This window comes from Brachycentrus maculatus, unplaced genomic scaffold, assembly GCF_059751285.1.
Source record: "Brachycentrus maculatus isolate JH-2025_06_01 unplaced genomic scaffold, ASM5975128v1 h1tg000509l, whole genome shotgun sequence".
In the NCBI taxonomy this organism is placed as follows: Eukaryota; Metazoa; Arthropoda; class Insecta; order Trichoptera; family Brachycentridae; genus Brachycentrus; species Brachycentrus maculatus.
This window is the reverse complement of record NW_028281255.1, coordinates 490,622-610,500: the sequence shown is the minus strand read 5'-3', so window position 1 is coordinate 610,500 and position 119,879 is coordinate 490,622. Positions and strand designations below refer to the sequence as shown.

Sequence of the window (119,879 nt, the reverse complement as noted above, 5' to 3'; positions counted from 1 at the left end):
AAAAACTTCAGATTTTACTTAAAAAAACCTGTTGCACAGTAAAAAGTTAAATAAGTGGCTACGTATTTATTTTTAATACATTGTGTTATATTTTTAAACTTTAAAAACGTCCTGAAAATCAAGTTTTTTGATGTATGACGTCCTTGAAAGGAGTGAGCGATATGTGTTTGAATATAGTAGAAAATGCATCAAAACACGTGTCGTAATAGATTTTGAGAAGAAGTGGTATTTTTTACAAAGCGAAAAAAAAAATTGGCTTATCTGTGTTAGCCTGAAGGGCTTGAAAAAAATGTAATCAACTGGCCTTTCTTGGGCCAGATGACTACTTTAAAAAAAAATCCATTACGGAAATGAATTATTAATTAAATTTTATCATTATTATCTATCATTATTATAATGTATTATGATTATTATTATGTGTTGGGTTGTGGTCCCGTAGTTAGTGTCACAGACTCTTAAGTCAGAGTTTCTCGGTTCGAACCTACTCTACCACAATTTGATACCTTTTTCTAATATTGAGTCGCTTAGGCTCACAGAAATAGTATGAAATTGAAATATTTGTGTAAATAACAAAAACACAAATATTTCCCATAAAAAATTGTATCGTTGTGATAAATAAACACATTTTTTATATATAAGTTTTAATCATATTTTTTCACTTTCATACTTCAACATCAAAATGTCTTAAATTAAAATATTGAATCCCAAGTGTGAGTTCCGCAAATTATTTTCTTTGCTTTTATATTTTTTTTGCCCATGAATATTAATGATTTAAATTTATGTTGAGATTTCTATTTATAAACTGGACCAAATCCGTTGGGAACTCACTCCCGACTGGGTTGGCAATTGTTTGGTAAACGCCTAGATACATCAAGTAGATTGTCACCAACCCTGCGACTGATCGGTTGGCATAAACGGTAATAAATTCACATACACATTTGGAATCCACCTACAACTACATTACAATCAGGGTTGTTCCAACTCCATAAAATAATATTTTAAATTTAAAAACAATATCACAAAAGTAACTGGACACCTGTAAAGATTGTTAAGGCCTCGTAGTGTACATATTCCACAAGTTATAACGAATACGAGCAAGCAACACCCATTGCTTCTATTTTTCGGTTTTTACCCACTAATCCTCCTCCATTTCCTTCTCCACACATCAGTTAGGTCTAACGTCTTGAGCTCCTTCACTTACGTCATATGTCGGTAGTGTAAAGGCAAAGGGGTATATCTGTCCTAGACCAAATTTTACAGGAGAGCAAAAACAAACTTGTGAAATTAAATAACTCATTTGTTTTATGTATTTTTATATATACAAATCTTAATAAAACTAAATAAGTATTGTTACTAGAGCTATATTCTTTTGCCAGATTATGAAATACACTATTTTAGACATTTTGTGGAACAAACTTAGAAAATGAAAAATTTGACAGATATACCCCTTTGCCTTTACACTACCGATGTATCCCATCAAATATATTCTAAACCTATGCCCAATATCTGGAACGCATGATTGATAGATAACCTTGTTTGCATTTTGTGTTTAAGTGGATACCACGCCCATTCAACGAGGCGCCCTATGCACCGCTGGGTACTGAAAGGGATAAAAAACTGTACTAAATATCTGAACAGTTACTAAAACGCACTAATATCTTTTAATATGTATTTACGGGAGATATCCAAAGAGCTTTACTGATAAGTATAGTCGTACACCACTCATGTAAAAGATATTTATTTAAGCACTAACATAATACCTTTTGACATTCTACCGATATAAGAGATTACAAATACAATGCTTCATATAATGTTAAAAATGACTCGCAGCAACACCAAACTGATTTTTAACAGAGAAATTCATCATTATAATACACGAGGACATAATAAAATACACGTGGAACCAATAAACACAACAATGTTTGGAATAAGGTCCTAACAATATATTGTCCATACCCAAATTAATTAACTACCAGACATAAAATCAAACCCAGTCAGGTATCAAAAATGAATGAACTGAAAAAAATGTTTTTTGGAAAGATATTTGTGTTTTTAGAGATATTTTTTTAATTTTTTTCATATTAATGTGCTTCTTACTTTATGTTTTTTATATGCCAATTTACTGTACCTTTATTGCTTTACATTTTATATTTTAACCTGTGTTTTCTTATTTGTTACTTTATTATTTGTGTTTCAGTCATGTTAACGATAATCCCATGTTCCAAAATGAGTAATGAAAATTAATAATTTTTTAAAAGTTTTGTACTGACATTTCTAGGTGGAACTGCATTTTATTTAATAAAACAATAACTTTGTAATTTTTCTGTTGTGTCGTACCTAACAAGTCTGACGATATCGGTTACGACGAAACCCGGTTGCTGGTCAGATAAAATTCATGTGGAAAAAAAAAAGTTGTCATTTGATTATAGAAAATTACTCATCCTGAATATTATATATGTGACTTATGTTTGTAAATTGTTTAAATAAATAAATAAATGTTTTTTTTTTGGTTTTTGAATTACCAGAAAGCAATATTAATATGTTCCGTATAGAACATATAGACCGGTGGTTTCGCAAAGCCTATTATTATGCGAAAAAACTTAACATGAAACGGCAAAAAACTGTTAAAATAGCAATAATTTTTATATAAGATATTTTGACCAAATGAGTATAAAAAGTTGTATTTAACACGATGTACCCAAAACTTGTATGTCATTATTGAAGTGTAATCATGAAAATTTACGAAAATCTCTTTTACTTTAGGGTACCGGTAAAAGGTACAATATTTTCCAAACATCCAGTTAAATACGTCATGAGATGCGTACACGTAAACAATTTTATTTCGCAAAAACAAATTTTAGGAGCTTCACACAATTGAAAAACGTGCTTTGTACTTCAAATACATTGGTACTGGAATTTTATGAATGTTGTTTATTATTTTATTTTTCATTTCACAAGATTTCAGAGAAAACGTAAATACATTCTTACGCTACATAGCTTCGCCTTTTACGCTCTTAATATATATATTTTTGAATTATAATTTATACAGCGCCATTTTCGTAAAATACTACCTAAAGGACGTTTCGTTGAGCTATTATATTATATTATGCATTGTTAATTCTTTGACAAAATAAAAAGTTAGATCGAAAATACTGTCATTTGGGTAGGGTCGGGTCCGTTAGGGTCGTATAGCCATACTTTGAGCATATTTATTTAATTTTTTTAAAATTTTATTTTATTTTATTGGAAGGAAGAACAACAGTTACAAAATTAGATACAATACAATACAAAAAACAAAATCATGAGTACCAATTAAAGTTCTTCACAACTATGCATAAAAGAGGTCTATATAAAGGAAGAACATGAGACAAGGATGGGATAAAGAGAAAAAGGATGGCAGTGATAGGAAAAGAAGAAAAGGAATGGACAGGGAATAGAATTACCTTTTTTGGTTTATAGGATTTCGAACAAATTTAGCTTTAAATTTTGAAAGATCGAAAGAATAAAAAAATAGTAACTACAATAATTAAAATGCTGAGAAATGGTTTTTTAAAAATGTGATTTAACGAGCGAAAAAAAATTTTTTCACTTAAATTATGACCAAAGGTTCTTGGAAAAATAATTTGTGAAATAAATAAAAAAATAAAATAACCAGAGTATCTCTTTTGATTCGCGGAACGGACAAAAATATGAATAGTAGTCAAAAGACGCTAATCATATTCTTAATTTGTATACATATTTGTATTTAAAGTTTTTAGTTATTTTTTCTTTTTACAAACATTGTAAATAAATTATACTTTACAATTCAACACAATATCTCTCATTGTATTATATATCCCACTACCTAACTGTCGATTATTTTCGTATCACTGGAAATAAATAAATTAACCAAGGAACAAATATTTTACATTAACAAAACACTCCAATCAAACTACATTTTATAGATCAAGATAAAATCAATATCCCTTTAAGTACAGTAATCATTGAATCCATCTTACCCTATTTTACGCATATCGTAGTCTTACAAGAGAAAGTGACCAGGTGCATTGTTTTGCAAAAACGTGATCAATGACTATTTGATATCTTACTAGCTTAATATTGCCCTGAAAAAATCCCAAAGGATTTTAAACTTGGAAGTATAATATATTGACTTGTTAAAAATGTCTAACTCCTTTGATGTTTATTTTCTTGCCAAGCAAAAGTGACTTAAATGGCCATCCTGAGCATTTTACGTTTTGGTAGTTGGTCACTTTCTCCTGTACGACTACGATATAATCAATTCTTCTCTTCTTCTTCTTCTTTGTCAACCGTCTTTCCACCGCTGGAAGTAGGCCTCATCTATTTTCTTCCAGACTTCTCTTGTTTGAGGTTTTTCAATCCACTTACTACCCCCGAGGGGGACAATTTCATCGTCCCATCTTTTCTGGTGCCGGGCTATTCCCCTTTTCATGTCCCATGGTCTCCATCGCAGAACTCAGAAATTCTTCCCTTTCTTTTCATTATCTTTCTTCTCGATATGGAAAATGAGAAAATGCCTTCAACCAATTCGACAGACTTTGGCCCAATTTTAAAATCATTCACCAAACTAACTTTACTACTAACTTAGAATCAATGATATGTATAAACTCATGCCTCTAGCGAGATAGCGAGTGTTTTTGCCTAGAATTTTCTTTCATGAATTACGTGAAATTATAGTAACTTTAAACATAAAGAGTAAATCCACTCACGAGTAGGCATAGGCCATAAAACTCATAAAGTTGAAGCCTGAGTAGGGACATGATAAACGGTGTTGCATAAGCCGTAGCTAGATTTCAGAGTCACTTGGACGTTAGGTAATTTAAAAAAAAGGTTTAATCTCCATAGTATTTCATTTTTTATGACTATGATTTTCCCCTCTGGAGGAATATGACTATGCTTCAAACAGCACATTAACCTTCAATCTCTCTCACTTCTCTTTAATTTCTTTACAACTCCAATTCACCACTATACTTTGTTGAAAACTTAAAGAGTTGAAATATTATATTGAGATTCTGTCAGGAAGTCCAGATGCTTCTGTATCAGATCCGGGAATGCGGTGGGACAACTTCCAATGTAGTGATAAATAAATGTTTTTATTTATGTACCTTTATTTGTAATATATCATATCCTGCATGAGTCTACGAGATAGAATAAGGAACACCAGGATAAGAGAAATGTTGTTAGATTTATGACTAAATGATTTATGAATAAATTAAATGGCTAAATTATAAGTATAAATAATAAAATGAAAAGGATATTTTCGAGCGTTTCTCATGTATGTGGCTATAATCCAGGATTCGGACCTCACATACAAATGTCTGATGGATGTCTATAGTTAAATTCTAGTGATTCTAGTACAATGTTTCGAAATTGGATCATTCATACTTATATAACTTCCAAGAATTTGAGTAGTGTGGTTGTCAATCATGGATAGAATTGGTGAATATTACGCGTGTGTAAAGGGATCATTATACCAGCCTTTGACTGTCGTAAGCCCCGTAAATGTCCATTCTTCTACATTTATGTTGAGATGTGAAAAAAATAAAAGAAGGATATATCATTTATTCTGTCTCCTTTTGACTTTTACTTAAACTTGAACAAAATTTTGTATCATATCATGTTTTTGTTTAGTAAAATTATAATCTTGTTATGATCCTTCAGTACGAAGATTGAACTGTGAAAAATTGATATTACGACAATGAAAAATGTTCTCAGAAATGGGTTGGTAATTGACAGCCCTACTATAAGGCGTCTTGTTAAGGGGTAGCATGCCTCGGATTTGCATAAGCTATGGGGTTTTGTCTTGCTCACATTCGGGGCTTGATTTATCGATGTCGCTGTGGGCGAACGTTCTGATACGGATTCCAGAAATAAAACGGAACTCCGATACATTGTTAGGAAGATCGTAAAACTCCCAACGAAACGGGCTTTTCCATATTATTAACAGTAAGTATCTTGGGTAATGTTACTGTTTATACGACCCAATTCGCAACAGGTTATAAAGATAATACACAAACAGTGTTGATTTCACATTTTTTTATATCTATGTTGAGCCTGTGTTTTTACAGGGCTTATGACCTATTAAGACCCCACAAGATGGACTTCAAGAATTTAACGATGGAGACTTTGGGAGAACAAAAGAGGTGTCGGAAGACCCCAAAAGAGATAGTCCGACGACATATTCACTGTAGGGGGTAAACACTGGCTGCAAGCAGCAACCAACTGGAGGAAATGAAAAAAAAGGGAAAGAGGCCTATACCCAACAATGGAAGTCATGTAGAAGAAAAAGAAAAAGAACTTTGAGGACTGGTTAAGTGGTCATTTAACACACGTGCAACATGGCTGTCCAAACTCAAAACACCGTAAGGAACATTTTTTTTGTAGTACGTTTTTTTTGCTTTTTTGGACCAATTTTGGATTTTAAGTCCAAAAATGCAAAAAAAACGTAGGTACTACAAAAAACGTCCCTTACTGTGTTTTAAGTTTGGACAGCCAAACATTCATCATGATTGACAACCACACTACTCAAATTTTCGGAACTCCTAGATATATTGATCAATCTCATGGCACAGTACATACGAGTTCATAACAGCCACATATGTTGGAATTAGAAAGCTTTTATTTAGCAGACACTTTTATTCGGATGTATGCAAGATCCGAACTCCGGAAATTTTTACATATTGGTGAACGCCTGAAAACATGATTTTAAATTTTTATACAGCTTATATTTTAACCAGTTATTTTTATTCACATCATTTTGAGTATGTCCAAATACTTGTTCGCAAATCTGTGTTTTCTCCACTAAGGAATTATTTTTACATTTTTTTGACATCTCGACATAGGGGAAGAAGAATAAGGAAGTGTAGATACCCAGAATTCTATATTCTTCTTCATCTACGTTAAGGTGTCAAAAAAAAAAATTAAATAACTCTTTTGTTGAGAAAATCCAGTTTTGTAAAAAAATATTTGGAAACACCAAACATGTTGTGAATTACATTTTATTTAATTTGTTATCATTTGCTGTTTATTTTTTTCACCTCCGTAGTAAAATGGTCAGCACGCTCAGCTACCGTTCTGAAGATCCCGGGTTCGATTCCCAGATGGGGTCAAGTAAATAAAAGAGATTTTTTCACTCCAATATTTATTCAATATAACCCTGGACTGGTACCTGAAGCGGATGGCTGATAACCTTTCCTTTGTGTATTAACGATCAAAATAACACTGCGTTTATATAACGCAGTGCCCTATGCACCATTGGAGTGCGGATAAGGGTTTTGAATCATCTTCGCTTAGTGGCATAAAAATTCATAAATGGATAATGGAGGTGGGTAGATCTGAAAAAGTTAACATCATTCGGCCATGTTGTATTTCATTGCGTGTCATAAAAAATTTTCTTTAATATAATTTTATATTGTAAAATATACCCTGAAGAAAAGTCAGTAAGTACGAGTAAGTCTACAGATTTTTCGTGGAGGATAACGAGACAAAAATCCACATTCTGTATAATTGTGACGCACTCGCTCGCAAACGAAGTCACATCCTTAGAGGGCCACTACTAGACTCCGAGAAGGTGAAGTTCCTACCACCAAGACAGGTCGTAAGCTTCATGACTCACGGAGGTCTTGTGAGGAAGCTATGATACAGAGGGAGGTCACAATAGACCTAATATGGTCGCAATGACATAAGGGACGCAAGATCCCTGGACCTCATAGAAAAATTGTGTGTGTGATTCAATATGAATAAATAAAAAATAAGAAAAATCACACATCGCTCACTCCTTTCAAGAACGTCATAAATCAAAAATCGCCATTATTCAGAATACGCATGTTTTCGGAATACCCAGAAAATGTACTATATCCCAGCAAAAGGGGCATATTTTTAATATAATATTTACCCGCTACAGGGCAGAAAATGTTGTTTTTGCATTTTGAAGAAAAGGTTTTTTTTTTTTTTTAAATATGCTAAATATTTTTCAAATGAAAAAAAAATCTTTAGGTTTTACCTAAAAAGATGTGTGGCAAAGTAAAAAGTTCAATAGGGGGCTGGTTATTTATATTTAATATATCGTACTATATTTCTAAAATAAAAACGTTATCCTGAATTTTTTTTTGATTTATGGAGTTCTTGAAAGGAGTGCTTTAAATAGAAAATCATTAACAACTATCTCAACTAAAGTTCAATAAATGGCTTGATATTTATTTTTAATACATCGTGTTATATTTTCAAACTATAAAAACGTTCTCCTGAAAAATCTAGTTTTTTTGACTTATGACGTTCTTGAAAGGAGTGAGCGAATTGTGAAAAATGCTTCAAATAGAAAATCATTAACAAGTAACTCTCTTTATGTATTATCCCAATGTGTTTTGCTGTACTTGGCATTGGCATTTCCGTGGCAAAAAAAAACTGAAAAGCAAACCTCAAAACATAAGTTTGAATTGCAATTATACGTTTTCACTCTAACAATTTACAGCTCGTTAAAAACACATTAATTTTGGAAAGTTTTTAGTAGCAGATAAGTACGTACTTGTGTGTACATTCGCGCATATATAGGGTGGCGCAAAATTAATCACCCTTTTGGAAGATGTTATAATTTTTTCAAATGGTTTTGTACGTAAATCAAATTTGTGAATTGCTGCATGGTGCAAATTTAGGATAGTTTTCAATTAATCATACAATTTTATTTATGAATAACTTTTTTTTACTTCTTTGGACTTTTACAACTCTTTCCCTTAAGTGGAAAATATGATATCCGTCAAGTAGGTGCCGCCTGTGTTGATACTCACTTGTGCCCGTTTTATGAATTTTTTTTATATACTGCGTCTGTCTGATTCACAAATTTCAAATATATTTGACAAACGACGCGATATGCAAAAATTATAACATCTTCCTACTTCTTCTTCTTCTGTTTTTAAGGACTAAGTCCTGTCATTCTCCGGTCAGCTCCTAGGAGTTGGAAGACCAGCTATCCCTCCATCGTTTAGGTGGTCTTCCTGGGGGTCTGATCCCGCCATATCCCGCGATATATTTATATATGTATACATATATAAATATATAAATATATAGATATGATGTACTTTTTATAACGAGGAATATTGTGAATGAACATCAAAGTTCAGCAATTTTTTTTTTTATAAGTATAAAAATCATCTAGTACACAACTTTGATACCCGCTTCACCCACAGCGAAAGGTTGATAGTAACAAATTTGACAAACAACGCCATTTGCAAAAATTATCTTCCGATAATGTGATTACTTTTGCGCCACCCTATACATACGTATATGTTACGTGCGGAATTGTATAAAGGGAACATAACGACTCGATGGGGTGGGGCAAAGATAAGTTAATAGAAGGAATGAATTTAAAAATTAAAAGAATCTCTTTTTAAAGGAGATTTGGGTAGAACCTAAAAGCGGCGTATTATAATCCCCACGTAAATGTCCTAGGGGGATTTTGCAATAATTTTCTGGCCCGTTATTGTGCTTATCAATGAAGTCCTCCGTAATCTCTTTGACATCGAACAAAATTTCATTTTTAAATGAAATACAAATAATATTAATAAAGTCGATAATTCCCATAGCTTTCTTTTCGTTAAATACTATCTCAAGGGCTTTTTACTGTGATTGAATTAGAGAAAAGAGACTTATGGAAATGATTTAGCAAACAAATGCGTTTTAATTTTTTTTTTAAATATCATCTCACAGCTCTTAGCAGTACCTATCTCAAGAAAACTATTTTTAATTAACTATTTGACACGTGTATAATACCACTTTTTGAGTTTTATTTCAATACACACGACTAGTATGGAAAACTACAGTTGTTTTCATCGACAGGTGAATAGTCAAGACTATATAGTATGCATCATATAAACGCAGTGTTATCTTGATCGTTAACACATGAAGAAAAGGTGATCAGCCCTCCGCTTCAGGTACAAGTCCAGGGTAGTATTGAATAAATATTATATATCAGTAAAAATCACTTATATTTATTTTACTCTTGGGAATCGAACCCGGGACTCTTAGTACGGTAGCCGAGCGTACTGACCATTACACTACGGAGGCGGACTGATGGTAAATAAGTTTTTTTTCTCCAGTTTTTTATTATAGTTTGTTTATTATTGTTATTTTAATTTAATAACATAAATAAAAATATTGTCGTAAAACATATATGGCTGACTAAGTATTGCACCCATTTAGTCATATGTCACTGGATTGAAAAATGTAATTTATAATTAAAATATAACTTGGTTTTAAAATCACTATACATATTTTCTTAAAACTTAATTATAATGTCTACCGGTTTCGAAGGCAACCGCTTCTTTATCAAGACTAAAATTTTTGATTTTGACTTGATTAATACTAAAATTAATAGATTTATATTATCCACTGACACTTCGTGATGGAATTGCATTTTTAATTTATTATTAGATTAAAACCAATATTTTTAGCTTTTCCACTTTATTTTTATTTGACCAGCGACCGGGTTTCGTCGTTACCGACATCATCAGACTGGACTGGTCATCACCAGTCTGATGATGTCGGTAACGACGAAACCCGGTCGCTGGTCAAATAAAAAAGTGGAAAAGCTAAAAATATTGGTTTTAATCTAATAATAAATTAATACTAAAATTATTTTATGGAAAATCACAAAGTTAGTGCTTCAATATAATTATATCAATATTAATATTATTATTTATTAATATCATTTCCATCTTATTTCCTTCAGAGCTCAAGTACATGAACTACAGAAAACTAAATTGACTAATTTGTGATTGATTTTTTTACCAGTTAGCTATGAAGTAATTATCTTCACTATTTTGGTATAATATGTGATAATGATATAAAGTATATTGCTGAAAGGCTAATTCTAAATCGAGTCACGTACACTAGGAAAACATCAAATGATAAATATGTTACTTAGAATCGAAAAATTGAGATAAGAAAGAAAGCGAAGGAAGATGAGACAATAAGATGAAATAAACCTAAAGGGGAATTCGAGAAATCTTAATAAAGGAGAAACACATAAATTCAGACAATTGTAACAAATTGCGAAGGTAAGAGGTAAGTAAAATAAAATGAATAACTTTTAACATTTCCACACCTGAATCATATCTTACATTATTTTTCTTCTTATAAATGTGTACGAATATGAAAACTTTATTATTTTTGTTTCGAGTACACACAATATTAATAACTGCTTTGTTGGAAAAAAATATTTTCATTACATTTTTTATTACATAAAATATTTGAGTCTAATAAATAATATTAATTATTTACATTTTTTCGAGTGTGCCATATCACGTATGTTTTTTTGGACACATTTAAATGAAACATTTACGTTATTTTCTAAAACAAAGATAATTTGAGAAATGTGGTTGTCGATGACAGAAATATATTATGACACGTGGTTTAAAGCAGGCATATCAAACTCGCGGCCCGCGAGCCGCATGCGGCCCGCGGGTATTTTTTTGCGGCCCGCGGATATATTTTTCATTTATTTTAATTATTTATTGAAATATTTTTTTTGTACGGGAACATATGATATTCTTTTCCAAAATCATAAAGTAAAATCTACTGTAGCTCATGTGACTATCTTTGATGATAAATTATTCACTTAAAGCAAGATAACAATGAAAATGAGATTTTTGAGTTTTTGGATGCAGCCCGCCAGGATACACAAAATACCTTATGCGGCCCTTGGTGCCTTTTGAGTTTGACACCTCTGGTTTAAAGTATTTTAGATCTTAAAAAAAAAGTATTAAATAAACCCAAGTGGTCAGAAAACAAGTGTTTTCTTTAATAATTTCAGATATTAATATGAAAAGCTCTTTATCTAGGCGTTTGTATGGGTTGGAGGCTGACGTATGTTAGTGTGAACTCCTTACCATATAGCTAAACAGTAATTAATTTGTGGGCGGTGGTGTATTTGTTGTTAAACTCAATTGCGTCGCAACTTACTCGAGAGTTTAGCAAGTAGAGGCGTATTGTTGAACCGTTCTGAATAATTACAATCGCAGTGGTAGGTATGTATATGTGTTGAATGTCTATGGACATATTCGCTTCGATCGAAACCTGATTGTGGTCCCGTGGATAGTGTCGTGGTCTCTGAGTCAGTGTCTAGGTTCAAGCCCACTATATCGCAACTTGATACGTATACTTATTTCTTGAACGATACTTTGTGGCACATTTTATGAACTTTATAAAATAAAAAAAACTTTGTTTTAATAATAATAATAATAATATATCTTTATTCCAGCTGTCCGCCTCCGTAGTGTAATGGTCAGCACGCTCGGCTACCGTTCTGGAGGTCCCAGGTTCGATTCCCAAGGGGGGTAAAATAAATATAAGTGATTTTTTCACTGTCATATTTATTCAATATTACCCTGGACTGGTACCTGAAGCGGAGGGCTGATCACCTTTCCTTCATGTGTAAACGATCAAGATAACACTGCGTTTATATGACGCAGTGCCCTATGCACCATTGGGGTGCGGATAAGGGTTTTATTATTATTATTATTATTCCAGCTTGACTAAGTGGTGGGTGCAATACTTTAACCACTTTTTTATTATTGGTACACTTTAACCTACCGGTTTCAACACGAACCTTGTCATCATCAGGGTTTATTAAATTACTTAATTAACATAGCAACTCTAAATAACAATATTTTTTGAGTGTTTCCATTAGTTGTAATTTGGAGTTGCTATGCAATGCACAATAACATTAAGGATTTAATTTTATTAAATGTAATTAATTATGAGTATTTTAATGGTTTTAATGTTTAAGAATTTTATAAACCCTGATGATGACAAGGTTCTACAAGTTTTACAAACATATCTTTTATATGTATTCTGCCTGCCCGATAGTTCTAGTTTTACTTCCAAATACTCGTATTTTTAAAAAAGCACATTAATTTTTTTATATGCTGTGGTTAAAAATATTAGATTTTGGATTTTTCTTGACACATTCATTTTTACAATATATGATTCAATCGCTTATCATGAAAAAGATAGCATAAATAAAAAAGGTATAATGTTAAATTTTAGTCTTTATACGAATCGCTAAGAAATTTTAGAAGCTAGTTTTTTTGACATACCCACACTAAAGAGGAAAAATATTCTTATAAAATGGTAGAAATTAACTTTTTTAAAGTTTCGCGTAAGCCCTATTTGCTTTGTAGTAACGATATCATAGTTTCAGGCAGTGGTCGGCAACCTGCGAGTAATTGAATCACTACATTTTGAATTACTTACCAAAAAAAATAAGACATTTTTTATTGATTTATAAATTTATGTATTATATCGTTTTTGACATCTCAACAAGTCTGAAGAAGAAAATGGAAATCTGGGTATTTACAGGGCTAACGACTCAATTTAGGCTAGTTTAAGTGATAACTTAACACAACTGTAACATTCACCAATTCTACCCATGATTGACAACTACACTACTCAAATTCATGAAACTTCTATATTTATTGATCAAACTCGAAACACAGTATTCTATAGTTAACTAGAGACATCTATTGTGGGAAGAGGAAAGGTTTAATAAAACAGAGACTCTTTCATTTGTATGTGAGTTCCGAATCCTGGATTATATTCATGTACTTGAGAAGCGCTTGAAAATATCATTATCATTATTTTTAGAGATAATCCAGATTTGTGAAGTATTTGGACACACTCAAAATGTTGTAAATTAATGATTCATTAAAAATAACAACAATTACAAAAGTTATCGTAAGGTGAATAAATAATAATGTTTTTTACACTACTCAAATTCTTGGAATTACTGTCTCTAGTGAAGTTCTAGTGATTCATGAACAAGGTTTTTTAAATTGGTTCATATATATAGAACTTCCCAGAATTTGAGTAGTGTGGTTGTCAAAAATGGGTAGAATTGGTGAATGTTACACGTGTGTAAAGTTATCACTTAAACCAACCTATGACGGTCGTCAGCCCCGTAAATGTCCAGACTTCCATATTCTTCTTCATCTTTGATGAGATGTCAAAAAACAATATGAAAATAACTCCTGTATTTTAATTTATGTATTAATTTTAAATCAAACACAGATTTTTTGTGTCTACTAAGTTGTATTTTATTAACAAAAAATACATAAAAAATTATATTGTTACAATTGTTTCGCCTTGTTAGGGCATTATCAAACGAATGCCAACACAATGAAAACGTTTGTTTGATAATGCCCTAACAAGGCGAAACAATTGTCACAATATAATTTTTTATGTGTTTTTTGTTAATAAAATACAACTTAGTAGACTCAAAAAATCTTTGTTTGATTTAAAATTAATACATAAATTAAAATGGAGTTCTACAAATTAAACGCCAAATCAATAAATAACTCCTGTAATTGGAGATGATCCAGATTTTGTGAACAAGTATTTGGACACACTCAAAATGTTGTAACTAAAATATTGTTTTTTTACCCTATCTTTTAAAATATTGCCGACCACTGGTTTAAGGCCTATAGAATTCGGCACCAAGTTTTCCTGCAAAACAGTAATTTATAAACATGAGTCCTTTACATAGAATACTTACCATTACCTCACAGGATAAGATCACAAGACTGAAAGCTCCCTTTGCTGAAAATGTAGGCCTGAAAATTTACCACTGTTTCACAAAACAAATTTTCAGCGCCTCTCCGAAGTGCCTGGAATATTTCGAAAGTATTTTAAGTAAGTGTTTGTTAAACGCAAACTTGTTAACTTTTTATTTCTCAGGAGTAAAATTTTAAACCATCACTTTGTTTTTGAAATTTTCGTTGAGATGCTTCTCGTATTATTTTATAATTTTTTTTTATTAAGAAATAATGTTATTTTCCTTTGCAATATTTGTTACTTTGTTAATATTTGTTACTCACTATCCATCATGCCACTTTTCTGCACGAGTAGGCAGATAAAATAGAATGCCATCGTACTATATCTTTATTGATATCTGTTTGTTTTCTGTTTTATATCTGTTTACTGTTTTTTTTTGCTGTTGCCTTATTGCACTTATTTTTACTTTATTGCTCTTCTCAACTTGTACGTCTTATAACTGTTTGTGTCGTTTTTTAAAATTTATTTAAGCTCTAAATCAAGTCTACTTATTGTTCTTTTTAACTTTTACTATAGTTTATTGTTACTTTTCACATATAACTCTTTTAACACTGTAAAATTTTGTTATTGGAATGTTACAATTACTGTTTTTTTTGTTACTCATTATTTCAAATTTACTTATGTAAATATTCAATTAAATTTAAAAAAAAACGTATTCTCCTCTCTCACATTCGTGCATCTTACACATACCCTCCGATTATTCCGTCCAAGCTGACCACTTTATTAGTATTTGAAAAACCAAAATGTATTGTGATTAATGAATATAGGCGTATATCTCAGTATTAAGGGACTAAATTGAATTAATTACGTGTATAAATTGATTTAAATGTGACTTTTATTTCTGTACCTAGTTCATTAAATTTTGATTTTCAAAGACTTACTTTGATTTGCAAGATGAAGTTCTTAGAAATATTTATGTTGTTATTATATAATAGACACAAATTCTTAAAATTCAACACTATCGCTGTAATTCATCGTTAATTTTGTCTTATACCACTCAAAAACACTAATTCTAGACTACTGGATATATTCATCAAAATGTTTAAATAAAAAGTTTGTTTTGATCCTTTTTCCTGGATTCTAACTCGGGATCTCACGTATGGTAGTCAAACGCGTTATCCACCAACCACGGGACAAATTTTACAACTATCGAAAATAAAAGTCTTCTAAACAATACATTTAATATATTTCAGTTTCTCATATAGGTATATTTTTATAATAATATATTGTAGAACATAACTTATATGTGAAAGAACACCAAATATTTACATGTTTATTTACCATATATTATATATAATTAATATAAAATTTTATAACAGAAATTTGATATAAAATTTCATCATTATTAACTTATTGAGAATCCGGAGTCATATATACATATATTTTGTATATGTAAAAAATAATATAACAATATAAAAAAACCCATGAGCTCCTAAAAGAAATACAACTTATTTTCCAGTTTTTTTCACTTAATCGAAAAAGTAGACTATAATAATAATAATAATTTGTAGAGAACCATTGGTTTTAAAAATTTATTCAAACCGTATTAATTCAAATAAAAAGCAGAAGTATGGTGGGGTGGTCTATTTGAAATATAATCAATATACATGTATTAATAAAATGACGTTTCTTATTGCATATTTGTGATAATTATCATGTCATTTAAATTAAACGATTATCATTTGAATTTATTTTCGTGATGGATTCGTTATTGAACACAGAAATATGAGTAATATTTATCTTAAATTAAGTTTACCTAAGAATCAATAATTTAATTTTACATTTTGAAAACATATGTACATGTTTTATGACTAGACGTTGATAAAAGTTAGAAATATTTATTTTTCATCAAAATATACTGCTTTTTTATGAAATTTGCATATATACAAATCGTTTAATCAAAACACATTAAATATAACATATGAGATGTAAACAGTGTCATTTATGAATAATTCTGTCTTAAAATGAAGGAAATAAATAATTTTTAAAACTCAGTACATTCAATTTTTTTATAGGGTGACCCTGATCTCATTTTACTATTTAAAAAAGTTTTATATTCGTTTGTTTTGTTATAGATTTAAAAATACCTTTCGTTGATTTTGTCATAAAAAAACTAAAACAAGAATGCTTAAATCATTTTTTATTTCAAAAAATATAAAATTCTATTATTTTAACATATCACACAAAAAATTACCTTGAAAGGTTGCTATTAAATTGACGGACAATCCTCTGTGACAGATATTGTACGTATGTATGTGACAATTAAAAACAACTTAAAAGATATGCTGTTTATCTCTGTTGCTTAGTTTGATTTAAAAAAAAAACAATTTATCCACGTCATTACATATACCCTAGAAAAAAATTCAAGTCTCTCATTATATGCTGTAAATATTAAAAAAAAACTCTAATAACCATCATGCAAAAGTAGAATATAAAACCTAAACAATTTTTTTTAAATAGTAAAGCAATTTTTGAGCTACCCTATAAAAAAAGCATATTTTTTTTAATTTTGATCAAACGAAATTGACTTTTTAAAAATAGTCCTTGTTAATATTTGTATTAAAGTAATATGCCATGTAAGTTTTTTTCCACTGAATTTAAATAAATAAATAATAAATTTATAATATCATTTCTTTAAAACGATTTTATATTATTTGTCTTACGAGTACAGTGATACAAACGTATTATTTACATAGTCATACGTATTTACAAAATATCCTCAGTATTCGTCTGATAAAATACTAAATATTAATTGTATCTTATAAAAATGTGTAGAACACAAGACGAGAACATATCAAAAGATTGTCAATTTCAGACAATATAGTTTTAATTGATAATAATTAATTTTGTAAATAATCCATTATAAATGTGTATTTAACTATTGGTTTTATACTTAATACTTCCAAGTTATATACATTTTTAATAAAATATTGAAGTTATTCCAGTATTTTGAATATAATCAACATATTTGAAATGCGGTTTATTTCAAAACAGTTAACAATTAAACGAAATAAACAGTAACCTGTATGAATATTATCAGGAAAACAGTAACGCATGTACGTACTAAGCATGTATCGATAATATTGACACTTTTATGCAAAAAATATGAACAATTTGAAGTCGTATAAAAAAATTGAAGTATTCAATATTCATCATATTCATTATTAGAGAGGGTTATTGGTAGTCTGAATATATAATAGATTTTAGCGTCTCGAACCCTGTTTCGATAACTGTCATATTGAATAATGTACATTTTCAACAGAAGCTGAAAATTGTAATAAAAAAACTTCAATTTTATACAACTGAAATAGTAGACGTTAATTTAAACAAAAATATAATCTCTGAGGTCGATTTTTGTCGACTTTGATATCCAAAAGGGAGTAAATTGAATTATTGTATCGTCTCTATAAAACGAGTTTTATTTTATTTTTTGACATCTCTCATAGACGAAGAAGAATATGGAAGTCTGGGCATTTATGGGCCTTATGACCGTCATAGGCTGTTTCAAGTGATCACTTTACACACGTGTAATATTCACCAATTCTACCCATGATTGACAAGCACACTACTCAAATTCTTGGAAGTTCTATATATATGATCCAATTTCGAAACATTGTGCTTGAATCACTGGAACTTCACTACAGACATCTATTATGAGATGAAAGAAGCTTTTTATTAAGCAGAGACTCTTTCAATTGTATGTGAAGTCCGAATTCGAAACGCCAGAAAATATCATTTTCATTTTATTACTTTTAGCTTATAATTTGACTTCTTCTATATTCTTCTTCATTTATGTTGTGAAATCAATGTAAATAGCTCCTAAGTGGATAAACCCATTTTTTTTAACAAAGATTTGGATTGACTCATTGAAGTATTGTATTTTTAATCACATTTCGATTTTTTGTTTAACATAAAGTTACAATTATCAATAATGGTTTCCTTATCGACATTTCCGATATTATTCTGGCAGCGGGTCTAAATAATACATACATTTTTTGTCAATTCACAAAACACAAAATGTTTCTTACTTAATCACTCTTACATGTATGTACAGGGCGGTCTGGAATTAATGTCACTATTTACTCTTCACACACTAGTGGTTCTGTTTATTATCACCACTGCTGAATTCCAAGGTCGGCCACAAATATTAATTGTCAGCTGATGAACAGCAGAAGAAGAGAAGGGAATATGAGGCTGCCACACCCTCTCTGCATGGCCAGGGGATTTTCACCTAAAAAATAAACAAATTTAATTATTTCATACATAACGTTTTATTTAAAATCTCTAAGAAGTGATTTCTTAAGAAAATGATGGATATATTTAAAAAATATATCAAATAAAACATATTTCTAATATCTTGTGTGAGTCCAAATACTTTTTCACAATTCTGGATTATCTCCAATTATAGGAGTTATTTTCATATAATTTTTTGACATCTCATCAAAGATGACGAAGAATTTTATTTATTTTTTATTTTATTTTTATTTATTCTTCTTCTTCTTCTTCTTCTTATTATAGGCCTTGCGGTCTGTTTTTAAGAGGGATTAGCCTCCTGCGACGTCGATTCCCAGCTATCGGCCCATCTCTTTGGTGGTCTGCCCGGGAGTCGTCTACCATGGGGTTGGCCGTACAGTGCAATGTCGGGGAGTCTGGATGGTTCCATTCTCTTCACATGCGCATACTATTGTCTTCTTCGATGCCTTCCCCACCTAACGACATCTTCGATCTCGCATATTTCCCTGATCTTGGCATTTCTCAATCTATCTCTAAGACTCTTGCCTGTTATGCTTCTCAGAGTCTTCATTTCTGACACTCTAAGATTTATTTATTTATTATCTTTTTTTATTACAAACATAAATCATATATACATATAATATTCCCGATGAGTAATTTCTATTTCTCATTTTGGGACATGGGATTTAGGTAAACAAGACTGGAACACAAATAATAAAGTAACAAAAAAGATTTTTTTTTAAATAACCAAAACTAATACTAATACATGACAGATTATAAAAATAATAAACAGATATAATAAATAGGCACACGAAGCATATTAAAAAGAAATGAATGAGAAAATACATGGTAAGAAGCATATTTAAAACAAACAAATTAGAAAATATAACAAATGAGAAAATATAAAAAAAACATAAGGTAAAAACAAAATAAGAAAATATGAAGTTCTAGTGAAGTTCTAGTGATTCATGAACAAGGTTTCTAAATTGGTTCATATATATAGATCTTCCAAGAATTTGAGTAGTGTGGTTGTCAATAATGGGTAGAATTGGTGAATGTTACACGTGTGTAAAGTGATCACTTAAACCAGCCTATGACGGTCGTAAGCCCCGTAAATGCCCAGACTTCCATATTCTTCTTCATCTTTGATGAGATATCAAAAAATAATATGAAAATAACTCCTGTAATTGGAGATAATCCAGATTTTGTGAACAAGTATTTGGACACACTCAAAATGTTGTAAGAAAATATGACTTATCACTTTATATATATCTTTCCATAAAGTACCTTCTCAGATAATTTATTTTGGATCCCCGAATGGGTTTTATTTTATATATGTCAGGCAGCTGGTTAATTTGGGTATTGGCAATTTAATTTAAGGACCTTACTCCAAATTAAGTAGTGTTTATCGGCTCCACATGTATTTTGTTATGTCCTCGTGTATTATGATTATGAATTTCTTTGTTTAAAATCGGAATCTTTGTTGAATATGGAAATCTGGGCATTTACACATGTTACACATGTGTAAAATTTTCACTTAAACCAGCCTACGACGGTCGTCAGCCCCGCAAATTCCCAGACTTCCATATTCATCTTCATCTCTGAAGAGATGTCAAAAAATAATTGTCGTTTATACGTTAATTAACTCAAAAGTGGTCTCATGTAAGTTTTTTTTTTATGTTAAACATGTCATCAAAAATATTAAAGGCAGAATATATTTAATAAAAAATAAGTGTTCAAAAAAAGTAGCAAATATAAAATTCCTGATAAGTTTCATATTATTTTCTTATTATAATTTTATTTTAGTGTCTGTAATATTATCCGAAGCGCCTTCGAGGTAATATTTCATGAAAACGACCCTTTATAAAGCATCCACCATAATTGTTATTGTTATTATTATTACATAAAATGATAGCTAATCAGTTCCAGATATATTTTTTATTACTTCACAACTCCAAAACTAACTCCAAAAACGAAGATAATATCTTTATATGAAATGTTTATTAACTTCTACAATAAAAAAATAATTAAATAAAAGGAGAGATACATATGTCAAGATAACTATATACAGTTTCAGTAATATATTTTTTATTACATGAACTCTGAAAATGAAGATAGTTTAAGCTTTTACTCTGATCATTGGTTGGTTTTAATACTATTTTGTTTTGTATAGTTTTTTCTTCTTAAATATATCAACATATGTGAGTAAATCAACAAGTTATTGAGATGAGAATTTGGAAGTCTGTGTATTTACAACTGCTGTTATTGATCTGTTCTTGGTAGTAAAAGTGGTCACATTATACCAATTTAACAATGATAGACAAATATTATATATGCAGGTCAGGAGTCGTAATAATCAGCGGGTATAAGGAGATACGTGAATATAGAAAAGCCGAAAAATATTTATAAAGACATATTGGTGTGGCTTTATATTCTCTCTGCGTACCTCTACGTCAAGTAACGTTAGTTAGTTAATTTATTTTTTAATGAAAAATATTTTTTTAAACGTGTTCAACGTAATTCAAATTTTACGACAACAACGAAAAGCTCATATTCATGTGAGAGAGGTTTTGCGCTCTCCTGAAAATTTGAAAATGTAAAAATAACGTTTTTGAAACACATAATTTAATAACACTTAATGGGGAGAGTAAAAGCCTATACTTTCAAAAAAGATTTAATAAAATAATAATATCCTTTTTTCAGTGGTTATCCTAAAATTTTCACAAAGAAAAATGAATAAGGGGAAAGAAAATACAAATTTAAGGCGGTTACGGAAATGAGACGAAAACAAGTAGAGGAAATAATCTTCGTGTGATAGAGAAAGAGTCCCCAATCTCAGTTACTTTTTCCTGTTGTTACAAAGTCGTGTCAAGGGCAGGAAAGGATACGATATAAGCAAACAAGGGAAATAAAATAAAGCACATGCAATAAAAATACTCCAAGGTAAAAATGGAAATATGAGCTTGCGCCGGGGGTTGAAATAAATCATCAAAATGTATATATATATTTAAACATTTTACAATTTGAAGAATAAAATAACAGAATAGCCTTTTTAAGTTTTGTACTGACATATCCTATATATTTTAATTAAACAACAAACTAATTTTTAAGAAGCAACTATAGACTTTATAAAATTAAACAACTTTGTTTTAACCACTTTTTTTTATTATTAGTACACTTTAACCTATCGATTTAGGAAAAAACCTTGTCATAATATGGGTTTATTAAATTCTTAAACATTAAAATACTCATAATTTATTACATTCCTTTACCAAAAACTTCCACACACTCCGCAAAATCCTTAATGTGTTTTTTTAAGTGTACTTATAATAAAAAAGTGGTAAAAACTAAGTTGTTTAATTTTATAAATTGTATTAAATATGCCACAAAGTATTTGCGAAAAACATCCAAGAAAAAAACTACAGATTTACGTTTTATGTTTCGTACTGCTGTTTTCACATATTTTGATAAAACATCTTACTAAATTGAAGGAAAAAACAACACAAAACATTTGATGTTTTGTACGGATATATTTTTTTTATAAAAAACAACAAACTTGTTTGAAAGAAAAAAAACACAATGAAGTTTTTTGTTTTAGACTGATATATTTTAAACATTTTGAATAAACAACATATTGATTGAAAAAAAAATACATAATAACTGATGTTTTTTACTGACATATTTTGTGGCATTTACCAAGTAAAATATGAATAATTTGAAGAAAAAAACACACACATACACACATCCACACATGATGTGTGTGTGTGTGTGTGTGTGTGTGTGTTTATATTGATTGTACTTATAAACTTGACATTTATTGACACTTTTCAGAACACCTTTTTAGTACATATGAATACAACAAAACTCGAAGGTAAAAAAGAGCGTAGCTATATCGTGGAATGGAAAATGAGTGAACCCGGTTTTTTTTAGTAGCTCAGAACTCAAATGGCCCTCACGTCAGCGGTTAAAGGTTAAATCGATGGCCATGTGTGGGTAGGTGTACGATAAGGGGTAACTTAAAACCTACGGCCGTATTTCAAAATAAAATATAAACTCCTACTTAACCTACCATAACCTCACTTCAGAGCCTTGTTCCCCCTTTGTTTACCTGAGAAAAATCAGTCAAGAACTGAGACTGAGATATTCGGAATATTGTGTACTCTCAAATGAGTGTTCCACTCGCAAATCACGTTATGTTAAAAAACAATTAGTTGAAAAAATTGATAAAAATGTTTATCTTTAAAATTAAGATATTAACACCTAAAGCGCGATGGCCTCAAACAAAACGCGCCCAGCGGTGGTGGGTCTGATCTGACCCAGTACAGAAATCGCCTTTTAGGCGTTTTTCGTCGGGTTTTTATATTTTATATATTATTCAAAATAGCCTACATAGCAATAGGATAATGTGTCATAAGTTTTGTATGAGAATATTCAAGTTTTTGATAGTTTTGAAATTAAATTATCCAAGCGCATCATTTTACATCCAAACGCGACAGCGCGCTGCGGCTCACTACCACAGACTAACTAATTTATATACTCACTACTACCGCGGAGCATGTCACACGCGCATGTAGCATGGTTGGCAATGAAGCAGTGATTGTAAACATTTTTATTTTTACTGAATTCAAATAATTTGTGTTTTTAATTTTATAACTATATTTTAAGTCAACATCATAACAGATAGAATTATTAACAAAATGCAACTAAGTAATTATCTTCAAATATAAAACGTGGCAGTTAGCTCCAAAAACCACAAAATGATTCTAGGATTTTGAGTTAATATTTCAAGATAAATTTTTGTCCATAATGCAATTAAAATTCATTTTAAATACAGTGAAAATATTTAAATTTTCATTGAAAAATATATACGGAATTGCCCAAAATGGTGTAAATATTCATTTAAAGTTCGCCATTTCTTACATAAACATTTTGCGGGTTTTAGAAATTATGAATACAATTTTGTACGAAACCAAATAAAACTAATTATTATAAAAATTTTATATACAAGTTCGTTAGACATAATAGGTATGATATTTAATTTTATTATTGACCAATAAATTATTACCAAAAAATAAGAAGACAATCGGTACTTTTCTTGTTGAAATCGATGTTTTTATCACTTACTGACATTTCTTATAAAACCACGTTTTCCGTTGCACTTTCAAATTCTGAATCTAAGGTTTTTGAATTCTAAATCACTGTCATCTGCACTATTCTCTCACTTTTCTTTCACTTTTAGAACTGTCCAAAAGTCGTTCAATCTCGTCATGAGATAATTATTTTTTTCCTGCCATTGTGGTAAAGTGTCGAAAAGATTTAAAAAAAATAAAACTAGAAATCGTTCAAATATAAAACAGTTTATTCTGAAGGTCTGTGTTTTGTAATATTAATATTTTTTAAATGTAGATTTACCTTATAGTCTATATATATGATATTTAATCCGTCATACAAGTAAACAAATAAATCAGTTAAAAACAAATATAAAAAAAAACAATAAACGGAAACAATCGCCAAAGATTGACAATGTATGCTTTTGTTTTTGGGATTTCAAAATCACGGCAGACGGCACACTAACACATTGATAGCGAACAACTGACCTTACTCAATATGATTTTTGATATTTTATTTGTTCTTTTTTTTTTAAATAACTCATTTGAATCTGGTCCAATAATTTTCGTTTGTATCTCAATTTGTAGGTAATTTTTTGAAGAACGATTACACTCAAGGAAAACGACGTTAACAAATTACCTATTACGTAATCAATAATTTTCCGCGATGGTGGGTCTGACCAGACCCACCATCGCAGAGGAGATGTTAAGGCGCATTTACTTGCATATTACATAAGTCTAGGATCATAAAAAAATCGTTTATGTTAAGAAATAAAATCACTGTTTATCAATAATCATTTATTTTTTGATTTGGCGTTTAATTTGTAGCACACCATTTTAATTTATGTATTTATTGTTTAATCAAATGCAGACTTTTTGAGTCTGCTAAATTGTATTTTACTATCACGTATTACGGTTTTTTTTTTACGTTTTTTATATGTCAATACAGATGAAGAAGAATATCCATATATATCAAAGAATGATGTGGCATTCTATTCTCTCTGCCTACCTCTGTGGGTAAACGGCGTGATGGTTAGCTAGTTAGTAAGTTAGTTATGTTAAACAAAGACGTTAATATTTTAAATCTTCTACCGATTGCCGCCATTAGCTACAAAACTTATGTTTTTTTTATTTTTTTTTATATATTTTAATATGACGTGGTTTGCAAGTGGACTTCTCAAATTTAGGCTGGGTTCTTTAATTCATATTAAATTCTGCCCCACGGGTCGGTCATTAACAAATTCTTAGAAGGTACTTTTGGATCCGTTTTCAGAAAATGGGTTTCATTGAGATCGAGATATTAATTGGTAATACTACACCCGAAAGATTATTAACACAATGTAAGATGACTCTGTGAATAAATATTAGGTCGCTTTGTTGTTTGACCTCGATTGTTTCAATAACGTCAATCTCAAACGAATAAAGACAGTATAATATATTACTCCTTGAATCTTATATTCATACAATATGAAAAGTATGTACCTACGTCGGAAGTATTAGTCATAACTCTGTGGATAATATTTAGTGTCCATAACTTTTTAATTCAACTTTCATTTGTAAAGACCTTGTAATTTCAAAATCAGTTTTTGATTATTTTCAGGTCCTCTTCTTCTTCTTCTTCTGCTTGGTGTAGGCCTGTTATTTATTGGAATCATTTCAGGTTTAAGTTTAAAATACCGATTTTTAAAAGTGATAATTTTTTGCCCCAAAAGCTATGAATAATATAATATGGTTAAAATCATGTTTTCAGACGTTTAAATAAAAGATAATAAAGGTTAATATAAAGCTAAATAAAAGCTTTCTTGAAACAACCATAGTCACCTCCAGTGATTTCACACGTAAAGCGTCATGAGATTTGTGTTATATGTAGGAGTTCCAAAATTTTTAGTAGTATGGTTGTCAATCATGAGTAGAATGAGGAAGGGATAATGCTGTATAACTTGTAAAAATAATGCAGCATTATCCCTTTGATTGAATTATCTTATCACATTGCATATAAGTTTTGTATAAGAAATGAAAAATGAACTATCCGTGTGCATATTGGAGCACCATCTCTGAATGATCTTATAATGTAAGTAGCTGGGTTTAAAAAAATATAAAGATTAGAATTCTCGACGAATATATTTTATGCAATATACATATTTGAAATCACTTGGGAAATATTTTTTTTGCAATTACTCGTACATTTATACTTGGGAAAAGTTTGAAAAAAAAAACACTCTTAGAATGGATTAAAATTTGTTGTATTGTAATCATGATGTATATTGTATATCTCAATGGAGATGAATTAATTTTTAGAGAGAAAAATTAGGGAAGTCTAAGTATTTATATTATTTGAATGACCTTTTCTAAGAACATAAAATAATCAACATACAAAAATGCAGAAAGGTTTATTCAAGACACATAAAATCAATTTTGTTTTGATAAAATTTTACTTAGAAATTAATGTATTAAAATGTTTTTTTTTCCTGGAGTAACATCTAGAAGAAGACCAAAGAACTCTCGGATGATGCAGAAATATGATTCGAAAGCATGGCCTAGGTGAAGTTGTCCAAGATAGAAAGACTTATAACCTGAGGACGAGGAGAGCTGACTTCAACAGTCTACAAATACGATAATTTGGGACAGGGCCAAGAAGAATAAGAAGAAACTATTTTTAAACATCTAAGGGGTTTCTTAATATGATATGGTATTGGCACATAGAACGTAAAGAGCCTGAACATTTTGTAATCCAAGTGATCCCCATGGATTTTCTTTAAAAGACATCTAGAGGGAGACCAAAAAGTTCATAGATGCTGTAGAAAGAAAACATGATTTGAAGGTATACCCTATGTAACGTTGGGTATGATAAAATAACCTACAACCTGAGGACGTAGAGAGCTGACTTCAACAGTCTCCATGACCATAAGTTGCGATGGAGCTAGGAAGAAGAAAAATTAATCTATTTTTAAACATCTAAGACTTTTCCTAATTCGCAGTCTTATCACGTTTTTACGAAAAGATAATTTTCTCTCGTCGTCACCTAAAGCCTTTTAAAAGGGACCCACGCAAAGTTATTAATGTTAAAAATAAGAAATCCTTGATAATAATATACTTAAATTATAATTCTTAAGAGGTTCTCCGGCGGATCGCTCCCATCTTAGCAAAATCGGAGCTTAACAAATACATTCGCCGCCCGGGGCTAATTTATAATTTGTTTCTTGAAAAGTTGACAGAACTTTACATCAGATTACTAAAGCTCTCTTGTGAAAAAATACCCCGAAAGTTAATTATGACGAGATGAGCGGAATCTTTACAGCCGTGATAAGAGTGTAATATGCAAAGTTTGCCTTTTGTTTTACATTTTCAGTTTCGTTATTTCCACGCCAACGAAAAAAATCTTTATATTTTAACATTGTTTTTTTTTTACATTTTGACATCTTAATACAGGAGTCAGCATTTGTGCGGCAAAACCTTGTATGATAAAATTAAAATTAATTTTTATTTTTTAAGCTACCTAACTAACCATCACGCCGCTTCCCCGTAGGGATGGGCATAGAGAAAAGAGCGCCACATCACTCTGTCTTTGCAAGCTTTCTTTGCCTCTTCGTCATTCTTCCATCTCCTCATTCATACCCACTAATTATTTCGACTTCTGATCTGACAACTTTCAAGTATTTGACATACCTGATCATGCCAAGTTTTTCTCGGCTTTCTTCTGCTTCTTTTTCCAACTAAATTCGTCTCATTATCGTTCTTTTCTCACTCATTCGTTCCACATGTCCAAACCATCTCAAAACACTTATCTTAACTTTATCAATAATGCTTATCTCAGCCTTGCATTCTTTCCTTGTTTCACCTGTCAAACATATCGACTATACTACTCAAATTAATGATAAAAATAAAACTTAAGTCACTACATGTGTGAGTTCGAGGCAATATCTATGGTTGATTTAAGTAAGCTTTTATTTAGTAGAAAACCTTTCATTTTAAATGTGCGCAAGATCCTTACCAAATTATTTTACATACTGAGAGATTTGTTTTTTTCTTCTTCTGGACTGTCGTAAAAAGGATGTGCCTATGTCAAAATTTGCGTATGCTGTCGTAAATGTTAGAATGTACATATAAATATTTGAATTTTAAATGCTATGTATGGGTCCTGTTATATAATATAATACGGATATTGTATTATATAATTTTCGGCAAACTACGTAACTAACTTACTAACTAACCATTGCGTCGCATTCCCACAGAGGTGGACAGAGAGAATAGAACGCCACACCACTCTGATTTTGCAAACAATCTTCGTCTCTTCCACATTCATCTCTTCCGCATTTTTATCGATTGTTACGCGGTATGATCGATAATCCGGAAATTATGCGAAGCATTGGTCTGTATGTTCCCGATAGTTACCTAAGACAGCGTCGGCATAGATTGTTTCACATTCCTGTATACAGGACCAACCTGTCTGATGGTTATGCCTGTGGGAAGAGCTACCGCTATGCTTAACAATATCACGATGGATATTGATATGTTTCATGTCTCTGAGGGGGTATTCTGAAGCGGTATTCTTTTACAACTTTAACAATTTATTTACTTGTAATTTGTTATCTGTATAGTTATTATTGTCTTTTTATTTAATAATCCCTTACCGCACCCCAATGGTGCATAGGGCACTGCTTCATATAAAGGCAGTGTTATCTCGATCGATTACACATGAAGGAAAGGTGATCAGCCCTCCACTTCAGGTACCAGTCCAGTGTAATATTGAATAAATATTAGAGTGAAAAAATCACTAATATTTATTAAACCCCCCTGGGAATCGAACCCGGGACCTCCAGAACGGTAGGCGAGCATGCTGACCATTACACTACGGAGGCGGACAAATTTCGTCTTTTTATTTACTTATCAAATTTGCGTTTTTAATATATACGTCCTAAATGTAATTTTAATGTAATGTACTCATATATTAATTTAATTTGTATATAAAAACCATTCTGAACGTTGTGGTATGGTAGTATATATTAAATAATTATTATATAACACTCTCCTTATCATTCATCATTCACTTTGTGTAATACCACTTTGATAAATACTAATTCGTGACTATCGGTTTCGGAATAATAATTCCATCATCAGGCCATTAAAATAAAATCAATAAAAGACCGTAGTAATTTTATTTTAATGATCTGATGATGGAATGATTATTCACAAACCGGTAGTCAAGAATAAGTGTTTATTCAAGTGGTATTACACGTAAACAATGAATGATAAGGAGAGTGTTATATATAAATTATTAAATAAATTGAACTGAATTCATACATGTCTTCATACAAACCCGCCGATTATTATGACTCCTGAAATGACCACATACTTACAAATATTTGATAAACCTGATCATCCGTAGTTATCCCGGTCTTTCTTTGTGTTTTTACGGTGTTTATTCTCTCTGCCTACCCCGTCGGAGAAGCGGCATGATGGTTAGTTAGTTATTAAGATACATTGCGCTTGGTAGCTAACTCTGCTCGTTAGAACTCTTCTTTAATGAGTTGTGTTGGATGAAATCACCCTTACATTTGGTATATGGGTGGTTTCTTGCCTTAGATGGTTTCCGGGTTTCGCTCTTCAATTAATTATTGAAATTAATTTAATAAATTAATCGTACTGGGACCCGGAACCGTAATATACCCCAAGGCCCTTAATTTTAATACGCACACATATATCGCCCATGTAAAAGTAATACCTCGCATGTCTCAAAAAATTGAAAGATTTTGCCCGAATTATCAAGAAAATTAAAAAATAGTCCATTTTATGAAATTTAAACACTTATTACTAGTGTTTTTTTTGACATCTCATCAAAAATTAAGAAGAATATGGAAGTCTGGGCATTTATGGAGCTGACGACCGTTATAGGCTGGTTTAAGTGATCACTTTTCACACGTGTAATATTCACCAATTCTACCCATTATTGACAACCACACTACTCAAATTCTTGGAGATAATCCAGATTTTGTGAACAAGTATTGGGACACACTCAAAATGTTGTAAACTTATTGCCAGGCCCCAATAAACGATGAATCATATTTAAATTTCCTTTAAATGGAGTAAAAAAAATCTGATTTTTTTTTTTTAAACATCCTTTTTGTATTGAACAAATTAGTTTTTATTTGAAATAAATTAATGGTTTTTAAAAGAAAAGAGTAGAAAGAAAAGGCGTTTAAAAAATATGAAAATGGTGTAAATATATTCTTATCGTAGATCTGAGTAGGACTGACTTTTTTATGCAAAAAGAAAAATGTTTACTTAATCTCGAATATTTAGATTTCATAATATTTTTATGGCCCTAAACAATCGGAATGACTTTAGGAGATTTAAGATTCTGCACAAATGAATTGACATTTTTATTTATTTAGATCTTTCTATCCAAAATAAATTTGGAACTCAATTTTGTGTGATACGAGGTATTGGTTTGCCATGAGAGATGTGTGTTCATCATCTCTTAGCTTCAAATTTACATATCCTTTATAAGAATTATGTATTCCTAGGACTGATTGTTAATTTTATAACTAACCCTCACTCTATAATATTACCTCCTCTTTACAATAAACATAAACTAAAAAACTGAACTATTAAGATTAATTTCGAGACGTCCCCATCTCTTCGTCAGGACAATCCCTACTGCAGCATGCAAACAATACTTTGTGTAGTTTTAAGTGTGTAAATAGTGCTATGGTAGTGAAGGATAATATAAATACAAACAAATACAATACGGTAGGTTAAAGTATACTAAAAATAAAAAAGTGGTTAAAACAAAGTTGTTTAATTTTATAAAGTTTAAGGGTAGTATTGATAGTGATTAGTGATTGACCTGACGAAGAGACGGGTACGTCTCAAAACCAGTAGACTTAAAAATCTCGGTGAGTGTTATTATAAATATACTAATATTACTAACATTTTTGTGAAAATTAAATAAGTAAAAATGATATAATATTGAGAATATTAAGATTGAAATTTGAAGAAGACTAATTTGGAATGCACTTTTTCTAACTAAGCAGCACCTATAATGTGTTTGTGGCACTTTTGTGAATGTAACGATACTTTTTTGGATATAATGATAGTTTTCTGACATCAGTCTCTTCGATTTTACGAAGAGATTGATGTCAGAAAAGTGTTCGGGATGTTTGCTGACAGAAGCCAAGACCTTCGCACGATGAAATAATTGTCGACTTAATTCTGTGATTTTCATTATTTAAAAAAAAGCCCTTAGTTTTATTTTATTTGCATATTAAAATAAAAAAAACAGTAATCTTTGATCGAGTAAGTACTCTTTTAGTTCATAACTAATCTTCTGATTTCTCTTAGAGAGCTATGTATTCATATGTTCTCGTATCAATACATATTGAATATTTATAGATTTGGTGTTTATTTTGTAAAACTCTATTTTAATTTATATTTTAAATGTTAAAATCAAACAGTGATTATTAAAAGTTTACTAAATTGTGTTAAAAACACGTAAAAAAATTGTGACAGTTGTTGTGTTTATAGATTTGGCATTCAAATATTTGTTTGAAAATGCCATGACTAGGTGACCAATTGTCACAAAATTGATTTTTTTGTGTTTTTTTAACAGTAAACACAAAAAAAACAGTGTTTGGTTTAACATTTAATACATAAACAGTTATCTTGCCCTGTTATGGCATTTTTAAACTAATGCTTACTTGCTTGCTTGTTTGAAAATGCACAAGGCAAAACAATTGTCACAAGTTCTATTTTTATATGTTTTTAAAAATAAAATACAATTAAGTAGACTTTTAAAAATCAGTGTTTGATTTTAACATTTAACATATAGAATACTTTGCCAGTTAACGTGCTAGATTACAACGGGTTGAATAATAATTATAAGGTCTAAATTTACCTCGTAACACGTGTACGGAAACAGTCGTTGCAGACACATCTTCCAAGGAACACGTATAATTACCGGAATCCTTTCTCGCCGCGTTAGCGATGTACAGCCGGGATAAAGCTCCGCTATTCTGCAGCTCCGTCTTCACACTGCAAAATTAATTAAACAAATTAATTAATTATCCTTCGCGATTGTCACACCGCCAAGGACGAACGAGCGAATTGAGGACGAAATCAAAATTTTCCACATGGTGTCACATGAGTTATTCAACAATTGCAGGGTTGGGTGGACCACTTTTCCCCCATTTATTTATTTATTAAAACTTCATGTAAAAGACAAAAGTATATTGGTGGAATTATTGCTAATAAGCAATGTTTTCTAAATAACTAAAAACAGACTAGTGATATTGGTTAAAACGTTTGATACCATATTTCGTAGTCATACAGGAGAAAGTGACCAAGTGCATTGATATACAAAAACGTGATAATTGACTATTTGATATCTTACTAGCTTAATATTGCCCTGAAAAAATCCCAAAGGATTTCAAACTTGGAAGTATAATATATTGACTAGTTAAAAATGACTAACTGCATTGGTGTTTATTTTCTTGCCAAGCAATAGTGACTTAAATGGCCCTCCTGAACATTTTACGTTTTGGTAGTTGGTCACTTTCTTCTGTACGACTACGATATAGCTGTTTGCAATCAGAGGATAGATAATGCTTGAACATTAAAAAAAAACATAAATTACAAGTTGTTGATAATGAGAAAGGCAAAGGAAAAGAGGAGTTTAGGGAAGGAGCTAGAGGGAAAAACCAGGGGAGGAGGTTTGATAAACAAATCTTATAAGAGTTATATCTCAGATGTTTTTTAAAAGTTTATTTATTTATGTGTACTCTTCTTATATTTCTATTAATTTAACATAATCCTGGAATTTTCGAATGGTATAAACTGTGGAATGTCATGTTGATTATTAAAAATTAAAAATTTTAGAATTATTGAGTTTTGTTTTATACGACTAGATTCGAATATTTATTTAATATTACCCTGGACCGGAACCTGAAATGGAGGGCTGTGATAGCCTTTCCTCCACGGGTTAACGATCAGGAAAACACTGCGTTTATATGATGAAGTACTCTTTGTACCAATAGGGTCCGGATAAGGGTTTAAAGAAGAAGAAGTTTTAACTACAGATGGTTTCATATTATTTTTTGACATCTCATCAAAGATGAAGAAGAATATGGACGTCTGGGCATTTACGGGGCTGACGACCATATTCTTCTTCATCTTTGATGAGATGTCAAAAAATAATATGAAAATAACTCCTGTAATTGGAGATAATCCAGATTTTGTGAACAAGTAAAATATTGTAAATATACAGATGTTTTTATGGAGTTTTTGTGATCACCTGTCGAAAACATCTGCAGTTTTGGAAACTAGTCTTGTGAAATAATACTCAATTAGTAGCCTAATTTAAGTGTTTAATTTTTAACAATACAGTCTTCTTATCAATCATTGGGTATCATGGCGGGTATGTATGAGAAGGTGCATGAATGAACAGCCAAATAATGTTTGCAATGACACCGTTGTGTGGCGTTTTATTCTCTCTGATTACTCCTGCAGGGAAGCGTCGTGATGGTCAGTTATTAAGGTTATCAAGAGTGCGGAAATACCCTAAGTTGCATCCCGTCGCTGGTGGTTTACTAAGATATTTAAGTATTATTTTTTGACATCTCATCAAAGATGAAGAATATGGAAGTCTGGGTATTTACGGGGCTGCTTTAAGTGATCACTTTACACACGTGTAACATTCACCAATTCTACCCATTATTGACAACCACACTACTCAAATTCTTGGAAGTTCTATATATATATGAACCAATTTAGAAACTTTGTTCTTGAATAACTAGAACTTCACTAGAGACATCTATTGGTGAGATGATAAGAAGCTTTTTAGTAAGCAGAAACTCTAGTATTGCTCTTATTTGATGAGATGTCAAAAAATAATATGAAAATAACTCCTGTAGTTGGAGATAATCCAGATCTTGTGAACAAGTATTTGGACACACTCAAAATGTTGTTTAATTATATATTTAAGATCTCGAAAAAACAAACTTTGCAATTTTAAAATAATAACAACCTCAAAAAAAAATAACCTCAATTGGATTTTATTTTCAACGATTCCAGACTTCCCCACATTACCTCAAGACAGACAACGCACGGGCGGACCACCAAAGGGATGGATTGACTGGGAATAACTGGGATTGACTGGGAATTGAGCAGAAATCTACATAGCAGGTGGTTAATCCTTTTTAGAATAATGCCACAATCTTAAATCCATGCCACAAGGCCTACACCAAGAAGATCTTATGGACAAACATACTAATTGCAATAACGTTCTATGCCAATTTATTATACTGAAAACATAAATCGAGGTAACGGAAATCGGGAGATACATAAGCACATATATCAGGCAGTCTCGTGAGCTTTTTCTAGCAACACATTTATCATTTCAACTCGCTTCTTATTATTAATCACGTAAACGGTCGTATTTTCAAAGATACGTAATACTCTTCATCGCTTCTGAAAACCTTGAGTAATCTTCAAATGAAAGCCACAATTTAAACAAATTAAAATGATATCGCCAGACTTGTACCCAATTTCAGGCTAATTGGAGTGTGTTATGTGATTATCATGTAAGTACTTCAATGGATTTATGAGCTGTATGCGGAGAAGTCTTTAATTATCTAAACAGGGTATTATCAGATTAAATGTCCTATCCCAGCGATTGCCAAACTGCGGCTCGAGGCGCCCATTCTAGCGATTGTCAAACTGGGGGTGCTTTTTTAGCCCCTCAATTGTGGCTCAAACACAAATGTACGTGACCGACACCCTGTGCTGAGTGCTTATAAGGAAATATTGGTGAAAAAATCACAATTTTGTTCACAGCACATGTGGTCTACTTTATAAACCATAGAAGAGAAGGTAAGACAGTGGAATACTTATTATTTCAGAGTGTAGCTACCTTTATAGTGGTCGTTTTATTATTAATTCATAGCAAACCTACAATTTGTCCGCGCCCATAGTGTAGTCATCAGTACGCTTAGCTACCGTACTGGATATCCCGGGTTCGATTCCCAGGGGGGTCAAATAAATGTAAATGTTTTTTTTACATGTTTTTCATATTTCATATATAGTTTGATGTTTAAGAAATTTGGACCTTAAAAGAAATTCCAAACGTTATGGATATTTGGAGCGATTGAGAAGGAACCTACCTAGATTTGATTTGATTTTTCATGCATACAATATAAATAAAGACCGCCTCAGCAGTGTAATGGTCAACACGCTCGGCTGCCTTGCTGGACGTCCCGGCTTTGATTCCAAGGGGGGGGTCAATTAAATTTTTGTGATTTTCAATCATTATATATATATATATATATATATATATATATATATATATATATATATATATATATATATATATATATATATATATATATATATATATATATATATATATATATATATTTATATATATATATATATATATATATATATATATATATATATATATATATATATATATATATATATATATACATAGCATACTAACTAAACACCACACAGTTTTACACAAGGGTAGGCAGAGAGAACAGAGCGCCATACCAAATTGTGTTTGCAAGCAATTTTTGCCTATTTTACATTCATGCATCTCCTCATACATTGTTCTAACCCTTATCCGCACCCAATGGTGCATAGATCAGTGCATCGTATTAAAGCAGTGTTGTCGTGATCGTTACCTACACGAAGGCAAGGCGATCACTCCTGCGCTTCAGGGACCAGTCCTAGATAATATTTAAAAAATATTAGAGTGTAAAATAGAGTGTGGTCCCGTGGTTAGTATCGCGGACTCTTGAGTCAGAATTTCTCAGTTCGAACCCACTCTATCACAATTTTATACCTATTTCTAATAATTAGCCGATCAACAACGACGAAACAGATTTTTGTATGAAAGAAATATAGATGTCGGGGCATTAACAGGGTTAACGACTTGGCCCTAACTGGCATTGTATACCATTCACCATTATGCCCATTTTTGAACATCAATGTACGCATGTATACCAGCAAGGTTTATGAGCGTACATACATTCGAGATAAAATTAGGCAAAAACACTTAATTTGCGTTGAGTGCTCCGTTGAATTCTGAGTGCCGAGGTTGCGGTAAGAAATATTATTAGGTTAGGTTAAACCGAAAGCAGTAACTGTAATCTCCTTTATGCTTCAAGTACGTAGCAATAAATTCTGGTTTTAATACCACAATTAAACTGAAATATATTGATAAGATAAACAACATATACAATACAACACATTATACAATATATATATATATATATATATATATATATATATATATATATATATATATATATATATATATATATATATATATATATATATATATATATATATATATATATATATATATATATATATATAATTTTGGATACTTTAAATAGCGCCATTTTCGTAAAATATTACCTCAAGGACGCCTAAATGTGAATGAATTGAGGAAAATATTATGTTTTTTTTTTATTATTAATATCTTAACAAAGATATTAATAATAAAATATAATACTTTGCTACCTATTTCTAATAATGAGCCGCTTAGGCTCACAGAATAAGTATGAAATTGAAATGTGTGCAAATAATAATAACACAAATATTTCTCTTTACAAACAAAAATATTTTAAATTTGAGTAATGTAATTGTCAATTTTAAGTAGAATGATGAATGTTATACGTGTATAAAGACCATAAAAACCAGTCTATGAAAATTTGCAATCCCTGTTAATATCCAGAATTCTGTATTCTTCTTTATCTACGTCGAGACGTGATGAAAAAACCTTGATTTAAATAAATCCTCAGTGAAGGAAAATCCATAAATTTCCAATAAAATTTGGGACACACTCAGAATATTGTAAGTTATGTATAATATATTATTAAGTTTTCGTCTTTTTTCCAATGTTTATATAATAAAATAGTCTATTAGGTATAATTTTTATTCAAATATTGGAGGAATTTCTACTGTATTCCTACCACCGCACCGCTTACATTATGTTATATTTCGAGAATATAAAGTAACAAAATAACCTCATCTTTACTTAGATGTTTTTACAAAAAGTCTCAAATCGAATTGCGTGTCTTTTAGACTCTAAGTGTTTTCTGAGATTCCCTACGTATTAAAGATCCCGAAGATCCCTTTATCCGTAAAACAATGGGATTCTGGAATATTCCGCATACAAAATGAGTCGGAAGGATACTAAACACAAAATCTTAAGGCGGAAATGTTCGTTCCACCGAAATATTACGTCGATTCCACTTTTTTGTCAACAGGCATTAAGATAAGAGTCATTTTTCTGACATCTCAACATAGATGAAGAAGAATATGGAATTCTGTGTATTTACAGGGTTTATGACCATATGATGTCATAGGCTGGTTAAGTGATTACCTTACACACGTGTAACATTTTCCATTCTACCCATGATTGATAACCTCACTACAAAAAAATTTCAAACTCTTACATGTATCATTGATCTCAAAGCACATAGCATGTTAGTTCACAAGAGCCATCTACGGATAGATTGGGAAAGATTTTTATTTAGCAGACACTTTTATTTGGATGTATGCATGATCCTACCTGGATTATTTTACATACTGGGATTATTTTACATATGTAAAATAATCCGTTTAGGATCGAAGTATTTGGACACACTTAAAAATGATTTTAATATACTGGAGTAAACAATATTAATAATACATTTAGATAATGTTTACAGCGCCATTTTCCTAAAATACTACCTCAAGGAGAAAAGCGAAAATGATTTACCAAATAAATGCGTTTTTAGCTTTTTTCTAAAGATATTTGATATGTGAACATATTATATTTTGTATACCAATTCAAATATATATTTTTAAAGTTAAACACTTGTTTCATACTATTTCTTAAGCTTTATTTCATTACACACGACTAGTTACGAAAACAACTGTAGTTTTTTAAACTATTCGTGTATAACGAAATAAAACTCAATAAGTGGTATCATACAAGCGTTCATTAAAAAAAAAATCAACATGTCATTCCACAAAGTTAATGCCGAATCAATAAATAATACTTTTTTATATACTAAATCAATGTTGTATTTTTTTGCATGTCTGCGGCCAAAAAATATTAGGAAAAAAATAATGTGCGTGCTTGTAAATAAATATTTAAAATCAATACAAATCTTTAAAATTAACGGCAATGGAAGGTTTTATTCATATTACTCACATAATTTAAAATTTATTTTTACTGTATTTCACGATATCGTACATAAAAGGACTCTCCCCTTAACACTTTCACCCTGGAAGTCTCCAAGCGTTAAGCGCTGTTCTTTAAGATACAAAATCTCCGCGAAAATTTGGGCACCGATGAAGAAAATGCGGCGAAGGGAGAATTTGTGCAAGTACCGGCAAAGTGACGCGCGTCATTGTGCTTTCCGCGCAGAAATGTGTAAGAAAATACGTCCGTTTTTCTACCGACTGTATTGAGATTGTGCACGCTGAGAATACAAATTGCCCTTCACAGGGCTGTATACAAATGGGTTTTTTAGAGTAGAAAACAGACGTGATTACCCGACTTTCATCTCGAGCGCCACCGCGCGATGAATTATAAGCGAGAAGGCAGGATCTTCTGGTTTATTTACCGTTTCGTGATCCATAGGTGAGCGTGGATAAATATGATATCATATTATATTTACAAATTTTTGAGTTTGTCCAAATACTTGCTCACAAATCTGGATTATTTCTAATTAGGAGATATTTTTTTACATTATTTTTTGGCATCTATCTAGAGATGTGAAAAAATAATGTAAAAAATAAAATCATATAATTTCTTTATAAAATAAAATAAGATAATGTTTTTATTAGTAAAAATGTTATATTTTTTTCACTATTTTTTGGCATCTATGTAGAGATGTGAAAAAATCATGTAAAAAATAAAATCATTTAATTTCTTTGTAAAATTAAACTACAAAATGTTTTTAACCACTTTTTTTATTGAACAATAGCGTTGTCATCTTCAGGTTGTATTGAACCGGTATCAATAAAAAAAATATGGTTAAAAAAAAGGTATAGTTTCACAAAGTTTTATCAAATGTGCTACAAAATATCCTCATAAAAACATTCAAGAAATCTTTCATTTCAACTTATCCCAAATAAAATTTTAATCCAAATTACAAAATTTATTAACCCCATATCATTTATTTTTATTTTTATAAGACTTTAATATCGTAAAATTGATGTTTTATTAGTTTTAATATTAGAAGAATACACAAGAAATTAATTAATATTAATGTGATGTTAACAGAATCAAGAAAGGTGCGTTGAGATAGTTTTGTTATGTGGAGCGAATGAGTGAGCAAAGATCGGTAAAACTAGTTTACAGAAGAATTGTTCTTGGAAATAGAAGCAAAAAGACTGAAAAAAAACTTGGCATAATCAAAAACATCAAATATTCGAAAAATAAACATTAAAAACCGAGGTTATTCTTTGTATTATTATAAAAATAGCAACAACAAAAAATAATAAAATTTCTTATATGTACGATTATCAAGTAATCGAGTAAAACGTCGTTTGAAGAGGATTTCAAATCCCTAACTAAGGTCTGGGTAGGCTGATATTCGTATGTTTCTCTCGGTCAATTTCCCAACTGAAATAATCTCCATATTTAACAGATGTTATAGTGAGAAGTTGAATTTATTAACCCCTAGTGTCATGCGAAGTTAACCAGCCCGTTAACTATGCCGGCGGGGTTTACACAAAGGTAACGTAATAAAGTTTATCAAGCGGCGGCAGTCACACGCACCTAACTAGAATGGTAGTGAAATGAGAAAAAAGGGTATTTAAACTTCCAATTTACGGGCCATAAAAATCTCGACCAGCGCATATGCATGCGACCGGTTTAGGGTTGATTATTTATTTAAAGTGAAGTGGCTATAGAGTTATCCAGCTTTGTAAATGTGTATTTTTAAATGTGTATTTTATTTAAACCTCGCTCAAATTTTGTGGTGGTTTTATATTTGGGCACTATTATTTTTTTGCAGTAAAAGTTCCAGTTATCACTTTTAAAATACATATATGTATTGTGTACCTGTGACAGTCAAAAACACACTTTAAACGGGGTTTTCAGTACAATGGTAGCTTCATCTATTAATTATTTTTTATATCACAAAAGGCTCATTTTGAAAATGATCATGTTTAGACGAAAACAAATGAAAAAGGTCAATTATTTAATATAACCAAAGGCCCGTAAGACGCTAGTCAGTTAATATGGATTTATACGAAATAAACAAGTCAATCAGTATGATGTATTATACTAGTGAGTGTGCTTCTTATTATAATGCACATAATATTTTTCTGAAAGAAAAATTGTTAGCCGTTGTTTCGTGAAACTTTCAGAATTATGAAAGTAACATTTGCAAAAAGTAAATTTCTCTATATTTATTTTCTCTTCTAAATTTTCGCAATAAAAAGTTTCCCCAATTTAGCGATGATAGAAGACTTATGTATTCCTCCATAAAGCTCGAAAAATATATATGGGGAAAATGTAGCAACGCTCTAGCTAACGTTAAAGACATTTTTTCCTTATATTATATTTTGTGAGGTTCCACCATAAGGGGCCCAGCAAACGTAATTTATTGCTCTTTGTTTGCAAAGAAAAAAGTATATACGTGACAACCCTGACACTATTCAATATTTCACTTTAGTAAAAATATGTTTCTGATAAAGCCAGCAAAAATACACACGGTTCTTTGCAAACTATAATACATGCGCCATAAAAAACTGTTGTAAAGAAAAAAAAACATTAAAATTTTATTTATGAATCAAATTTACGATTATTTACATGGATTTATGTAAGCCCTGAAATGCTCAAACTTTCTTTTTCCTACGTTTAAAAAAATTAATCTATGCTTCATCTTAGTTAGAAAAATTTATGTGGTATATGAGTGGCAAGTGCAAACCACGTTATATTAAAAAAAAAAATTTTGCCACGCCAATTGGTTGGAAAAAAAATATTAACATCCATATTTAACATAATCGTCCTAAAATTGGTAAGTAAGGAATGAAATATAATAGAAAAATCAATACTCTTGAAAACTACTCGCTATGCCGATCGACAGTTTACTTTAAAAATCTCTGAAAAAAGCTCAAATCGATAGAAAATTCAATATTATATCGATTCCGCCATTGGCTAAAAAACTCATTTTTTAAACATAACGTGGTTTGCGAGTGTACTACTCATATATCGCTCACTCCTTTCAACAACTTCAAATATCAAAAAACTTGATTTTTTAGGAGATCGTTTTTAAAGTTTAAGAATATAATGAAATGTATTAAAAATAAATATCAAGCCACTTATTAAACTTTTTACTGTGCAACAGATTTTTTTAGGTAAAACCTGAAGGTTTTTTCTCCATTTGAAAAATATTAAGTATATTTAAAAATATAATTAAATACTACATTTTCTTCAAAATGCAAAAACAACAATTTTTGCCCTGCAGCTGGTAAATATTAAATTAATAATATGCAGCAATTTCTGGGCATTCCAAAAACGTGCATAGCTGAAAATTCTTGATTTTTGATATTTGACGTTGTTGAATGGACTGAGCGATATGTTTCATCAATCAATAAGTAAACCTGTAAATTCTGATATTTTAATTAATCTTTTTTGATCGACGATCTAACCTTAAAACCTTATTTTTGGAGAATTATTCGAAGGTTATTGAAAGTTATCGAGGTTTTCAGAATGTAATATGAATATGTTTATGAAATGTGTTTTTTAAATATGAAACAAAGGCAAAATAATGGTTTGTGATTAAGATTTATTATATTTAGAATCATGTAATATATTGTAAGTATCAAAAAGAAAACATGTTAAAATTTTTATTTACAGGAGGTTTTAAAATGTCGTTGATGTCTCAAAAGTTAAAAAAAACTCTAACTTATACACTAATAACGCAAACTGAAATAAGATGCAATAAATGAGATTTCGTCTGAAATTTTATTTTCACCCGGTAAGAAATACTATTTCTTAAAATCTATTGTGACACGTGTTTCGACGCAATCGTTTTCAAACACAATATGAAAGTAAAAATAAAGCGGAATGCGTGGAAATATTTGTTACAATAGATTTTCAAAAATAGTAGTATTTGAAAAAAAAAAATTTTTATTTTGGAAATTAAAAGCATTGATAACTTTGTGCTATGGTAATAAAAGACTCTACACACCATCCATTGTTTACTTTGTGTAATACCACTTTTTAAAATTTATATTGAAAATGAATAGTTATTACCACAAAGTGATAGTCAAAATATTTGATGGAAAAAAAATAAACATTAATAATATTTTGTTTAAATCTGGCTTAGCTAAGCGGTGGATACAATTCTCAGCCTTATTATCATTACAACTACATATAATATTAGTGACCTAATGTAATTTTAAAGTGTATTTCAGTTAATCATCAAAGAATATTTTATCCTGTTTTATTGTTTTTTTTTTAAATTAAGGATGGTTCGTAAGCTAGCCTTTTCAATAAAAATAAACAATTTTGTACATTATTAAAATGGTGTTCTAGAAAAATTCATTATGTATAAAAATTTCATTTTAAAGTTAAAAAATAAAAAGTAAAAAAATAAGCCTCAGAAGCAATTGTATGAATACACATAGATGAACAAAAAGTTAAATGTTGTATCAAAAGTATATTTATTTTTAAACAATTCAATTACGATTTTAAAATAAACAATTCTTAATAATCTATGTACGAACTTGTTTTTACCCTGAAGGCTTTTTACTTAGAATAACAAAAAGAAATTGACACAAGGGTAGGTAAGAATAACAAATAGCGCAAAAATATAAAATAATGAAAATATAAATTTAAATTCAATTGTAAATGGATATTTTAAGATCTCAAAATTCACATACATCTCCTTAAAATATAATTTAATTACGACTAAAAACAGTCTTAAAATAGTGTATTTTTAGAGATCGCATCTGTTCTATCGATGAAACAAAACAGTATGTACCTTGGTCTAGACATTATAATTAATAAGTGAAGGTAACAGGTTCGATTCATAGAGTAAGCAGCTATTATTTTCTGCCTAAATTGATTTCAAAGCACCATTTACTCTGTTTCTATATTTTCAATTTAGGTTTTACTTGGTAATTACCACTACTTTTTATAATCTATTGTGACATATTTTTCGATGCATTTTGCATCATCTTCAAAATACGGTGTTTGAAAATGTTGTGAAATGCATTAAAACAGTGTCACAATAGATTTTAAGAAATAGTGGTACTTACGAAAAAAACTTAAATTTAAAATGTAAAGATATTACAATAATGTGACTGCCGAATCAGTCAATGAAAACTGTTAACTTCTCTCTACAAGACTCTGCAGTAAAACATCGATATAATGGACTTATTGGGGGAAGAAATTAATTAAATCCATGAAAGCCGAAAGTCTGTTATTGTATATAAAAAAATATTAAAAAAATATAAACATGAATACTGTTTTAAGATACATGTAGATAAACAATACCGAACACAAACAAATTTTTATTTATTGTCTTCGAGCACTCGTCATAAAGTGATATTGGCAATATTTCTCTGGAGGAAGAATCAAGTTTTGGTTAAAAATTTTAAGTTCTAAAACAAAATTTGTAATTATCATGGCTGCTAAAAATCATTCAGATGTGGAGACACTTGAACTCAACAATTTGTAATATTAACAGGACCTTTTAATTTATTTTTTACATTTGTCTGGATTTTTTCGTTCATTTTTTTTTATTTATTTCATGGATACATACATTTTTTTACTATATGTATTACGGCTCTTTAGGCATGGCCTGTGTTGAGGCAAAATACTTATATGTTAAAACAATTTTAAATTTTATTATTTTATATATTTTTTTAATTATTAGATTATATACATTATATACAATAGATACAATAAAAAATACAGTATAATGGTTTTCCAATAAAAAAGTTAAACCTGGACTTTAATTAATTCACTTTCTACCTTGTCCCTTCCAACGAGAAGCAACCATCAACGGACACTGTTCTTGAAGACATGATCACTACTGGAATTCTTGATGGTTACGGGCAGCAAATTAAATATCCGAAGTTCGTTCAATAAAGGTCCGTTATATAAAAGCTTTACTGTACAAGTATAAATATCTAATAAAAAGTAAATTTTATTCTATAGATATTTTACTGAATGTTTTTAAACGATTTCATACAATTTGTACATGCCCTACTTTAGCGTGAAAAATATTTAAATTGTCAAAATTTTCAGCATCTCATGATATATTTAGGAGAGGCTTTCATTGTCCTTGAAAGCATTTATCAGCTCAGTCAGAATCATCAATTGACTTCACAAGCAAGTGATGAATAAATTACTTAACGCTTAAAGGTATATGATGTTGAAAAGCGAGAATAAACGGGGCAACGGAAAATTTTACTTAATGGTATTGAAATCAAATTCGAAAAATATTAATTTGATTGAAAGAGTTATTTTTAATATTACATTTTAACATCTCAATATAGATGAAGAAGAACATAACATTTTCAGGATTTAGATCTATCATAGGCTGTGTTTGGTGATCATTTTTAACAAGTGCAACATAAATCATTCTATCCATGATTAATAAATACCCTGCTAAAAAGTTTGGAGCTCATATTTATGTATATAAATATCATATAATTCAGACGTCTCATATGTGTTTTTTTCTCTTTTTCAGGTATTAACCAGAGCTAACATTTCAAAATTGATGCATTAAAACTTCAACTATGCTCAATAAAAGTAACATTTAGGAATATTTAAAATGATTAAAGAAACACGTGTTTTTATACCACTTGAGTTTATTCATGACTACTTGTTTGGAAGCCAAGCTTTCATCTTCAGATCTGAATAATAACCAAAATACAAAAAAAAAACTGTTCTATAAATAAGGAGAGGGGTAAGTTAGGAGGAGGGGGGTTAGTCAAGGGGCGTAAAAACAAGTGTTTCCTTAATCATTTTAACATGTCTTACCACAAAGTAAATGCCGAAACAATAAATAGGAATATTTACATAAATGCCGTTTTTAAACCACATTTCCAAATGGTGTACAAAATATATATCACCGGTGCACGCGGAAGTTTTTAGCATGGGGATCTTCCTCTTCCTCTGTTTCCCTCCAGGCTACTGAATTTGATTAAAATTGTATTAAAAAGGCATATAAGTACCTGATGCCACCCCTCTTGGTATCGTAATTGAGCTGGCGTCCTTGATGCGACCACAGAACTTGCCCGTTGGGCTGTGGAACTCTAGTGATGACGCAGCGAAGTTCTATAATTGATCCCTCCTTGTAGAACTTATCCGACACCGAAACTCCTCGTTCGTCCACGATCTCCACTTTCGGAACTGTAAATAAAATAATAAATATGAGAAGGACGTTGTAATAAACACGATCAAAGACATATTTGTACTGTAAGTCATTTAAAAACATTTACACCATTTGTATTGCCTATATTTCATTTCTTGTAATGTGTTTTTCACTGTTTGTGAACCATAATTAAATAAATTAAAAAATAAGTATTTATGTACACACTATGTATCCAGCTTTATCCACATAATTTTATATATTTAAATATATATATATATATATATATATATATATATATATATATTTATATATATATATATATATATATATATATATATATATATATATATATATATATATATATATATATATATATATATATATATATATATATATATATATATAAATATATATAGCATATTTAGCATATATATGTGGAAGAGGCAAATAATGTTTTCAAAGATAGAGCGGTATTGCGTTCTATTCTCTCTGACTACCCCTGCGAGGATGCTTCGTGGTGGTTAGTAGTAGTAAAACATAGAAGTTCATAACTAACCAGTCAAAAAAAAATATCTTAAAATCCTTTTGAATGGATTCTCGAAAAAAAAAAAATTTGCGTTGTCATTATTTACATAAATATTAATATTTTTTTCTCTTTTTGTATGGTTAAGTAGAAAAATAAGATACAAAATTTGGTAGAATAGGTTTGAACTCATAAAATAAGACTCAGTCTGCAACACTAACCATTGATATAATCGGACAAATTATAATTCTTGCTACTCAAAATGAATTAATACTACAACCAATTCGTATTTATTTGGGGTTCGCCTATATACTTGCCTCAGATAAATATGCAAATACATTTGGTAGTAAAAAAGAGCAAAACAATTAATTAAACCCTTAGTTGCACCCGATGGGGCACATAATTTAAAAGCTTGAGAATATGAAAATAAATTATTTACAAACAACAACAAAAACATGAAGATATAACTTAAAACCCTTTAAAAATAACTTAAATGGGTGAGTATAGTGTGTGTTGTTGTAAGGTTTAATGGCGCTGCCATTTTTTTATTTATTTATTTCAAAGATTCATACATTTTTTTTTACTATATGTATTACGGCTCTTTAGGCATGGTCTGTGTTGAGCCGAACTACTTACATGTTTACAATTTTTTATTATTATTTATTATTATTTGTTTCTTTTTTTAATTATTAGATTAAATACATTACATACAATAACAATTTACAGAATAAAGGTTTTACAATAAAATAATTACACCTGGACTTTAATTAACTCACTTTTTACCTTGTCCCTTCCAACGAGAAGCAACCATCGACGAACACTGTTCTTAAAGACATGATCACTACTGGAATTCTTAATGGTTACGGGCAGCAAATTATATATTATATACATATATATGCTGAATAATCGTCATTATTATAAAAAGAAAAGTCTTTAAATGAATGAAAAAATAATTCTTCCAGTAATAACATTTTAAAAAATAAACATAATTTCCCAGATATTTTCTTTGAAGTGTCGGACATGGAACACAAAAGAAAATGTAGGGTCTAAAGCATTTTTTCGACAAAAAAACTTACCATTATTTTCGTTTGTTTTAAAACTTAGCCCATAAACTTTTCTGCCTCTTTCGGCCTTTGTTTGAAAAGAAAGAAATCGATTCTTCTAAATTAAATAAAAGTTGAAAATAATTTGTTTTTTCTTATTCTATAATGCACTGGATTATAAACCCTTCTGGTAATTTATCGAAAGTAAAGATATCTGAACTTGAAATGAAGCATTTATTGTTTTTTTTTTTAATTAAAGAAGATAGAAGTATTGAAAAAATTAAGTTTTTTCGTCTAATTCACATATTTCTATGCTATATACATATGTATTTTGCGAATTTATTAAAAGTTGAAAATAATTTGTTTTTTCTTATTCTATAATGCACTGGATTATAAACCCTTCTGGTGATTTATCGAAAGTAAAGATATCTGAACTTGAAATGAAGCATTTATTGTTTTATTTTATATTAAAGAAGATAGAAGTCTTTAAACCGATCGCTCAAGCTAGCTAATTGCCAGATCACAAACCCTGGAAGGGTCAGACTACCATATTTTTTCATATAAAATACGATAAATGTTTCATCTCGTGTTGAGATACCTATAATATTGATAGATCATCCGTGAATAGTCCAGTGTCAAGGCCAAACTTCTATCCTCTATCATTGAAATAATCAAAAGATGCTTCATCTTAATGTGAGACATCTTTGAAAAAAGTTAAAAAGTTACAGGAATAAATAAGAACTTGACAAAACGGACACTTCATACACAACCTGTTTAACAACTTAGAGATATCAAACCAAGATGGAAATAAACTATTTACCCTTATGCATGCAGTGCTATCCTCGTACAAGGTTGCAATGCCTTAGCTAAGTTTACTGCTTACTCAGATGATAAAGCTATATTTGATCATATGAAATGACTCCCACAGTAGAACATAACGATGGTCCTTAATCAAAGTATTGGCAATTGACCATGGCGTAAGCACTTTGTCTTCCGGTATCGTTTAGTGATTTCCAGTGCCGAACGATATATCGCTCACTCCTTTCAACAACGTCATATATATATAAAAACTTGATTTCTCAGGAGATCATTTTTAAAGTTTAAAAATGTAATCAAATGTATTTAAAATACATATCAAGCCCCTTATTGAACTATTTACTGTGCAACAAATCTTTTAAAGTAAAACCTGAATTTTATTTCTCCATTTGAAATAAAATTAGTATATTTAAAAAAATAATTAAAGAATACACTTTCTTCCCTGTAGCGGGTAATTATTAAGTTAAAAATATTCCGCTTTTGCTGGGATATAGTACATTTTTTGGGCATTCCAAAAACATGTACAACTGAAAATTGTCGATTTTTGATATATGACGTTGTTGAAAGGTCGATATGTTTGGTTAAGTACAGAAAAGTTTGTTATTATTTTTATCGATAGATGGTGAGATCTCACCAAGTAATTATAATTTACCTGAATTAATGAATGCTTATTAAAAGGAACTGTAAAAACACAAGTTTACAAGAAAAAATTGGAAAAGTATTTATTATCGTCAATTGAAATGCACTATTCCTATATTTCTAAGTGCATTTTTCAAGATGACTGCACCGTGTCACCGAGTGAAAACTGTTAGTATTATTTTTTCTGATACTGTGATTTATAATGTTTAAAAAATATGTTTAAAAAAATATAACACTTTTAAAATAATTTTTTGGTCAAAGAATATATGAAAATTCATGGAATTCCAGATTGGCCCGAAAATCGTCCTCACCTGAAGCCTATCGAGAATTTGTGGCATAAAATGGCAATCGAAATAAATGAAATGGAGCCTAAGTAAAAAAAAAACATTAAAAATATCATCGGTAAAGTGTGATTTGAAATTTTTTCCGAAGACTTCATAGAAAATTTGGTGAAATCCATGGCAAAATGTATCGAAGCAGTAATTAAAAAGGACGAACAACAAAGTAGGAAGTGATTTTGTTGGTTTTTGATAAGTGTTTTGTACGTATGTAATTTTATTTGAGATAAATTTTAATGGTTTTTCAAATAAAAAGAGCATTTTTCATTTTTGTATGAAAAAAATTTAAATTTACAAATTAACTATAAAATTTTGAATTTTTATTTTTCACTGATTTAGCACTTTTTTGGTATATCATCTTTAAACAGTGTAACTTAATAATTTGGACGGAAAAATATCAAACAATCTCAAAAGGGTTCAAAAAATATGGGTTCGGATATATATATATATATATATATATATATATATATATATATATATATATATATATATATATATATATATATATATATATATATATATATATATATATATATATATATATATATAAATATATGTATATATATATATATATATATATATATATATATATATATATATATATATATATATATATATATATGTATATATATATAAATATATATATATATATATATATATATATATATATATATATATATATATATATATATATATATATATATATATATATATATATACATATATATAAATATATATTTGGCATACCTGATTGTGACATGTTTTTCTCGGTCTTCCACTGCTTCTTTTCCCACTAACATTCACCTCATAAATTTGTTTTACCGTTCTTACCTCACTCATTCGTTCTACATGTCCAAACCATCTCAACACACCTTTCTTAATTTTATCGATAATGTTTATCTCAGCTTTGCATTCCTTCCTTATTTCACTATTCGCACATCTATCAAACATCGTTTTGTCGTACATTCTTCTGAGAGATCGCATTTTGACTGCATTCAGTATACTTTCATCCTTCCATATTTATATATATATATATATATATATATATATATATATATATATATATATATATATATATATATATATATATATATATATATATATATATATATATATATATATATATATATATATATATATATATATATTTATATATATATATATATATATATATATATATATATATGTATATATATATATATATATATATATATATATATATATATATATATATATATATATATATATATATATATATATATATATATATATGTATATATATATATATATATATATATATATATATATATATATATATATATATATATATATATATATATATATATATATATATATATATATATATATATATATATATATATATATATATATATATATATATATATATATATATATATATATATATATATGGAAGGATGAAAGTAGACTGAATGCAGTCAAAATGCGATCTCTCAGAAGAATGTGCGACAAAACGATGTATGATAGATGTGCGAATAGTGAAATAAGGAAGGAATGCAAAGCTGAGATAAGCACTATCGTTAAAATTAAGAAAGGTGTGTTGAGATGGTTTGGACATGTAGAACGAATGAGTGAGGTAAGAACGGTAAAACAAATTTATGAGGTGAATGTTAGTGGGAAAAGAAGCTGAGGAAGACCGAGAAAAACATGTCACAATCAGGTATGCCAAATACTTGAAAGTGGTCAGGTTAGGAGTCGTAAGTCGTATGTATGAGGAGATGCATGAACGTGGAAGAGGCGAAGAATGTTTGCAAGGACAGAGTGGTATGGCGCTCTATTCTCTCTGCCTACCCCTGCGGGGAAGCGGCGTGATGGTTAGGTAGTTTTATATACACAAACATGGGTTCAAAAATTTCATCCGAAGAGCATTATTGTAATCGAGCCTTAAAATACAAAAATAATATAAACGATAAAATACGCAAAGCCTGGCCTCAAAATATAAATGAATATAATTTTTTGGGAAAATTATTTATTCAATGCCAATGAAAGCATCACATTTTTGCAGACCGCACAGCATTGTACAAAAATATACCGGATATCATCAGAGCTGAGGGGGAAATGGCATCACGTTTCGCGCTTCCGCTTGGATGTTGATTGCTCTATTCCACTTAACTTCCGGAGGAATGTAGGTAGTTCCTGCGCTGGAATATCTATTCATCTCTCAAATTTCATTGGATTATTAAAAAAGTTCATACTTTTTACAAATACCTCTGAACTTTTTTAATAAAGACTGATGATAATCTGAAATTGAGTTGAATCAACGATTTCCTGAATGGCTCGGGGAAGGTGTTTTTACCAGTGACATGTAAAAAAGACTTTTTTAAATAGCTTATCTGACTGCAATGGCAGCGCCATGTGTTGAGTTTACCAGTAACACATACGATACTAAACACTGCTTCCGACGGCGAGCTTCTTGATAGCTGATAACTAATTGTAACAACAATCATTACAGAATTAAACATAAAATAAATATGTCCTCTTTCTTTTCCATTTATTTAGAATTAATCATGGCATCGCGTAGCCGTGTACATTTAATATTTAAATACATTACTTTAAAAAATATTCATGCATCATTCGATTTTCATGCTGTATGCCACTTTTCAGTTCTTGATTAGGAAATCCGACAGCCATTGTAATTTTTGATGAAAAACAATTAATTGCAACTAAAAAGCTAACTAGAGCATTCTACGAGCTTTTAACATGCACTTTTTATATTTAAAAAAAAAAAATAAAATAATACGAAATAAAAATTATTAATACTTGTAAATTATAATTATCATTACTTAATTTTTTTTAACAAAAATGTTTGTAATATTAGTATATAACCACTCACCGAGATTTTTATGTCTACCGTTTTCGGGACGTACCCGTCTCTTCGTCAGGACAATCACTACTACAGCATGCAAACAATACTACCTGTCACCACCACTGCACTATTTAATAATAATAAAAAAAACTTTTCCGCGCCCCAATGGTGCATAGGGCACTGCGTTATATAAACGCAGTGTTATCTTGATCGTTTTGCACATGAAGGAAAGGTGATCAGCCCTCCGCTTCAGGTTCCAGTCTAGGGTAATATTAAATAAATATTACAGTGAAAAAATCACTTATATTTATTTTACCCCCCTTGGGAATCGAACCCGGGACCTCCAGAACGATAGCCGAGCTTGTTGACCATTACACTACGGAGACGGACTGCACTATTTACACACTTAAAACAAGGCCGAGGTCTAACATGCACTAAAACCTTTTGACTTCGGCCCTTAATGCAAGTTTGTTCTGCAACTCCTAGTGCATGTTGGTCTGCGGGTCGACCAAAATCGCATGATAAACAATTTGTATAGTTTTAAGTGTGTAAATAGTACTATGGTGGTGATGGATAGTGTGGTTTGCATGCTGTTGTAGTGATTGTCCTGACGAAGAGACGGGTACGTCTCGAAACCGGTAGACATAAAAATCTCGGTGAATGGTCTTATGCTTATATTACAGACATTTTTGTAAAAAAAAACATTAAAGTAAAAATGACCAAAAGTGAATGCTTTAAATATTAATAATATTGAGAATAAATATATGATTTGTTAAGTGCCGTTTTTGAGTTTGAGTATGATCTCAAAGGCGCTGTAAAAACAACTTAAAATCAAATCTAATTTTTGCTCTCGATAGTTTAATATATCAACTGCAAATACATGTAAAATAAAGTATATTTATAAATTTTATAAATACATATACTCTAACAAACGTGTTTACTTGTAACATTTTGAGTGTGTCCAAATACTTGTTCACAAAATCTGGATTATCTCCAATTAAATTAATTATCGTGTTTACTTGTATACATACAAGCCTTGACATGCTTAATTTTTAAGCGAAAAATTGTTCAATTTAACTCACAGCATGAAAGTCTTAATTTGAAAATTAAATAATATCATAAAAATGGCATAAACATACAAAATATTCATGATATTCTATCATATTAGCTGAACATTTTATAATATTTACCTAATTTCCGGAAAAACGAGTGTACGTAAGTATTCCATTACATCAAAGGGATTTCCCAAATAAAGAAAAAAAATCTTGATAGGAAATAAACCAAACAGTTTTTTAAACGTAAACGAAATATTATTAACGTTTAATTTTATGAATTCGGGACACATCATCGTGTGTGTGTGTATGTGTGTGTGTGTGTGTGTGTGTGTGTGTGTGTGTGTGTGTGTGTGTGTGTGTGTGCGTGTGTATGTGTGTGTGTGTGTGTGTGTGTGTGTGAATGTGTGTAGTGGTTAGCGCGTTTGGCTACCATGCTGGAAGTCTAACTTTAGTCAAAACTTTCCCTTTGTAAACGATCAATTTAACACACTGTTTAGATGCGGTGCTGCCCTATGCACCATTTGGTGCGAATAAGGGTAAGAATAAATTTATTAATAAATAGGTTTTTAACCAAAAACAAACTTCAATATATCACTTTGAATGCTTATATAATATTAGCATTGGTAGTTGGGATGTTTATATTTTAATATATTATTTAAATAACATTTAAATACTTTTATTATGTTCAATTTAATTCATAAACGTCATAATTAAAAATCCAATTAAATAAAAGTGAATAAAAATCAATAAATTGTAATTTTAATAAACTCGCGAGCTATATATCACCATCTCTTCACATACACATAAAACATCCACGTTTAAAATTTTCAATAATGTAAATATTCTAAACAGATTTCAATACATTGTTTCAGATTTAATAAAAAATAATATTAAAAATACAAAACCACTTTGTAATGTTGTGCTTGAAATAAGGAGTTTCAAGGAAAAAATATTACCACAATATTTATCTCGAAAAAAAAAAACAAAATACATTATATAATTCAAAGAAGCACTCGGAAATATATTTTCCGGGAAAAAAGCTCGTAAAATGTTTTTATTTCTAAAAATAAAATGTATTCTCTTAAAATATCATTACTAAAATTTAAATGAACATTTTGATTAAATGGTGGGATACGGATATTTTAGCAGCTGAGAAAACAGATTACTTTTAGCCCTCGGTAACCGACCCTTAAAATTAGGCTGTGATCGCAGTTCATTCGCCCTTTACAATAACAAAAAGTTTCGATTCTATCAATGTAAGAAGAGTTCACGTCCCGTTTTTCCGAAAATTAATTGAATTACTTTCTCGGATTGACAAAGGATTTTTGTCAAAGTTTCTCACAATAACAAAACTAATTTGAAGTTAAAGGGTTGAAATAAGGAAGTGAGCGTTTAACAGCAATTTAAATTGGAGAAGTTATGCAGAAACTATCCAATCCACAATTTTTTTAAACATGTGATCATACAGACTTCGTCAATAGTATTTTTTTTTAATTTGCTAAAGACTCAAGCCAAAAGATTAAACCAATATTTTTGTAGAACTTTTTTTAACCCCTTATCAACGAATTCACGAAAAAAAAATTATAAATATCCCGAACATTTACGAAATTAAATATTTATGAAAATGGCGCTTTAAAAATTATCCAAATTTATTACTTTTACCCACGTGGGTTGACAGCTTTCAGCATTTTTCACGTTAATTATTTTTTATATAAGAAAATACTGCAGAAAATATCCATGTTCTTAAGATGTGTTCGACTTTGAACTAATAGAATTTAAAAAAAAAAACATTTCGCTACAAACCATCCAAGATGGTTGTGTTGGATGTGTTCATTCTATCTTTTTTTGAATCCTGAGACCATCTTACCAATTAAATTGTTACCTTATTGACTAATTAATAAAAAAAATTGAATATGACACAGAATAAAATATTTTTTTGTTGGTTATATCAATATAAACAAACCTTACTTCTATAATTAAACATAGCAATTTGTATTTTTCTTTTTAATTTTGAAAATATTCAAATACAATTATCTCAGCCCACCGATTTGTGGGTTGGCTTAAATTTTTAAAAAAATACTGATTATCCCACGTTACCAAAAATGATTTTTGCTCGACCGATTCCGTATCATTTCAGTCCAGTCAATTCTCCTAAATGCCAACATTTATTAAAAAATTATCTGATGGATCAAACAGACATAACTTCATTTTTAATTTAAGTTTTACTTAGTAAATACCATTTTTTCTTAAAGTCTCTCCAACATTTTCAAACAATAGATTTTTAAGAAATAGTAGCATTTGCCAAGTAAAACTTTAATTTAAAATGGATAGATTCTACCACAAAGTCACTTGGTAAGAAATCTATTGTGACACGTGTTTCGAACCAATCGTTTACAAATACAATATGAAAAAAAAGGAAGCGGAATGCATCAAAATGTTTGTCACAATAGATTTTTCAAAAATAGTAGTATTTAAAAATATTGAAAATGAATATATATTACCACGAAGGGACAGTCAAATCAATTAATTGCAAATTGCGGTGGATGCAATACTAGCCTTATTATCATCACAACTACATAGATTAATAGATTTATATTATCCACTGACACTTCGTGATGGAATTGCATTTTAATATATTATTAGATTAAAACCAATATTTTTAGCTTTTCCACTTTATTTTTATTTGATCAGCGACCGGATTTCATCGCTACCGACATCATCAGACTGGTGATGTCGGTAACGACGAAACCAGTCTGATGATGTCGGTAACGACGAAACCCGGTCGCTGGTCAAATAAAAATAAAGTGGAAAAGCTAAAAATATTGGTTTTAATCTAATAATATATAAAAATTAATAGTGACCAAATATAACCGGTTTTTTTATTTCATTTAATCGTCAAAAAATGTTTCATCCTTTTTGATTTAAATTGGTTAAAAAACAGCTATTTTATGCTTTTGCCACGCGACCAAAAATGATAAGATTTTTTCCTCGACCGGTTCCATATTTATTTCAGTCGAGTCAGTAAATGCCGACGTCAAAAAACAAGCAGTTCAATGTCGTCGACAGAAATGACTTCTTTGGAGGTAAAAGCGCTAATATCGGATGTGATTGATGTGTTCATGAAATGGCGTGGCGGTTTTTGCTGACGGAAGAGCGATTTTTCTACTCATATGTTTCCGTGTGACATCGCCGACTCCCTTCCCGAATGCTGTTTTTATTTCCATCAAAATTTATATCGCTATCTTGTTTTTCCAGGTTTTATGTGCTGCATAATGTCACGCAATTGTTTATGTGTGTACACGTGATTAAACATATCGCTTTTCAACATTTTTTTTAATTGTGAGAGTAAATATGTTTATAACCTAATTTTTTATTTTAAATTTACCCACTACAGAGCAGAAAGTGTTGTTTTTGCGTTTTGAAAAGGTATTATTTTATAATTTTTTTTTTAAATGTACTCAATATTTTTCAAATGGAGAAAAAACATTCAGGTTTTACCTTAAAAGATCTGTTGCACTGTAAAAAGTTCAATAAGTGGCTTGTTATTTATTTTCAAAACATTGTATTATATTTTTAAACTTTAAAAACGATCTCCTGAAAAATCTAGTTTTTTTCATTCATGACCTTGTCGAAAGGAGTGATCGATATGTGACTTCTCTGGCAGAATAAAGATGACATTTTTGGTGCAGTACATTTTAGATCAAAATTATTAATAAATATTTATTTTTATGTTAAATTTAAAATCTATAAATACGCTTTTTTCTTGTTGAAACGGGGCACGAACGTGAATGCTATTGTATTATTGGATGTTTATAGCCTGACCACTATGGAAGTTCAGGGGTTGAAATTAGCTACATGGCCATTTGGTTTCTCTCTCTCCCATATCCCATCGCTTTTGTCCTCGATATCCGGTGTTATAACACTGTGACGGAGAAAAATAAAACACATTAAACGATTTACGACGCGACAGTTTGACTTTTTTCCCCCCTGAAGCTGGAACGACTGAAATATGTTCGATTTGCATACTAAATCGAAAGTCTGTGATTTTATCGCAAATACGACTTGGTTTTAATTTAAAGATAGCGATCCTAATTCCTTTTAATTACGCTTAAACGGGGGGTCGAAATGAATTGGTTTTAAATACGTTTTAGAAATACTACCCGGTAAGGCTTTGTGAATTTAACCATACTTTACGGAAGTTTACTTGAAAACTTGAAATCAATATACTTATACCTTTCATAAATTTCTGACCTAATTACACTGATGCGGTTTTAAACATTCTTCAACTGACTTGGAACACTAAAGGAAGTTGGTAGAAGTTTCTAAGAAATTTGCCTTCTCCACAAATGTTTTTGTTCTCAAGTAAATAATGCACTTTACTTTAAAATACTAACTTATCTACAAAAATAATTTTTATTTTAAGTAAAAGGTTCATTAAATTCGAGTAAAAGTTTCTCAACATTTTGATTGTATTGTTTCCTAATTTTGTTCACGAATCCTGGATTCCATTGTACTTAAGTTATTTGAAAAGATATTTGATATTATTGATATTTCAAGAAGGAAAGGTGATTGGCCCTACGCTTCAGGTACCAGTTTAGGGTAATACTGAATAAATATTAGAGTGAAAAAAAAATAAGTAATGGTGAGCACGCTCGGCTACCGTTCTGGAGGTCCCGGGTTCGATCCCCAGGGGGGATCAAATAAATAAATGTGATTTTTTTCACTCTAATATTTATTCAGTATTAACCTAAACGTTGGGCTGATCACCTTTCCTTCATGTGTTAACGATCAAGATAACACTGCGTTTATATGATGCAGTGCTCTATGCACCATTAAGGTGCGGATAAGGGTTTGATTGATTGATATTTCAAGAATGATGAGGTAGAATATGGAAGTTCGGACAGTTAAAGGGATTACGACCCGTAAAAGACTGATTTAAGTGATTACTTTATAAAACTTAACTCATTCACTATTCTACCCATGATGAATCTAAATTTCTATTCATGAAGGTTTCTGGTATTTAAAAACTTACTAATTTTCACAATAGTTGTCACTGATGAAAAAGCCACTCAAGATCTTGAATTCAAGCATATGTATGACTTCCGAAATTTGAGTAGTGTGATCGAAAATTATGGGTAAAATGGTGTTTATAGTCGTTACTTAAACCAGCCTATGAATGGTCGTAAACCTTATCAACTCCATACTCTTATTCATCTGTATTGAGATATGGTTAAAAATATGATCATAGCACGCGGAAGATATTTTTAGTCAAAGAATAATGATAACATACAAAATTTGAGTAATATGTGTAAAAAATCGATTAATAAATTTTAATTTTTCTTGGGAAATATCACTTTTCTTTATTTGTAACTCATTTCGATGCAATGAGAATCATTGTTTTGGTGTTTAACGATGCTGAATACATAAAAAAAACGTGTTACACGTTTTTTCATGTATTCAACATCATCAAATACCGAAACAATGATGCTCATTGCATCGAAATGAGTTACATAATAGATTTTAAGAAAATTAAGTAAAATTTAAGTTAAAAATGGAAGAATGACTTTCGGATCAATTGATGAAAATGTAAATATTATCTTCATATACTTTTGATATGCCTTTGGCGTATTGTACATTCAAAATTTACTCTTTCAAAAGGCAATATGATATTTTTTATCCTTTGAGTTCTTTAATCACTTTGCTAAAGGATTCAAAGCAATCCTGCGCAATTATCATCAAAAAAATCCCAAAAGTATTGTAGAATAAAAGCTACAAATATGACATTTAAACATTGTAAGGTATTAAGGGAATATTTTCATATTCCTTTCTTTGCTCTACATGTCAAAAGCATATATTAGCGTTTGAACTAAAATACCTGTCACAAAGATTTAAATTAACCCTAGAATCACCGATATGTATTTAAAACAACAACAAATACAAATGCTTTTGTATATTAAAAGCATTTTTAACCTTATGATATGAAAAATTAACACTCTCCTTATTATTCATCGTTTATTTTGTGTAATACCACTTAAAAACAATACTTCATGACAACCGGTTTTGAAAAAACTATTTCATCAGGTTAACTGTAGTTTGTGTTTTGTAATTTTTTTAACTTTCTTATTTGTGTTTTAGTCTTGATAATTTTTACTACTATTCTTTGTTTCTTACTTTTTTTTATTTTATAATTTTTAATGTACCGTAAAGTGGGTATACTTTGCACCATGGGTGATACTTTGCACCACCTTCTGTAAAGAAATTGAAGAGCTGGTCATCTCTGATACATGTCATTTTTCATTCTACTTTCTATTGTTTCTGATAGATGGCACTTCAATCTACTTTTTAGTTTACAGAAGTAACAGTCGGTCGCTATTGCTTCAATGCGTTTTTCCTATCCGAACGTAAAGAAAGTTTTCTGTCTGAAAATTGTGTCCGAAAAAATCCAGTGGAATCAGTATACTGAAACTAGTTACAACAAGTGAGTGGTCTCTAAATCGTAGGTAGGTAGGCCCTGCTTTTCTCAAATGCTGTATTTTTTAGTTACGTTGTCAAGTTTATGTTAAAATAATATTTTTTTAAGAACTGACTTGTATTGACCACATTTGGGGTAACATTGCACCAAGTGCAAAGTATTCACAAAAGGCCATAGTTAATTAATTTTATGAAAAGTCTTAAAACAGCTAATACAACTTGACATGTTTGCTTAATATCTATAGGTTTTGTCTACTTACTTAATTCCTGATGGTATATTTTTTTCAAAAATGTCAAGAACACACAAACAGCGGCCTTATGCCAGACGATACTGCGATTTTACACCGAAGAGAGTGGAGCAGTGTTTGGAGGCCATTCGAAATGGTACAATCAGTCAAAGAAAGGCTGAAGAAATTTTCAAAATCCCCAGAAGGACGATTAACTATAAGCTCAAAGGTCAGCACACAAAACCAGTGGGAAAACCTCCGATATGTGACAAGGGCGAAGAGCAATCCTTCGTAAACTGCATAGTAGACATGAGTGAGTAGTTTCCCAGTGAGTGTTTTTAACATTCGCTACATTCTAATAGCCTATTTGGATAGATTTGGCAGAAGAGTACGAATATTAAAGAACAACGTACCAGGCTCTGAATGGATAAGATCATTTTTGCAAAGACATAAAACCTTGACTGTTGCTAAAACTAGTCAGTTGCTTAATCGATTGCCATTAAAAGCGTATGACGATGACGTGCGCCAGAGTTTTCAACAGTTTTTGGAAGAAAACAGATTCAACCCAAGAATTCAGTCTTAAAACGCAGGAAAACGATACCGATAGAACCAGGTAAGAGCATTGCTCACGATCCAAATGTCGAAATGAACGTTGACGAGACACAAATGCTACCTGAACCAACTACATCAATGATCCCACCTTCCGCATCGAAACTTCCAGCATATCTAGCATTAACTGATTATAGTTCACATGGAAGCTTTGAGGAAGAGAGAGAAGAACAAAAACGATGACTTAAACTAGTTATCGTATTTGTTCTTCCGTTTCATTAGGACCAGTAATAAAGAAGGTGGGAGAATATGTCGTATTTCGTTATGAAGGAGAAAAATTTCCGGGACAGATTTTGGAAATAAAGAAAGACAGAGCTGTTAAATCCATGCAGGAGAGTCTCAAATCGTGGAAGTGGCCGATGAAGGATGACTTTCTTCAATATTCTTGGAAGGATGTAGCGGGTTCCATAAAAGAACCGAAAATTCAATCCAAAAGAGGTTTCTTTACCGTCCCGGAACTTGACCATATTTAGACCTAATTTAATTTTAATTCCTATTACCTATGTAGTACGATATGTTTTAATATCCACCTTTTATTTTATATAATTTTAAACCTTCAGTATTGAAAAAAAAACATTTTTGTTAGATTTTTCAATATTTTAAAAAAAAAAATTCTATCAAGTGTCTTATTTTTCCATAATTATACAATATTATAATCTGCATTTTGTGAACTGTGATCCAAAACACTTCATAAGGTGCAACAAAACTTGTAGGATAGCCTTTACTCTGCATCAATTTGGATTCTAGTACGAAAAGTGTAGAGAAAATATCATGGTGCAAAGTTGTACTTTACCCCGGGATACTTTGCACCAAAATATAAATATAAAAAAAAAATACAGGCAAAATAGATAAAAATTTAAAAATGTATCAGACATGTTACAGGTATATGTGTTATTACATTGCAATAGTTGAAACCTCAGAAAAAGTAAAAAACCTGATCTGAATAGACAATTTTTTGAAAAAATGCATTATTTTGGTGCAATGTATACCCACTTTACGGTATTTCACTCTTTGTTTTTGTTTTTCTACGTATCTTATTAACTTTGTTTTAAAATATTGTTTTTTTAGGTACCTTGTTAACCTTAATCCTTAGATGTGTAATGGAAATTACTCATCGGGAGTATTATAAATAATCTTTTTTACGTATACTTTTTGTTTTAAAAAAAATTACAAATATACACCAACACAGCGCCCTTGAGGTAGTATTTTACGAAAATGGCGCTACATATTTTATCCAAATTTGTTATCATTGTTTTTAACACATATATTTTTGGAATTCACATAAAAATATTCATTTCTAAAATAAAATAATGTATAATCATCCTTCAAACCTTTCTTTTACTTAAATGTAATTATAATATAAAACACTACTCAAATTCACTCAATTTAAATTAATTTTGTCGGAAAAAATATGTAAGATATGGAAATCATATTTAAACCTTGTTTACCTTAAAAAAGTCATGGTAATTACTGATCGGGAATATTATATAATTTACGAATATAAAGCGTCATTTACGTAAGCTATTTTCGCCATTTATATAGCGCCATTTTCGAGCAAGAATACAGAATGAGGACGGCCGAAACGGACTTGAATCAGACGAAATCAGATCAATCAGAACGTAAAATCAAGTGGTGTCAAAAGTCTGCGTAATCGGAGAGCATGTTTGACTAGATATATGGAAGTGAAGGAGGCCAGGAGTGTATGTCAGGACAGAAGAGTGTGGCGCTCCATCCTTTCTGCCTACCGCTGCGGAGAAACGGCGTGATGGTAGTAGTAGCCATTTTCGTAAGATACTATCTCAAGGGCGCTATATTCAATAAGTAAATTTTAAAAGTGAATTGTTTAGGCTTACCTAAAACGTGTAGCTGGACTCTCCTAACAAGAGGTGGGTGTGTCGACACCTGACACTCGTAGGCTCCCTGGTCTCTGGCTGCAACAGGACGCAGGACCATTCTCCAGTCGCCAGGAGACGCCTGAAGAGTCCACCTCCCGTCGCTGGCCAGCGTCAGTCTGCCAGCCGAGAGTAACACCAGCCCGTCTCCGTGTCTTCGAACCCAGGATATCTAGACAAAAATATTTGAAATTTGCTTAAATACCTTGTATGAAATTTGGATTAAATTAAATTTTTTGACGTCTCAACATGGATGAAGAAGCATATGGAAGTCTGGGCATTTACGGAGCTTACGACCGTCATATGTTTGGATAAGTGATAATTTTACACACGTGTAACATTCACCAATTCAACCCATTATTGACAACCACACTATTCAAATTCCTGAACCAATTCTATATATATGAACCAATTTTGAAACATTGTTTCTGAATCACTAGAACTTCACTAGAGACATTTATTTTCATTTCACCAATAGATATTTCTCGTGAAGTTCTAGTGATTCACAAATTGGTTGTTAATCACGGGTATAATCGTAAAAGTTGCACGTGTGTTAAGTGATCACTTAACCAGTCTCTAGGTCATAACATTTGTATAAACTCAGACTTCCATAGTCTTCTTCATCTATATGTTAAGATGTCAAAAAATAATACCAAAAATAACTCCAATAATTGGAGATAATCCAGATTTGTGAAAAAGTGTTTCGACGCACTCAACATGTTGTTCATAAGTGATTTGCTTAAATAGCTTTTAGGAAATTAACACAGGCCTGGCCTATTCAATAAAGTAATATTTAACTTTACAATTTGTTAGTTATTATTCTTAGTGGTTAAAACTAAGTTATTTAATTTTATAATGTTTTTAAATGTGCCAAAAAGTATCTGCGGAAAACATTCAAGAAATAATATTAATTTCTGTACGTGGCATGTCAGGCCCACCTGACGCCAACTATTTATTGAGAGTAATTATCCTTGTCTTGGGCAGCTCAAACCAGTGCCTCAACGGTCTTGATCCCTGCCCAATCTATATATTCCAGAGCCTGGAGATCTATCTTCTGCCCACACTTCGTCGACCATATATTTTATGATTAGGTGTACTTCTCCTACTTCTTTCTTCTTAGCATATGCCCCAGATAGGACACCTTCCGGACCTTAATATCAATGAGCAACTATCTCCTTGCTCTTCCTTTTTGAGGCACATTTCCATTGCTGACCATATTCGTCCATGGAATGCGTATCATTCTACGACGTAGCCACATTTGGAATGTCTCTAATCAGACCCTCAAGATCAGCCTAAGAACCGATTAAAGTAGGTCGTTTTTATTAATACCCAAATAGATTCTATGCACTTGAATCATTTATAGAAAAATAAACGCCTTACAGCTAAAGCAAAACTGGCAATACACATACTAATATATGGAAATGAAGTGAGGATTTTTTTAAAAAAGGTAGAAATGCAATCTCACAGATGAATGTGCTTAAAACGATGTATAATAGATGTTCGAATGGTGATATTAAGAAAGGTATCTTGAGATGGTTTGGGCATGTGAATCGAATGAGTGCAGAAAGAACGGTAAATAAAAATTAAAAGGCGAATTTGGTTGGTAATACAAATCTAGAAACACTGAGGAAAATTTGGTATGATCGTGTATTTCAAATGCTTGAAAGAAGTCAGATACTGAAAGACTATTAAGAGTTGACTTTACCGTTTCTATGTAAAGTTAATTCATACTAGTGAATCAACATTTCCTGTAACAGAACTACTATAAACTTCCAACGTCAAAATGCTTATCCCTTATATAAATTTAAGTATCATATGAAGCTGTTTTAAGTAAAAACAAGAAATTTTCACTTGTAATAATAGTATCGTGAATATTAATAGTCTGTTGTATGGGCTGAATTAATTGCTATTTATTACCCATAATCTTACCAAACCAAACCCAACCTCAATAGACCTCAACTAATCTTGTCAATGATTTGTGCGACCACCCTAATGTTATGCAAATATCAGGTCTATTAATATTGTATCATTACAACTGCAGAACCTAGTAAGCTACTACTACAATAACCGATAAAAAACAGCAATATTTAATTCAAAGAACCTAATTGGAGATTTAAGGATTTTAATTTAGATAATCAATTTGTATATTTATTTATATTTCATCAAATACATAATAGCAAATAACAATAATGTGCCCTTACTGAGATTTTCTATGCCAAGGGCACATTTTACAGTATTAAAAATTTGCGAGCTAATTCTAAGCTTTTAAATAGGCTTTAAGAGAGGATACCGATTCAAAGCTCCCCTTTTAACTTACAGCTCACCTATTTCTATTCTTGATACATTTTTTTTTATTTGAAATATTTAAAAAAAAAATTAAATGCAAGCTTCCTTAACGTAGCGTTTCCATTTTTTAAATTATACGTAAGAAAGTTGTTTATGATATGCAATCAAATACGACATGACCGAATGATGCCATTTTTTTTTCAGATTTACCCACTTCTATCATTCATTTATAAATATCTCTTTGATATTTAGTTAATTTTTAAATAACTTTATGCATCATGGAAGCAAGTTTAATAACCTGATTGCATAATAATCAAAGTTCTTTGGACCAAACAAGGTATGTGTGAATTTTTTTCTTATATTTCTGTGTTTTGGATCTCGTAGATAACGACGCTCAGCACTAAGTAATAAATAAATAAAAGGAAGCAAAAAATCTTCTTGGTGCCTTTTACGTTGTTTTGCAAGAGCTCACTCATAAATTTCTACAGAATATCAGCAATATACAGGAAACCCCTTAGCAATGAATACCACTTATTCTTGATGTTATTGATAAAGGGAACATTCATATTTATATCCCAATGTTCCTTCGATACAAATGTTAGGATTATAAAGACAATGTCGATTTTAATTAAGGTTTAATTAATGTTAGGGTGGATTTAGATTATCTCTGTTTTATTTACCCTTAATCTTACGGGGTTTCCTTATTTGTATAGATATTTGAATAAGCAAGATGGTCACTAAAATACACGTTCATTTTACAAAATTTTGAGTATGTTCAAATACTTGTTCACAAATCTGGATTACCTTCACTTAGGAATATTGCACGTGTGTAGTAAAGTGATCACTTAACCTCATAACCCAGACATCCTTATTAATCTTCTTCCTTGTTGAAGTGCCAAAAATGTCATTAAAAAATCATTTTAATAATTTTTCTTTCATTCAAACCCTTATCCGCACTCCTATGGTACATAGGGCACTGCATCCTATTGATGCAGTGTTATCTTGATAACTTACACGAAGGCGCTTCAGGGACCAGTCCAGGATAATATTAAATGAATATTAGAGTGTAAAATCACTAATATTTATTTTCACCCCAACCCTGGGAATCAAACCCATTAAATAAATCAATTTAAATAATATAAATAGGTTGATCCCTCGCTACGGGCTTTGCCCCGTGAGATTTCTATAAAATGAATAAAATTCTAAGCGAGATGTCAAAAATAACAGCAATGCCTGAGAATCGCACCACACTTGTACCGGACATATTTCATGCGGCCATTGGCTGGGCTGATAGCATATCGTAAATATAAAGCCATCGCACACTGTATCAATCTATCGCAATCTCGACCAAATAATGGCGTCCGAATCACATTCAACGATATATTTATGGTTTTAATTCTAGAATATAAATGCAAAAACCACCCCATTCGGCAAAACGATCGTGTTTTTTTTTGTTGTGAAATATTATTTGTACATATTCTACTTTAATTTACATATGAAAATTAATTTCTAAAGTAAAATAATATATAGCTTACTTAAAACCTCAACCATAAATAAAAATTTATTATGATTATTTTTAGTTAACACTAAAATTTATTCAATTAAAGCTCATTTTGTTCGAAAAAATATAAAATCGTGGTTTTCAACACTACCTTGTGTGAATAACAATTTTTTATCTAGAACATTTCTGAGTGTGTCACAAATCAGGATTATCTCCAATTAGAAATTATTTTTAAATATTTTTTTGTCACTCAACATAGATGAAATCCAGTGAAATTCTACTTTCAGACAGTGTATATAACTAGAAGTTCCAAGAATTAGCGTAGTGTGGTTGTCAATCATGGTTAGAATTGGTGAATGTTACACATGCATAAAGTGATAGTAAACCAACCTATGAAGATCTCTTTAATTCCCAGACTTAACAAATAGTTTAATGTATAAGGGTTTGAAAATGTATGATGAGACCTCTGAATGCGTGAAGAATAAAAAGAGTCTGAAAGAATTTAAGTTTACGGCAAGAATATGTAAATATTTATACATATGACGTAAATTAAGTGTAAATAATAGTTTGTATTAAATGTAATATAAGCTTACTAAAGAAACAAAAAAAAATCTTCTACGTCTTTGTTGAGATGTCAAAAATTGTGTTTTTAAATAATTTTAATCGGTAACATCGGTAAAAGCCTCGATACGTGCTATTCCTAGTGAGGTTTCCATACAATAAAAAATAATATGTAAAATGTGAAATTAATAAATAAATAATGATAAATAACCTTTTAAGCATATCTGCTGTGTTCTTTGCTTCCCAGTTTACTAAGTGTGTGTAATATTAGTGTAATCTGTGTAATATTAGTGTAATCTGTGTAATATTAGTGTAATCCTAGTTTACTAGGTGTCTGTAATGTTAGTGTAATCAAATCAATCTCTATTTGATAATTATGGTATGGTTGTGTAGTTGTCCTATAAATCAATGGTTCGAATTACATTCGTCAAATTTAAACAAACACAATATGTCAACTTTTATTAACACCTTCATATCGAGAATCTAGCTTTTTAGTAAAAAAGTTTTATTTTATAATTAATAAGTAAAATAAAATGAAGATTCCCACGTTTCATTATATATTGATTTTTTAAATACCGGCTTTACCAAGCCACACGTTGCAGTGACTCAGTCTGATTAAATGGAAGAGAAAGAAAAAAAACACACTCATTGCTTATATGTTTAATTTCACAATGTATGTGAATGTTAAGCATCTACAATATAACAATACAATCGAATAATTTGAAAAAAGTCAAGTGACAGTATCTGTCAAGAAGCCGCAGTCTGCCATGAGCAATGCTTAGTATTGCGTTTGTTGCTGTTACGATCAATCCATCATTATAGTCAGTGTATAAATATTGTTTTTAAAGAAAAAAAATATCTGTCACATACACAAACACATTATTACTAGAGTCGGGTTGTGGTCCTGTGGTTAGTGTTGCGGACTCTCGAGGCAGAGTTTCTCAGTTTGAACCCACTCTACCACAATTTGATACCTATTTCATATAATGATCCGCTTAGGCTCACAGAAATAGTATAAAATTGATGTATTTTTGAAAATAATAAAAACACTAATATTTCTCTTTAAAAAAAATATATCCCTCCTATTACCAACACAGATTTAAATAAAAAATATTTTTTTTAGATGAAACAAAAATCCACTTAATGATCTTTTAACCGTTTACATAATAAGCAAGGCAAATAATAAATACAATTCCCAATTAATAAAAAATAACTTTAAAATACCTAAATTTGAATTTGAGTTAAGGGTAGCAACGTTCTGAGGCCACAAACAAGCCCGTTAGAATGATAAAGCTCCATTGTATGTGTGCCAAAATACCTCCCAAAGCTTAAGTGTGATACAATATGGGTGTAGCGTTACCAACGAGCAGTTTCTGTTAATTATACAATAAACAAAAGAGAATAGAGCTTTACTGACTTAACAGTATCTGCCTATTTAATACCTAAATAAGTTAATGGTTAGAACTTACTAACTGGCTAATCATCACGCCATTTTGCCGCAGGGGTAGGCAGAGGGAATAGAACGCCAAAAATCAAACATTGCAAACGATTTTAGCCCTTTTCACATACATCTCATACATCTTCTTCATCTTTTTCTTCTCCAAATCCTTTTCCGCACCCCAATGGTGCATAAGGCATACATTTTCTTTATTTCGTTCTTCTTCAAACCCTTATCCGCACCCCAATGGTGCATAAGGCACTGCATCATATAAACGCAGCGTTGTCTTGATCGTTAACACATGAAGGAAAGGTGATCAGCCCTCCGCTTTAGGTACCAGTCCAGGGCAATATTAAATAAAAATTAGAGTGAAAATATCACTTATATTTATTTCACTCCCTGTGGGAATCGAACCTGGCTCCGTAGTGTAATGGTCAGCACGTTCGGCTACCTTTCTGGAGGTCCCTTATACATATCCGACAATTATTTTGACTAGTCTGATCTGCGTATACCTTGAAAAGTAACCTTTAGAACTTACTAACCGGGTAGCCACTTTCCCGCAGAGGTAGGCAGAGAGGACGGAACGCCACATCAATTTGTCTTTGCAAACAATTTAAACCTCTTTCACATGCATATATCTCCTCATACTACATACCCACTGACTGTTTTCAAGTATTTGAAATACTTGATCATATCAAGTTTTTTGGATTTTTAATAAGAAAATATGTTACTCCATAGTGCAGCGTTTGGACACCATACTGGAACTCCTGGGTTCAATTCTAAGGAGTTTATAACAAATATAAGTAATTTTCACTCAAATATTACATTCATATTACCCTGGACTGCTACCTGAAGCGTAGGGCTAATCACCTTTTCTTCATGTATTTAAAGTTTAAGATAACACTGTTTTTATATAGATCCAGTGCCTTATTATTGAATACTTATAAGGGTTAGGAGAAGAAAATGAGATAATAAAGGTAAAGATATTATGACAGAATTGTTAAATGAATTAAATTTTTGAAATTTGATTTAAAATGCTTCAAAATAAAAATGACAAAAGAGCCAATGAAATAAAAGTATTTTAGTAAAAGATTGGAAAAGAGTGAGCAGCAGAAATAGAAAGTAACGATAAAGAAGGATTTGATTGTAGTTTACAAGAGAAAAGTCGGAAAGAAGATCAATAAAGGGAATCAATGAAGAAGAAACTTAGACATAATTAAGACAACGGATTAGGTTGACTTTCCATGCGGCGTCAACGGAGGGAGGCTGACGCTCCTTTGTATGGAAAACATAAGAATTTTATGTTATTTTATTTCCTTTATTAACAGCCGTGGCCAATTAATACATAATATATTACATGTCGCTCACTCCTTTCATGAACTTCATAAATCAAAAATCGTCAATTTTCAGTTGTGAGTGTTTTCGGAATGCCCAGAAAATATACTATATCCCAGCAAAAGCGGCATATTTTTAACTTAATATTTACCAGCTACAGGGCAGAAAGTGTTGTTTTTGCATTTTGAAGAAAAGGTATTGTTTAATTATTTTTTTAAATACAGTAAATATTTTTCAAATGGAGAAAAAACATTCAGGTTTTACCTAAAAAGATCTATTGCACAGTAAAAAGTTCAGTAAGTGGCTTGATATTTATTTTTAATACATTGTATTCTATTTTTATACTTTAAAAACATTGTCCTGAAAAATCAAGTTTTTTGATTTACGAAGTTCTTGAAAGGAGTGAGCAATGTATATACTTAGCGAGGAAAAAATATGTTTTCTCTTTTTGAGTATATTATTGGTTCGTAAAATATTTATCTAAATAGGGATGAACATATCAAAAACAAGGAATTATGCATTAGCCTGAAATATTGTAATTATTATTGCTTTATAGTAAGGATGTGAAGTATTCCAGATATCGATATGGCCTGCGAAACCATTGCCGAGGTTTTACATTCGGTGTATAGGAGTAATGAATCCAACTACTGTCCGGCTGTTATTACAATAAAATATATGGTTTCTTGTATGTTTTAGTTGGGGCGTAAATATCTACAATATGTAATAACACAAGGATAGTCTAAAATATTATTTGAAATTTGTATAAATAAAACAGATCAAATCGTTTTCTCCTATCACTCAATTTTATCAAATTTAGTAAACGAAGCAGTCGATTATAATGCAAATAATAAAGGGTTGATATTAAAACAAGTCGAGCAAACGCAGTGGTCGATAGATTTGGGTGTTAAAGTTATTTGTGCGTCTCTTCGAACAAATTACGATAGTCAATTGAACATTTTAAATCATCGTCCATCGCTCGCTATTGACGCTGATCTGAAAATAAACCCTTTCGCGGATTATATTTATTTATAATATTATTTTCATAAATAAAATGCTTTTTGGTATAAATCAAGATCGACCAAGAAAAAAAATCACTTATCCCTCATAAATTGCTTTTGACCTTTCTGTTTTTTTTTCATTCAAAGTTCGAAATGGGTCTTCTTCTTGTATATATGTGAATTTTTAGGTTCGACTCTTCCACATCTTCGACCTTCTAAGACGAAAGCTCTAAAAATATATATGTAAAGTAAAAGATACTGCTTTTAGCAATAAACACACTAACGTTCATTCATGTTTTATGTACGGAAGTCGATAAATGAAAAATCATATTAATTATTACTTAAAGTTATTATTGAAAGTGATTATTTTTTTTTTTGCGAAGCGTAATAGCATTTTTAGGGGCCTGAAAATAATGGATGACTTTTTCCTCTTCTTCTGACCTTTATCCTTCCGATGGTGCAAAAGGCACTGCAATGTATTTACTTAGTGTTATCTTAATCATTAATTGCATGAAAGCAATATGTTCCAGGTCCAGGGTGATAAAAAATAAATATGATAAAACTCACATAAATTTATTTTAACTCCGCTGGGAATCGGACTCGAGACCTCCATCACGATAGCCAAATAAGCTTATCTGTATACTTGGTAACACACACAGAGGTAAAAAGAATGATTATCAAACGCAAATTTTAATTTTGATTTATTTTACTCCTGAATTTGGTGGGAAATAATAAAACATCCAAAAATGATACATTGGCATTAAAATAAAAACCCATTGACTTATCATAAAACATAAGTTTAAGCTGACCTTAGTTGAGTGTAGTCGATATATTTAATTTGATATCATTTTTAAAAAAATAACTTTAAAAGTAATGTTTTATTTTCTTGTAGCCACGAGTTTCCTTTCACCGTGCATTCAAAGATGGCGTAGTTGAGAGTTTCCTTGACGTGCCTGTAGGTATTTAGTATAAACAACAGGGTGGGACATATCACAATGCCTTTACTAGTAACGTGGAGGTAATGTTTAAACTAGATGTTTGCTATCAGCTCAAAGTGCCTACGTATATATACATAACGTATATTCAATCTGCCGAAAGGCACCGAATGGTTACTATGTTGCCGCACCCACGTTTACCATATAATTTCATTTGATAAACCTTGTATTTTCACCCGGTTTTGCCCGTGACTTGGATTGTAAATAATTGAATAGAACATGAAATAATTCAATATTTTTAATGCAGACAAAACGAACAAAGCAAATTTACCTGAGTAAGACCTGTGATTTTTTTTTACTTTTAAATTTAATTTTAAAAAGAAACTTGTGTTTTCACCCGGTTTCACCCGTGACTTGTTTTGTTAATAATTATATGGAAGATGAAATAATTCAATATTTTTTATATAGACATAACGAACAAATTCAAGGGAACCAACCTAGATTTGATTTGATTTTCCATGCATACAATATTATATAGTCTGCCTAAGTAGTGTAATGGTCAGCAATCTCAGCTACCATGCACGTCCCAAGTTCGATTTCAATTTGGCGGAGTCAAATAAATGTAAGGGATTTTTTAATCATTGTAAATATGTACAATATATATATATATAAATATATATATATATATATATATATATATATATATATATATATATATATATATATATATATATATATATATATATATATATATATATATATATATATATATATATATATATATATATATATATATATATATATATATATATATATATATATATATATATATATATATATATATATATATATGTATATATATATATATTTATCAAGACAAAAAATCACATTTTGTTAGGTAAGACACTGTATCCGTTTGAAATTCTTGGATATACATAAATGTGGTATAAACATATTTGATTGAAAACATATGACCCAAGTAAAGGAGATCAAGGTTAAGAAAATTATATGTGGGAGGTTTGTGAGCTAGTTAGGTTTATATTGTATGGTATTTACCGTCTTATCTCCCAACTGTTCCACCCTGCAGCTCATCACAGCCCTGCCGCCGAGCTGCGCCGTCACATTGACATCATCCCCCTCCACGAACATTGGTCTAGGCTCCGCGGGGGTTGTGATCGCCGGGGTAGTAACAGCTATCTCCTCCTGGTGCAGAAATATCCTGTCCGAATCCAGGTCGTTGTGGTCCGGATCCAGGTCATCGTAGGACTCTGTGTACAGTGGGAAGTCCTTCCAGAAGTCCTGGTCGGAGTGGAAGTTTGAGGGCTCTTTTTCAGCCGCTGAAAAAATAGCACAAACAAGAATTAGGTATTTAAAATAGCTAGTGATTTGAGTTTTAAACCGAACTTTCTTGGTTGAATAAAATACATATATTGTCGTCATACAGGAGAAAGTGACCAAGTGCATTTTTTACAAAATCGTAATCATTGACTATTTGATATCTGACTGCCCTGAAAAAATCACAAAGGATTTTAAACTTGGAAGTATAATATATTGACTTAGTAAAAACGACTAACTGCATTGAAGTTTATTTTCTTGCCAAGCAAAAGTGACTTAAATGGTCCTCCTGAACATTTTACGTTTTGGTAGTTGCACTATTGGGTGCGGATAAGGGTTAGAATAATATTTTTGCATAATTGTAAAATTTTAAAGATTTATAAAAACTTTAACCAAACAAATCTAAAAATAATTGTCAGACTTGTTTATGACGTACCTTCGCAGGTACCTATTAGGCAACATCCTGGCAGCACTAAGAGAAGTTAAGGAAATAGCCAGTAGATGTCTCCTGCTCGAGTGAATTTATGGACCCTCAAGTGCCTATTTCCACCCTTTACTTTCCAACCCTTTTAGCAGCAAATAATAATAATTTTCTCACTATTGTAAATTTTATATGAAAATTAACACTTAAACAAATTAAAATAGCGAAGGGATTTTAATAATAAATCATCCTACTTATTGATTTGGCATTGTAAAAAACAATAAAAAAACTTATAAAAGCCCACTCTTGAGTTTTTTTTTAAATTTAAACACTACTAGTTTAATAACTGCAGATGTTATCGAAATTAGTTGTGTTTACATTTATGAACTGAAACAAGTGTTTTTTTTTAATTTTATTTAAATAAATTATCTTTTAATTATTCCTTAAATACCATACCATTATTTATGTAGAAAACGATAATTGATATTGAAATAAGTTGTTTAAAATATCAAGGAAATGATATGAATGGAAATGATGAAAGTTAATTTTACAACAAGAAAAAAACATTTTTTTCAAAGAGAATTATTAATTCATTTATCATACTAATTACATATAATGGTGAATAATTTGCTAAAATGTACCTTTACCAGGTGCCTTTTTCCGTGCCAAAGGCACATCATAACATATTTATGAAATTATACAGTATAGTAATTTGTCGGAAAAATATTTTGTGAAACACAGGATATAAATTACTTAAATTAAGAAGGAAGAAGGACACTTTTAAGAGGAAAAATTTGCTATTCAACTACGTTTGCCTCATAAATTTGTTTTACTATTCTTTCTTCACTTATTCGGATCACTTGCCTAAACCATCTCAACATACTTTTCGTAATTTTATTGATAATACTTATCTCAACATTGCATTTTTTCCTTATATCACCGTTCGAACATCTATCGTATAACGTTTTGCAGCACATTCGTCATTTCGGGAATTATCTTATATAATTATTTTTTTCATGATTTTTAGCATGTCAACAAAATAAAATATATTTTACTTTCTTAACCGTAAACCAATGATGATAATATAATATAATTTATATTTGAAGCACTGACTTTGTGATTTTCCATTTTATAATCAAAATGTAACTTTGTTTTAAAATCACTAACTAACTAACTAACTAACTAACCATCACGCCGCTTCCCCGCAGGGGTAGGCAGAGAGAATCGATCGCCAAACCACCCGGTCTTTGCAAACATTCTTTGCCTCTTCTACATTCATGCATCTCCTCATACATACCCGACGATTATTACGACTCCTGACCCGGCCGCTTTCAAGTATTTGACAAACCTGATTGTGCCAAGTTTTCCTCGGTCGTCCTCTGCTTCTTTTTCCAACTACATTCGCCTCATAAATTTGTTTAACCGTTCTTTCTTCACTCATACGCTCCACATGTCCGAACCATCTCAACACACCTTTCTTAATTTTATCGATAATGCTTATCTCAGCCTTACATTCTTTCCTTATTTCATCATTCGAACATCTATCAAACATCGTTTTGCCACACATTCGTCTGAGCGATCAATATTTTATTATTACTTAATTATAATGTCTACATGTTTCGAAGCTAACCGCTTCTTTATCAAGACTCATTAATACTAAAACACTATCTACTAAACAAAATTCAAAATATTTTGACAGTAATTCAAATTAGCTTAGGTAGATCTCAAGACCTACCCAAGCTCCTTTGCATAGCCGTCAAAATATTTTGAATTTTGTTTAGTAGATAGTGTTTTAGAATTATTCAGTCTTGATAAAGAAGCGGTTAGCTTCGAAATCGGTAGACATTATACGAGTGGTTAAATTATAATAAAATATTTATAGTGTTTTAGTATTAATCAGTCTTGATAAAGAAGCGGTTAGCTTCGAAACCGGTAGACATTATACGAGTAATTATGTTATAATAAAATATTTATAGTGATTTAAAAACAATTGTTACATTTTAATGATGATAGTAAAATTATGTTTTCGTTAATATATTTGTATATATGCACGAGGAAATCAAACGAAGATACCTTTAGTATTTTAATACAGCGGTTAAACGCACGGCAGACGTGTGTGTGAATACCTTTGGTAGTGGAAGACGTTTACACGAGTGTGCAATTATTTTGAAGAGAGTTTTCAAGGAAATAACATAGTATTTTTTGACATTTCATCAAAGATGAAGAAGAATATGGAAGTCTGGGCATTTACGGGGCTTACGACCGTCATAGGCTGGTTTGAGTGATCACTTTACACACGTGTAACATTCACCAATTCTACCCATTATTGACAACCACACTACTCAAATTCTTCGAAGTTCTATATATATGAACCAATTTAGAAACTTTGTTCTTGAATCACTAGAACTTCACTAGAGACATCTATTGGTGAGATGTAAAGAAGCTTTTTTATTAAGCAGAAACTCTTATATTAGTATGTGAGATCCGAATCCCGGATTATAATCACACACATGAGAAACGCCAGAAAATACCATTTTCATTTTTATTATTAAGCTTATAATTTGACCAGATAATTTATTTACAACATTTTGATGAAATGTTGTAAATAAATTATTTGATTATTATTCTTCATCTTTGATGAAATGTCAAAAAATAATATGAAAATAACTCCTGTAATTGGAGATAATCCAGATTTTGTGAACAAGTATTTGGACACACTCAAAATGTTGGAAATAACATAGAATGATTTAAATTACAAGCCCTCATTGTGAGCAGCGCTACTCTCGAAGGCACTCATGTGTTAGTAGGGGAAATCAGTCTTAGTTGGCCAGTAGACTCGTTCAAGCAGTCCTCGTTATATAAATGCGGCAAATAATGATTACATTTTTTAAATCATGTTAAATCCATCGATTTCATAAAATGTTTGTACGTACGAAATACAAATATAAATAATGTATTTAAAAATGAAATTAAAACAGTAATACCTCGATATAACAGAACTTCGGATATGGCGGACTAAAATCCAGTCAAGTTATTATATAGTGGAACTTCTCGCTCGTTATGCGAGTAGTTCGCATAATGAACGAAAAAAGTGAACAATGGCTTCCATAACGAGCGACATTTCGCATAACGAGTTATAGAGAAAGGGCAATTCCCTTTTTCACGACATTCGCTTGTGAGCCGGCTTGGGAAGGAGTTACAAAATGTTGAAATTTATAATTTTTGTATTTGTATTTTAATGATGTTTGTATAAATTTATTTTCTTAAATAATTTATAAAGCACCACTGTCGTAAATTACTACCGCAAGGGATAATTTTAGTTGTTGGTATATGTGATTTAGTTTTGTACTGATATTTCTTGGTGGAACTGCATTTATTTAATAAAACAACAGCTATCTGTATTTGTTTTTTAAACAATAACAATAAAATAACAACTGAAGGGTTTCATCATTACCGACATCATCAAACTAATGATTTCAGTATGACAAAATTTGGTTGCTGCTCAAATAAAATAAAAGTGGAATAACCGAATATATTTTGTTTATTAATAGCATTGTTAACTATGTGGTATGGTAATATAACACTCTCCTTATCATTCATCGTTCACTTTGTATAAAAACATTTAAAAAAAACACTTATTCGCGACCATCGGTTTCGGAATAATCATTTCATCATCAGGTAGTTAAAATGAAATTGTTAAGGTCTGACATTTATACAAAAAAAAATGAAAGAGAGAAAGAAGACAAATTTGTGATTCATTTAATTTTAATGATCTGATGATGGAATGATTATTCCGAAACCGGAAGTCATGAATTGGTGTTTTTTTAAGTGGTATCATACAAAGCGAACAATGAATGAGAACCAAATAAATGTTTTTTTTTGGAATTGCTAAAAAAATTATATCGATGAGATAGTGGTATTTACCAAGTAAAATATTATTTAAAAAAATGGATAGATTTTACAACGAAGTCACTTTTGAATCAATTAATGAACAAATTAAAAGCTCTTTAACGGTGCCAAGTTGGACGGATCTCCTCTACATAAGTAAATTGGGATTTCTCGGCAGAGTAAATCCTTTTGTTTTCCACGAGCCGCACGTACCCCACACATGTCTTACTTAAGAACTTGTTACGCCACTGACTAAAGGCGCCCATTATCAACTTACTCGGGTAAGGGTACGAATTATTGCCACGCTTCAAATTAACTTCTTCTTCTTCCGTCCCTTCCTTATTTTCATTTCCTTTTTCTCATGACTTATCATTTACTTTTATTATTTTATTTGGCATGTAAAATATCCCGAAATTCATCGCGTTATATATCGCGTTTCTTTCATACAGTATTTTTTTTTATTCTTTCTTTCCTGAAACTCGTAATTATTCATTGTCATTTTTCATATTTTCTGAGATTTTATTTTAGAAAATTTTTTATTGACTTATTTTGTTTTATTCTTTAGTTATTTAATTTAAGTGATTCTGTTTTATTTTTATTTCCTTTTTCTCATGTCTTATCATTTACTTATTTTATTTGGCATGTAAAATATCCCAAAGTTCATATTCGCGTTTTTGTCATACAGTAATATTTTTTATTCTTTCTTCCTGTTATTCGTAATTTATTTGCTGTCATTTTTCATCGACTATGAAGATTTATTATTTAACATTTTTAAATATTATTATTGTGTATTTTTCTTTGGTTATTTAATTACCAGTTAGATTTTTACACGTAAATTACATGAAATGAAAATTAGGCAGTTTTTGCTTAATTTTCATTTCATTTTCCTGATGTATTTTTTTTTAAATTTTAATGAGCATATTAAATATCCCAAAATTCATTTTCACGTTCTTGTTACACAGATATTTTTTTTCATTATTTTTGATATTCGTAATTTATTGGTTATCAAATTTATATTAACTTATAGTTTTTTCTTCTTTAGTTATTTAATTTCCACTTATATTTATTCAAGTTTGTCAACAGTTTCTGCTTTATTTTTATTTCCTTTTTCTCTTTTTGTCTTTTCTAAAGCCATTTTTTTATCATTTCTTTATGATATTCGTAATTTATTCACTGAGAGCATGTTTCATATATTCTAACACTTTTTGATGTATATTTTATATTTTTTTAAAGTAAGTTTATTGTTATTCGTTTAATTTTGCTTTGAATAATTTATGGCTACTTAGATGTTTACAACTTTTTGACAGTTGCTGCCATATTCTTATTTCCTTTTTACTAATTTGGCATTCTTCCCGTAAAGCTAATTTTTTCTTTCTTTCTGATATTTGTAAAGTTTTCACGTTCGAAATTCTTCATCTATTTTAATGTTATATTTTGTAACATTTAAAAAAAAATATTTTTAAATTAATTAACTCTTCAGTTTGTTTTTCATTTGTTATTTTTTAACCTCTTATAAACATTTTTACAAGTTCTCAACAGTTTCTAATTTATTTTCATTTTGTTTTTCTCATGTTTTATCATTCAATTAGTTTATAAAAAAATTAAAATAAATGTGAAACGAACTCCCTCTCTAAACACAAGTATCTACTTTATTAGAGAGGTAGAAACGTTATATATAAGATGTTCTGTATATTTACCTATTTTGTATTTCAAAAATGTATTTTTGTAAAAAAAAAAAAAATATATTTTATTTAGCATTTTAAATATTCCAAAATTTGAAATGAAAAGATATTACCACAAGGTGATTCCCGAATCAATAAATCAAAGTTATATTTATATTTATACCTACATCTAACACAAAGAAAATTTCATTTTACTGATTGCAGAATTCAAATGATTAGGTTTATATTTTCGAATTGGTTTAATCTGAGTACACTCACCCTTAAACTGCCGCCAAATAGCATTCCTTTCCCAAATGATTAAAGCTAACTCATACTTATTACGTGATGTATACCTACTAGACCGAGTCTAATTATGTAGGAATTTCTTTAATTAAAAGGAAACGTCTCTAATTAATAATTAGGTCCCCCGAGATAGATTCGCACAAGCCACTTCTGAAGATCGAGTGCGTAAAGAGTTTCGAATAGTTTGACGAGTGAATTAAGGTACTTTAACCATTGAGTACGTTATTGTGAACGTTATAAAAAGTAACTATTGAAGGTCTCTTAAATTTTCATCTTCTTATAAAGGTTGCATATCGACAGGTATATAGATGGGTAAATTGAGAACCAGGCTAAATACAGTATCGAACAGATTAATTGAAACAAAACTTTCTGTATATAATTTATATTTGAAGCACTAACTGTGTGATTTTCCATTCTATAATTAAAATGTAACTTTGTTTAAAAATCACAATAAATAATTAATAATAACCTAATTATAATGTGTAATTAGTATGATTAATGCATAATTATAAATATAACGGCAGTTTTCGGCAGTATTTTGTTTCAAATTTAAAATGTGACTTTTGAAATTTATCGACAAAGTTTATCAAAAAAAGCTTCAAGAATGGACAATTTCCTGCCAGAAATGGTCACCTTTGTCCCTTCATTATTTGGTTATTGGAAAAACGTAGCACCGACCAAATTTCTGGGTCGGAATTTAAGGAGGATGCACGGGAAAAAACATAATTTTTATTAAATCGCAAATATGTGACCTCATTCGCGGAAACGATTTCAGGATTTATTTTTTTCTAAATCGAAACACATCGATAATCGAATTAAAAGCTCAAATTAATCCCTTATTATTCACCATTTATACAACTCAACAGTGTAGTAGTTTAGTTATTAAACTAAAGGTTCTTGGTTAGATTCCCAAGGGGTTAAAATGAATAGTTTTTTTTTTCACTATAATATTTATTTAATTTTACCCTGGACTGGTAACTGAATCGAGAGCTTTGTATCTTTCTATATTTTTTTTTAATGAAGGTGATTTATTTTAATTTTCAGATAAACGGTTTCTCTGAGCCCTTATAATGTATATCAACATGTTTTACAGCTGTATAAGAGAATATTTTTTTGCTGCATTATTCTAAATCTCTGACCAATGTATTACTTACAAGATGATATGTTAAGATATTATGCATAAAAACATACGTCACATTATTATATTTTTCAAAAAATATTTCTTCTATTTACATTTTGACAACTCAACATAGATGAAGAATAACATGAATGTCTAGGTACGTACAGGGCTTACGACCTGTTATAGGCTGGTTAGTGATTAATTTCTACACATGTAACATTTGCCATTCTACCCATGATTGACAACCACAGTATTCAAATTGTTCATTTACGTACAATGTGTACTTTTTGCACACCTTAAATTTTTTTCTAAGCGTTAGATTAAAGAATGAAATGTCAACATTGAAGTATTTTTTGATAAAATCCTAAATAGGTACCCAATAAAAAAATATGCTTTAAGTGAAAATTCCTAAGCCCACGCGCACATTCCATTTCAATAAAATATAATTATGTACTTGTACGAAAATAGATTGAGGGGTTGGTGTACGCAATGGGGATGAAATGTTCAGAATAGGATGAGAGAAAGGGTTGTTAAGTGCAGGGACGGATGCTGTAATGGAAACGAATCGCAAATGTAGTATCATTATAGCATTGAAAACGTGTTTTTTCCATTGATTTTTGACGACTTGTATGATGTACTTAATTTATTTTATTTCATTCTAAAAATCATAATGCAGGGTTGAGTAATTTTTTTTTAAGGGATGACTGCATTAAAGCATTTAATATATTCATAAACAAACATGCACACACACTCAATAAATTTCCAATCTACCTTAGAATATTCATTTAATGCTTAATGCCCATGTCTTTTTAATGCTTTTATGTAAATATATTTTCTTTATTCTCAAAATACGTTTCAGTTTTGGCAATTACTTCTTTATATAAGCCAAAAATTTTAATGTTTACTAACACCTGTATTTTACATCAGAGTTTTTGTTTTATGGTTTAATGATCGTTTAACTTTTAGTAGAAAAAAAGTACATTTGCAGTTTATCTAAACTCTGAATTAAAATTTGAGACACTTATTATGGGACTAAAACACTATTAAAAATGCATGTTTTTAACTTCATAAAATATAAGCACTTTTAATTCCTTAAAAGTATTATTTTAAAGCATTTTTTAAAGTATAATTATTTTAAGATATTAATACATTTTCAACCCCTTAATAATATTTTTTAAAGTTTTATTATTTATGATATATGTATGAATGCATTTTGAATATATAAATATTATTTTCAAAAGTTTTTTTGAGCGTTTTATTATTTTTAAAATATCAATGTGCTTTTAATCCTTTAATAGTATATTAAAAAGTATTTTTGAACTTTTTATTATTTGTAAAATATGAATGCATTTTCAATCCCTTAATATTGTAGTATGTTTAAAATAATTTTTGAACGTTTCATATTTATTTTGATTACAAGGCCGATACAAAACAAAAGACTTACACTATTAGAGAAATTTTAAAAAATCAGAAAAAAAGTAACCAATTCATGCCTTTCCCTGAAAACGAAATATTCCGCGACACGTTGTTTTTATGTCAAATCGTTCATTTTTTCGACAGTTACGTTATATTAGCGTCATTGAAAAATAATCTCACTTTCAGAAGTCCCAAATCAAATATCGTTTACGCTTGAAATTCGAGCACATCTTGTTTTATAACTTATTTGCTCTTAGATTGCTCTCTTATCGGTTTAAAATCGTTGCAAATATTGCTCACATATTGCTAAATATTGCTCATAAACGCCTAAGCGCTGCAAACACACACTGCGGTAGCAGTCTACTTGCTATTCCCTCGGAATAATGAAGGAAAACAAGTCGTTAGCGATTTCCTCGACAGATGTCGCTAGTGTTGGGACGCGCCTTGAATAATGTCAACCTTAACACGATTACCATAATGGAAGAACATGTGTACAAATATCGTACCAAATACATGTAATATTACGTTTCATATAAACAACTTTTTTTACCCTTTTTGTAATTGGCCTTTATTAGCAGCGTTGCAGCGTTAAACCATACATATACAGTGAAACCTCGATATAACGAAACCCTATTTAACAAACTTCAGATAAAACGTTCAAAGAATCCAGAAAATGTAAAAAAATTAAAATATCCTGTTAGTTTTTTATGTACTAAAATTCAAGTGTCGTCGCATATAAATAGTTTTTAGGGGCTTTGATAATCAAGTCATATGCCTAGCACAAGAATTTCAGACATAATACAGTCCTGCCAAAAATGAAGTTATCAGTGGTTAGATCACATCTCAGTAATTTAAAAACATTTATAGACTCATTGTCAGATAACGAAGTTCAACTATATTATACGTATTTTCTTAATATTAGACAGTTGATTAAAAAAAACAGCAAACTTCAAAAGTGCAAACAAAACTTGATTCCTTTTTCAAAGCAAGATTACCGAAACCAAGCGCCTCAATGTCAAACAGCAACGTCATCAACGACACGACAAATGTCCGAAAACAAAAAATAGAATTTATTTCTGTTAAGTTTTGTTAATTTATATCGAAAGAAAATCTACATACTTTCAAAAAAAAGTTTGTTTATTTTAAACCTTTTTTAATAATTTCATTAATAGATTCGGCAGTCAGTTTGTAGCAAAATCTATGCAATTTATTTCATATTTTACTTAGTAAAAACACCTTTTTTCTTAAAATCCATAAGGACACGTATTTCAATGTATTCAGAATCATTTTCAAACACCGTATGTGAACTCAAGTCTAAATTTTTGAGTTTTAGAGTGTGGAGGTAGGAGTTGTTTCTCATTTTTATTTATTTATTAATAAATTATTAGAGCAAAGAGGATATTGTGACAATTTTATAGTAATTATTATATTTATAATTTTTACGTACGGCTTTAAGAGACACCCTCTCTTCCAATTATTCCGTTATATCGAGGTTTTACTGTATTATGAAAACAGTCGTAGGTTAGGTTTTCAAAGGCGCGTGACACCGCAGTAAAATGGACGCTGGCGAATTGCCGCCAGAATGTACAAGATAAGAAAAATGTAGTATTTTTTCGGAGGGAAAAGGGTATGTCCGTGTTATATCGTTTAATCATCGAATCGTGAGAGGTACACTGCACACGTTCAAATACACTGGAGGGCTGTTTTTTTTTTATTTTGTACCTAAACTTGCCTTAGATGAAATTGAACCGAATGGAGGCTGTATGCGAAAAATCGATATGGTTTATATCCCAAAACTCAAAACATCGTTTTTTTTAACTATCATTATGGTTTTGGAGTTATCGACGGTATGTTGGAATTTTATATTTTATGAAAAAATTGTAAATAAATTGCTTATTTTTTTTTTAAGGATATTCATATAAAATCAAATAATAAATTTCATTTTTAAGCACTTGACATTTGTCTAGATTTATTGTATTATTTATTGTATGTTTCGACTTTTGTTCTAAGAAAAATCATAAATTAAAAAAAAAAATCATTATCCCAAAACGCACGTATCTAAAATTTTGTATAATAATTCAAACTCAAAAATTGTTTTTCACAAATATCATTTATTAATAAATGTGTTAAAAAACAATATCTGAGTTTTATTTGTGTTTAAAAATTTATAAAATATTTTATAAAATCATGTAAAACGTTCAAGAAACACATATATCAGTTTATTTCAAAGTCAAATTGAATCAATATATAATCCAACTATTTAAACAACAAGCTTCCTTCCTACCCTCAACCCCACGAATGGTGCATAAGGCACTACATCAAATTGATGCAATGTCAAGTTGATCGTCTCACGTTTCAGGCGCAACTTCTATCTTGTTGTGTATATATAAAAAAAAATCGTCTAGCCTCTCACCAGTTTGATGATGTCGGTAACGACAAAACCCGGTCACTGGTCAAATAAAATAATAGTTGAATAAACTTAGTGCATAGTACAGTTGTTGCCTTATTATGCATATCGCTCACTCCTTTCAAGAACGTCATAAATAAATTTAAAAAAAACTAGATTTTTCAGGAGAACGTTTTTAAAGTTTAAAAATATAATACAATTTATTAAAAGTAAATATCAAGCCACTTATTGAACTTTTTAGGTAAAACCTGAAGGTTTTTTCTCCATTGAAAATAACTAATTTATCAAAAAAATAATTAAACAATATATTGTCTTCAAAATGCAAAAACAACACTTTCTGACCTGTAGCGGGTAAATATTAAGTTAAAAATATGCCTCTTTTGCTGAGATATAGTACATTTTTTGGGCATTCCGAAGACATGCACAACTGAAAATTGATGATTTTTTATTTATGACGTTCTTGAAAGGAGTGAGCGATATGTAACCAGAGAAGTTTGCAATTTTCACCTGGAAATGTAATTTATTCTATAGTCAGACAGCTTGGAAGGAAATGGAATAACTAAAGAATGTTTGGCGAGGAACGGAATGTGTTCTCTCTTGAGTAGAGTGAAACAATATGTATATTATATATATAGTATGATCCAAAAGGTACATAAACGTAAAGTTCTCAACAAATTTTTGGTATTTTGGGGTTGTGGAGAATGTTATAAAATAGAGAGAGATAATGAAGATATTTTATAATTAAAATTTTACAAAGTAAATACCACTTTTTCCTAAAATCTACTGCAGTACGTTTGTCGACGCATTCCCCATAATTTTCTTTTAAAAAATAGTGGTATTTATTAAGTAGTGGTATTTAATAAATCTTTAATTTTAAATGGATAGATTTTACCACAATGTGACTGCAAAATCAATTAATGTAATTAAAATAAAGCTATTTAAGTTCAGTGCTAGAATGTGTGTTCAGTCACTTCGTGGTAAAATCTGTCCATTTTTAATTTGAGTTTTACTCAGTGAATACCACTTTTTCTTAAAATCTGCTGAGACACGTGTTTCAATGCATTCCGCTTCAAAACACAAGTCTTAATAGATTTGAAGAAATAGTTGTATGTACTAAGTAAAACTTCAATGTTATGTTTTAAATAATGAAAGTTAAGCAAAAATAGACGATTTATCATAAAAATAATATCACATAAATTATATAGTGCTATTATCTTATTACCACTTAAAACAATATTTCATGAATTGGTTCCGGAATCAGTATTCCACCATCAGGACAAGTATAGACTAAATAGTTATTTCGAATTATCTTTTTCGAAAATAGTTATTTCGAAACCGGTAGTCAGGAAGTAGGGTTTTTAAGTTAGCATTACACAACGTCAGTGATATATACCATATTACAAAGTTTACGTTCCTTCTAAAATACATAATGGACTATTCACAAAATTTTTGAATGTCCAAATACTTGTTCACAAATCTGAATTTTTCCACTTAGGAGTTATTTTTTCATTTTTAACATTTCAACATACATGAAGAAAAATATTAAAGTCTGGGTATTTACAGGACTTATGACCTGTCACAACTAGCATATGACAAGTCGTAATCCCTGTAAATACCCAGATTACCATTTTCTTCTTCAGCCTAGTTCATAGGCTGATTTAAGTGACAGGTCATAAGCCCATAACTGGTGAAGGTTATTAACCCTTTAAATACCCAGAATTTTATATTCTTCCTCATCTGTGTTAAGATGTCGAAAATATGAAAATATTATTTATTTTTTAAGAATACCGACATGTACAAACGCAGATAAAAAAACTATTAATATCACGAATTCCACGTTTTATAATTTTTATCACGTGAACCCCATAATAAAACTACCCTTATCGAAAATTTTCATCACCCATATCAAAGAAACATATGAATTTTAGATGAGAGGCTGAATTTTCTAATAATCGATATAAGCAATTTCGTATTTTTGTGATTTCCGACGTATGGAAAGGAACACGTATTAACTGAGAGTACGTGCATAGAACGTACTTTTTCCAACCCGTATAATACTCGATGACCCCTAACGCTTGGACATATAGAATTATCATACCTAGATCATGTTTTTAATACCTTACTATTTTCACTCAAATGATAAACTTTCATTAATTGATTCGGCAGTCACTTTGTGTCCTACCCCCTCTTCAACCTTCAAAGTCCCAAGGACCCAACTCTAAAATTTAGAATTAGCTTCACATACGGTGTTTGAAAATGAAGCGGAATGCATCGAAACACGTGTCATAGTAGATTTTTAAAAATATTGGTATTTACTAAGTAAAACATTAATTAAAAACAAATGATATACTCCTGTGCATTTTATCGCATTTGATTTACGCGGTGTTATTTATTTTAGAAAAATATATATGTATTTGTAAGTGTGTGCATCGTCCGCCTCCGTAGTGTAATGGTCAGCACGCTCGGCTGCCGTTCTGGAGGTCCTAGGTTCGATTCCCATTGGGGGTAAAATAAATATAATTAATTTTTTCACTGCAATTTTATTCAATAATACCCTGGACTGGTATCTGAAGCAGAGGGCTGATCACCTTTCCTTCATGTGTAAACGATCAAGATAACACTGTGTTTATATGACGCAGTGCCCTATGCACCACTGGGGTGCGGATGAGGGTGTTATTATTTATTATTATATTTATAAGTTGCCTTAAAAAATTGTTGCCCATACAAGGATTTAAAGCATATTTTGCTCATGTTTCTTGAAACACATGGACACATTTTTCATTATCTTACCTAGATTATTTTTTTCATACCTCCATTTTCACTGAAAGGAAATACTCCTGTGCATTTTATCGCATTGGATTTACGCGGTGTTATTAATTAAAAAATATATATATTTATTAGTTGCCTAAGAAATTTTTCCTTGCTGTACAAGGATTTATAAAATATGAAGTTTACGTATCTTAAATGTGAAGTTAATTTGTGTAGTAAATTATAAATGTATAAGGTTGATCTCTAAAAACAATGCAATAGATACAATGAACTCAGTATCTTATATCAATCAAGATTTGTCACATAATTCATAGATTTCTCATATTCATCTTGTCATATTTTCTAAACAAGACACCACTAAATATGGTCTTATGCAAGTATTTTATTTTTATATATGAATTAATGTATTATGAAAACAATAAAGAAAACTGACATGCAAAAACATTTTTTTTTACTTAAAAAAATTAAAGGTGTGGGCTTGGACGACTTCGTCTCCCTTTTTCTCCTCCGTAGCATAGTAGTAAGCATATTAGGCTGCTGTGCTTAAGATTCTGATTTTATTTTTAGTGAGGTTAAAATAAATATGTTGTATTTTCACTCTTAAACTTATTTAATCTCTGAACTTGTACCTGAAGCGAAGGGTTGATAACATTTCTTATATATGCTTAACGATCAAGCTATTGCTACTTTTATAGGAAACAGTGCCCTATGATTTATTTATGCAAATATGGGTTAAAAATTAAACTTGGATTCGCTTGAACATGCTTGCTCCAACCTTATTCCAATAATTCTCCACTTGAATTTTATTTCTTTTAATGTCTTAAAGTTTTGATACACCGTATGAAATGTGTTCCTGATTCGCAACAGAAGTCTCAGTTTAAAATATTGAATTTTATTTTCAGGTCGAAAAATTCATTTCGAATACCGATTGAGTGAATTTTTAATGAAAACATTGGTATCGGATAATATATATATAAATTTTACATACTCATATATATGTATAACGTAACCAAGAGTAAAGATGACTCTGTTTAATTACGTTCCGATAGAGAATGGTTATGTTATATTATTGGTTGGTGAAACGTATGTGTGTGTGTGTGTGTGTGTGTGTGTGTGTGTGTAAATTTCTAAAAAATATATTCCTTAGAGTAAACCTTATGGAATATACCCAGAGGATTCAAAACTTTATATTTGAGATTATTTTTTGTCTATTTTTTTCGAACCCTGTAATTTTTTTATTGTTATGATTGGTTGATTGAAAAACAAATTTCTAAAAACATATATATATATATATATATATATATATATATATATATATATATATATATATATATATATTTATATATATATATATATGTTTATATATATATATATATATATATATATATATATATATATATATATATATATATATATATATATATATATATATATATATATATATATATATATATATATATATATATATATACATATATATATATATATATATATATATATATATATATAAATAAATATATATATATATATATATATATATATATATATATATATATATATATATATATATATATATATATATATATATATATATATATATTTTTATATATATATATATATATAAATATATATATATATATATATATATATATATATATATATATATATATATATATATATATATATATATATATATATATATATATATATATATACATATATATATATATTTATATGTATTTACATCTACCACAATTTGATACCTATTCTAATAATGAGCCACTTAGGCTAACAGCAATAGTATGAAATTGAAAAAGTTGTGAAAATAATAAAAACTAAAATTTATATTTTTCTTTTAAACTTAAAAAAAAGAATGAATGAAAGAGGTAGGATTTCGATTGAAACACCTTTTCCATTTCTCATATGTGATATTTAACTTTATTTACCCCAATGAGTCGATTTACAAATTATTGTGTACTTCAAAAACATTTATTTCTGTGGAAAATCTTTCAGAAGTTATCAAAGTATTTTCCGATATATTCGAAATATTTCTTCGAAAACATATAAGCCAAAATAAATCCAGCACAATTTCAAGAAATTCGTTCGAAATGTGAACAATTTTTTTTCATTCTGAATAGAATTCGTGAAAATTTACGAAGTTACGAATTAGAATTTCCCATAAGTTTTTCAGGAAAGTATTTCAGGCGGAATCGTAGGAAATGTAGGATTTTCCAGAGTTTTGATTTTTAAACGTTTTTAGGTGATAAAAGTCTCGACAAATATCATGTGAGGGCGTATTCAGTATTCATACCCATTTTTCAAAAGTTTCAATAGAGGACCTAAAAACAAAGTAAGGTATGAGCCATCAAAAAGAGTAACGTGATTTATAAATGATTTTAATGCCTTTTAATTTTTCACATCCATTTGACATCCATTTTTTATACAAAAACCTTTTGATCTATGTACAATTGTTTGCTGTATACAAAGGATAAAAATTAAGGGTTAGAAACATGTTCCCTTAGTATTTTTTCAGAAATTTGGGCTTAAAATGTTTCTTACTTTAATTTTGGGAGTGGTTTTAGTAAAAAAATCTAATTTACAAGATACAGAGTTAATTCACAAGAAAAATACCCACCTCAACATCAGTCAGTTTTTATTTTTATTTATTTTTAATTAACCTTCGGCGTTGTACCCAATTTGTACAAAATACATATATATCAAAGTTTAAATATACAGTATAAATTATATAATTAAGATATTTAATAAAATAAAATAAAAAAGTTACAATAAAGATTACAGTAAAAAAACTGAATATAATAAAGTTTAAATAGTGAATCATAACAAAAGTATAAGACAGATTTCATTTGTAGGTTTTACATGCATTTTATAATTTGATGTACCAACACAAAGTCACGTTTTGTATGTTGTATACTTTATCATAATAAAAATAAAGAATAAATTAATTTTGAAAATGATTGTAAATTCTTTTTTCATTAGTTTTTGTTGTAATGTCAGTAGTACCTACACATTTCCTAAGTACAATTGAATGAATACGTGTGATAGTTGACAGTTGCTACAATAAAGAAATAAAGTAATAAAGTCCATAATAAAGAAATACTTTATTCATACTATGCTGAAATTACTAAATTATTAATTATTATTTTAATGTTATTATTTTTGCAGTAGGTATGTGTATATTTGTAAAAGTATATTTATAAACAGTGCATAAGGAAAAAATCTTAGTAACAAAAAAGTTAATTTTTCGTAATACCTTGTCATATGCATACCGTAGAAGGGGGATACTGCACATTGATGTGTTACTTGAGCCCAGTACAAAAAAATATTTAAATCTGTATTTGGTCTACAATAATGAACTTATCATAACAATAAGTGTCACCTGTGAGGGAAACAATGAATCATGTCGATAAGTTCATTATTGTAGATGAAGAAGAATTCTTTGATGAGATGTCGAAAATAATATGAAAATAACTCCTGTAATTGGAGATAATCCAGATTTTGTGAACAAGTATTTGGACACACTCAAAATGTTGTAAATAAATTGTCTGGTCAAATTATAAGCTTAAATAATAAAAATGAAAATGGTATTTTCTGGCGTTTCTCATGTGTGTGATTCTAATCCAGGATTCGGATCTCACATACTAATATAAGAGTTTCTGCTTAGTAAAAAGCTTCTTTACATCTCACCAATAGATGTCTCTAGTGAAGTTCTAGTGATTCAAGAACAAGGTTTCTAAATTGGTTCATATTTTTTTTTTTTTTTTTTTTTTTTTTTATAAATCACAATTTTTAACATATATTAAAAATAAAAATAAAAAGTTATTTTGCAGAGACATACCAAGCCACCTTGTGTGTCTTGTCGGTGGAGTTCTTTTTGCATACATTTTTTTATTGTTTTTTAACCATTTTAACCTAATATATACACACAAAAAAGGAGAAAAATTAACAATATAATCTTTTTTACAATGTTCATAAAATTAACTCTTGATCATTTACCCATTCCTTTATTTTGCCTTTGTTCCATCTTTTATTTTGACCTCTAACATCCGTCGGCAACAAATTAAAAATGTTCGGAACGATATATTGCAGTGTTCGACTTCCATATTTATTGTTGATTCTTGGGACTATCAGACCTTCGTTTTGTGTAAATCGTGTATATACAGAACTTCCAAGAATTTGAGTAGTGTGGTTGTCAATAATGGGTAGAATTGGTGAATGTTACACGTGTGTAAAGTGATCACTTAAACCAGCCTATGACGGTCGTCAGCCCCGTAAATGCCCACACTTCCATATTCTTCTTCATCTTTGATGAGATGTCAAAAATAATATTTCATATATATGGTTAGGGAATGATACAAATACAACAAATGTTAACTTCAACATGTAAATTCAAAACCTTTTTTTAAAACAATTGGCTTAATTTACATTTGGAAAATTACACCTGAATAATCCATTTAAATGCAAGCATTGTTAATTTTGGTTGCATTCAAACCGTTCCATCGCGAATCCGTTGTTTGACGGTATCGACTGTTTTGAATGGTTCGTCCCTGTAATTTCTACTCTAAATAATTCTACCGGATAAATTGAGACTTGCGGTTATTAAAAATGAATTGCCTTATATCAATGACCTCCCTTTATTAATGTTTAAATAATTAAATACAATAATGATTATTTTTTCATAAATCTTTTAAAATATTTGTTTTGTATATTAAAAGCATTATTAATTGTGTTGTATGGTAATAACACTCTAGTTATCATGGCAGGTACCGTGGCGTAGTTGGGTAGACGTTCGATTGCGAAACGGACGTCGTGGGTTCGATTCCCGCCAATTGCAAAATAAATTCAAGAAATATTTATTTTCAATTGGTCTGGGTATTTGTTATATATTTTTCACATTTACCTCCTCTATCCTTACTATCCTATCTGCAGAAAAGCATTAAAAAAATATACCTTAAAAAGTCATCGTTCACTTAGTGGAATACCCCTTTTCAAAAATTAATTGTTAATTTTTACAAAATATCAATCTCCTGAAGTAATTCACCGATTGCTTTGAAATTTCAACAAAACTTTGTGTTTGAATACGAGTTATTTGTAAAACGTAATAGGAGATCTGCGTTAGATAATAAGGAGATCTGCGGAATGACAGAGCCATCTACTGAACATAACAGCAAAACATGGACTACTTAAAATATCACTTATGGCGGATAGCGTGTTTACAAATTATGTCATTCAGCATTTTCAATATGTTCGATTTCAAAGATTTAAATATTTTCATTGCTTCGCAAGCAATGTGAATTTAGACGTATTGGAAATTTGTGCTTATTATTTTAAATAAAAAAAAACATTTAAACAGAGTCACAGCAATGCATTGCCATGAATAGCTTTTGAATAAAAATGACGATAATGTGAGAAAACGATTTGAAAAATATTTGCCTGTAAAGATCTTTCCGGTTTAGAAGTAAAAAATATGTATATAAAATTATTTATTTCATATTTTTTTACGGACCATAAAAAAAAAAAAAATTAACGAGATGTGTTTTTTAGTAATTGAACATTATAACAATAAAAAAAATATATATGTTAATAGTTAAATGTAGGCTTGGTATGCTAACTTTAAAATCAATATAATCATTAAGTATATTTTGTTTATTTATTGACTTGGCGTTTAATTTGTAGAACTCCATTTTAATTCATGTATTAATTTTAAATCAAACACAGATTTTTTGAGTCTACTAAGTTGTATTTTATTAGCAAAAAAGTTTGATAATGCCCTAACAAGGCGAAACAATTGTCACAATATAATTTTATATGTGTTTTTTGTTAATAAAATACAACTTAGTAGACTCAAAAAATCTGTGTTTGATTTAAAATTAATACATATATTTTGTTTATTAAAAGCATTGTTAACTTTGTGGTATGGTAATATAACACTCTCCTTATCATTCATCGTTCTCTTTGTGTAATACCACTTATTTCAAAAGTGAAGTTGTTAAGGAAATATTTTTAAAAGTGGACAAAGTGGAAAAGTTAACTAATAACTTCAAGTCCACTTTTAAAAATAGTCCCATTGTGATTAATTTGTCTTATTTCTCTCTTTTAAAATGTTATTTTTGTGTAAATGTCAGACCGTAACAATTTCACATTGATGAACCTATGATCGAATGATTATTTCAAAACTGGTAGTCACGAATTAGTGAGTTAGTTGAAGTTGTATTACACAAAGTGAGCGATGAATGATAAGGAGAGTCTTATGTTATCCTAACCATCCCACAATGTTAATAATGCTTGTAATGTACAAAATATGCTAAATTTACAATCATAATTATCTTTTAAGGGTATAATAGGTTAGGTTCGGCGAGGGTGAGTTATGTGATGTGAGGGCAGGTTAGTTACTACTATTAATATCAAGGGGGTACTTACTTGGATCGATTGGAACACTTCTCAGTATGATAATGCACATTGCATACACCAGGCACTTGACCACGGAGTACATTACGTCACCATTATATTTCACTGCACTATGTACTAACTAATTCGGTGTCAGTCACTTCATTATTTTATCTATACATCAAGTCCACACTCGTTTAAATCACGAATTTAATCACTAAACTTCTTATATCTTTCACTTCTAATTAGTTTTTAAAATTTAATACACATAATTTGGAATCTGAATCAATCTTACAAATAAAAATATGAATGGTTAAAACACGGAATATTTTCAAATGCTTTTGTTATACAATAGGTGTCTCAAATTAAGAGAAAGCGTTTGTAGTTTTTATACGAACGAATATGTAGGTTTGAGTATTCTTATGTTACATTTATTCCGCCTCCGTGGTGTAATGGTCAGCGTGTTTAGCTACCGTGCTAGAGGTCCCGGGTTCGATTCCCAGGGGGGTGAAAATAAATAAAAGTGATTTTACACTGTAATATTCATTTAATATTACCCTGGACTTGTTCCTAAAGCGCAAGAGTGATCACCTTGCCTTCATGTAAGTAATTATCAAGATAACACTGCGTCAATTCGATGCAGTGCCCTATGCACCATTGGGTGCTGATAAGGGTTATAAGTAAAGTAAAGTAACATTTATTATTTTTCGATTCCTTACCCGCGCACTCCAATGGTGCATGAGGCAATGCATCATATAAACGCAGTGTTATCTTGATCGTCAACACACGAAGGAAAGGTGATCAGCCCTCCGCTTCAAATGTCCAGGGTTATATTGAATAAACGTTATGTTTAATTAACTCTCTGGAAATTGGCTGGCTTAAGTGATTGCTTTATACACCTTTGCAACGTGGACCATTTTACCGATTATTCCTTCAAATTCTCAGACCTCAATTTTCTTTCGTTCAAAAACGATACTTTATCTCAAGTTGAGACACTTTTGATAATGACACATCGTCTGTAGTGTGAATAATCCAGTGTATTGTGTATAATGAATTTGAGAAAAAAAACATGTAATCCTAACTGTCTGAAACCTGAATTTCCTCGGGTGCTTTACTGTGTTTAACGAAATAAACATAAAACTTCATGGTTTAAGTGTAACGAGCCTTCAAAAACAATGAAATTTCTAACTTTCTTACAGCCTGTAGGCATTCTGAAGGAACAAACGAAAATAATATTTTAAACAGTTTATATTCGAGTTTTTCTGTGAATTGTTTATTCCCACGCGAGAAGATTTAAGCGTTAATATTAAACAAAACATAAAATTCTATAAATAAAATAAAAATTCTATAAATATTATTCGCACATAAAATTACCTCATACGATCAGGCATTGTTTATTTAACCATCTCTGTGGTCAACCTCTTTAAAATGGGGCAATAAAAGCCATCCTTTTTTTACTATTATATTTTTTATCGTATTTTGAAATATAATAAATCAGTGTAAAACATAAATAAACAATATTAGAAAAGAAAAAAAACAAAGGAATAATGGATTTATCTAGACTGGTAGGGGAATGATCCGAGCTGGATTCGGGCAAATCACTATAAAAAGTTTTGTGTACGATGCACCCGAACTGGATTCGGGCAAATCACTGTGTCAGCAAAATTCCTAGGTACCCGAATTGTATTTGGGCAAATCACACAAGAGGTTAAAAAAATGTACTCACGATATTAACTCACAAAGGTTGGGATTTGAAAAAATTGGCGGGTATGTATGAGGAGATGCATGAACGTGGAATTATCTCCAATTGGGTGTAATTTTTTACATATTTTTTTGATACCTCAACATAGATGAAGAAGAAAACGGTCAGAAGAATAAGTCTGGAAGTCCTACTTGGAGGTAATCCAGATTTGTGAACAAGTATTTGGACACACTCAAAATGTTGCAAATATCATAAATTAACTGCTCAAATTATAAGCATAAACAAAAAATGAAAATGGTATTTTCTAGCGTTTCTCAAGTATGTGAATATAAAATCCAGGATTCGGACCTCACATACAAATGAAAGAGTTTCTACTCAATAAAAATCTTTTTTTATCACACCAATAGATAGATGTCTTAAGTGAAATGTCTAGTGATTCAAAAACAGTGTTTCGAATTTGTATCATATATCCAGAACTTTCGAGAATTTGAGTAGGGTGACTTCTATTTTATTCTTTATCTTTGTTGTGATTAAAAAAAAAATGAAAAAAAATAACTCCTAATTCAAGGTAATCCAGATTTGTAAATATGAGAAGTATTTGGACACACTCAAAATGTTGAGAATATGAATATGTTTACACACGTGCAACATTCACCACTTTATCCATGATTGACAACCAGAATAATAAAAAAATTAACTCCTAGATATATGATTTCATAACACAGTATATATCGCTCACTCCTTTCAATAACGTCATTTATCAAAAATTGACAATTTTCAGTTGTGCATGGAATGCCTATTAAATGTACTATATCCCAGCAATAGCAGCATATTTTTAACATAATATTTACCCGCTACAGGGCAGAAAGTGTTGTTTTTGAAGAAAAGGTTTTGTTCAATATTTTTTTATATTCTGGTTTCACCTAAAAAGATCTGTTGCACAGTAAAAATTTCAATAAGTGGCTTGATATTAATTTGTATTAATACGTTTATTATTACGTTTTATTAATACGTTTTATTATATTTTTAAACTTTAAAACGATCGCCTGAAAAATCGAGTTTTTTTTATTATTTATGACGTTGTTGAAGGAGTGATCTTTATGAAAATACAATTCATTATTGTCATAATCAATCCACTAAACAGCAATCAGTATGCGTTCACCGGTTAATTGGTTCTAAGTACACCTGCACTCAATTACGGGAACATTAATCCAACAGGCTGTCAATATGACGTCATTCGCAAGGACTCATGAAAAGGTAGTTATTTTACATATCAACAATGATGAAGGATAATATAGAAGTCTGGGCAGTTACAACGCTTACGACAGTCATAAGCTACTTTAAATGTTACTTTACACACATCGCTCACTCCTTTCAAGAACGTCATAAATCAAAAATCGTCAATTTTCAGTTGCGTATGTTTTTGGAATGCTCAGAAAATGTACATTTGCGGTCGTCAGCCCCGTAAATGCCCAGACTTCCATATTCTTCTTCACCTTTGATGAGATATCAAAAAATAATATGAAAATAACTCCTGTAATTGGAGATAATCCAGATTTTGTGAAAGAGTATTCGGTGACACACTCAAAATATTTTAAATAAATCATCTGGTCAAATTATAGGTTTAAATAATAAAAATAAAAATGATATGTTTCGGCGTTTCTCATGTGTGTGATTACAATCCAGGATTTGGACTTCACATATTCATTACAGAGTTTCTGCTCAGTAAAAAGCTTCTTTTTATCACACTAATAGGTGTCTCTAGTGAAGTTCTAATGATTAAATATAGATTATCAATAACAATGTTTCAAAATTTGTTCATATATATACAATAGAACTTCAAAGAACTTAAGTAGTGTGGTTGTCAAAAATGGGTAGAATTGGTGAATGTTACACGTGAGTAAAGTGATCACTAAAATTAGCTTATGACGGTCGTCAGACCCGTAAATGCCCAGACTTCCATATTCTTATTCATATTTGATGAGATGTCAAAAAACAATTTGGAAAAAATACTTATAAATCCGTATTTACTTGTAAAATTTGTGACTGAAATCTGAAATTTTAGTTTTCTAGTTGAACATACACAAGTTGATTATCCATTTACACGTTTTTGGTTTATTGGTTGAAATGATTATTTTAACTGGTACTATAATATATTTTTTTAAATTACACTACAACACTGCTTGCTTCTGTTAATAAACTTCTTATCTCCAATTCAGGACCTGAAAAAATAAGAAAAAAAAATATTACTTACAAGAAATAGACAGTAAAAAAAATAATCCTATTTGGGTAATTAATAAATCTCTTTTTAACAAAATACAGTCTGAAGGGCGCATTACAATTTTTTTATCAACTTCATCTCATTCTATGTTTACTAAATCAAACTTACTCAATTAAAATATGAACTGAATTCAAAAAAGAAGAAATATTAATGTTGATATTAATACTATTAATATATTACATTCAACAGAAAAAAGTAAAGTAATATTGCTTGAAGGAATATGGCTTTGAATTAGTATTTTCATTTTTATGTTGGTCTTAATGTCCTCACAGAAAAAAGAATGTAATGAAATATTGTTTGTAGGAAGATGGCTTGGAAGTATGTTTGAATTTAAATGTTGACAGTTTATTCTTTTAGAGACAGAGGTCCGATAGATAGTTTAAGGACATTTCTAAGGATTTAAACACTGAAAAAAAAACACATTTACCATTTACTGTATGTTTAATAAGATTTTATTTCATTTTTTCTTAAAACCAATGTTTTTTTTGGTGAAAAGTTTATATTTTAATGTTTTATTTTTATGACTCGTTGAAGGGTTGAATTTTTCATTAAATCTGTTTTTCTTTTAACTCATTGAATTGCGTGCTATTAGCTTTTGAATAAATCCACTCGGAACGAAAAGGATGAAAAATAATATGCTTTAAAGAAAATAAAGGCAGATTTTGATGAAAATCTTTAAATGTATATTTTTTAATTAAGCGAAAATGGAACCCTCTAATTAAGTTCTTATTTTATAATTTTTATTTTTAAGACATGATAAACGAGATTGATTTGATGAATATCTGTGAAATCTTTAAAGATATGACGGTGGTTTTTTATAAAAATAAAACATGAGATTCAATGAAAAATACTACTAAAAAATTCTACTGAGTGGAACAAAAATGAAGCTGAATTTAATATTTTAATTGATTGTAATTAAATAGTTGGTGCAACTGTTGTTCATTTAGTACAACATATTAAAAATAAAAAATAAACGTTTAGGCAATAGTTTGAAAATACCATAACAATGCAAAAAAATCACAGATTTTATTTTTATGTATTTTGAATAATAAAATACAATTTAGTAGACTCTTAAAAAAAGAGTTTGTATTTAATATTTAATCTATAAATTGAAAAAGTGTTCTACAAATTAAACGCCAAATCTATAAATACATAAAGTGTTACGCTGTTTTATTGTTTGTGTATATATCACCCTAATAGTGGCTGCAGTGTGGTTTATTATTATTAATTGACAATTGAAAAAAACTTTTCTTAAAAGTCAGAAGTGTATGATAACTATAAAGAATTATATCACTCTTCTTATCATTCATCGTTCACTTAGTGTAATACCACTCTAAAACTCTACTTCACGATTGTAAACATAAGGTCAGCCATACTAGAAACCATAGATTAAATGTCTATAATCGACCTGGCAAAGGAAAACGGGCAATTTTTAACACAAAATGAACGACGAATGATAAGTATAGTGTTATATTACCATACCATAGAATTAACAATGCTTTAAAAATACAAAATATATAAATTAATAATTATTAAATGAATCAACGTATTTTTTTTACGTAAAGCAAAAAGGACTTTTTTACAAGTCTTCTCTCAAAATGGGTTCTCTCAAAGGATTTTTTTATCCCTGATATAAAATTCTTGTGATAAATGACGGATACATTCAAATATTTGATTTGAATAATGTGAACAACGATTTACATAATCACTTTGAAGTTGACAAAACTAAAAAATATATATTATTACCAAGAGAAAAGATCTTATCGTAGGTTCAGATAACATTTAAATGATTTGAGTTTTGAAAACTTACTTTGTGATATTTTGATACAGTAAAAAAGTAGGATTTTGACAAAAATCCTAAAAAAACTTTTACATCTGCTGAACATATCTTTATATTTTGGGACTTTTTTCTGTGGATCAATCACAATCCTTACCCGATATAAACCGAAAAACTTGTCAAAATACCAATATTCCTTAAGCTCAAATTCAAATTTATCATTTTTATTATATCTTTACCTTATTGCCTCAATATGTATGTACATCAACATTTTGAGTGTGTCCAAATACTTGTTCACAAATCTGGAATATCGCCAATTACAGGAGTTATTTTCATATTATGTTTTGATATCTCATCAAAGATGAAGAAGAATATGGAATTTATAACTAAATAAATAAATAATATAAAAATAGCTCCTCTAATTGGAGATAATCCAGATTTTGTGTACAAGTATTTGGACACACTCAAAATGTTGTAAATATATTATCTGGTCAAATTATAAGCTACAATGATAAAAATTATTTTTTCACTCTTTTTTTTTATTCAATATTACCTTGGACTGGTACCGGAAGCGGAGGGCTGATCACCTTTCCTTCATGTGTTAACGAGCAAGAAAACACTGCGTTTAATGATGCAGTACCCCATGCACCATTGGGGTGCGGATAAGGGTTTGAATGAAACATAGTATTTATCATTTTTGTAGCATCGTCATTGGCTATATGTAAGGTTTAAATATACCACACATACACAGTATTGACCATTTATGTAGCATCGTCATTGGCTATATGTAAGGTTTGAATATACCACACATACATATATAAGGTTTAAAGATAATGTACAAAGTATTCATCATTTATGTAGCATCGTCACCAACTATGTATATATAGGGTTTAGAGATACTATGCTTAGTATCTATCATTTATGTACATGGTGATATTAAGGTAATGATGATTACTTGCCAGAATGCGTAACAGGGCCTAAATGATTCCCGATGACCTTAACACCCTAACACGACATCATTACCGCTTATTCTTGTTTGAAATTCTCCACACATTAACCCGTTTTGCGGAAAGAATTTTCGTTTCTTCCTAACATACTTAGATAATTTACTTTCTTCTTATACTTGTTTATGTATGTATTTATGGATATATGATTTTGTCTGCCTCCTTAGTGTAATGGTCCGCACGCTCGGCTACCGTACTTGAGGTCCCGGGTTTGATTCCCAGAGGGGTGTCAAATAAATAGAGGGGATTTTTTACTCTTATATTTATTCAATATCACCCTGGACTGGTACCTGAAGCTCCAGGCTGATCACCTTTCCTTCATGTAGCTCACTCCTTTCAACAACGTCATATATCAAAAAACTTGATTTTTCAGGAGAACGTTTTTAATGTTTAAGAATACAATAAAATGTATTAAAAATAAATATCCAGGCACTTATTGAACTATTTACTGTTCAATAGATCTTTTTAGGTAAAAACTGAAGGTTTTTTCTCCATATGAAAAATATTTAGTACATTTTAAAAAATGATTAAACAATACCTTTTCTTCAAAATGCAAAAACAACTCTTTCTGCCCTGCAGCGGGTAAATATTAAGTTAAAAATATGCCGCTTTTGATGGGATATAGTACATTTACAAAACATTCCAAAATCATGCACATCTGAAAATTTACGATTTTTTTATATTTGAAGATGTTGAAAGGAGTGAGTGATGTGTTAACGATCAAGATAATACTGCTTTTACATGATGTATTGGATAAGGGTTTGAGGAAGAACTAAATGAAATTAAATATATTAAATTCATATTTGGTGCAAGCTCCTCTTCAAGCATACGAGCTCAGTCCATTTTTTGGGGGGGTAGAATGTAACCATTATTTTATTAAAATTAAACACTTGAATATACCACTTTAATGAGTTTTATTTTTATTTACGACTAGTTTCGAAAACGACAGATGTTTTCATCTTCTGGTACAAATTAAAACTGTTTACTTTGTACTAGAAGATGAAAACATCTGTCGTTTTCGAAACTAAAAGAAAAAATTAAACTCATTTAAGTGGTATATTCAAACGTTTAATTTTAATAAAATAATCATGTCATTCCACAAAGTTAATGCCGAATCAATAAATAATATGTAACCTTTACGTTATATAACGTATTCGCAAGAATGTATCAATGTGTTCGGAGTTTTAACTATTGATGTGCATCCTCTGACTGAATTGTTACTATCACATTTTTCAGAGTAACAAATATTTTCGTACGATATTTGACAAAGATTACTCTAACATCACTTTTGAACAAATCCGACATTTCTTTGTGAAAAACAAAATGTTTTCACAAAGAAATATTTTTCTATTTTTCACTAAAAATAAGAAAAACTTGTTTATTTGTGAATATTATTGATTGTGTCATGACTTGAGAAATGCGCACACTGCGACACAATCAAACTCGGCCGCCAAAATACACTGTTATCTTGGTTAATATATTTACATACCACGCTAAAGATTATTCAACGGTTAAAAATAATTTTAAGCGTGTTTTTAAGTTAAATTCCTTAAGAAACGAATAATTATTTTTTATCTAAAAAGAGATAAATAGTTCTCGTTCCGTTTCCTTAAATGATGTCCTCAAAATAAAACAGATTACTGCGAGATGGAAGTCATTAATGGAAAAAAGGCCCAGTAAGCAAATTTAGTATTACTGAGTTTTCAAATTATACTCCAGGGAAAAAGAAGAAACGAAGTTAGCTGTGATTAAAAGGAGAAAAGCCTCGGAACTTTGCATTATTCGAGCCCATTTTACTTTTAATGTTTAAATAAACATATGTTAACTGTTCTTCTAAATGACTTTTGACAAATTCTTGCAAGTAGTTACATAATATCCATCATGCTAAGTTTAATTAAAGAGCTTTTTTAAGTAGTTTTATTAAGTAGTAGAAGTATTTGGACACATTTAAAACGCTGTAAACTAGTTTTTACTTTAATTATCATCAATTAAAAACACAGAAATAATTGCGGATCGGAAGGCCTGATAATTTTATATTATGTTACAACAATGGTCGATTAATATCCGTATCTATAATTATCCCATGTTTATACATCAATTTACCTTAATCAAATACCAATATCCGGTTAATAGACTAATCTTCGCTCCAAAATTTACCAGGATAACCGTTTACACAAACGTTGCAATGCATTGCGATATTATCAGTAACCAACCCCCTCTCATATTATCATTGCGCTGATTTGGTACCGGATTACTATAAGTAATTATTATTACAACCTTCGCAAATATCGATCTATTATTAATGCTAATTAAATCAATATAAAAAAAAATATATAAAGCATTGTTAACTTTGTGGTATGGTAATATAACAATCTCCTTATCATTTATTTTTCACTTTGTGTAATACCAATTAAATTTAATTACAAGTCCATTTTTTTTTAAATATCCCCATTGTGATTCATTTGTCTTTTTTTTCTTTTTCATAATTTTATTTTTGTATAGATGTCAGACCATAAAAATGAAATTTTAATCTTAATTTTTCTTGATGATGGATAATTATTCCAAAACCAGCAGTCACGCAGTAATGTTTAAAGTGGTATTACACAAAGTGAACGATGAATGATAAACACAGTGATAAAAACATCATTGTTTTTTCTTTAGTCAAAGATTGCTTTTTTGTAAAGATTAATCTTCTTTTTCCCATCTTTATCTGCACCCGATGGTGCATAAGGCCCTGTATAATATAAACGCAGTGTCATCTTGATCGTTAACACATAAAGGAGAAGTGATCGTCCTTCCGGTTTAGGTAACAGTCCAGGGTAATATTGAATATATATTGGAGTGAAAAATTACTTCTATATATTTGACCCCCCCTGGGAATCGAACTCAGGACCTCCAGTAAAACAATAAACTGGTAAAATAAATAGGCATGAAAAGCATATTTAAACTAAATATAATGAGAAAAACATAAAGTAAGAAGCATATTTAAAATAAGCAAATGAGAAAATATAAAAATAAGATATTATTTTACAAATTAGAAAATATAAAAAAAAACATAAGCACAAAATAAGAAAATATGACTTAACACTTCATATATTTCTTTACATAAAGTATTTTTTCAGATCATTTATTTTGGATCCCCAAATAGGTTCTATTTTATATACGTCAGGCAGCTGGTTATATTGGGTAAAGGCAATATGTTTTAAGGACCTTACTTCAAATTCAGTAATTTTTATCGGCCCCACATGTATTTTGTGATGTCCTTGTGGTTTATGATTATGAATTTCTTTGTTAAAGATTGGTATGGTACTGCTGTGAGTCGTTTTAAACATTATTTGAAGCATTGTATTTGTAATCTCATAAGTTTGTGATATTTTAAAATAAAAATAAAAATAAAAATAAAATAATCGACACCTTTGACATGTTGGAGGTAATGTGACTGAAATTAGTAATACTGCAAAACAGTCTCTCTGCTGCGTTTAGCACTGATTCCAGAAAGAAAAAGTAGATCATTTGTATGCAATTTTTGTAATTTTTTAAATAATGTATGTAATTTTTAAATATTATTTTATAAGCTTTTATACTAAACGGGCCAGATTAAACGGTGTTTACGCGTGTCTAAAAGCTTTGATGAATTATGTTGTTTTCACGAAGCGTAGAGGAGAGAATACACGGCCTTGCGGAACGCCGGTGAAGACGTAAGATTCATAATGTTATTGCCTTCTTGAATAAACTTTCCTTGTTCATAAACATATAAATTTGAATGCCTCCATAAAGACTTGCTAATAATTCCAGCCCCTTCTCAGCACTGAAAGCCCTATCACAAAGTTCCTCTATTTATAGCCTGTGTTGAGCTAAGCCGCTCGGCTCCATTAATTTGCATGCGCTGAATTTATCACCCGAACCGGAGTGGACTATCTTGCACACGGGCTTAGCTTAGCTCCTAATTGCATGATGTGTGAGCACAGCCACTGGTTGTTCACTGTATACACACATGTTTTATCCCCCATTGTAGGTACATTTGGCTGCGGTTTCACAATTCATGGCGCATCGTACAAACTGACATGTTGCATTCTCACCTTTGTACATGTGTTTGCAACTACTCTATTATGTAATAAAAGTTTTAGAAAACTGAAAAAAAAAAAATATCTCGAGTAGTAAGACTTTTATGAAAAGGGTGAAATGAATTTTCAACTTTAAGACTTAATTAGATTTTGAGTTTTATTTTGCAATTTTTATACAGTCATTTCATCAGACTTACCTCTGTTACGATGGAGCGTTATCCGCAGAATGGTTAAAAAATTTAAAAGCACGTTTTTAGGCGTTTCCTAGTAGGTAAAACAATTCAAGGAAATCTTACCTACATTTCATGAAGGTCACTGCTTAACTTGCTAAACTCAATCTTAGATTTAAATTAAAAATATAATACTTGTTATTTCTACCACTTGAGTATTATATTTAAAATATTTGTTTCGGAAGCTAAAGATGCATCCATTTACGGGATAGACTGTTTGAATATAAATTTATAATTTCATCATGTCTTATCACAAAGTGAATGCCAAAATAATAAGTAAAACCAAAAGATGGTGCCGAAAGCTCATATGTGAAAGGAGGTGTCCATTAAAGGATATAAATAACTTCCGAAATTTGAGAAATGTGGTTGTCAAACACGGGTAAAACAAGGAAGCTGAAAGAGGAAGACAAAACTAATGAAAGATTTTAAAAATTATTGTATAAATCTTCTGAACATTTGCAAGTTTAAATTCATTCCAAGTACTTATCGTGAAAGCTTTTTCTCGTTATAATTAAATTAAACTTTGGAAACTACTATTTCAACTTTATTAATAATGTGACATGTTTTTCTACGCGTAAAACATTATAATCAGATCTCTTACTTTAAGAGGTAATTTAAAATGTAAGACTAAATTACAGAAACTGTAAGAAAAATAACGTGAACAACTGTGACTTTAAAACGACTTAAAGAGCAATGGATCGCTCTTTAGTACTCATTGGTGGAATTTATTTTATTTATTTATTTTTAAAACATATTACATGCATAAGTCACATTTATGATATTCCCAGTGAGTAATTTCTTTACTCACTTTGGGACATGTGTATGTATGCGAAAGAGGCGTAGATTGTGTGAAAATTATGACGTTTAATTAAACGTTTAAAGACAGATAATTATGACTCTCTTTTCTCTCTGCCTACCCCTGCGGGGAAAAGTATCCCTATTTTTGAGTGTATGTCTTGTTTATGTAATAAACTTCAAATAATATTTTTTAAGGCATGAATATATTAGAACATTTTGAGTGTGTCCAAATACTTGTTCACAAAATCTGGATTATCTCCAATTACAGGAGTTATTTTCATATTATTTTTTGACATCTCATCAAAGATGAAGAAGAATATGGAAGTCTGGGCATTTACGGGGCTTACGACCGTCATAGGCTGGTTTAAGTGATCACTTTACACACGTGTAACATTCACCAATTCTACCCATTATTGACAACCACACTACTCAAATTCTTGGAAGTTCTATATATATGAACCAATTTAGAAACCCTGTTCATGAATCACTAGAACTTCACTAGAGACATCTATTGGTGAGATGTAAAGAAGCTTTTTACTAAGCAGAAACTCTTATATTAGTATGTGAGATCCGAATCCTGGATTATAATCACACACATGAGAAACGCCAGAAAATACTATTTTCATTTTTATTATTAAGCTTATAATTAGACCAGATAATTTATTTACAACATTTTGAGTGTGTCCAAATACTTGTTCACAAAATCTGGATTATCTCCAATTACAGGAGTTATTTTCATATTATTTTTTGACATCTCATCAAAGATGAAGAAGAATATGGAAGTCTGGGCATTTACGGGGCTTACGACCGTCATAGGCTGGTTTAAGTGATCACTTTACACACGTGTAAAAAAGCTTCTTTACATCTCACCAATAGATGTCTCTAGTGAAGTTCTAGTGATTCATGAACAAGGTTTCTAAATTGGTTCATATATATATAGAAGTTCCAAGAATTTGAGTAGTGTGGTTGTCAATAATGGGTAGAATTGGTGAATGTTACACGTGTGTAAAGTGATCACTTAAACCAGCCTATGACGGTCGTAAGCCCCGTAAATGCCCAGACTTCCATATTCTTCTTCATCTTTGATGAGATGTCAAAAAATAATATGAATATATTAGGTTTAGTTATTATTAAAATAAAATCTTTAAAAATTATCTTTTTTGGTTGCCTTAGTAGCTTTGTGAAATATGAAAATAAATTTTTCGTTTTATTTTCTTAAATAAACTTTACGTAAAAAAATATTTTCTGAAATGAAATGTTGACTCAGACAAAATTCATAATTATTAATTAGTTAATCTTTCATCCGTTGATGATAAAATATTTAAAAAATAACTAACTAACCATCACGCCGCTTTTATAAGTAAAAGAGAACAGAACGCCACACCAAAATGTCTTTGCAAACAATAATCGCCTTTTTCATATTCATGCATCTCCTCAGACATACACGCCGATTATTCCGACTCTTGAACTGACTGATCACTTTCAAGTACTCGTAATAATTGGACATGCCAAGTTTTACTCGGTCTTTCTTTGCTTCTTTTACTAACTTCAGCTGATATCTATATCTCCTATTGGAGATAATCCAGATTTGTGACAAAAGTATTTGGACGCACTAAAAATGTTGATAGCAATTTATTTCTTTAATCGAAATATGATTCGTTTGCGTTTCTTATAAATTAGCCAAAGCTCGCTTAATTAAGCGTTAAGTGGAATGTGTTCTGGCATACTGGCGTAAGTATAGACTAATCGAAGTGAATCCATTCACTCGTCTGAAGATTGATGGCAAGCTGTCAGACTAAAGTGAAAGTCCTTTTAAGGCGAAAGATAAGAAAGACATGATGTATTGTTTTTCAGTTCGATTTTCACATATACCCTCTTAACGAAAATTTCATTAGCTCAATAAAAGTAATTCATGAAGATTGATGTTTAGAGAATGAGAACTGTGCTTTGGTCTTAGGTTTCGTTTTTAAAATACATCCGCATTACAGGTGTTGAAATAATTAAAGTTTTCTTCTTCTTCTTCTTGGTGTAGGCCTTGTGGCCTGTTTTTAAGAGAGATTAGCCTCCTGCGATGTTGATTCCCAGCTATCGATTTATCTCTTTGGTGGTCTGGCAAGGAGTCGTCCTACGACGTGTCATTGGCAGATTAAAGTCATCATTTTATACACTGTGTAATATTCAATATTCTACTTATGATTGAGAACAGTACTACTTAAATTCCGGAAGTTATATTAACGGTTAAATTTAAAAGATTTATAGTATGCTACTTCGTCCATGACATCTATGGTTACAAAAGTTTTTTTTTTTAAATAGAAACCTTAATGAAGTGAATATAAAATTCTTCATTATTTTTTTAACATACTAGGAGACGCCGTAAGATATAATTTTCATTTTTTTCGCCTCCGTAGTGTAATGGTCAGAGCGCTCATCTACCGTTCTGGAGGTCCTGGGTTCGATTCCCAAGGGAAGTAAAATAAATTTTGTAAACTAGTGATTTTTTCACTGTAATATTTATTCAATATTACCCTGGACTGTTACCTGAAGCTGAGAGCTGATCACCTTTCCTTCATTTGTAAAACAATCAAGATAACACTGCGTTTATATGACGCAGTGCCCTATGCACCATTGGTTTGCTGATAAGGGTTTTAATATTATTATTTTATTTTTTTTGAAAACTTATTTTAAAGACAATTATTTTTTATTATTTTGTCAAAATATAATATTTTGATTGGAAATTCTGGAAAATATATTTATTTAATCTAAAAAAAATTGTTTAAAAAAAAAGGGGATCTTTAATTGATCATATATTTTCTACAAGATAACAAGACAATTAAGCTCGTATTCGCAATTGCATCTAAAATTTGACCTTGAAGAATAGATAAGGCTGTGCTCACCACCTGTATGCTACCCTCATCCTGTTGATATCATCATATATGTACCAACTTTAGTTTATTAGACACGTCTGTACCTACATATTATACGTATCAAACGCCAACAGCGAATGTAGATTTTAGCATTATTTGGGTAGGTAAAGTAAGGTTACGTTAGGTTAGGTACAGAGGGTAAGTAGAGGCCTTATATTGATTTTATTACACCCTCAAATTTTAAAAGAATCTTTGAATACGATATTGAAGGCTGAACTGAATTTATATTTTTGATAAAAAAACTTGCCAAAATATTCCATTAGTACACCGTACAGGCACCGTAGCGTAATTCGGTAGACGCTCGACTGCGAAACTGGCGCCGCGGGTTCGATTCCCGCCAATTGCAAAATAAATTCAAGAATGATTTATTCTCAATTGTTCTGGGTGTTTGTGATGTATTTTTCACATTTACCTTCCCTATCCTTACTATCCTACCTACAGACAAGCATCTAAAATCGACAATTTGCGGGTTATTCCTTTTAATTTAAAAAAAAGTCGATAATGCCATTTGTCCAAACTGTTAATGAAAATCTATAAAAATATTTATTACTTTAATTTATTTCAATTATTAAGAAAAATTTAGTAACTAAAATATTTTTAAAAATCTTGCACGAGGATACTATTTTGTAATACACATATATTTATTTTATTATTCTGCATCGTTGTCCTCATTGCTTAGCGTCGTGACCAACCTCTTTCATTTTCCTGTAAATATTTTGTGCTATTAACCTATTTGTAATGTTTTTTTTTTATCACAGATAAAAACCCTGCCATATGTGCATAAAAAACACGAGACTTTTAAAATGCAACGTTGTTTCAAAAATATTTAAGCAATCGGTGGATAAATATTGAAAATTTAAGGATTTTAACTAACAATTTTTTTTTCTATTTAATTAGATGAATTTTTTATCGTAATTTTAAACCCTGAATTAGTATACAGGTGCTATTTAACGCATGATTTAAAAAAAATTAGGTATTATATGTTCAAATCCATGTATAAAACATTAGTTTTCTTCCCACAAGGGTTGATCCTGAATAATGTTAAATACCTATCGTACGTGGTAATACTAGAAGCACCATTTATTTACAGCATAAATTTTTTATTTACGTCACTGGATTCTTTAAAGAAACTCCAAACCTCCGACTGTACAAAAAAAACATTTTATTTTATAGTTCTTTCATTTCAGAGAAAAGATAATATCGTCTTTATTTTTGCACAATCAAAGGTCTTTGTACCCTTCCTATAATGTAAGTTAAGTACATAGTAAGGCTATATTTCCCGCCTTAACTTTTCAGTATAGTACAGAGCCGATTTCAGCGTAAAGAAAAAAACAACCATTTTCATAATGTTCACATTTTGATCAATATTTATGTAATACTTTCTTTTTACCGCGTTTAAGGGGAGGTGAAAAGGCTTTCATGGATATAAAGAAGGCTCTATTCGGGCAATTACTTTTTTGGCAACCACCCTACCGAAATTCAGGAATATTATCTAGTTGTTTACCGATATTGCCCTCAGTACTCTCTGAGTACATTATTTAGATCTTCATGCCTTAAGATTGCTGGTAAATTTTATTTTGTTGGGGTGGTAAATAAGAGAGTTTAAATCTGTACTTTTAACTTTTTTACAGCTTTGAAAGTGAAGCGACTTCAATTAAATTTAATATTTTTATAAAAGTAAAACGAAACCGACATCTTACTTCGCTTGAGGGTACTTTCGTATTTCCATTGTTCCTTTATATGGTTGTCAATCGTTTGACCAATATGTTTGCACGTTTTTGAGCCAATAAAGTGATCACTTCTGCTACGGCAATCAGATCCCTACTTGAGTTATAATGGAGAAATGATATATTTTGGACAGATATGTGTCTTTGCTTACATAGGTTTTAACGATCGCTCTTTCAATGAATATTTATGTTATGATACTTAATCTGAACTGTTAAAATTATCCGAACATTTTATAAAAAGTATTTTGTATAGAATTCTATACTACATATACTGTATCAATCTTTATAAATAAAATTGTGAAAATAGGTTTTTTAAAAACCTTAAATCGCCTCAATTTATTCTTCGATTGATTTGAAATTTTCACACGATGCTGCGTTTAAGTTCACGCGGGTATTTTTAAATATATATTTTTTGAAGAACGGTTTTTGTCCGCAATGGCAACGCCATCTATTAAACGTTATAGCAATGAACGTAACATTGCTTATGGCGGGCAACGTGCTTTTTGGTGCTTAATATTTAATGCTTAAATAGTGCATACTCTTGTGAAATTAAACAAATAAGAATTGTTTTATCTCTGTTTTTAGCACACATACGCACACGCACACACACAGACTCACAAACACACACACACACACACACACACACGCTCACACACACACACACACACACACACACACACACGCACGCACGCACGCACGCACGCACGCACGCACTTCATGTTCTCCATCAATATCAGAATGGAATACTAAAATTGGTCAATATTTCAAAACAAATACCACTTGAGTATTATATTATAACAACTAGTTTTGGAAGCAACGGATGCTTTCATTTACGAGGTTTAATACGAACTTGTTTAATATTGTAGGAGTTTTCATTTAATCTCGTAGATGGAAAAATCTGTAGCTTCCGAAACTAGCACAAAATTATACAATATTCATGGGGTAAAAAACGAGTGGTGTATAAATAATTTCTCGAATGTTTTTCGCAGATACTTTGTGGCACATTTTATAAACTTAATAAAATGAAACAACTTTGTTTTAACCACTTCTTTATTATAAGTACACTTTAACCTACCGGTTTCGACAAGAACCTTGTCATCATCAGGGTTTATTAAATTGTAAAAAATTAAAAACATTATGATACTCATAATTTATTACGTTCCCTTACCAAATGTAATTTACGTTTTAAATTATAAAGTTTTTTTTATGTTTTAAAATGTAATAAACCCTGATGATGACAAGGATGATGATGTCGAAACCGATAGGTTAAAGTGTACTTATAATAAAAAAGTGGTTAAAACAAAGTTGTTTAATTGTATAAAGTTTAAAAATAAGTTAATTATATCTTTTAACAAAATGAATGCCGAATCGATACAACGAAATTTTTTTTAAGTGTAATCTATATTTTCTTTCTTTTCTGTTGAAATAGACAGAGCTACAGTTAGTTCATAAATTGTATGATCCGTTGTTGACACCATCACGAGCTTTGGCATACAGTCAGGCAAGAACAGAAGTGGATCTGTCCTGAGAACGGTACACCCGCAGACGTCGCGTCGGGTTTTATAATTAATGGATAAAGCCTCGTAAAAAATCCTCCGCCCCCGCTATACGTGGCCTTAATTCACGCTAAGCTTGTATGTATTGTCTACGCCCGGCGTCGCACTATGGCGCCGAATACAGAATGCGGGCTAAAATTTCAAAATAATTTTTTTTACGAATTTAAAATAAAAAATTAAGTTAAGAATCAAAATGGTTTCTTTATGGATTTGGCGTATAAATTTATTTATTGATTGAAGAAAAAAAATATTGATTAAAAAAATATATACATTTATTGGTTGAAATATTTTTTTATTGATTTGGCGTTTAATTTATTGAACTCTATTTCAATTTATGTATTAATTTTATATCAAACACTGATTATTTGAGATTACAAACTTGTATTTTATTCAAAAGCAGATAAAATTTAAAAATGTGACAGTTGACAATTAGTTATGACATTCGATTGATAATGCCATAACTAGGTGAAACAATTGTCACCATATTAATTTTTATGTATCTTTGTTAATAAAATACAACTAAGTAGACTAAAAAAGTCTGTGTTTGATTTAAAATTAAAAAATAAATGGAGTAATAATACTATGATGTCAGATATTGATTATTTTAAATATTTCAGTTGTAATACTGTCGTGAGTAGAACAGAGTATTACTTTTTAAAATGTTGCGACAGTAATTCATTTTAAAAAAATGCAATAAACTCTTTTAAATCTGTCATACAAGAGAAAAAGTGAAAAAAATTATATTTATTTTATGTATTTTTAAATTTAAAAGCATTGTTAACCTTGTGGTATAATATAACACACTCATTATCATTCACCGTTCATTTTGTCTAACACCACCAACTTTACTTCACGACTACCGGTTTAGGGATAATCTTTCATCATCAAGTCAACATTAGGCTTTAGTTAACCTGATAATAGAATATGTTTTCCAAAACTGGTGGTCATGAAGTACATTTGATGTATTTTTCACCAAATAAACGAATGTGTAATAAAAAAATAAAAAAATGTGTTTCTATTTTTAAATATACGAGGAAAATTTTCATTAAAAATTGCTGATTTTTTTAACACTGAAAAACTGTCCACCCCCATAATATAGTGGTAAGCGCGTTTGGCTGCTATGCTGGAGATACGAGGTAAATTCCTAGGGTGGTGAATGAAAATTATAAAATAATTTTATAGCTCTAGCATTTATTACTTGAAGCGTACGACTAATTATACAATTAAAAATCAACTTATCATTGCATCTTTTGATGCAGTCCTCTATGCACCACTGTGTGCTCCATGAAAGTGATAAGAAGAAAGACATTAAAAAAATATGTCATTTTCAAAAGAATATCATTAAAATATCAATTTTAATATTTTTCTTGTTTTTTTTTCATATGTTCCCACTGTGTGTGGCCATCGTATGTTATATTTCAGTACGTTTTCAACTCCCTTCTAAAAGGTTTGAGTTCAGAATACACCTACTCTATATTGTACAATGTACATACCATTTGGCCATTATGCCGGAACATGAAACGTATGAGAAATATTTTAAGCTTATCCAAACATCTATCCATCCCATCTTTGGTATTTTGATCTGAAATGTCTGCTTTTCAATAAAATATTTTATATTAATATTTTTTGTTGTTGTTAATATAACCGACATTGGTTTGATTTAGGTACTACAAGTTTCAATATTAATCCCGGATTTCACCCATATTAGACCACAAAATCTACCATTTTAAAACAAAATACCAGAATTTCCCTATCATTATTTGAAACAAATATATGATTGATAAGGCAAACTTTTGATTATTTTTTTATGTTATCCGAAACGTGCAATTTTATATACTTAATAACTTATGATATATGCTACATATGACCCCGATCTTTTGTGTATTTAATGTATGTAAATTGAAAATGGTAATCATGAAAATGTGTTGGGAATTGCGTATATGTTTGTATGTATATACCATTGATAATGCAACAATAACTGTGAGAGACGATCATTTAACTTGTTGATTTATTAAAATAAAAATGTAAATGGTCGTTTGATCAAAATGTTATATCAACTGAAATATTTCACTGATTGCTTTGAAATGTTGAGATAACGTCGCATTTGAATAAACAGATGTTATGACATTTTATGACGAGTGTTTTAACCTTTGATAGATATTATACATAAATAATTATTTTAAAAAAAACGTTTTTGTCCACAGTGTTTTATTTGCAGGTTACACAACTTTTGCGCAAAAAACTTTTTCATTCCTTGCGCCAAAGATTTGATTTGCTGCCCGTAACCATTAAGAATTCCAGTAGTGATCATGTCTTTAAGAACAGTGTCCGTCGATGGTTGCTTCTCGTTAGAAGGGACAAGGTAAAAAGTGAGTTGATTAAAGTCCAGGTGTAATTATTTTATTGTAAAACCTTAATTCTGTAAATTGTTATTGTATGTAATGTATTTAATCTAATAATTAAAAAAAGAAACAAATTATTATCAATAATAATAAGTTAGTATTTCGGCTCAACACAGACCATGCCTAAAGAGCCGTAATACATATAGTAAAAAAAATGTATGCATCTATGAAATAAATAAATAAAAAATGGCAGCGCCATTAAACGTTATAACAACACACACTATACTCACCCATTTAAGTTATTTTTAAAGGGTTTCACGTTATGTCTTCATGTGTTTGTTATTGTTTGCAAACAATTTATTTTCATAATATTGTCAAACTTTTAAATTATGTGCCCCATCGGGTGCAACTATGGGTTTAATTAATTTTAATGTTATTGTATTTATTACCCTACCAACCTCCTGACAAAATATTTTTTTGCTGGTTAGTTTTACTATCAGATTATTATTATTATTATTATTATTATTATTATTTTGTCCGCCTCCGTAGTGTAATGGTCAGCATGCTCGCTTACCGTTCTGGAGGTCCCGGGTTCGATTCCCAGGGGGGATTAATAAATATAAGTGATTTTTTCACTCTAATATTTATTCAATATTACGCTGGACTGGTACCTGAAGTGGAGGGCTGATCACCTTTCCTTCATGTGTAATCGATCGAGATAACACTGCGTTTATATGAAGCAGTGCCCTATGCACCATTGGGGTGCGTAAGGGATTTATTATTATTTATTATCATTGGTTTTACTATTCACTTGTAGATGAACACGTCGGTAGTTTTCGAAACTAGTCGTGTGTAATGAAATAAAACTCAGTAAGTGGTATTACAAAAGTTTTTTTTTCTTAAATAAATTAATATGTTATTCCACAGAGTAAATTCCGAATCAATTAAAAATAAAATTGTAAAGTATATATTTAAAATAAAACATGCTTATTTTTATAAATTTTTCCATATTTTTCCCGTACTACGGTGCGGCATGATTATTCTTCAATTCTCTTTTAAATTTGTATACGCAGACACACATTCCTTACAATATTGGTATCTGTGTTTGCATATTATAAATATTTAAAAACGTATTCAATGAAACGTACCTCTGGGGAGTTGGGAAAGTTCCGTAACTCGCAAGTAACTTTCCTGGTTTCAATCGTATCCCGTTGCGATTTCTATCAGGAAGCTCTCAATACTACAATACTTATTCTTTTCCCGTCTTTTCTATTCAAAAGTTCATTTTTACACAGCCGTATCCGACGAGAAATTCATAAGATATAAAAAGCGACAGCATTTTCATGACACTACGTTGTTCGAAAAGTTGGCTCTTTAAATCTCGTGTTCACATTATCGGCATAAAATATTTCAGGGGGAAAAAATCTTTCTTTGAAAATTTACAGATTTACGAATATAATATTTTATACATCCCTACGCACTTTATTTTCGATTCTCGTATGGGAATGTCTCCGTAATATAAATTATAGTACTAAAAGGCTTAACCCTTTGATGGTCGTAATGTATGTATGACACACGCTTTATTTTTTAACACGACAGTATTACATTGGGTTGTGGTCCCGTGGTTAGTGTCGCGGATTCTTTAAATCAGAGTTTCTAGGTTCGAACTCACTCTACCACAATTTGATACCTATTTCTAAAAATGAGCCGCTTAGGCTCACAGAAATAGTAGGAAATTAAAATATTTGTGAAAATAATAAAAAAACAAATATTTATCTTTTTATTTAAAAACATATTTATATATACATATATTTCCTTTGACTAAACACAGTTAATTATATGCAAAAACAGATTAATTTTTCTTAACACAATTTTCCGATTTCATGAATGTTTTTTGCAAATACTTTGTGACACATTTTATAAAACTTTTAAAATTGAAACTTACTTTCTTACCACTTTGGTAAAACAATGAACGGGTATAGTAAATGATTATTTACTAAACCTGTTCATTGTTTTATATTGCTCATTTTGCTTTGTGATAGTTTTTAATTCTTTATCTCTTTTACTTTCTTATCAATGTTTTTGTCTTGTAAACTTTTATTCTAAAATGATTCATTAAAATAAATCGTCGTGAATATCATACAAATACATCTGATTTTTGTATGATATATATTTTAAAATAACTGAACGATTAATAAATAATTATAAACATTATATGCTGGACAAATGAAACCAAAACATCTGATTTAAACTTTCAAAACTAAAATGAAAACCTTCTTCAAAAAGTAAATTGAAATAATTTTAAATAAACCTTTAAGTAAAGAAAAAAATAAAAATGATATCTTTAATATTTTTGATTCATTATGTTTTTAAACAAGAAAGTTACCGCGCCGCACCCTTAAGGGTACTTACTGTCAAGGGTGGAAATTAATAAATCATAAAAACATTAAATTATGTAGGTACGTTTCATAAGGTATCAAAAGTTATTTTATGATAATGTGGGTCCGAAATCTTGAAAAATAAACAATTTTGATAACACTTATGGCTAAAAGGTTTGTATTATTTGAAAACTCTTATTAGTTTTGAAAAAAATGTTTTTGTTAAGTTGTTTTGATTGTTTTAATAATATGCTTTGAATTTTTTTTTAATTGATAATAGCACCAGATGTCGTAGGTCTTTAAAAAAGGATATTTTAAAATCTTACTAGAGAAACAATAATTATTAAATTAAATAAATTAAAAATAAAACTGATTATTGCCGAGGTAGATTTAATTTAATTAAAAATATTCGGAAAAGTAAATTGAGAGAGACGTCTCCGAATTGATTTAAGGAATTCTCAGGAGGCTTCCGTGAAATACTGACGGTTTTTCTATCAGAATCAATTGGTCAAATTTACCACAAAGGTGAACGCGGTAAAAGTAAGTTACGAAAAGTAGACAATCGTTGAATTCGAGAAAATTTATGATTTTTGTTATACGCCTACCCGTATAAAACGAGTACTCTTATTGAAATTTGTAATACGAGAATATTTCTTATTTCTTTTACTCCTAAGGCAATGGATGATATGGAATGTATCAAAGAATTTAATGTTTAAGTAAAATAAAATAAAATTTAATATTTGATTTGAAGAATATTAAAATACATATTAAGAATGTATAATAAAGTACACGCCTTTAATATTCGTATGAGTTCTCTAAAAAAAACTCATTTTTAGAGTACATAGCTTTATATTATTTTTTAACGTCTCATCAAAGATGATGAAGAATATGGAAGTCTATGCATTTACGGGGCTGACGACCGTCATAGGCTGGTTTAAGTGAACACTTTACACACGTGTAACATTCACCAATTCTATCTATTATTGACAACCATACTATTCAAATTCTTGGAAGTAATATATATATATATATATATATATATATATATATATATATATATATATATATATATATATATATATATATATATATATATATATATATATATATATATATATATATATATATATATATATATATATATATATATATATATATATATATATATATATATATATATATATATATATATATATATATATATATATATATATATATATATATATATATATATATATATATATATATATATATATATATATATATATATATATATATATATATATAAATATATATATATATATATATATATATATATATATATATATATATATATATATATATATATATATATATATATATATATATATATATATATATATATTTATATATATATATATATATATATATATATATATATATATATATATATATATATATATATATATATATATATATATATATATATATATATATATATATATATATATATATTTATATATATATATATATATTTATATATGAACCAATTTTGAAACATTGTTCTTGAATCACTAGAGACATCTATTGGTGAGATGCAAAGAAGCTTTTTGATGAGATGTCAAAAAATAATACGAAAAATACTCCTAGAATTGGAGATAATTCAGATTTGTGAACAAGTATTTGGACACACTCAAAATGTTGTGAATTGATAAAACAATAATTAATTACGTCATTTTCAGAAATTCCTCACCTTTATTGTTTATGTTCCCACTAAACCAAGTCCCCTAAAACCTAGTACCCCTAAAACCCCCTCCAGTTATTACCTCACCCACCTCTCAATACCTGAATAATTTTTCCTCGTTAGTTTTTGTGAGCACCTGTAGATAAAAACATCTGTAGTTTTCGAAACTAGTCGTGTGAAATGAAATAAAACTCTGATTTTCGGCATATTGGAAGCGCCCTTGAGGTAGTATTTTACGAAAATAGCGCTTTATAAGTTATCCAAATTTATTATTACTTTTCATTAATTGATTCGGCAGTCACTTTGTGGTAAAATCTATCCATTTTTAAATAATGTTTTACTTAGTAAATACCACTATTTCTAAGTATCTACTGTGACACGTGTTTCGATGCATTCCGCATCATTTTCATACGGTGTTTGAAAATGATGCGGAATGCATCGAAACACGTGTCACAGTAGATTTTAATACTAAGTAAAACATTAATTAAAAATTTATTATAACTATTATTATCTTAACATGAATGAAGAAGAATATGGAAGTCTGGGCACTTACGGGCTTACAAGCGCGTCATAGACTGGTTAAGGTGATTACTTTACACACATGTAACAATTACCAAATTCTACCCATGATTATCATGAGTAGAATTAATGAATGTTACACGTTCAATCATGGGTAGAATTAAAGAATGTTACACTATGTAAATTGATCACTTAAACTAGCCTATGACAGTCGTCAGCCCCGTACATGCGCAGAATTTCATATTCTGCTTCTTCTATGCTGAGATGTCAATAAATAATTACAAAAAATAACTCCTAATTGGATATAATCCAGATTTGTGAATAATTATTCTATACACTCAAAATATTGGAAATAAAACTAAGTGAACTAATTCATTTGAACCCTTATCCGCACCCCAATGGTGCATAGGGCACTGCATTATATAAACGCAGTGTTATCTTGATCGTTAACAAACGAAGGGAAGGTGATCAGCCCTCCGCTTCAGGTACCAGTCCAGGATAATATTGAAATATAAATGATTTTTTCACAATAGTGAACCAATACAAGTGTTTAATTTTATTTGTTCATATTTTAGTAATTAATTTGGAAGCACTAAAAATATTTTTAAAACTTTTTTTTTAATTGTATCAGAGCTATGAAAAAAAGGACGATTTTTAATGTTTGTACGATACAATCGGTGCAGACATAACACGTATCATCCTTGAAACAGGGTAGTTTAGTCGCACAGCCTGAACTAGCAGTCCCCACGTATAATATCCTACTTTCTAGCAGTTCCGAAGAACGTATCACCCGCGCTTTAGGTTATCTCTCGCCTTCAAATGAATTATGTGTTCTGATGACAGTTTTCCCTTTAGAGCTGGAACTCACTAGAGCACATAATTCAGATGCTAACTTTTGCTGCTCTTATCACTATAATCCTTGATACTATTCCACTCGCAGCTAATAGATTTACAAAGCGTTGCGGTAATAAGTACAGTATAACCTTAATATAAAGGACCATTATTTAACGAACATGGAAGCCAAGCTAGCGGTTCACAACGGTTTGCTGGTACCGACACTAATGTATGAAAGCGAAACATGGATCTGGCAAAGGAAGGATGAAAGCAGAGTGAACGCTGTTGAAATGCGCTCCCTCAGACGAATGTTTGGAAAATAATTGTATGACAGAATTAAAAACGAAGATATACGAAATAAATGTAAGCCTGAACAAGGAATAATTGAAAAGATTAGGAATAGTTCTTTACGGTGGTATGGACATGTGGAGCGAATGGATAACGAGAGAATGACTAAGAAAACATATGTAGCGAATGTAAGCGGGAAAACAGAACGAGGACGACCGAAAAGGACTTGGCACGACCAGATCAATCAGAACTTAAAATCAGGCGGTGTCAAAAGTCTGCGTAATCGGGGGGCATGTTTGACTAGATGTATGGATGTGAAGGAGGCGAGGAGTGTATGTCAGGACAGAAGAGTGTGGCCTTCCATCGTTTCTGCCTACCCCTGCGGGGAAACGACGTGATGGTATTAGTAGTACATAGTAGAAGTAGTTATTTAACAGACTTTAGATAAAACGGACAGAAAATCCTGTCAAACGTAAATAAAATAAAAACTTCCTGTTGATATTATACATTCATATATATATTTATGTCCGCCTCCGTAGTGTTATGGTCAGCACGCTCGGCTACCATTATGGAGGTCCCGAGTACGATTTCAAGGAGGGGGTCGAATAAAATTTAAGCGATATTTATTCAATACAGCCCTGTACTGGTACCTTCATGTGTTAACGATCAAGATAACACTTCGCTTATATGATGCAGTACCCTATTCGCCATTGAGGTGTGGATAAAGGTTTAAATAAAAAAATATTATACATGGTTATCCATGTATAATAATTTTATACATGGTTAAAATCAAGTGTTACCGCAAGTAAACAATTTTTAGCTGCTATTAAGTTATCAGTGGTAAGATCACATCTCGACGATCTGATAACAGATATTAAATATACGTCTGATAACGAAGTTCAACTTTATTTTACGCGTTTTTGTAATTTTAGACAGTTGATTATCAAAAAGAACTACTAAATATAAGTGAAAAGTAAATGATTTACTATTCACCTGTAGATGAAAACAACTGTAGTTTTCAAAACTAGTCGTGTGCTATGAAATAAAGCTCATTAATTTGTATGTGAGGTTCGAATTCTGGATTATAATCATATAATCGTACATGAGAAACGCTAGAAAGTATCCTTTTATTTTTTTTATTTTAGCTTATAATTTAACCAAATAATGTTTTTACAACATTTTGAGTGTGTC

General features: G+C 30.0%; 1 protein-coding gene across 1 annotated transcript; it reads right to left on the bottom strand.

Annotated features, from left to right (window-relative positions):
* Positions 1–18,144: 18,144 nt before the first annotated feature.
* On the bottom strand, positions 18,145–92,745 carry LOC148301880 (opioid-binding protein/cell adhesion molecule-like). Its single transcript, XM_088272569.1, has 6 exons — positions 92,575–92,745; positions 71,873–72,153; positions 61,724–61,934; positions 45,165–45,342; positions 31,858–31,994; positions 18,145–18,853 (listed from the first exon to the last, which is right to left on the bottom strand). Exons 1-6 carry the CDS (start codon positions 92,645–92,647, stop codon positions 18,777–18,779), a joined length of 957 nt encoding a protein of 318 aa, XP_088128695.1. The 5' UTR covers positions 92,648–92,745; the 3' UTR covers positions 18,145–18,776.
* Positions 92,746–119,879: the final 27,134 nt, after the last annotated feature.

Bases quoted from the DNA above. Each gene is read 5' to 3' on its own strand.
- LOC148301880 (XM_088272569.1), bottom strand. From the start codon at position 92,647: ATGTACTCCGTGGTCAAGTGCCTGGTGTATGCAATGTGCATTATCATA. The intron at 72,154-92,574 runs GTAAGTACCCCC...CTATTTTTTCAG, and splicing joins AAGTGTTCCAATCGATCCAA to CGGCTGAAAAAGAGCCCTCA. The intron at 45,343-61,723 runs GTAAGCCTAAAC...TTTTATTTACAG, and splicing joins AGTCCAGCTACACGTTTTAG to TTCCGAAAGTGGAGATCGTG.